Source organism: Erythrolamprus reginae, chromosome 2 (genome assembly GCF_031021105.1).
Source record: "Erythrolamprus reginae isolate rEryReg1 chromosome 2, rEryReg1.hap1, whole genome shotgun sequence".
Taxonomy (NCBI): domain Eukaryota; kingdom Metazoa; phylum Chordata; class Lepidosauria; order Squamata; family Dipsadidae; genus Erythrolamprus; species Erythrolamprus reginae.
In genome coordinates, this window is record NC_091951.1 from 205,758,876 (window position 1) to 205,903,054 (window position 144,179).

The 144,179-nt window shown below is 40.8% G+C and overlaps 5 protein-coding genes across 9 annotated transcripts; 2 read left to right on the forward strand and 3 right to left on the reverse strand.

Moving 5' to 3' along the window:
• Window positions 1–611: 611 nt before the first annotated feature.
• Window positions 612–35,904, reverse strand: KIF17 (kinesin family member 17). Of its 3 annotated transcripts, none has more exons than XM_070741457.1 (14): window positions 34,039–35,904; window positions 29,646–29,792; window positions 28,064–28,165; window positions 25,536–25,725; window positions 23,395–23,847; window positions 20,563–20,672; window positions 17,617–17,779; window positions 14,381–14,463; window positions 11,954–12,087; window positions 9,371–9,602; window positions 8,602–8,860; window positions 6,598–6,671; window positions 3,034–3,154; window positions 612–2,184 (listed from the first exon to the last, which is right to left on the reverse strand). In XM_070741457.1, the coding sequence occupies exons 1-14, from the start codon at window positions 34,267–34,269 to the stop codon at window positions 1,988–1,990; spliced, it is 2,496 nt and encodes an 831-aa protein (XP_070597558.1). In that variant the 5' UTR covers window positions 34,270–35,904; the 3' UTR covers window positions 612–1,987. The 3 variants fall into 3 exon arrangements, with proteins under 3 accessions (XP_070597558.1, XP_070597559.1, XP_070597560.1); XM_070741458.1 differs by having other exon boundaries at window positions 17,626–17,779; window positions 34,039–34,365; XM_070741459.1 differs by lacking the exon at window positions 23,395–23,847 and having other exon boundaries at window positions 34,039–34,365.
• A 472-nt stretch (window positions 35,905–36,376) lies between these two features.
• PPAN (peter pan homolog) lies at window positions 36,377–49,475 on the forward strand. Of its 3 annotated transcripts, none has more exons than XM_070741460.1 (12): window positions 36,377–36,496; window positions 37,087–37,257; window positions 37,779–37,880; window positions 39,303–39,353; window positions 39,863–40,033; window positions 40,871–40,947; window positions 44,827–44,934; window positions 45,233–45,356; window positions 46,080–46,158; window positions 48,015–48,144; window positions 48,284–48,441; window positions 48,992–49,475. In XM_070741460.1, exons 1-12 carry the CDS (start codon window positions 36,479–36,481, stop codon window positions 49,414–49,416), a joined length of 1,614 nt encoding a protein of 537 aa, XP_070597561.1. In that variant the 5' UTR covers window positions 36,377–36,478; the 3' UTR covers window positions 49,417–49,475. The 3 variants fall into 3 exon arrangements, with proteins under 3 accessions (XP_070597561.1, XP_070597563.1, XP_070597562.1); XM_070741462.1 differs by having other exon boundaries at window positions 36,412–36,713; XM_070741461.1 differs by having other exon boundaries at window positions 36,463–36,646.
• Window positions 49,476–54,221: 4,746 nt separating this feature from the next.
• P2RY11 (purinergic receptor P2Y11) lies at window positions 54,222–61,227 on the forward strand. Its single transcript, XM_070741463.1, has 2 exons — window positions 54,222–54,306; window positions 59,628–61,227. The coding sequence occupies exon 2, from the start codon at window positions 59,629–59,631 to the stop codon at window positions 60,577–60,579; it is 951 nt and encodes a 316-aa protein (XP_070597564.1). The 5' UTR covers window positions 54,222–54,306; window position 59,628; the 3' UTR covers window positions 60,580–61,227.
• Window positions 61,228–70,293: 9,066 nt separating this feature from the next.
• On the reverse strand, window positions 70,294–79,155 carry EIF3G (eukaryotic translation initiation factor 3 subunit G). Its single transcript, XM_070741464.1, has 11 exons — window positions 79,045–79,155; window positions 75,318–75,364; window positions 74,564–74,668; window positions 74,152–74,240; window positions 73,696–73,755; window positions 72,277–72,381; window positions 71,792–71,981; window positions 71,607–71,714; window positions 71,337–71,473; window positions 71,084–71,190; window positions 70,294–70,406 (listed from the first exon to the last, which is right to left on the reverse strand). Exons 1-11 carry the CDS (start codon window positions 79,062–79,064, stop codon window positions 70,391–70,393), a joined length of 984 nt encoding a protein of 327 aa, XP_070597565.1. The 5' UTR covers window positions 79,065–79,155; the 3' UTR covers window positions 70,294–70,390.
• A 4,126-nt stretch (window positions 79,156–83,281) lies between these two features.
• On the reverse strand, window positions 83,282–127,685 carry DNMT1 (DNA methyltransferase 1). Its single transcript, XM_070741465.1, has 34 exons — window positions 127,538–127,685; window positions 120,569–120,611; window positions 120,323–120,430; window positions 117,750–118,026; window positions 116,899–116,971; window positions 115,675–115,777; window positions 114,873–114,913; window positions 113,031–113,082; window positions 111,036–111,119; window positions 110,844–110,953; window positions 108,387–108,505; window positions 107,302–107,394; window positions 106,716–106,867; window positions 104,582–104,769; window positions 102,579–102,768; window positions 102,095–102,192; window positions 101,445–101,592; window positions 100,794–100,909; window positions 98,106–98,310; window positions 96,543–96,676; window positions 95,360–95,533; window positions 94,619–94,840; window positions 92,860–93,052; window positions 92,332–92,422; window positions 90,767–90,901; window positions 90,285–90,567; window positions 89,638–89,779; window positions 88,870–89,036; window positions 88,435–88,612; window positions 87,508–87,703; window positions 86,677–86,840; window positions 85,446–85,562; window positions 84,178–84,268; window positions 83,282–83,804 (listed from the first exon to the last, which is right to left on the reverse strand). The coding sequence occupies exons 1-34, from the start codon at window positions 127,675–127,677 to the stop codon at window positions 83,767–83,769; spliced, it is 4,665 nt and encodes a 1,554-aa protein (XP_070597566.1). The 5' UTR covers window positions 127,678–127,685; the 3' UTR covers window positions 83,282–83,766.
• Between the last annotated feature and the right edge of the window lie 16,494 nt (window positions 127,686–144,179).

Genomic DNA, 144,179 nt, shown 5'->3' on the forward strand with positions numbered 1-144,179 from the left:
TGGGTGGAATAATGTAAAGTGGGTAAAGCAGAGTTTTCTGTTTGTTGTCTGTTTTTATTCTAAGGAGTGAGTGAAATTAATGCTGCTTTAATGCATTTATCAATACATGCTCTACAGCCGGAAATAAGCAGCAAGGGGGCCCAGTTTATGAAAGATGCTGAATTTCAGTTTATTGAAAGCCAGAATAAATACTTGGAATTATAAAGTTTGGCTTCATCTTCTAATGGGTTTATCAATCACTATTAACTACTACCACTCCCATTTATTCTCGGCTTACAGCAGTAACTTCATCATAGCAATTCAACCATAGTCTTGGTTGAGCGTGTTGCTCCTCAACCAGGACATTTTTTCTCTTCCCAAAGACTAGTCAGGGCAGATGCCTTGGGCTACGGCAACTCTGGGAGAACAGTGGTTAGGCAAATTCTGGTTAGGCAAAAAGAGAAAGATGTCATTATGAACACTAAGTATTTGGGGTAAAATATGAGAAACCTATACAGAAGGCAAGGACTCTCTCTCTCTCTCTCCTTCCCTGTTGGCTTCTTCAAGACCAACCTCTGTGGGATAACTGCCAGCAATAGGCCACTTTGGGCTAGGAAGCAATCAAGCTGAAGTTGTCTTAACAGACAGTTTATTATGTTTGGGAGGGAAAGGTGAATGTGAACAAATCAATAACACAGAGCAGTGTCTAAAAGTACAATGGGAATCCCACACAAACGGCAGCAGTACTGATTCTTCCCTACACCCAACACCCCTGATCTATTATTCTCAGCTGGTGAACTATTGTGCAAATCAGAAGCTTGTGTTTTGCTGCTGGCTACGCAGCTTGAAACAGACTGGCTTTCCCAGCTTCCTCTGGTCGGCTGAGAAGAAAGCGGGTGGCTGAGACGTGGCAGTGGTGCTGCTGTTACTAGAGGGTGGTTCCACCCCACCCACCCCTTGCTATAGTGAGGAAGAAGGCAGTAGCAGATTCCAGACTGATCTCAGGTTACAGAAGAAACATGGAAACTAGTATTTGGAGGGTTTAGGACGGCTACATTAAGGCTTTCATAAAAAATAAAAAGAATGCACTCTGGTACCCAAATGCCAAAGGCAAAAACCCCCCCAATGAGACGTGTAATGCTTCATGGAAAGTTCTGAGCAGGATGATTTGGGAAAGGATTGTTAGGTAAAGTCCAAGTCCTCTCTCTCCCGTTTATTTCTTCCCTCGGGTAAGAGCCATAAATGAAGGTGCCAGGATGAACAGGGAGAACAAGAACCTCTGCTGAAGGACAACCAGAGCCATCTCCCTCCTGCCCTCCACATGGGCAATTGGCTTGGGACAGTGATTCATGGATGCTCATCCTTAGATCTCCACCCTAGATCAACAGCACACTTATATTTTGCCAGGCAATTGCAATTGCCCTGTTGGAAGTAATAAATCACCATCCACTCTTCACCCACAACAGTTCCTTCCATCTTTCAAGCTACTCAAGAAGCCTTTTCTCCTCGAGAGGCCCCTCATTCTCCAGCCTGAGGCAGCAGCCTCTCTGTCCTCTCACTCTTCCCGTGAATCCCAAAAGGAGAGCAGAATCAGGATCAAAGTGGGCATGAAAGCCAATGATGTGTCCGGGGGCTTCTAACAAAAAAGAAGGGAAATGCAGGAGGTGATGTGATGGGGAGGAGAGAAGCTTATGGCCTGGGACTTTTGCTCCATGTCTTCTGGGACTATTTCCCTTCCTGTTGCTGGGCTGAGCAGTGATTTGGAGAGGAAGCACGGAGATGTGAGTACGAAACAGCAAAGGAACGGGTTGTGATATGAAGTGCCAGACAGTCCTGATCGGTGCGAATGGTCTTTAAGGAAGCACCTTCTAATTGCTTTCACTCTTCCCAAATGGGAAAGAAAAGCCTTGGGTTCTTGGAACTTCAACAGTGGCCACCAACAGGATGCCAGCGAAGGAGAGCTAGTGATTGGCCAGAGAGAACAGCAGGCAGACAACGGCTCCATCAGTCAGAGGGGTTCACCGTTCAGGTTGTTCCTGTTTTTCTTGCGTTTCGTCCTGGCTGAAGGGGAGGAGAAGTCCAGGGATTCCAGGCGATAGGGGCGTGGCTGGGGCATCTCCACTGTTTGGGCAGCAGGAATAGATATCAGGCTCGAAGTCAGCATGGAAGTGCTGTTGTTCAGCAAAGGAGGCGAGTTGTGGGAAACTGCAAAGGGGGGAAAACCAAAAATAAAAAGAGAAGTTTAATTTCAGGAATACCAACAACACAACCTCCCTGTCCATCCTCCAACCTCCTCAGGAGAAATTTATCCAAATGTCTTGCAACAATGCTCTTGTCAAGCCGGTGCAGAAGTTGGTGAGAAATTAACACACTATCTATAGAAGGCCTGATGTTGATGGGAACTTGGGAGGGGTGATTTTCACGGGGGAACAGATGCAGCCACAAAGCGTTCTTTCGAGTGGGTTCAAGGCCATCCTTTACCCATCCACCTGGGCAGAAGCGGAGGAAGTAACTGGCCACACTGGCACAATCTGGGTTGGCAACATGACAAGTTTTTGGGTGGGGGGACAAGGGATGTGAACTTTGTTGGCTCAGAGGCTGAAAGCCAACCAGGACCTGTAGCACCTCCAGAAGTGCCCATGAGTGACTCAGGAGAAGAAGAGGAAGAGCCTCTTCTTGATGCCAGAGTACGCAGGAGTATCAGAAGGCATGAGTGGCTGAACAGGAGAAGGTCTCTCTGTGAATAGATCTCTGGAACACTTGGCCACGCCTTTTGGGTATTTAAGGGTTAGTCTTGTGACGAGTGCAGAAGTCAACTTTCTAATGTGAGTGATGACTGTTTGGATTTGAATTACAAACTAAGAAAGTGAAATCTTGAAGTCCGGGTTTTCTGCCAACTCGGAGTGAGTCATGTTAATTAGAGATTGGATCAAAGAGAACTATTTGGGAGTTTTGGCTTTATGTTGAGACTTTAATTAACAGCTGATACGAACTGACTTATTTCTTGCTTCGCTAAGAGAAAAAAAATAATAAAGAGCACATGAAGGGATTTACCTAGACTCTTCATGGGATCAGCATTGAGAATCTGGCTGGCTCGTTTAGAGCGGAAGTAATTACTGGCAATGTTTTCACTGTCACTCTTACTCAGCATCATCTTGTAGCGGTCTTCTTCTGGCTGGGGACAAAGAGAAGGGACTAGAGTACCAGTTTATCCTCCTTCAGTTCAAGGAGAATCAGAGTTCTTCTAATTTTTAATATCAAAGACTCAGATTCCAGCTGATCTGAGACCTCTGCTTTAGAATAGAATAGAATAGAATAGAATAGAATATAATATAATTCTTTATTGGCCAGGTGTGATTGGACACACAAGGAATTTGTCTGGTGCATATACTCTCAGTGTACATAAAGAAATCTTTATCTTATCTTTTCAAACTCTTATTTATTCTAATTTATTCTACTCCGGGGGAAGGTTACTAAAAAAATCCCCATTTCCTCCCGATCAGCTGGGACTCAAGAGGCAGAGAATAGATGGGGGCTGGGGCCAGTCAGAGATGGTATTTTACCAGTTCTCCAAATTATTCAAAATTTCCACTACCGGTTCCCCAGAACTGGTCAGAACCTGCTGAATACCCACCTCTGGTGTAAATGTAAAAACCAGTCATAAATCATGGTTTTTTTCAGTGCCACTGTAATTTTGAGCAGTCATTAAACAAATGGTTGTAAATTGAAGAATATCTCTACAGCAGTGGTTCTCAACCTTTCTAATACAACCTTTAATATGACCCCTTAATACAGTTCCTCATGTTGTGGTGACCCCCAAACATAAGTCTAGTGCCAATTCTCCCAACAGAGCTTTAAGATGATTGGCAGGAAGGTCAGAGTGACCCCACCCCCCTGTAAACGCCTGATTGGTCGGGTTGTAAAAATATGATCCAATGTGCCAGAATAGAAGCTTTAGATCCTAACACCATGGGAAATGTGTCCTTTCCCATGGTCTTAGGTGACCCATGAAACGGTTGTTCGATCCCCAAAGGCAGGGGTCCCCAAACTTTTTACACAGGAGGCCAGTTTACTGTCCCTCAGACTGTTGGAGGGCCGGACTATAAAAAAACCCCTATGAACAAATCCCTATGCACACTGCACATCTTATTTAAAGTAAAAAACAAAATGGGAACAAATACAATATTTAAAATAAGAAGTAATTAAGTAATAAAGTAATTTATACATTTTTATTAACAAGTAAATTTAAACTTAAATCAAGAAACTCCCTCCATTTCTCCTTCCTTCCTTCCTTCCTTCCTTCCCTCCCTCCTTCCTCTCCACCTCTCTTCCCTCTCTTTTCTTCCTTCTCTCTCATTTGTTTCATTTTCCTCTCCCTCGTTTTCTCTCCATAATTTTCTCATTTTTCTCTTTTTCTCTCTCTCTCACTCTTTCCATCTCTCCCCCTTTCTCTCTTCCTCTCTATCTCTCCCTCTTTCTCTCTCTGTCCCTCTCTCTTTCTCTCTCTCTCTCTCTCTCTCACTCTTTCTCTCTCCCTCTTCCTTTCTCTCCCTCTTCCTTTCTCTCTCCCTCTTTCACCCTCTCTCTCTTGCTTTCTTTCTCTCTCTCACTCTATTTCTATCTGTCCCTCTCTCTTTCTCTCCCAGCACTGGACTTCGCCATCGCCTCCACCCGGCTCTCCAGCTAACCCCCTGAATTCGCCCGAACGAAGGCGGCGGCGGTTTCAAAGGACCAACACATGGTCCTTCTTGGTGCTGCATTGCTGCAGCCTCCAAGCTCCGCTGCTGTCCTCGGGCACTGTTACTTCTAAGCTGCGCTGAGAGAGAGAGAGAGAGCGGAGAGTACCGGACTTCGCCATCGCCTCTGCCCCCGTCCGGCTCTCCAGCTAAGAGGCACAGTCACGTCCACCCCTTCGCCTTCCACGGTGCCCAGTGCCCAGCCCCATGCCGCCTCCGCCTCCTGGTAGCGCGCCCGACCTCTTCCTGTAGGAACGGGTGGTGGGGTGGAAGTGGTTGGACTTATCTACACGCGCGCCTGCTGACTGGGAAGAGGGGAAAGAAAAAAAATCTGTGTCTCCAAAGAGGGGAGGGGGGGAAAAAAGAAAGAAAAAAAGAGCTCCAACTTGGCGGAAGGCATGAGGGGAGAACCGGGTGTGCTGCAGCAAGTTTGCTTGGCTTTCTGGGGCTTTTTTTTCTCCCCCTCCACCACCCCTGTCTGAATGTCGTTTGCCGCTTAGGAGTGACCCTCTCTCGGGCTTGTTGTGGATGCGGCGTGGCTGAGGGGAAAAGCCCAGCTGCCCAGGAAAGCACATTTTGAAAGTCTCTGCGGAGAGCCAAAATCCCAACGAAGCTTCTTTTTTTTCAGTAGTCGGTAAGGAGGGGAAGAAGAGGTTGAACTGGTTTTGCTAATTCGCGCTTACAGCTTTCCCCCTCATCCGCGCCGCATCCACAACAAGCCCGAGAGAGGGTCACTCCTAAGCGGCAAACAACATTCGGAAAGGGGTGGTGGAGGGGGAGAAAAAAAAGCCCCAGAAAGCCAAGCAAACTTGCTGCATTGAAGGAACAATGACGGCGCGGCCACCTCGCCGCTGACACAGCCCTTCCTGGCAGAGCCCTCCCCAACAGCTCCCGCCGCCAGCGCACAGCTCTGCTCGCCCGAAGCCTGGTGTTCAGGCTGCAGAGCAGGCTTCAGGCTCTCGGCTTCAGCAGCCGCCATTGGGCCGTTGTTTTCGTGGCGGCTGCCCTGCGCTTTTTAAATGCGCCGCTTTCCTGCGCTGCTTTCTCGGGCAGCTGGCTTTACTGGCCAGTGCAGGGTGGCTGCTACGACAACAACGATGCCATAGGGCAGCAACAGTTTCTCTCCCTAAAGGCGAGAAATAAATTGGCAAATTGCAGACCCGCTTTCCTCCCCGCCCCCTTGCCTCTCCACCTTCTCCTCGCTCAGCAGCCGACCGCGGTGAGTGGACAGGAGATTCGGGAGCTTATTATATTGATCAGTAAAATCTCGTGAGCTGCCGCGGGCCGGTTAAAAGACCTCATCGGGCCGCATCCGGGCCGCGGGCCGTAGTTTGGGGACCGCTGCCCAAAGGGGTCCCACTACTTTGCAGAGAGTGATAGAACCTAGTACCTGCCTAACCATATCCTATCAGGAGAGGAGTCAGAAAACATAGATGCTATGAGTATATACTTGCATACAGTGATGGGCTACCAAATTTTTTACTACCACACTGTGGTCGTGGCTTATGCAGGACGCTCTGCATTTTCTTTCAACATCTTTCAGTGCAAATTAGATGCTCTGGGGTGGAGCTCCATTTTTGCTACCCCCCTGCATCCACCCCCACCCCCTGCATCTGGGCTGCAGCCCACCCCTGCTTGCATATATGTGCACCTGGGAGGTAAACAGAAGAAATGACTTCAGATTAGCACTCTCTTAAACTAAGAGCAGGCAGGGTGACAGAGAGGTCACCAGAATGAATCCTTAACTCTCCATCTACACGCTAGTGCCCCCTTGTGGTCAATAGATCATGAAGTACGGAAGAGGCAAATGCCAATGACCGTAGACCTCCAAGTAACGCAGCGCTTATTCTCATGAGGCGCTGAGAACCCTTTTTCAACTTACCACTGTCACTGTGTCCCCATTCTCTGCTGATGAATTCTTCTTGCCTGCCTTAGTCAATGACAACGATGAAACTGCTGTAAAAAACAAAAGACAACAACAGTGCCTCTCAACTCCTTAAAAGTGCCTTATCAGTATCCCAGGCCTATATTCTGCCATGGAGAAGGGACAAGGACATCCAGTGGACACAACACACACACACAAAAGTTTACCTTTTGAGTAGTTTAGAGAATTTTATCATTGCACAAACTTTAAAATGCTGCAAAGCAAAGCACCATTTTGTGTTTTTCTAAGAACAGTTCTGCGTCCCCTAAGGACAATCCGTGGTTTTGGAAATAGGCTTCCCTGAACAAAAGTAGGAACAGTGTGAGACATGATGATACGGGCCCTAGAAGGCTAGAGAAGAGTGCACTCTTTAGTTTGCCTTCTTGTAAATGGCAATGCAGGCAATGGCCGGGATTTTCTGAAAGTTCTGGAAGCTATTAAAGGCTCTTCCAGGCTTTGGGGTGGAGTGATGGTTCAACCCCCGTTGGACTGGGAGGGGTGCTCTTTCTGTTATCTTTGGGCAGCCGTGATCTCTTTTGGACTTTTCTGCTTTTTCTGACTTTTAATTCCAAGTCACCCAGTCTTGGCAGTCAGGCAGGATGGGTAAATGGGTGGATAGATTAAAAAATAGAGAATGCCACTTGCAGGATTATAAAAGTAGGACTTTTATGCTTACATATTAAGCATATGGCAAATAAAATAAAAATGCTAAATTATACTAAAAGTTTTCCTAATTCTAATCATTCATGTTGACATATTTCCAGTTTTGTTTCATTTTAGTTCCTATCCCGTTTTTAATTATTTTCCTTTGGATAAACTTTTCTTGACTAGACTGACTGAAATTTATTTATTTATTTATTTATTTATTTATTAGATTTGTATGCCACCCCTCTCCGTAGACTCGGGGCGGCTCACAACAGTGATAAAGAACAATATGTATCGACAAATCTAATAATTTAAAATCTAAAATAGCAATTGTACATTTAAGAAATCTAAAAACAAGGAACCCCAATATAAAAAACATACATACAGTCATATCATGCACTAAAACTACATAGGCAGGGGGAGATGTCTCAGTTCCCCCACGCTTGACGACAGAGGTGGGTTTACAATCTTCAGTGGTTACATTCATCCAGTAAACCAAGCCAAAGCCAGGCAGGTCATATTTGGGATTAGCATACAGGTAGTCCTCGATTTATGACCACAGATGGACCCCAACATTTCTGTGGTTAAGTGAGGCATTGCCTAAGTGAGTTTTGCTCCATTTTACAACCTTTCCTGCTACTGTTGTTAGGTAAACTACTGCAGTTGTTAAGTTACGAACACAATTGTTCAGTGAATCTGACTTCCCCATTGACTTTAATTAAATAATAATAATAATAATAATAATAATAATAATAATAATAATAATTTATTAGATTTGTATGCCACCCCTCTCCGAAGACTCGGGGCAACTCACAATAACTTTGCTTGTCAGGTGGCAAAAGCTGATCTTGTGTCCTGGGGACACCTCAACCCTCATCTGAATTTTGACCATTTGACTATGGAGATGCTGAAATGTTCATGTGAGAAAGGGTCATAAGTCACTTTCTTAAGTGCTGATGTAACTTCGAATGGTCACTAAATGTAAGTCGAGGACAACCTGTACTACATGAATTAGGCCAGGAAGTTAATGGGATGCATTTGCCTAGTTTAGCGAGTTCTTTCTTGCCCGCACTGAGAGTAATTGGAGTAATTCTATCCAGATCAGAGGTGGGTTCCTGCCTATAGAACTGGTAGCAACCTGGTGGCCTGCCATGCCCCCAAACTGGTTCTCTCTCTAGGTGCCACCATCTTGTTTTTTTAGCACTGCACAAGTGTGCACTGGCCCAGCGCGCCCCCTTGGTGCACAAACCAGCAGTGAAGAAAACCAGAACCCACCCCTGATCCAGATGACACTGTAGTGCCTGGAGCTTCCCTTACCTGCAGGGAGGCTGGTCTTTTGAGTAACAGGCTCCGGGATTTTCCAGCAGCTTGATTCCTCATCCCAGGTGGACTCCCGCTTGATTTTATCAAAATTGCTATAGCTGCAGTCCCGTCGTATGAGAGGCTGCACCTGGTCCAGGAGCTGCTGGAAGAGCAGGAGTTCTCGCTCCTGGCGGCGGATGGTGGCCAGATAATCAATCCTTTCCAGTTCAAACTCTGATTGTAGATCTTTGATTTCAGTCTCAGCTGCCCGCAGCTGGGAAGGAAAGAATCGTTGGGTAAAAGTATAGTAATTATTTCATAATCCATTTAATATATGTTTCACTCTAGGTAAGGCAATGGACATGCAGCATCATGAATTGAAACTAGGAGCATCTTTAAATCAGTTATCTAAATAAAAACGTTCTCTGTAAAAGAACTGCAAGGTTTAAGAAAATACAGTACAGATGTGCTGCCCTTATCAAAAGCTATCAGAAGATTGGTTTTATATACAGGAACATTGCTGGGTGGTTTTATACTTGACAACTAGGCATCAGGAACATATGGACACAAAAAACATAAAGGCATACAAATCTAATAAATAAATAAATAACGCTTCTTAACCAACCAACCAACCAACCAACCAACCAACCATTAGAAAGAATGACAATGCAACTGATGCAGCCCAACAATGGATCAGGACCAACAAAGTCAGCTTCTGGATCCTGACTTACAGGTTGAAAACCATACTGGAAATGGACTGGAAATAAATAAAAGTATAGCTCACCTTTTCCTTTATCTTTTCAAGCAATCGACTTTTGGCTCGCACTTCCTCCTGGATAGAGTCATAGACATTGAGAAGGACCCAGTCGCTGCTGTCCTCATCTGATTTCTGCAGAGCTTCCAGTAGCTGCTGCTTCCGTTCATCTGCCATTTTCTTCCGACGTGTATGCTTTTCCTTCAGATCTTTGTTCTTGGCCTGTTCTCCTCCAACCACCTGTTGCTCCAGCATCTGCAGTCTAAAAGGCCAGAGAGTCACCTTAACTTTAGGCACCTCTTTTAAAACCATTTCTAAACCTGGGGATCCTTCCACCATGAAGGGCCTGTTGAGAATCCCTGAAGTCTGAGGCCTCTGTGCTATGCCATGGAAAAACCCGCTAGGATTAGACCACCCGCTGCAGAAGAAAGTTGAAGATGGCAGGCAAGCCGTTTTGTAATTTCAGTGACTTTTGTTACTGCTCTTGAGATCACAAAATATTTCAGCAACTCAAAATGAATATTAAGCATTGAGTAAGAGCATTCCACCAAGGCAAAGTAAAGTGCTACTCATTCATCTTCGAGTTGGCAGAAAATTATACTGACATGAAATTGATGGTATCTATTGCCATCCCCTATCCTGCTTCTACTGCTGCTTGTCCAAATCACCATGATCACCCCAAAGTATAATGGGTTTACACATTGTGGGGCTGCCCTTGGATGGTGGCAAAATAAGGGGGGACTCTGCTTTAGCATTAGTGCAGCTAAGAATGATTTCAGTCTGCCTCATTCGTAGAGATGAACATAACAACATTATGGGGATGTTACAGACAATTGATTCTGTCAGGGTATGTTTATGCTGTGGTTAGGTTCAAATGAGGAAAGGCGCTATGGATGGGCATCAGTTTTTAATCCCAGAGCTGTAATCCTTCAGAGATCAAACAGTACTCTAAGGCAAAGAGCTAAAATAAGCAGTAGAAAAGGCAAAGCCCAAAATGGGAGCCTGTGCTTTTTTCATCCCTCTCTTTTTTCCACTACCACATTTCTTCTTTTTCTCTTCTCATTGTCCTTTCTCTACCATTAGAAGATGGAAATGTTTCTTTTTAACCAAAGATGCGGCTGACTTGCTCAATTAAATAAGATGCATAACTCATTCAAACTGCAACATGTCTACTCCTGTTGTTGATTTTTAAAGCTCCTCTTGTAGTGAATCAGAGGAAAGTGGTGAGCTGCCATTCAGAACCTGGCAAGGGAGAAGGGGGCTCCATCTCCCTTCTTTTTGTTTTGCTGAAGCCTGAGCAGTTAAGAACCTCACATTCCCCATCATATGGATAAAGATGCAGCAATTCTCCATAAAGCAGAGGTCTTCAAATTTGGCAGCTTTAAGGCTTGTGGATTTCAACTCCCAGAATTCTCTAACCAGCATAGCTGGCTGGAGAATTCTGGGAGTTGAAGTCCACAGGTCTTAAAGTTGCCAAGTTTGGACACCCCTGCCATAAAGGGCGCTGAAGGCCTAGAGACACCTTTTATAGGTGATGCACATCTATTTGTGACCAACACTTTGTTATAAATCTGGATTGCTGAGAATCCTCAGATACTATTCCTTAAAAGTGATATGCCAGGATCCCAAGGCTGGCTAAGGTATAAGAAGAATGAATCTTCTCATATGCTTGCCCGTTTTCTTCAGTCAATGTTCAGAAACATTCTAGATTTACAGAGAAAATCTGCAAGGGAGAGTTCACCTAACTCCAAAGGAAAAGAGATCTGCCTGGTGTACTTGGGAGCCTCATGCACTGAGACCAATGAGAGGGTCCTTAATTTTTCCTGAGAACTTAAGTGCATAAGCAATGCTATGCTCGGTTGGATGCCTGGCCTACCTAGTCCAGCAATTTTCTCTTACAATGGCCAGCCAATTGCAGAAAGAAACCATAGGTCAACAGATGGCCTTCAGAGGCAGGCATGCTGCCATCGTCTAATAATAATAGCAACAACAAATAACAACAACAACAGAGTTGGAAGGGACCTTGGAGGTCTTCTAGTCCAACCTCCTGCTTAGGCAGGAAACCCTACACTACTTCAGACAGATGGTTATCTAACATCTTCTTAAAAACTTCCAATGTTGGAGCATCCACAACTTCTGGAGGCTGTTCCACTGATTAATTGTTCTAACTGTCAGGAAATTTCTCCTTAGTTCTAAGTTACTTCTCTCCTTGTTTAGTTTCCACCCACTGCTTCTTGTTCTACTCTCAGGTGCTTTGGAGAATAGGTTGATTCCTTCTTCTTTGTGGCAACCCCTGAGATATTGGAACATTGCTATAACCATTTATCTCCATGATTTCCCTGAAATGACCCAAACCTTCTTGGAAACAGCTAATCTGATAGCCAGCATCAACCCTTGTTCCATGTTCTCTAATCAGTTGTCCCAGGAATAAAATGCCTCGGTATAGTTAGGGTGAGATTCTAATTTGCCCGATTTTGTCTCACTTATTTTCACTGTGAAAAATATAGACTTTTTTTTTTTAAAAAAAAGCTAAATTGTTTTCCTTTCAAATAGTAACAAGAGGCATTCATAAACACCATTCCTTTGCCTCTGTTGGGCTTCTCAGCTACTGACCTGGCAAGCACTTCCTGCTGGTTCATAGGTATAAGAACGTCTTCAATTTCTTCCGTTCCAGGTGTGTCTGGTCGCAAAACCTTCCTCACTTGCTGGTCCACTGGGGGAGCAGACGACTCTTCTATATTGCATTCCTGAACATCAGAGAACATGGGAGGCAGCAATTGGGAATATACATTAGGTCTGGTTGACAAACGTCTGGGTAACCCTGCATTTTCAAAGTGCCTCCACAAAGAAATTGGGGCAAAATGAATCAAGAGTCTTGATTCTACATCTTCTGAATTAAGTCTAAAGTCAAAGTTGACTGGAACATGAGCATACCGCAGCTGCTTCCTATTATCCTTGGTTTTGATATTGTCAGACTTCAGCCCCACCCAAATGTTCTGCAAGGGGAAAGGAAGAGCAAACAATTCACTCTGCGTGAGTTGAAGATGCTCCAAACTGGAAAGCCATTCAGCTGTTGACTTCACAATGCTCGTATAATCCGAATCAGACCAAGATGGAGCATTTTCAAGATGTGTAAGTCCCCTGCCCTGCCCCTCCTGCATAGGCAATGTATAACACACATGTCTTCCCCCTCTGCCAACTAGGTCAGTTCAAGCTACTAGATGACATCATTCTACATTGACCGTATTGATCCATTGTAATGCATAGACACAGAGATACACTGAGATAAAGAATCTAGATATCTTCAATTACTGTGGTCCCTTGTCACTGCATGGGTTTGATAAAAATTGAAGTAAATAATATCTGGAATGCTCTATTATCTCTGTTTAAGAATACTGTACTTTGATAAAAATGCAGGCATAATTGTAAGCTACAAATGTTGGGAATGGTTAGGAGCTCTCAATTGTTCAATAAGCATTGATAATAGTAAAAACAAGTTACAGTACACCTGGTTTCTTAATTTATATACAGTGGTACCTCTACTTAAGAACTTAATTTGTTCCGTGACCAGGTTCTTAAGTAGAAACGTTTGTAAGTAGAAGCAATTTTTCCCATAGGAATCAATGTAAAAACAAATAATGCGTGCAAACCCATTAGGAAAGAAATAAAAGCTTGGAATTTGTGTGGGAGAAGGAGGAGGAAGAAGAGGAAGAGGACAGTCACTGCCGAAGGAAGAAGGTGAGGGGAATCAAAAAAATCCAAAACTTGGAAGGCTCGCTCTGGGCTACCAAAGCCTCCTTAAGTGCCACCAAAAGGCTCCTCTGGCAGCCCAGAAAAGCCCAACATGGCCGGGATTAAAGGAGGAATGGCAGGACACTGGCCAGGCCTTCATGCGGCTCTCAAATTTCCTGGGAAATTTTTCAGGGCTTGGGTTCTTAAGTAGAAAATGGTTCTTAAGCAGAGGCAAAAAAAATCTTGAACACCCGGTTCTTATCTAGAAAAGTTCTTAAGTAGAGGCATTCTTAGGTAGAGGTACTACTGTATTTTAGGAAATATTAAAATATTTCCCCTAAAAGGGAGGCAGAAACTCAGCCCCTCCCATCAGTGGGCCATTAAGCCCTGAGCCAGTCTATTCTACTTAACAAAGATCTGCCTCCTTCAGGCAGAGCTGTAGTAGGAATTGCCCAAAGCCCTTTCATTACATCATCACCCAGCAAGAGTCAACCAAGCCTTGGACTCAAGACAACCTGCAGTCACCCGGGCATGGCCCCATGAGAGTCTGACAACCAATCAGAATACAAGCTCAAATTCAATGCCAAACAGACCACATAAATCTCTCTCTCTGTTTCTCTCTCATACACACACCCATGTGGTCTTTGGCCAGGACATCAAAACCAGGTGGTCTTGTCCACCATTAAACCATCGTTTCACGCAGTCTACGTGTTTCTGGGTCTTTCTCCCCACTTGGAAGTGAACCCAGATGGACATTTCTTCCAACAGTAACTTTATAATAAAAGTAGTAGAAGTTTTCATAACTTTGGCTGCCTAGTCTGGTCTACTTCGTAATGCTAACATCGGGCTTGATTACAATGGTGATGGATACACTGTTGGAAAGCCTGAAAAGCCAGGGTGGAGACAGGTTTAATAAATTACTCGATCTTAACTTAAAATGCCTTTCATTGCTAATTACTTTAATTTAATTTAATGCAAAAATTTTGCATTATTGGATGCAGTTTTGAGATAACTCTTCAATTCCTCTGGCAGTTATAACATAGAACTCTGAGGAATTTTTTCCTGTAAAATAATATGAATTATAAAAAAAAGCAATTCTTATATAAATGCATTTTAGGAATACCATAACAATTTAAGAATCACAATCCTTAGAAAACCCAATTTTCCTCTCCTCAAAGCACACAGTATTGCTAAATCTACTCCATCTTAAAAGTATTTTGTGAACATTCTGGTATTGATGACATAAAAATAATGCCACATCTCCTTTGCTGTTTTATAATGAAGACATAGTTCCATCTGGCAGAATACCTTGGGTGATAATTCAGTATCTGCAGTAGGGATGAGTACTGTAGGAGCTTGGTCCAGAAAAGCTTCAATTGACTCTCCCATTTCTAGAAGAAACAGAAGGTGGAGATAAAATAAGAAGACCTTAGGAGAAAGATCTGTTAACATTTTGCAATTTGAATTGATTTGAGGGAGACATTTTTTAAAGGCAGCTAAACTTCCTGAAGGGCTAGGCAAACATTTTGGGCCCCTTCACTGCTTTGAGGTCTCTATGAAGAGACAGATGGCGATGCTGTTTAACAACTCTCACTGATCCACTGGAGCATCTTTCCAGAGTCTTTCCTGGTTATATCCAGGTGACTTATAGATATTGTAATATATATGAGTGCTTTTGACCAAAGTTTGGGAGCTTCAACCGCCCAAAGAGAAGCACTTCCATCTTATTTAGCTTATTTGTGCAGTCTAAGATGTGTCAAATTTTTCAGCTTTCAATCTCCAATCATGGTGGATGGTCAAAAGTTGTGGCATGCCTTGGGGATTGTAAAGATATTTTGATTACTTTAATTTAATTTAGATGTGCTTGATAAGTAACTAGAGAAAAATCATAACCTTTAACATTTTGTTTCATTTATGTGCAGTCTAATTTAATATATAACTTCTGCAAGACATCAGTTGCCACAGATTCTCTAGGATTGAGGCTAAAAACTAAACTATTTTCTTGTTTGTCTCTAGCTTCCATTGACAAATGAGTAGCTGACACCCGTTTACTGATCTTACAGTAAAACAGTTGCAAATTTTCATTTCATAATATTCATAGGATGCAAGAGAAGCTCAACAGAAGACACTTTGACTTTATTTATATCTGTTGTGGGTGTTTCAATCTAAAATTACTATAGTAGTTTCCTGATAGGTGTACTCAGTTCCACTCTCCATCCCTGATTTTAGTCCACGACAGTGTTGTGCAGGGTCCCTGAAGTTTTCGTGCTCTTCTTGTGTTTTGTCCTATCACAAGGTTCTACACTGGCTCCCTACAACAGTTGGAGTCTAGTTCAAACTATGGGTGCTTACAATCAGACACACCCCATCATAATTCTGTATCTGTCTTGTCTGCCTTGTTTTCTCCTGCTAGTTCTTTGTGTTTCCCAGGGACAAAGTTTTCTTTTACTTTGCCATTCTGGGATTGCAATCTCTAGACCAGTGTTTCCCAACCTTGGCTACTTATAGATATTTGGACTTCAACTCCCAGAATTCCCCAGCCAGCGAAGGCTGGCTGGGGAATTCTGGGAGTTGAAGTCCAGATATCTTCAAGTGGCCAAGGATGGGAAACACTGCTCTAGACCCATGATGGTGAACCTATGGCTTGTATGCCACAGGTGGCACATGGAGCTATATCTGAGGGCACACGAGGCCTTGCCCCATGTCAGCTCCAGCTGATTTTCGGACTTCTGGAGGACAGGGAGAGGCTGCTTTTGCCCTCTCCAGGCTTTAGGGAAGCCTCCGGAACCAGTGAATGGTGAAAAATGGGCCCAACAGGCTTACTGGAAATTCAGAAATGAGCCTCCTGAAGCCTAGGGAAGATGAAAAATGGCCCAATGGGCCCAGTGAGGCCACGCTCCACAGAGGTGGAGCGTGGGGGAGGTTGTGCATGCATGCACGAGGGGAGGGGATTGCATTATGGGTGTGGGCACACACATAAGTGCTATCTTTTGGCACTCTTTTGGCACGCAATCAAAAAAAGTTTCGCCATCACTGCTCTGGACTCTGGGTTTGCAGGTGTCAAGCCTGAAAATCTAGAAATCAACTCTCTCCTTGTCTTCATCTCTCTGAATGTGATGCTTTTTAAAGACCATTTTTATTTGACTATTAGGTTAGCATGGAGTTTCATTATTTTACCCTGCTCAGAGTAATACAAGTACTTTCCAGGTTATTGTTAGTTTATATTAATCATTATATTAATATTCTGGAATACTATGGGATATTCTTTTAACATGTACGATTGTTGCACTTGTTTTAGTTCTAATTATTGATTTTACTATTTTATTTATTTATTTATTTATTTATTTATTCAATTTTTATGCCGCCCTTCTCCTTAGACTCAGGGTGGCTTACAACTTGTTAGCAAAAGGACTTTTTAACAGAGCCAGCATATTGCCCCCACAATACAGGTCCTCATTTACCCACCTCGGAAGTATGGCAAGACTGAGTCAACCTTGAGCATGTGATGAGATTTGAACCGCAGACCTACAGATCTACAGTCAGCTTCAGTAGCCTGCAGTACAGAACTCTACCTGCTGCGCCACCCCGGCTCTTTAGTTGGTTTTTAGGTTATGAAAAACTAGTGGTTTTTAGGTTATGAATTCATTTTAATGGCTGAAATTTTGTAACTATTTTGTATTTGTATTTGTATTTATTAGATTTGTATGGGGTCCCTCTCCGAAGACTCGGGGCGGCTAATAACAATATAAAAAGACAATGTAAAAAAATCTAATATTAAAAACAATCTAAAAAACCCCAATTTAAAGAACCACTCGTACATACAAACATACTATGTATAAATTTTATAAGCCTAGGGGGAAGGGAAATTTCAATTCCCCCATGCCTGACGACAGAGGTGGGTTTTAAGGAGCTTGCAAAAGGCAAGGAGGGTGGGGGCATGGTCCGATGCCATGAAGGGCTTTATAGGTCATAACCAACACTTTGAATTGTGACCGGAAATTGATCGGCAACCAACCAATGCAGACTGCAGAGTGTTGGTGTAACATGGGCATATTTAGGAAAGCCCATGACTGCTCTCGCAGCTGCTTTCTGCACGATCTGAAGTTTCCGAACACTTTTCAAAGGTAGCCCCATGTAGAGAGCATTACAGTAGTCGAACCTCGAGGTGATGAAGGCATGAGTGACTGTGAGCAGTGAGTCCCGGTCCAGATAGGGCCGCAACTGGTGCACCAGGCGAACCTAGGCAAACGTCCCCTCGCCACAGCTGAAAGATGTGGATCGAGGAGGACGCCCAAGTTGCGGACCCTATCTGAGGGGGTCAATAATTCCCCCCCCCCCAGGGTTTTGTTTTTCTTTGGCTTGTACTGTGTCTTGATCAAGGCATGTAATAAATAACTATGCATATTTTCCAACTAAGAACAATTTACATTTTAATTATGTTACAATAATTGTTATAATCAGGCTACGTTTTGTAACCAGAATCAAGTTTTGGATTCCTACCTTACCTACAATCATGTAAGACCCAAATAACCTTTCACATGTACCTGTTTCACCTGTATCAATGTCTTTGCTGACATTTTCTTCCAAAGTGTGGAACTTCAGATCATAAGCATTCCTCAAGGCACTGATGTCTTCCTCAAGCCGGAAACGAGACTCTTGTTCAGCTTCATATTCTGCCTTCAACTGGGCCAGCTTCTCCTCGTACTCCTGAAAAATCAGCCAAGGCAATCTATTGTAATGCATCTTTGAACCACCCAGAGTCGCTTTGTAGAAAGAGATGGGTGGCATTTTCCTGTAAATTTAATTATAATAAATTTTAAAAACCCTCTAGACCAGTGTTTCCCAACCTTGGCAACTTGAAGATATTTGGACTTCAACTCCCAGTATTCCCCAGCCAGCGTTCGCTGGCTGGGGAATTCTGGGAGTTGAAGTCCAAATATCTTCAAGTTGCCAAGGTTGGGAAACACTGCTCTAGACAGCCTTGACTTCTAGCGATGTGTTTGTGACTGATAGGGACTTTAAATCTTTTAGGCAAAGGGAGACACATGGAATGAGACACGGCTGCCCCTGGACATGAGACATGGCGGAGAAGCCAGACAGGTGGGGTGGTGGATGGGGTTGGCAGGGCCATGAAGCACACATCTTACCAGAGTCTGGCAGCTCCGTCACTTCTCTTGGCCGGTCTGTGCAGGGAAACATCTTGCACAGTAAAGGAAAAACTTTCCCGAATTCAAGAAGTTGTTAATTGCTCACACTTGTGAGAGGTTTACTGTGCTAGATGTTTCCCGGCTGAGAGATGCGGCGGAGCTGCCAGTCTCCACTAAGATATGTATCTCGCAGGGGGGGGGGGGTATAATTTGGGGGTGGCAGATGGGGTGGTGGATGGGGCAGGGCAGGCTGCGAGAAGCACATCTCACCAGAGACTGGCAGCTCTATCGTGTCTTTTGACCAGTCTGTGCAGGGAAACATCTTGCACAGTAAACAAAAACCTCTCACGAGCATAGTTCCCTCTAAGCTGAGCAGTGAGCAATCGCTCACTTAAAAATCATCATCAACTCAGAGTTTTCCAAACCTGCCCAGAAGCCGAGAGGGAAAGAGTGAGAGGTAAGGAGAGAGAGAGGAAGAGAGGAAGAGAGAGAAACAGAAAAAAGAGAGGAAGGAAAAGAGAAAGAGAAAGAATGGGAGTAAGGAAGAGAGAAAGAAAATCAAAATCTAGTTTGAAACTAGCTCAACTATTTAAGTGGCATTTTGATATTGATAGAGTTGCCCTATTATGAGCTCACTGTTATAGACACACAGTACAGTATTTTATTTTGAAATTCTCTGAGGCAAAACAGGGTGGGTTTTTTATTTGTTTGTTTGTTTGTTTATTTATTTATTTATTGTTTCTGCCGCTCAGACACTATACTTTTCCGCCCACCCCCTAAAAAAATTAGAGGGAACACTGCTCACGAGTGTTGAACAATTCACATCTTCTCACACTTGAGAAAGTTGTCTCTCAGCTGGTCTGTGCAAGATGTTTCGTACAAAGAGCTCTGTCGCCAAAGATGCAACAGAGCTACCAGAGTCCGGTAACATGCATGTCTCATGGCCTGCCCTGCCCCATCCCCCCCCCCCCCCCCCCGATAATAAGGCCAAGGCCATATTTCGGGAATCAAAACTAAATAAGACCTTGTCTTATTTTTGGGGAAACATGATAGCATCAAAATGCCTTAATTATGTTAAAATGGTCAAAAAATAAATAAACAGTGAACAATCTTTCAGAAGCCTCTTCCTTCTTGGTTGTGCCTCTTGTTTTCTCAAAATGCCACATCTTGACGTTCACAAACAAAAACAGATGGCTGAGATCTAAAAGACAATTGTTTTCCAGGGAAATATATTAACACTATGACTTTTATCTTTAGGCTACCCCCCTCAAAAAAATTGAGTAACTCCTAAAGTAGCAGGATCTTTTTTTTCAGGCTCATGTAGAAGCCTCATGCACACCCACACCCCTCTTTAATGAATCAATTCAAAATATGTGTTTTCAAATGGAAAAAGCCTCATGATTCAGCTTCCCAGTTGGGTGAGTTTGTTATTCCCTAAAAGTCAGTTAACATGCAATCTGTACTAGGAAAACTCTCAATCTGCCATGCTGGCTAGAGCGTATGTTTTAAATTAACCTAGAAGGTTGATGGTGAACCTTTTTTCCTCGGGTGCCCATAGAGCATGTGTGCACACATGCAAGAGTGCCCACACCTATAATTCAATGCCTGAGGAAGGCAAAAACAGCTTCCCCTGCCCCCCTGGAGGCCACTGGAGGCCAGAAACGGCCTGTTTCCCAACTTCTGGTGAGTCCAGTAGGCTCGTTTTTCGTGTTTCGCTCATTTCCCTGGAGCCGAGGGAGGGTAAAAAAGCCCTCCCCCACCCCCCTGGAGACCCTCCAGAAGCCAAAAATGCCCTCCCAGAGTCTCTGTGTGAGCCAAAAATCAGCTGGCCGGCACACACATACATGTTGGAGCTGAGCTTGGGCAACAGCTCACATGCCAGCAGATATGGCTCCGCGTGCCACCTGTGGCACCCGTGCTATACGTTCGCCATCACTGACCTAGAAGATCAGATTGAGGAAAAACTCAGCATAAAATTTTCTTCCTGTACCAGTATTCACAGGACATAGCCTGAGGTGGGTTGCTCCCAGTTTGGACCAGTTCTGTAGAACTGGTATCAGGAATTTCCCCCCACTCGCCAAACCGGGAGCGATCATCAGCTGGCCACATCGCCGAACCAGCTCTCTTGATGGGGCCTATGGGGCCGCCATCTTGTTTTTGGATTCTGCGCATGCACAAAAGCTGTTTTCTGTTTCTGCGCATATGCAGAAGCTAGATTTTATGTACTGAACATGGGCACGCACAAAGCATGCATACGCCTGTGCAACACAGCCACGCAGAGCGGGAAGAAGCAAACAGGTGGTGAGATAAGTTAGAACCAACTCCTGGACATGGCCAACTTACTTCTCGGATTAATTGCTTCTCTTTCTCAATATTTTGCTGGAACCCAGGAGCAAATTCTAGCTTGTCCTCATGTTGAACAGCTTCAGAAGGTAACAAGTGAGGATATTCCACTAAGGAAGGAAGGAAATACTGTAAATAAAAAGCAGCATGTCTTAGAGGCTTATACACATTACAGGATAGGGACCAACCCTTCAGTTGCTCCTGTCCTGTGCTCATCCTGACTTGACACTGAAACACCTGAGCAGCAGTTTGCAAGGAATTGAGCCTGGATGGCAGGTTGCTACATCCTCCTACTCCACAATTCTTCTGCTGCTCTTCCATCCCACTTTTCGGTTTCAGGAAAGCAGTGACCAATCAATTTACAGTACTTTCTGAGAGCAAGTATTCTAGGTCATACCAGTATATGTTTTTATATCTGTCTGAATAGTGAGAATTAAAGGCATTGTACATATGTGTAAGGAGAACAATCAACAAAAACTAAAATTCATTTTTATTGCCCTGTTGTTCTCTTCATAGTTTTTAGAGTTTTACAGCTATCAAGATGACTGTAATGGCACAATGATTATAAACACTTTATTTATTTATTTATTATTCAGATTTGTATGCCGCCCCTCTCCGCGGACTCGGGGCGGCTTCCGCGGACTTTATATTTAATTGGGTGGTTGTTTGAAACTTGGCAGAAATTTGCTTTAAGCAAATGTTACATTTCCCCCCCATGAGTTGTAGTGAATTTTTAAAAAGAATGAAATGATGTACTCATGAATTTATTTAAAAAATTAAAGCATGGGAGAAAGATGACCCAAAGAAAAATAGTAAGTTTATTTTTAGGTTTCTGCTCAGTTTTGACTTAGTAAGTTTCTATTCAGAAGGCAAGCATTCTAACCTTTGTGCTACATTCCTTGTAAAAATAACTCTAGAACAGTGGTTCTCAACCTTTCTAATGCTGCGACCCCTTAATACAGTTCCTCATCTTGTGGTGATTCCCAACTATAAGTTTAGCGCCAATTCTTCCAACAGATCTTTAAGCTGATTGGCACGAAGTCAGAGGGACATCCCCCTGTAAACGCCTGATTGGTTGGATTGTAAAAATATGTTCCAAGATGCCAGAAAAGAAGCTTTAGTTGCTAACACCACTGGAAATTTGTCTTTTCCCATGGTCTTAGGCGACCCCTGTGAAATGGTCATTCGACCCCCAAAGGGGTCCTGACCCCAAGGTAGAGAGGGCATTCTTAATTTTGTTAATTAATCTGAGGCTGGGGCTATCTCGTAAGCAAGTAGAATGGCCAGGAGCATTCAAAATACTATATAGGGAAATGGAATACTGTAAAACTTCAGGGGGGAAAAAATCCCACTTCAAGAGGTCAAATTTGCAATGGGAGAAGGTAAGCATAGCGTGACATTGTCTGGGTTTGACTGAAGAAATGGTTGCTGGTCCATTTTGGCAACCAGGTAATCACACAATGCAGATAATGCCTGGAACTCACTATCTAACTCTGTTGTTTCTTCTCCCAACCCCAAAATCTTCAACCTTAAATTATCTACTGTTGACCTCTCCCCTTTTCTAAGAGGTCTGTAAGAGGCGTGCGTAAGTGCACTATTGTACCTATCATCCCTGTCCTTCTGTCCTATTATCCTTTTTATCACTTCTTTATACTTTGTTATGCTAATACAAAATATAACTCTATACAGTACTTGTTTGACAAATATAATAAATAAAATAAACCCAAGATGGCTTGAAAATGGTCCTGGCAGCAAGATTATTCCACTAATTATTTTATAATGATTGAAACTACCATCATTTCTAAGAGTTGGATACTGTCCACATTAACTTCAGATAGATGACCTTTCAACATTTTGTTTCTCTCATTATTTTAGCGTGGGAAATATATAGTTGTATTTAACTGTCGCAGCCAATCTAGATTTTGTAATCACAATTTGAGGGAAAAGCATGATTTCCCAGAATTTAGAAGTATTTCCATGCATAATGGAAAAATGGTTTCCCAGCATTAAGGGCATCCATCAAAAAAGTCAGCAAAAACACTTTTGGAAGTTTATTAGATTCCCCAAAGTATGTTAAAAGAAGAAATCAGCTATTATCCTTTCCATGCTTGAGATGCAATAAACACAAAGGAACTGTAGTACACATGATAAGATTACCCTCACTGGTAATTCTTTCTTGGTTAGATGTTATTACTAGGGTGAACTACAGTAGTTTCTTTGGAAAAAGTAAAAGGTGGAACAAGCTAAGGTATTACTGAACTGTATTCCAAAAATTGGGATTTATCAATATATAAAGATCTTTGTATAGCAGAGTCTAAATGCTGATTCGATGAAATTTGTTGAATTAGCTTTCTGTTGTTAGAGTGGCAAGATCAGGATAATATCATTTGATTTGATCTTTTCCTTGGAGATATCAAGGAATCTGAGGCTTCTTTACAAGTGACACACATTCTATATCATTCAAAACAGAACAATTAAGAAAAAATGTCCTTGGAAATAAATAAGAAAATATACCCAGTCTTCTTATTCCTTCACAAATGTTTTCCATTTTGGAGCCCCTGCATCTCTAATCATTGAATGCAACTTGTGTGAACATATTCTTAATTTTCCCTTTCACTTGTCAGACAACTAATGGAAAAGTGGGTGGCCTCGCCCCTTTATAATAATGCAATGACTGTCATTATTGAAGCAGATAAACTGTTTTTCAAGCAAACGGGTCCTTGGTACTTTCTGAGCTTGGTTCCTTGTTTGCAGATATTTCATTACCCAAACTAAACGACACCATCAGTATTTTAAAGCAACTGCACCATCACCCAGCTAAATGGGTCCTACCTTGTAAGTTATTCAGGTTTATCTGCTGAGCCAAGATAGCTTTCAAGTGCTTGATCTCGTCCTGGTACTCCCTCAGGAGAGCATCTTTAGGGTCCTCATTGATGCGAGGCTTGTTGCGGATATTCTTGGCTCGGTGGGCGTAACGCAAACTGCTAAGAGTCTCATCATAATTGTTGTCAGCAGGAGACAAGCATGCCACCATAAGAGTCTTGGTGTTACCTCCTAGAGAATCCTGCAGCACTCGAGTTAGTTTGGAGTCTCGGTAAGGGACATGCCTACATCTTCCATCTGCCAGGGCTGAGATCACATTGCCAAGGGCTGAGAGAGACAGGTTGATTTTGGTGGCTTCTTTGAGGCGCTCACCAACAGCTCCAGTTTTGGATTGCCTCTCACTCCCCGCAAGGTCTACCAGATTGAGTTTTGAAGCCCTCAGATGATCCTGACCTCTCTCATCTGCATAAAAAAAGTGAATCTGGGTTGATCAAAGTTCTTGAAAGAGAAAGTAACTCATAAATTGTACATTAAAGCCTTCACCTCACTGACGTTATTCAGAGTACCTGGGACTGTATCTCCCAGACTTCCCAGCCAATAAGGTTGCTTGCTCATCTGTTACAATCCAACCTCATCCAACAGGTGACAGACTCAGAAATGCTGCTCTAAAATGTAAGGAATGCAGATTTCCTCTGCCAGTTATAAGAACATTATTTCTGTTTATTTCAGGTTTCAGAAAGCAGATTTTCAGGCATTTCAAAAACTGAATCATGTGGATCACCCTACCCTATAATAAAAATCACATGATAATAAAGTGATGAAATGCTTGAATGGACTAGCACACTCCATTCCTCTATTACAATGTTCCTCTACATTAAAATGTATAAGGGAAATGTTTTTGTTTTTATTTATTTCCTTTAAAAATTTACAGGGCCGTTCAACTCAACCAGTGACTTTGGGAAGTACAGAACAAAAATGAACATTAAACAATTTTTAAAAAAAGTTACATATAATTAAAAATAACTCAGATGTGTGAAATGGCAAACTGAACAGCTTGTGCTTCAAAAAGTTAAGTTAAAATATGATGTAGTTTCCTTGGTAACACACATCAGCCAAAGTGATTTTGATTTTGTATTGCATGTGAATTAGGTTTCTACTAATTGTTCAACAAACTGTGTTTAAAATAATTTTTGTCTTGAAGCAGCTTTGCACAATCATCTATGAACCAGGAGCATAAATAAATAAATAAATAAATAAATAAATAAATAAATAAATCCATCCATCCATCCATCCATCCATCCATCCATCCATCTGTCTATCTATCTATCTCTATCTATCTGACTTGTATGCCGCCCCTCTCTGTGGGTTTTAAGATTTGTAATCAATCTCCACGGATTATCTCCAGGGATTATCTTCTCTGTAGCTGCCCCGGGTCTATGGAAACAACTCTTACCACCACCACCCCCAGCCCAGTGCTCGTATTGTTCCCACCCTACTGGCCTTCCGAAAGGCTGCAAAGACCTGGCTTTGCCAGCAGGCCTGGGGGCCATGAACATTTACATCAGTCATGGCCGAATTGTATTGAATGGAATGTGTGTGTGTTGATTGGATTGTTTAAGTTGTGGGTTTTAACTGGGGTTTATTGTTTTAATATTTACATTTGACTTATTTTTATTGTATTTTGTATTTTTATATTGTTGAAAGCCACCCTGAGTCCTTCGGGATTGGGCAGCATAGAAGTCGAATTAAATAAATAGCTAGATAGATAGCTAGATAAGCTAGCTAGATGGATGGATGGATGGATGGATGGATGGATGGATGGATGGATAGATAGATAGATAGATAGATAGATAGATAGATAGATAGATAGATAGATAGATAGATAGATAGATAGATATGTCATATGTCCCACTATGTAATATCCTTATAGGCAGCTGTTATTGCATAGAAGAAAACAGTCTTGTGGCAGCTCAACCTTTATACAACTTCCACAGGTCAATTGTGGAGCAATTAGATTTTTAAAAATTCTTCTCTCCCTGATTCACTGACACAGATCCAGAACTGTGTGTCAGCACAGAACTCAAATTAATAATAAATAAATAAACTGCTATCCCAACCCACCTCCTTACCCATCTACATTTCATTTTTACCTACAACGTAGATTTCCATATTGATGGTGAAGATAGAATGGGAACGTGAGGAGTCTTTGTTCATCAAGGTGTAGCCCACTGCACGGTTTTTCCAGCCTGTCTCCATGATGCGCTCACACTGGGCGATACTATGGATGGTGTGCTGTGAAAGACCCTTCACATACACCCCTTTCTCTGGATGCTCTTTCAGCTGCAAGGAGGGTCAACAATTACAATGAAGGCTGCAGAGAACTGTACAGACTAAGAAATGGCCAGAAGCTCTGCTTTGTCAAGTTTTAGGGCAGTAACCAGGTGTTCAGTCAACTGGATATTTTGGATCCAGAATACAATAAGCACAAAGTTAATAAAGTGATTTGTGTTTTATTGTTAGCTCAAGCATAACATAAAAAGGCACACAAACCAAGCAAGATAATACCAATTCTCTCATAAGCAGCCAGGGGCTCTAGCAGAGATACTCCAAGGGCATCCAGTTTTCACAATACCACACTACTGGGTTTCATGTGGAAGCCCCCAACAAACAAGCAATAACTCCACAATTTTTATCAAAGCTTGGCACTTTAACTTCATGGCATTGCCATGGTCAGGAGACTACAGAACCTGCCCAGCACATGATTCTGGGATGGGAATTGAATGCTGAGACTTTCAAGGTGGGAAAAGCTTTGAAACTACACAAAGATCCCCCAATCCTTCACCCTTGTTCAGTCAACAAGACAAACAAGCAGGCTAGCTAAGAATGAGCTCTGCACTTTTTGACTTTTTTTTTTAATAGGAAGGAGAAATCAAAGCAAGTCACCAAACTGTTAAAAATAACAGTAGTCTTCCACACTGCCAGTAGAGGCTCAAGGTGTAGGAAGGAAGATCTTGAATATACAATACAGTATAGTATAATGAATGCCCTGCTATTAAATATCTGAAGGGATAAATTCTCCTTTATAAGTTTATTAAATCATTTAAAAACAAAGGCAAAAACTAATACAAACTATAACGTAAGGAAAAGGAAAAAATCAAAGAAAGTGCAAGGAAGAAAGAAAGAAAAATAGAAAAAAGATACAAAGTGTTTTCTGATCTTCTTTACAGTAGTTACAAGAACAATTATAGATTTACCTCTTTCTCTAAGTTACATCATGACTTCTTTTTATATATCATCTAATCATCTAAATCAGGGGTCCCCAACCGCCGGGCCGTGGACCAGTACCGGGCCGTGGGGCATGTTGCACCGGTCCACAGAGTTAGCAGCTGCTGTGGAGCTGGCGAGTGCCAAGCTGTTCCTGTCTCTTTCCCCTCCTGTTTACTCGGGACCGCTGTTTGCCTCGGGCCGAGAAAACTTTTGCTTGCTTGCTTCCTTTCCTGTCTTTCTTCCCTCGTCGAAAGTGGTCTATTTCCTCCTCGCAAAGCCCTCGCTCTGCCTGCAGCTCAGACGGAAAGGCTTTGGCATTGTGCAGCTCTTTTTTTGCTAGGCTTTCCCGGGGGCCTGGGTGGGAGCGAAGCCAGGGGTGTGCGTGTGGCCATGAAGCCCCCACCACCAGCTCTGGTAATTTTCTTTTGGAAGGATTCCTTGCTTCAAGAAAATTACCGGACCTGGCAGTGGTGAGCGCTCCAAGCAGGCAGCGATTGGAAAGGAAGGCAACTGTGTCCGTGGAGGCACCTCCCCCACCTCTGGGATTATTTGCTGCAAACCCAGCCGGAGCAGGCGGTGGGGGGGGGGGGGTTCCTCTGAAACTGATGGAAGGAACGAAGCAAGCAAGCAAAAGTTTTCTCCCTCAGATGGACTGCCTCGGCTGGAGGCAAACGGCGGTCCCGAGTGAACGGGAGGGGAAAGGAAACCATACCCTCCTAGCCTTCCTCCCTCTGTCACCTCGGCTCCCCTGCAAAATTAAAAGGGGGGGAGGAAAGAGAGGCAGTGGAACGATAAGCTACACCCCCATGCTTAATCCCGTCCCCCAACCACACCCCTTTCTGCCCCCACCGGGCCATAGAAAAATTGTCTTGGTGAAACTGGTCCCTGGTGGAAAAAAGATTGGGGACCACTGATCTAAATCATGCTAATTTTTTTCTATTTTACATAAAAGTTTAAATTTAAGGGGTTTCTAGTCAGCAATAAACTTAAATATTGTAATTTCTCTAACCAACATGTCAATTGATCCATATCAGCAAGTTTTTAATCTTTGCTAACCATTTCCCCATTCTAAGGAAACATCCATCAACATAGAAATGCAGAAATCTTGTCCATCTTGATTTTAACTGATGGGGAGAGATATCAGAGCCCAGAACGTTCAAGAATTTGTCCCTTCAGAACAGAGAAATTCATCAGCCTGATATATATATTGCTTAATTCAACGTGTTATTATTTGGCTAACCTGTTTCATCTTTGATTTCATGTCACTAATAAAAAAATTATTGTATAACATGCATTCTTGACAAAGTTTCTTTTACTGACACTGAATTGTCAGAGCTTAAATTTCTGGCATTGTTGGGTTGTTTGACTTACTTCATACTAAGTTCTTGCCCTGTTAGTCTGTTGTCCTCACCTCCAGTTTCTGCTTGGTGTTTGGACCCAGGAGGTCTCTGATTTCTTCATTATAGATCTCCAGGTAAGAGGCTCTCACCAAAAACTTGGTGTTTTCTGCACACTATTAAAAAATAAAAGGAAAAAATATTTCTTAGATTTCCAGTCTGAGAATTTATTTGGTGGAGGCAGAGAGATTTATTTCCCATAAGCCCATAGTTTGATCCTATTTTAATAGGATCTGAGATTGTTGTTCTCCAACTATCTCCAACCACGCACACAAGATATCAAGAAAATGGCATATAAGTTTGGAAAAAAATGTTTTAAAGGAATCTTCAAAACTGCTGATATCGTTTTGTATATCTAATACAAAACTGTTGTATTATTGGGAGATACATACCTCCCAATATCTAATACAAAATCAGAATGGCTTCATCAATATGAACTATAAAAATATACTGTAGGAAGGAAGTTCATTTATTAGAGCTTTTATCTTTTGCTATAATTGGAAAAATATCATTGTACCTTTAGTTACCATTTGCTTCTAGGATTTTAATTATTTATTTTGTTTTGTGAATCCTCCTATAAGCCTAGCCCCAAATGCCTGAGGCAGAAAATCTAATTTCAAAGAAAAGGTATAAATAAAAGAGTAAAAAAAAAAATTTGGAAAGGCATAAAAATATATTGGAAGAATTTTCTTAATAAGTTGAAACTCATCCATAATCTCTCAAGATGTTGTCCTTAAAATTTTGAATATAAAAAAGAATACCACCCACTGAGAATAAAGTATGGAAACATGTCAGATAACAACATCTAAAGAGGATATTTCATGTTAACTAACATGGAGCAAAACCTTTCAGGAAGGTTTCTTATACACAAACAGATATAGCATAGTATAGCATTCTTTGTTAGTGCACTTTCAGTAAGACCTGTGCAAACATCGTCAGAAGTTACAGCTAAAATTGCTTATTAAAGTGTATCATCACACAATGATTATTATTGTTTAAGTGCATCATTATGTAATGATTAGGGTTTGAGACTTATTTTTAATTTGTGTTATCACAAAATATCATTCAACATATTTATAAGTCATTATGCATATGTGTTATGAGTAAAAATACAAACACATAATGCCACTGTTGACTTTGGGAGAATTGTATTATATCTTGAGCCTTTTCTGTTGCATGAATGAGTTCAGTCATATTTGAGCATCGTTATATGAGCATCAATAGGGAACATCACTAATAAATAATAGCATGTTTAATAAAATTAAATTATTTTAAATGTAACTAAATTAACTTGTGCTTGTGTTGTTCAGGTTCCCTCTTTAATGTTTCTGCAGTAAAAGACTGGTAAACCTATCTATCAGAGGTGGTATATTTGATAGATTCTCAATGTTATGCAGTGATGGAAATCAGCACACCCACGAGAAAATAAGAGCACATGAACCCACAGCAGCTAAACTATAATGGCTGAGATAAGCCAGTTTCTTAATGAGGGACACAAGTTGTTGAATTGGAGTTTCTGGAAGAAGAAACATAGAAGAATCAGTTGTCTAAACGGCAATGAGATACTCTTTAGTACATTTTTCATCAGTGATATACCTGCACACTCTCAAACAAATGTTCAAAGGCTCTGGGAATGATACCCTTCTGGGAAGGTGGATCCAAAATCCCTTGCATGGTAAAGGATTTCCCACTGCCTGTCTGCCCATAGGCAAAAATGGTCCCATTATAGCCTTCTGTAACACCCTGAAAAAGAAGAAATCGATCAATTAGAATAAGGATAAACAATTTAGACTTGTTTCTACCTCATTATCTGTCCTCTCTTATTAGATCCTCTTTCTAGCAACTAATTAGACACTAAACTTAGAAACATAGAAGTCTGACGGCAGAAAAAGACCCCATGGTCCATCTAGTCTGCCCTTATACTATTTTCTGTATTTTATCTTAGGATGGATATATGTTTATCCCAGGCATGTTTAAATTCAGTTACTGTGGATTTACCAACCACGTCTGCTGGAAGTTTGTTCCAAGCATCTACTACTCTTTCAGTGAAATAACATTTCCTCACATTGCTTTTGATCTTTCCCCCAACTAACTTCAGATTGTGTCCCCTTGTTCTTGTGTTCACTTTCCTATTAAAAACACTTCCCTCCTGGACCTTATTTAACCCTTTAATATATTTAAATGTTTCGATCATGTCCCCCCTTTTCCTTCTGTCCTCCAGACTATACAGATTGAGTTCATTAAGTCTTTCCTGATACGTTTTATACTTAAGACCTTCCACCATTCTTGTAGCCCGTCTTTGGACCCGTTCAATTTTGTCAATATCTTTTTGTAGGTGAGGTCTCCAGAACTGAACACAGTATTCCAAATGTGGTCTCACCAGCATTCTATATAGCGGGATCATAATCTCCCTCTTCCTGCTTGTTATACCTCTAGCTATGCAGCCAAGCATCCTACTTGCTTTCCCTACTGCCTGACTGCACTGTTCACCCATTTTGAGACTGTCAGAAATCACTACGCCTAAATCCTTTTCTTTTGAAGTATTTGCTAACACAGAACTGCCAATACAATAGTCAGATTGAGGATTCCTTTTCCCCAAGTGCATTATTTTACATTTGGAAACATTAAACTGCAGTTTCCATTGCTTTGACCATTTATCTAGTAAAGCTAAATCATTTACCATATTGCCGACGCCTCCAGGAATATCAACCCTATTGCACACTTTAGAGTCATCGGCAAATAGGCAAACCTTCCCTACCAGACCTTCCCCTATGTCACTCACAAACATATTAAAAAGAATAGGACCCAGAACAGACCCTTGTGGCACACCGCTTGTAACCTGTCTCTGCTCAGAATACTCGCCATTCACAACAACCCTCTGGTGTCTATGCTTCAGCCAGCTGCAAATCCATTGAACTATCCAGGGATTAAGTCCAATCTTCACTAATTTATCTATCAGCTCTTTATGTGGAACCGTATCAAAGGCTTTGCTGAAGTCCAGGTAGGCAATATCCACGGCACCACCTTCATCCAACACCTTTGTGACATAGTCAAAGAAATCAATGAGATTAGTCTGACATGATTTGCCTTCAGTAAAGCCATGCTGATTTGGGTCCAATAAGTTATTGTTTTTTTAGGTGCTGATTTATCCTCTTTTTCAGTAGAGTCTCCATCATTTTAATGACAACTGATGTCAAGCTAACTGGCCTGTAGTTACCAGCTTCTTCTCTACTGCCCTTCTTGTGGATAGGCACAACACTTGCCATTCTCCAATCCTCAGGAACATCTCCTGTTAACAAGGATTGGTTAAACAAATCAGTCAGGGGGGTAGCAATGACAGATCTGAGTTCTTTAAGAACTCTGGGGTGGATGCCATCTGGACCCATTGCCTTATTTATCTTTAATCGTTCAAGTTCTTCTAAGACATCGGCTTCTAAGATCACTGGAGCTGAATCCGTACAGTTGGAGGCAATGCTATATCCCTCTATAGTATTATTTTGTAAGGTGTCTTTTGAGAAAACTGAACAGAAGTAGCTATTGAAATGGTCAGCGATCTCCTTATTCCCATTAATGCATGTATTTTTCCCGGTACTAAGCTTCGTGATGCCGCAGTTTTTCTTCTTCTTATCACTAATATATCTGAAGAAGGTTTTATCCCCCTTCTTTAGAGATTTGGCAATTTCTTCCTCTTTTGAGGCTTTAGCAGCATATATTATCTGTTTCGCCTCCTTCTGTCTCATTTTATACACCTCCCTATCAGCTATACTTCCAGACTCTTTATACCTCCTATAGGCAGCCTTTTTTTCATTGACTATAGTCCTTACATCATTGCTAAACCATAGCGGTTTCTTCTTCCTTTTACCTTTAGTTATTTGTCTTACATACAGTCCAGTGGCTTTTAAGATGGCCTTTTTAAATACAGTCCACTGGGTGCTCGCTCCTGCCATTTTATCCCTCCCCTTTAATTCATTATCTAAATATTCCCCCATTGCATTAAAATTTGTTTTTCTGAAATCCAATACTTTGGTTGCATTATAGGATTGCTCACAATGAGTTTTTACATCAAACCACAAACATAGATGGTCACTGCAACCTAAATTTTCTCCCACCTTGACATCTGAAACCCAATTCCCATTCGTAAAAACTAAATCTAGAATATTCTCCCCTCTAGTTGGTGTCTTAACCAGCTGTGCCAGAGCTGCTCCTGTAAAGGCCTCTACTATATTCTTACTTTTGCATGTAAGGGCACTGGGGATATTCCAGTCAACATCAGGCATGTTGAAATCACCCATAACCACAATATCTCCCTTTACTGCCATTTGGGTAATTTCATCCACCATCTTGTTGTCATATTCCTCGGATTGCCCTGGAGGCCTATAGATCACCCCAATTCTAATGACAGAACCGTCTTTATTTTGCATGCAAATCCAGAGGGTCTCTAGATCTTGACATGTATTTTGAATTAGTGTTGTTTTTAGAGTTTCTTTAACATAAATGGCTACTCCACATCCCCTTCTCTCTATTCCATCCTTCCTACACAGTGTATATCCTGGTATGGATATTTCCCATTCATTAGAATCCTTAAACCATGTCTCAGTTATGGCAACCAGGTCCAAATTATCTCTAGATATTATGGCCATTAATTCACAGAGCTTGTTGCTCAAGCTTCGAGCATTCGTGCACATTACACGAAGAACATTATTTTCATTATTAGTTTGCCCCTTATCATCAACAACTACATCTATTTTATTTGCAGCTCCCTTTTCATAAGCTTCCAAAAACTGCTTTATCCTCATTGGTCGGGGACAGAAATCACCCACATCAGTTACATCTCTGTCCCCTTTACCTAGTTTAAATGCCTGTCCAAAAAAGTTCTGAATTCCTCACCGAGTACCTGGGTACCTCTGTATGATGGATGCAAACCATCCGTCTTAAACAACTCCCTATTAGACCACCTACTGACATCATGACTTACATAGCCAAAACCTTCAGCTTTACACCACTGCTTTAACCACACATTAAACTCTATGATACACGTTGTTTTATCCTCTTGGCCACAAACCGGTAACACCTCTGAGAAAGTCACTGAATCTGCTATTTTACCCAGCTCCACACTTAGACATTGAAAATCTCTTTTTACTACATTGACATTTCTCTGGGACAAATCATTTGTGCCAAGATGCACCACCACATCAATGTTATTACCTTTACTCAACTTGTCTAAACTTGTCCTAGTGTTTCAAGAGCCTCTCTTGTAGAGACAGAAATACTGTAGAATCTGGAAGTGGAATTTGAGAGGCCAACATTGAGCCCGATTGTCAACAAAAACAAAGATGCAAATTAATAGGGAATGTATTCAATGACTTCCAGAAATACATCACCCAATTTCATGTAAATTCTGCAACTGACCAATTTTGAACAAGCAGAATAGCATAGCTTGCTTCAACCTGGAACTAGAATTCTCATTATCCTCAACAATACAGTACTGGCCAAAATTCTATATTGGAGTAAGAAGTGAAAGAATGAGAAAGTGTGAGGGAAAATAAACCTGATAATCTAGGGGGGTAAAAAAGTAACATTTGCAGTCATATTTCTATATGGAAACAGAAATTAAAGGAGACTATTTGTAACTATTCATGTATGTGGTTTTTTTTCTTGGAGATGGCTGGGTAGGAGGTGATCAGGGAAATTCAGTTAAATCTAAAACAAGCCAGGGACCATTTTAATTGAAAACTTTAACACAATTGATTCATTACCCCATTCTTGGCATAGTCAAGTATATTGAGTAGAATTAGATATAATGTCATTTCTGAACTATAGGTATAGCTTAAGATTTTGGGTGTTCCCAGCCAATCAATCTTAACCATATTGATCCAATTTAAATCATATTAATCCAGCCACAATTTACCATGATCTGCCTATGTTTGCAATATTTATGCACTGCAATTAATTTGTTTAACAACAAAAACATCTGCTCACTTTCACTCACCTCTATCACCGGGTAGGCAATTTCATTGTAGATCTGTTCCGTATTGTGGTTCAGGTAATATGCCCCATCAAAGGTAAATTGTTTGGGAGGATCACCTTCAGCTGCAGGGTTCTGGATGAAGCACTGACCACGGGCACTGTCCATATTAATTACTACCTTGCAGCCAAGTTGTTTTTCACGTTCATTCAAAGGGCGGCAACGCACAATCACTTTCACTGCTTCTGAGGCCATGGCGAAAACCCATGAACTCTGGCTTGTTTGGTGTATGTGTGTGTGCAGGTACACACTAGGTCAAATTAATTCTGGAGCATGAAGTTCCTACTCACTTCTGTGGATGTCAGGAGCAAAGTGATAAAAAAGGTAAATTATAGGCAGCTGTTGTATTCAGATATAACTGTCCTTGGAAACTGGCTCATTTTGGCTGGCAGTGTAAACATTAGGGGGAAAAATATTTCCCTATGAGTACAGTCAATGCAAAGAGATGTGCCTGAACAAGATTGCAAAAGGCAATGAGCTTTTTAGAAAGAAGGGGGAACCACCAACATCAATTTAAAAATGTCAAGGATGGGGGGGAAAACACCCCAAAGGCAATGTTGAGCCTGGATGGCAGAGGGGAATCTGAATGAAAGAGGCAGTTGATTTTCCTTGGGCTTGCTGTGAGACAGATAGTGATACACTACTGTAGAAGGTTCCAGGTTTCCATCTCCCACTAGGCTGTAAATCTGTACAGACTCTGGGGACAGTTTTCTATGGGACACACCTAGAACCCACTTATGACCTCACAATACCTCCTAGAGGCATAGAAGGCCAAGCAGTGGAAGGGAGGCATCCAAATGATCTCCACTTGTTTCATCCAAGGCTTTGATGCTGTAGCAATGAAAGGAATACAGAGCCCCTCCACGGCTCTGACCACAGCTGATCCAAAAACAGGCTTTCAGGCTCAGAAACCATGTAGCTTTGCTGCTCCCCCCACCCCCAAAGAGACCTCAGTGTTATTAGGGACTCTGAATTATGCCTGCATGGAAAGAACACAGGGTTCCCACTGGGAAGGTGGCAAGAAATCAGGCACTTTTCCTAATCAGTTTAACCCTAAGGATCACCAAGCACCATGTTGCAGAAACGGAAACATGGGAAGATGCATTTAAGTCAAGCACGGTGCCATCTCAAGCCTGGTGCAACAAACCTAGCTCTTCCATCAACTGCTGCTCTTTGGCAGGATGTCAAACCAGATAAAATGGCAGTGGGAAGAATAATATCCGTTTCGGAGTGCCACCTTGACTTTGGCAATTTGTGGTCAGAGAGGGACTGGAGAGTGTGAGGCTCACACTAAGCTTTGGAGCAGTGTCACAAAAATGGCCCCGAGATAAACACACAAGAGGGAGCTGTGCTAAGACATGTTCCAGGACCAAAGAAAGTGCCTGGTGGCTGAGGGTTGGTGGCTGAAAAACTACTTAACCTGTATTGATCTGGGATGAACTGGGAGAGGGGAGGGGAAAGCAGAGGCTACAACCTATTTATTATTTGAATGAAAAGCGGGCAGAAGGATGGATGGGGAAGCTGAGGGAAGTTTAGCGGAGTGCAAACAGTGTGGCATAAAAAGCAGAGGGGCCCAGCGAAGTAGGAAGCACAAGAGAAGCAATGCTCCCTTTAGACGTGAGCAGAGTTTGCCATGCAAAAAAGACCTGTTTGGTGGGGGGAACGAGAGAGAGAGGAAAAATGGGGCAGTGGTGGAGGGCAGCACCCAGGGCGTGGCCTCCGTTCCCGGACCTTCCTTCCGCCTGCCCGCCTCTCACCGTCCCTTCCAGGCGGGTCTTGGCTTGGCCGCCTGCACCCTCGGCCGGCGCCTCCGGCTTCCAGCGTCTCATCTATTTGCAGCCTGCTGCGGGGGTTGCTACGGCAGCGTCCCCGTTGCCTAGGATACTAAGGGAGCTTCGCTGAAGTCCCCCCGAGGCTGCTCAGCGGAGCAACGGGCGGGGAACGTCGCGCAATTACTTTGCCGGTTCTGGGGAGGAAAAACGAAGCCGCCTGAAGACAAACTCTTTTGTTATATTACTACATATCTATTCTCTTCAATGTGTATTATGTATTGGACTAAATAAATAAATAAATAAAAATAAATCATCAAAATTAAAGGATGATGAAGACCACGACATCATCATCCCTTCATTTCCCACACCACCTTTCTCTAACTTAGTATATAGATGCTATTTAAAAAACCGTCTGAGACATCATGGGATGTCTACCGCGATTCACCCGGCTCTTATCGAAGTACGCGAGAGACCCGCCGGATGATTATTCTGGAGTACACATTGGAAACCGGAACTCCTCATCTGGGGAGGCGGGAGGAGGTGGGGGGAAGCATTTCTCTGCACCAGGGACCGGAAGTGAGCGTGTCCCGCGTGGTCGCGGCGAGAGGAGTCCCGAGGAGGGCGCGAGTATTATGGGGAGGCCCAGCAAAGTGAGGACTGGAGGCTCTGGGGTTGGAGGGCTTCTTGAAAAACTTTGGGAGATGTTGAATTTGGGGTCAAATCCGGGTTTGGTGACGAGGGTGGTGAATTGGTGAACGATAGAAGGCCGAAACCAAATTACATGGATGTGTCTTTATTTTGTGAGAAACTAATAATTGTTCGTCCTTGATTGATATCCTTCCTGATTTTAAAGTTGCTCTGTTTCATGTGAGGTTCTGAGATATTTTTTTTCCACGCATATTAATAGAACCGTTTCATCTAACCCCCCCCCCTCCCCCCAAAAGCTGGCTTACTGTTCCTGATAACTGGGTAATTCCAAACAAATGAACTGCAGACAATACTGTAAAATTGCTTTTATGACTAGCTTGGTTTTTAAATAGTTAAAATTCCTTGCTCCTCTTGAGTTTTTAGTGGAATATTCCATTATTGCATATTTTAGATTGTTAAGAAGAGATGAAATTTATCCTAGGAAAATAACTGGCAATAAGAAAGTAGATTTGGTATGGAGAGTGATATTTATTTTGTATTTCTTGAACCCTACTAGTGTTAATTCTTCTTTCAATTCATTTTTACGTTTCAGACTAAGAATCAAAAGAAGGAAAGAGCATCTGCCCAGCATCGATCTCAGGAGGAATATGCCTCTGTCCCTCACTCCTTTGTGTTTCATCGTGGCCATATTGGCAAGAACATACAGCAACTCATCCAAGATGTTCGGCGAGTGATGGAGCCCTTTACTGCTACCAGTCTCAAGGTGAAATTATTAAATGCCATGGAAGGCTACTGTGTTACCTAGAAATAATTGCTTTACAGGTAGTGTTTGCTTAACAACCACAATTGCGACTGCAATGTCAATTGTTGATATTGGAGTCATTTTCTAAATTTTAAATTGAATAGTTGAAAATAATATTTCCAAAAGCAAATATTAATTATATAGATGTATATGTTTATGGAAACAGTCAGGTTGTACAAAACATTTTCACACTTTATTCAAGTTATAATTACTAGTGCTTGCACTTTACTTTCAGAATAGACTATAAAATGGCATGGGGACAGCAGTTAAAAGCATGAGAGACTGTAAGCATAAGAAAGAAAACAACTTGGCTAAATATTGTAAACTTCACAAAGGCAATTAGGCAGACCAATCTAATTTTCAGTCCAGTGCTATTTACTTCTATTAACAAAGTAAAATTTAAATATATTTAATCCTAGATTTTATCCCCAAAGTATCCCAGACAGTGGAATGTCCCTACTCACGGTTGTGTCTTTTTTTAGGTGCGGAAAAGGAATGCTTTGAAAGATTTTGTGACAATAGCTGGACCACTAGGTGTGACTCATTTCCTGGTCTTCACAAAAAACCCCACCAGCATCAACCTTGTAAGTGATATATTAAGGAAATGTTACATTTTAAGAACCTATGACCGATTGCCGTACCTGTCAGTCTGTGCTAACTGTCTAATTTGGGCCTCTGTTCAATTATGTATTTTGAAGAGGATTTGGAGCACGTTCTGACCTGGCATATAGCTTCAGTTTTGATGCAATATTGTTACATCTTGTTGCCACCCACTGTGAAGAGGAGATATACCTAGAAGATGGCCATTTCCCTCGTTGGTGTGGCAAATCATCTCTGTTATTTCTAGGTAAAAATAGGAAAGTTTCATTGTCTCTAATTATCTTCTTGAATCAGTCAGGATAAAATGTTATAGCTTCTGATAAATAAGCAGGAAAAAGACCTCAGAGCTGTGGTGAAATAGTTCCATGACAAGTATGTACATGAGGATATATGCAACTTTCAGGATTTTTATTTGCTTTTTAACAAGGCAAATAATAGGTGGCTTGCAATAAAAAGAAATTGGCCCTTATTTAATTAAACATACCAAATGCACACCATTTTATTATATTCATTGATACATAACTTAATCTAATAAGCAAATGATTCTGAAGTCACAAGTTACAGTAGGTCTTCAGTCCATTAAATTTGGATGCTGCGCCAGCCACAACTTGAAGAACTAGTTGTAAATCCTCTTCACCACTGTCATAACTTTCAGCAGTTGCTGAGTCAGCAGTTTGCTGAGAACTATCTAATCATATAATGAGCCGAGGTGGTGCAGTGGATACAGTGCAGTACTGCAGACCACTAAAGCTGACTGCTAGATCTACAGGTCAGCAGTTCAAATCTCATCACAGCTCAAGGTTGACTCAGCATTTCATCCTTCTGAGATGGGGGCAATATGCTGGCTCTGTTAAAAAGTGCTATTGCTAACATGTGCTAAGCAGCCCTGAGTCTAAGGAGAAGGGCGGCATAAAAATATAAATAAATAAATAATGGAAGAAATGCTGATTATGGCAAAATATGAACTGGAAGACTTTGCTCGTTTTTCTGCTTTGGGACTTCCTAAGACATTCAGATGGCAACAGTTGTAAAGAAATAAAATTGTTGAATCAAACAAATATTTAACAATCACTATTACATTGTTTGAAGGCTCAGCTGTTACAGTGGTTGAATGTTAAGCATGTTTCCTCCCTGAACAAACAGTTTTTAAATTTCTTTGCCCAATTAATTATCTTAATTCTGTCTGCTTATCAGGTGCAAATGATGACAGTTGTCTTGCTGATTTAATTATGTGATTCTTATTTCAAAGTAAACGTACTGATGCATCTGTATAAAGAATTTCCATACTACTGGAAATTAAGCAGAAGTAAGATATATGAACTATTAGTGTTGGGGCCTACTTTAAGCTGCTGAATCCTGCAATATTAGTACTTAGGAGTTAATGCTCATTGTGATTTTTCTCTTAGAGATTCCTGCGCCTCCCTGGTGGACCAACACTGACCTTCAGAGTCACTCAGGTACCAGAGGGACTGTATTATCTACAGAGGGATAGGCTGGGTAGATTTAGAACTGTCTATGGAATGTGTCATGGAAGGAGATGCTATGTTAATTATTTTGTTAGTATCCTATGGATACTATACAGAATTGTAGATTGGTCCTTAAGTATGTTTGTTGTGTGCTTGGGTACAGAGAAGTTCTTATTCTTTTCTTCTTCCTCCTCCTCTTCATTTTGTAACAAAATAATTGAAATTTGAAAGCTTTGTGAATTCATATTGAATGACCTTGTGTAATTTATTTTATACCGTATAAGTTATTCTGGCCACTACTGCACATTGTCATTATCTTGCTTCTAAGATTTCACAGAGTAGCCCATACATTTTCAACTCCCACTTACTAGCATCAAGAATACAGACTTTATGTAGGTTGCTTGAAATAAAAGTTGAGATCTGAGGCAGTCCTCAAAATAGTGATGTCCCCTCTAAAAAGAAGGTATGCCTCACTTGTCTGTGTTTGTTGTTTGCAACAGTATTCCCTCATCAAAGATGTTGTGTCATCTCTGAAGCGGCATCGGATGCATGAACAACAGTTTACTCATCCCCCTCTCCTAGTCCTGAACAACTTTGGCATTGAGGGCATGCACATCAAGGTCATGGCCACTATGTTCCAGAATATGTTTCCCTCCATCAATGTTCACAAAGTAAGTATATTCAAGCTTGGAGAATGGGAAACTAATTAGATGATTAGCTTGCTGCTCAGACTCCTCTGGTCTGATTCCTGCCCTTGTAGTAACTTTGTAGCCTAAAAATTATGTTTGGGATAGAGCAAGACCTCATCCCTCTAATAGGCAGAGAGCAGTGGTAGATAAAACCTAAATTTTGTCAATTTTTTAAAGATATGGTTCAACTTCTTGGGGATAATTTTGATCCAGATGCAAATGATGATAGCGTATCTTGGATGATAGTTTTCTGTGATTTCCTTCCAAAGTAAACGCACTGATGCATCAACCGTTTATCACTCATTTTGCTGGATGTTTGGTTTTTCTACCACTGAGTCCTTGTTAACTTTGGAGTGCAAGTTTTATAAATGCAGGATTATTTAGTTTTGAATCCTCTTCCTCCTCCTAAATTGAATGTAGTTCCCCCTTTGAGTTGTACAGATATTGTTCAAATGCATCTAGTGGTCACATCTAACTGTGGCAGGGAGAGGGGAGACATAGGATAACGCTCATTCCCACTGCTTGAGTTAAATATGATTTTAGTCAACATGGAAATAAAATTGCTTTTTGAGAACCTGGAGTTGGAAAGTATGGAGATAAGAAGTTCCAGAAACATTTTCAAAAATGTAATCAATGATATTTTAGAATTGGATATAAGAACTCTTGGGCTTGGAAATTTGATCATTGGAAAGTAACTTGAGTTTTGGTGGTTGGCAGCTGGAAAATGTTAACCTCGGATTCCTTTTCAGGAAAGGGCTTGAGCCTTAGTCTGAATCCTCCGTCTCACCATGTGTACCTTCCTTTTCCCCTCCCTATCAGGTCAGTTTAAATACCATCAAACGCTGTGTCCTGGTCAATTACAATCCTGACACCCAGATAATGGAATTCCGTCACTAGTAAGTAGATTTTAATTTATGCTTTGTGCCACTTTTGTTTCTAATGGTTCGAAATATTTATTAATTGGATTTGTATGCCGCCCCTCTCCAAGGACTAAAATTGCACAGGGATTCCTGATGTGAAATGTGTTTGTTTGTTTGTTTGTTTGTTTGTTTATTGATTTGATTTGTATGAAATGTGTTGTATTCATATTAATTAAAACACCGACGATTCTACAAGGCAACATGCGTACACAGGGAAAAGGAGACTTTGCAGGATCTTCAGTATTATTTGATAAGCTGGAAGCTGAGAGAAATTTACTGTATGTGTTCTTTGTTAGCTTCACACTAGCTCTGGGTCCATGTCCCACACCAGCTCTCCCTAACTTGGTTTCTCCAGATGAATTGGGTTTCAGTCCCCATCATCCTCAACCAGCTGGAAGTAGGGGGAGATGGAAGTTATATTATTATTATTATTATTATTATTATTATTATTATTATTATTATTATTATTATTATTTAGATTTGTATGCCACCCCTCTCCGCGGACTCGATCAGTATAGATCAGTATATTGGGAAGGCAAGGCTTCCCTGTTGTCCACAGTGGCTCTAACATGACTGCAGAGTCCATTGCAGACACAAACAAGGTCCCGTCTAAGCTGGATGCAGGTGATGAGTGTATAGTCTGCTGATGTGTCTCTGATCTTATATTTCAGTAAACGCTCTGATGTGTCCAAGCCAGTTAGAAATGGATTTTTTTAATGATTTTTTTTAATGATGGGCAGTGTTTTTTCTAATGAGCTCAGAAAAGAGCTTTCCTCTTTTTATCATACAAACCCAGAATTCCCCTAAAATGTCAACAAAACAAAGAAGGAAACACATCAAAATATTCGTGTCTGAATTACTAACTAGTACCTGTACCCGAGTTTACTGAACAATATAAATAGTAAGTAAATGGGAAATTAAATACAAAATTCTATGTAAATTTTCAAATAATCCTCTAATTAAGTCTCCTGACAATAAAATACTGTGTTTCCCTGAAAATAAGACCTTGTCTTATATTTTTTGAACCCTGAAATAAGCGCTTGGTCCTATTTTCAGGGAGGTCTTATTATTTTGGGGCACGTGGAGCAAGACAGGACACCTCTTGCCATCTTATCTGATTTCCACCTCTGTCTCCCTAACCTTAACCAGAAGAAATGGCAGGACGAGCTACTCGTTTTTAAATATTTTCAGGAGAGGCTTATTTTGGGGTAAACACAGTATTTAACCCTGCTGTTCTGTTCGGGTCTGTGAGACCCGAAATCAAGGTTTGAGACCCTGTAAAAAATTTTCCCTGCATATCTGAAACTTGAAATTTCATGACTTTTCATCATTTCAGGGGTTCTCTCTATGAGAATTTTTTTGGGGGGGTGGGAGGTTTCTTTCTTGCTGAAAAAAAAAAACTCCCTAATGTTATGTTCCCGGGTCACCCTGACCCGGACCGAAAACTCTTCATTTGCAGTGCTTATGTTTGGTCTTTTTGAAAGCTTTTTTCACTTGGAAAGTAGTCTGAACATTTCTTCACACAATGGAATGAAAATTGAACTGAAAAAATTAATCCTTATTGGTTTATTTTGCCCATAAATGTGCCTCCCCCCCCCCCCGTTTTTGTGAAAGTTTTTTCAATTTATGGATAGTTTTGCTTGCAAAATGCAGTCTATTTTACTGGAGTTGGTGTGGGAATGGTACCTTGAACATTTCTGAATATAAGAAAAATATAAAGGAACTGAAAAAAATGATTCTTACTGTTTTTTTAACATCAGAAATAAGGCCTCCCCCCCCCCCTGGCTGCTTGCAACAATTTTCACTTTTTATTTTTTTATGCTCCAAATCCGAAATATTCTTTAAAATCTTACGCATTCATTTACTCAATTTAACAATGCTGATCATCAAAAAAATATTTGTGGGGGTGGGGGAAAAATTTTTTTCTTGGCAAAAAAAAAGTCACATTTACTCTGTTCGGGTCATATAGACCCGGATCAAAATGATTTTTTTTAGGTACTTGAATTTGGTCTTTTTGAAAACTTTTTCCACTGGAAAACTAGTTTGAACATTTATGAACATAATGATATGAAAATTGAACTGGAAAAATTGAGACTTATATTTTTATTTTGATCAAAAAGCCCCTCCCCCCATCCTTTTTGAATTTCGTGTCAATTTATATTTTTTAAGGCTACAAATCCCTAAGGAATTTTCCCCCAAAAGGTTTGATATACTAAATTGAACAATCCTGAACATAAGAAAAATATAAATGAACTGAAAAAAATGACTCTTATTGGTTTATTGTTTTATACTCGAGTATAAGCCTACTCGAGTATAAGCCTATTTGAGTATAAGCATGGGGGCCCATTTATGAGCAAAATAAACCAATAAGGATCATTTTTTCAGTTTAATTTTCATATCATTATGTTCAGAAAGGTTCAAGCTACCAATCCCACACCAAAATAGAATAGTAAAATAGAATGCATTTTGCAGGCAAAATTATCAATAAACTCAAAAGTTTTGATATACTAAATTGAACAATCCTAAACATAAGAAAAATAGAAATGAACTGAAAAAAAATGATTCTTATTGGTTTATTTTTGAATATAAGACCATATCATTTTATACTCGAGTATAAGCCTACTCGAGTATAAGCCTATTTGAGTATAAGCATGGGGGCCCATTTATGAGCAAAATAAACCAATAAGGATTAATTTTCTCAGTTCAATTTTCATATCATTGTGTGCAGAAATGTTCAAGCTACCAATCCCACACCAACTTTAGTAAAATAGAATGGATTTTGCAAGCAAAACTATCCATAAATTGAAAAAACTTTCACAAAAACGGGGGGGGGAGGCACATTTATGTGCAAAATAAACCAATAAGGATTAATTTTTTCAGTTCAATTTTCATTCCATTGTGTGCAGAAATGTTCAAACATGTTTCCAGGTGAAAAAAGCTTTCAAAAAGACCAAACATAAGCACTGCAAATGAAGAGTTTTCGGTCCGGGTCAGGGTGACCCGGGAACATAACATTAGGAACTTTTTTCGAACAGAACAGCAGGGTTAAGCATTTATAGGAAAAAAGCAAATTCTTCAGACTATTTTACATTTGACAAAATAAATCTCTTTCCAAGTTTGTGTCATCATTTTGTTTTGCAATTGTAAAGTATGCAATATCGGTCTCAGTCATCTTAATTTTTAAATTGTTGGCATGTAATTCAAGAGGAATTTTTACCTTCAAAAACCAGGATAAAGATAATATGTGAAAGAAAGTGAGATAACTATCTCAGATGACCCAGTCTTCTTTTTCTGAGCAGATTCTTTGTTTTATACTAACATTGAGAACCACATCGGTTAGAAAACTTAAACAACAGACTGGGGTGGTTCATTAGATGAAGTCAGAGATCTATATAGGTTCTTGGGTTCTCCACTTACGGTTGAAGGTCTTGTTTATTTTCACAGTTTGTGTAGACATTGTTTCTTGTTAACATAAGGACAAGAATAGACCTTCCTGATGTGCTATGTAAATTCTCTTGCCTTGCATAATGCTGGTAATTAAACCATTAATTTAATATTTATTGCCTTTCGCAGCCTTATACACTAGATGTGTATTTCCAGATGTCATGGCTATTAGCAATTGTAGAGCAAACATATCTATCATCCACATGTGTTTGGGAATCTACTTTAATCATTATTCTCAAGTTCCTTTGCTAAAAGAATGGTGTTTCTCAGGCCTGATGCCATGGAACCTTCATTTGGAGAGATACCAGGGCTACCTCTCTTCTTCCCATTCCCACCCTGCTGCACCAACACAGTTGTAGTAAAATGTGCTTTTTTACCATATGAAATCTTCTCATTTCCTGTATTTTGTAGCAGCCTGAAAGTAGTGCCAGTGGGCATGAGCAAAGGATTGAAGAAGCTCTTGCAAGAGAGATTTCCCAACATGAACCGTCTGGATGACATCAGTGAATTGTTGGTCAGGTGAGAAAGAGAAAGCTGTCTGTCTGCTCCTTCCATCTAGAATTTAGTTTCCTGGGGGAAATTCTGCAATGTGAGAAGGGGAGATTGTTTGAAAGCAGGGCTGGGGTTGAGGCTTCATTTTACAGTATGTGCACTCATTTGCTCAATCAATCCTACCCATTCCCCTCCCAATTCCAATCAGTACCATGCTAACTGAGATTGTACTCTAATACATCCCAGAGTGGGAATTATTTTGTGTGCTGATGATAGTCATGCTAGAAAGAACAAAAATGTGTTGTTTTGTTGCCCTGACCTGCAGAGACATCAATCTCTCGGAGAGCGAAGCTGAGCAAGATGGCAGTCACAATATCACAGAGCTGCCTCAGGCCTGCGCTGGACGTGGGAACATGAAGGCCCAGCAGAGTGCAGTCCGACTTACTGAGGTCAGTGAGGAATGTGGGACTTGAGAGTTGAGTAGAGAGTCGGGTGAAATTCAGCAGATTCTAACAGATTCTGGAGAACTGGTAGCGGAAATTTTGACTAGGTCGGAGAACTAACAAATATCACCTCTGGCTGGCCCCAGAATGGGGTGGGAATGGAGATTTTGCAATATCCTTCCCCCAGAAGTGGGGAGAAAATGGGGAGAAATTTTGCAATATCCTTCCCCTGCCACACCCACAGAACCGGTAAAAATAAAAGTTTGGATTTCACCCCGGTGAGAGTGTTAAAAGGTTGGAAACGCTTTATGGGCTTTTCCCTGAACATAGAAAAGAGTAAATGGATAATAAATGGATGTGACTGAAAAAAAGACTAAATAAAAATCAGTGAGTTTGTTTATAACAGTCGAAAAGAAGGTCAAAGCTGCTTAGTTTTTGCCATTCTTAATTTTCTTTCTAGGTTTTGCTCTTTTAATTTTTTTTATTTACATTAGTCTTTTACTTTTCTAAAAATTCTTAATGATTCTACTAAAGATAAAAGTAGGGGGAACAAGGTTGTAGCGTGGGGCCAGGTATAGCAGAAAACAGTTCTTCTGGTTCTCCAGTTGATTTCCTCTGATCATCTGGCTTTGGAATCCACCCACCTGAGAGCTGCAGCCTTCCTTCCTCTGTGATCAAGATGCCTGAATTTGAATTTCTGTGTCGCTCACGTTTTGTCTCCATGTCCAGATTGGTCCTCGCATGACATTGCAGCTCATCAAGGTGGAAGAAGGACTAGGTCAAGGCAATGTGCTCTACCACAGCTTCAGTAAGTATTTTGGCTCTTCTGTTTTAGTTCGTCTGAACCAGGATATTGATGGAGGCATATTCAAGAACACCTCTCCCATGGTGGTGTACTGTATAACTTCGAGCAGAGGTTTTCATACTTGGCAACATTAAGACTAGTGGACTTCAACTACCAGAATTTTCCAGCCAATGCTGGAATTGAAGTCCACAAGTCTTAAAGTGGCCAAGTTTGAAGACTTCTGACTTAAAGGATAATTGGAGGATAGTGTGATTAGTGCAGTTACTGTTCCAGTACATTTCTCTTTTTTTGCAAGATTCCTTCAACTGGAGCAAAGGTTTTGGGGAGATCAGTGTTATGCTTTGGAACTGATGAATGTACAGTGGTCCCTTGACTTTCGTGGATCCAACTTTCGCGGAAAGGCTATACCAAGGGTTTTCAAAAAATATTAATAAAAAATGCTCAGTGGGTTTTTTGAACACCACAGGGTTTCCTGCGGCTGCCCAATGTACAATACTGTGCGTTTTAACGCTTCCACCCCAGCCTCCCAATCCCTCTCCTTTAATTCTTGGAGCGTTGGTATACTCCACTTGAAGCTGAGCCTTACTACCGCCCGCCACCACTGCTTCTTCCCCCACCCACCTAAGCCATCTCCCTTAGTGGTAGCGTCCGACCTCCCAGCTGACCAGCCTGGAATCACGGCTTCAAGTCCTGGCCTGGATCCCTCTTGCCTTGAGCTTCCCCTGCCCTGACCGCCACTATGGAAGACGCCGGCAGCGAGTGCAGCAAAGCCCCCACCTTGCCACCCCATTGCCCCTGCGGGTTCTGGGGATAAGTAAAACCAGGAATGGAGGAGGGAGGGGAAGGAAAGAAGGGAGCGTCTCTACTTTGCGGAAATTTGACTTTCGCGGGCGGTCTTGGAACGTATCCCCCACGCAAGTCAAGGGACCACTGTATATCATGAACCTGTTTTAAGAAACCTGAGAAGGCTAGCCTTGGATGTTTGCACTTTTCAAAGGTGTGTGTATGAGAGAGAACCGAACCCACTGGCTAAGAACAGCTCAACTGACTCTTGCACTCCTGGATCTAATAACCTAGGCCTCCAAAACATCCAAGGCCAAATTCAGTGTTGCAGCTCCCCCTGCACTTTGTAGTTTAAAACAGGTCCACTGCTTCATCACTCCCAACCAGGAAGAAAGTGTAAATTAAAGGTTTGTATGGTTTGAGGCAGATCTAGGTGGGGTATGGATGTTGTGTATGTATACTATGTCTTCAAGAAAATACCATCAGTCTGAGGCACAGCTAGTTTTATGCAAGTAACATTCATCAAATCCTAGAATTGGACAGAGTGATTTATGCCATCAAGCACCAATTTGCAACACTCAGCACAGGTATCCTGATTAAACAATCCCAGTCAGATAATCTCTAACCTGTTTGTATATAGATACTGAAGACTCTTTCACTACCATCTCTCTGGCTAGTTGACTACTATAAAGAACATTTTCTGTGTCATTTCCAGGCTGGGCAAATAAAACTCTTCCTGAAACACTACAGAGTTAGTACACTACCAGTCAGTGAATTAGATGAATGAATGATCTACAATTGAAAGATAGCTCCCTGCCTTCCTATAAATCCTGTCTTTCAGCAGTCAAAACTTTTCTGAGACTCAAGTTATTGCTGTGCGTGTTATTTATTTATTTATTTATTGATTGATTTGATTTAATTTGTATGCCGCCCCTCTCCAAGGACTTGGAGTTGTTACTCATCATGGCAAATAGGTTTTACCTGCGGCCTTGGGTGCCTCAAAGCCCACATAAGTGACCTTAGTGACTCTTCCCTATGCCACTTCCCATTGGTTAATGTCCTGTGTCTTCTCCCAGTTCACAAGACTGAAGAAGAGATCCAAGAAGCCTTGGCCAGAAAAGAAGAAAAACTGAAACTCAAGACTCAACGGCGCCAGAAGCAAGAGGCAGATGTGGCCCACAAAAAAGCACTAAAGCAAGCTCATCGGTAAGAGAAGGGAAGAGCAGGCAGCCAAACCAGGAAAGCTTTTTTTTTCCCAGGCGTATGTTTCTCAGAGAGTCTGAGTGGGAGCAGGGTTGGTAAGATTGACTCTCGGGGCACTCATGGAAATTATCCTTGGCTACAGGAAGAAGAGTCTGGCAGGGATGAAGAAGACAGACCAAGCGGTAGGAGGAGACAGTGATGCTGAGGACCCTGGAATTCAGGGGCAGCAAAATGTAGACGAGCCGTCCGACGACGATGTGGAATATTACCGCCAGGAAGTTGGGGAGGAACCGGATGAAGGTCAGTGCCTACTTAGTGGACTTTTGATTTAGAACAGTTTGGACGTGGGCATAGTTGCTTACAACCTGAACCCTCTTAATTACCCCTCTGGTGCATTTGTTCTGGAGAAGGAGGAGGAGTGTGTGCTTTCTCAGCTTAGTTGGGACTAGCAGTCATTGTTAAGGTCTGAGCCAAGAAGCAGCATCGTTCCTTCTTTTGCCAGACTCGCATTTGATCATCAGCAAGAGCTGCTGCCATGGCACTTTTAACTGTAGGCGTTCAGTCCTTTCTCTTCTCTCATGCGGCAAATACAAGTGCAAGAGGGAGAATTTGGGGAGGGCCACATTTTTCAACAATCCCATACCAAGTTTTCCTCTGTGGTTCTCATAATGCTAAAAGCTCTGCCTTTAAAAAAAACCTGTTTTTTCTTTTGCTGGGCGGGCCGTGGCTTCTTACTTGAAAACCTGATGATCTAAATTGTTACTGCCTTATACTTCTTTTTTTTTTAAGTGCCAAGTATAAAAGTGACTCTTCTTAACTGCTGCTGCTTATTGTGCTCCATTCTTTCTAGACTTGTTCCCACAAAACACAAAGAGGAAACGCAGGCTTAGCCAATCCACCACACCTAAGAAAAAATGCAAATACAGGCATTCAGTGGGAGATCAGAGTCAAGAGCATATGAGGCCCAAACCCACAATGAAACACAAGAAAGCTTCACAGCCTGGTGGTCAGAGACAGCCACGGACTGGCACTCCTCCACACCGCCAGGGGAAGCTGAGCAAGCAGAAGATGAATACAAGGCAGCACCGGAAGCCACAGAATGTAAAGCAGAAGCAACCCCGGACTGCAGGACAGCCAAGAGGCAAAAGACAGACTGGCTTTGGGCCTCCAGGATCACGATGGCAGGGAAAATCTAGACTGGGGCAGAAGCAGGCCTTCAAAGGCAAAAGCACCTTTGGAAAAGCAAGGCATTCAAGGAAGCAAAAATCAACATGATGTCCTGAAATGCTTTTAATGTACTGGTTGCTTTATAAAATATAAGTTGACTTCCACAATCTGTCTCTCCTCTTCTTTTTGGGTTGGACTTGTATATACAGTGGTACCTCTACTTAAGGACTTAATTCGTTCTGTGACCAGGTTCTTAAGTAGAAAAGTTTGTAAGTAGAAGCATTTTTTCCCAATAGAAATCAATGTAAAAGCAAATAATGTGTGCCAACCCATTAGGAAAGAAATAAAAGCTTGGAATTTGGGTGGGAGGAAGAAGAGGAGGAGGACAGTCACTGCCCAGAGCGAAGGGAGCATTTCTTTTCTCTGGGCGCTGGAAGAGGTTTATTCCCTCTCCAAGCGCCCAGAGAAAGGAAAATGCTTTGTTCACTCTGGACTGCCAAAGCCTCCTTAAGCACCACCAAAAGGCTCCTCTGGCAGCCCAGAAAGCCTGAGATGCCCGGGATTTAAGGGGGAATGGCAGGAAACTGGCCGGGCCTTCATGCCGCCTCTCAAATTTCCTGGGAAATTTTTCCGGGCTCAGGTTCTTAAGTAGAAAATGATTCTTAAGAAGAGGCAAAAAAATCTTGAATACCTGGTTCTTATCTAGAAAAGTTCATAGGTAGAGGCATTCTTAAGTAGAGGTGCCACTGCACTTTGATGTGATGTTGGTTGGAAGTACCAGGAAAGGAAAGGGCAGCTGATCAAACCTTTTTTTTAAGAGGACTTGAGCACTTTGGAAGGAGATGAACTAAGGAGGAGATGGCCATTTCTTTTGAGGGATAAATTACTGCAATGCAGCAGGTTTCTAAGAAAATAGTTTTTATTTGAAAATGTAGAACAAAAGTAACAAAAATGGAGATGCCCATATCTGCCTATTTGAATCGACAGGGTTCTTTCTTTAGCCAACAATACTCCCCACTTTTAAATTCTTGGTTCTCCCACAGAGGTTTTCAAAAGATATCAAATATATTTGGCTTCCTTGTGGGCCATCAGCGGCTATAAAAAGGATAATTTGTAAAATTATTATCCCTGCTAAACTTATTTATCCAAAATGTAGGGGCAGATTTGCAGAAATATATCCCACTTGTATTCAGAGGCTCTACACAATTCCATCTGTGGAAGTAAATACAGGTGGTCCTGAACTTGCAGCCATTTGTTTAATGACTGAAGTTATAATGGCACTGAAAAAAATGACTTATGAACGGTTGTCACACAACTGGCATCATCCCCATGGCGCCCCTGCGTGTCCACGGGCGATTTCTACCTGCCCAGGTGCAAGATGCAGTAGAATAATTGTGCTGGACTCCGCTAGCACTCAGAGCCATGGGAGCGAGCACATGTCACTGTTCCACCTTAGCAGCCCACCTCTGCCTCATGGTCACCTGATCAAAATTCAGATGCTTGGCAACTGGCTCATATTTATCAGCGTTGCTGTGTCCTGGAGTCATGTGATCACATTTTGTGACCTGACAAGCAAAGTCAATGAAGAAATAGGATTCACTTCACAATGGTGCTCCTAACTTAACATTTGCATGATTTTTTTAACAACTCTGGCAAGGAAGGTGGTAAAAGAAGGCAAAACTCACTTAGCAACAAAACTTTTAGGCTCAATTGTCATAAGTCAAGCACTACCTGTAGAAGGATTTGGGGGGGGGGGGGGGGTCAGTGTTTACTCCTGATAAACAGACAAAGTTTCTACGGTTTTCTTAGCAAGATTTTGCAAGTGGTTTACTTTCCTAGACAGAGTGACTGGTCAAAAGCCATCCAGTTGACTTTGTGCCTAAGATTGGACTAGAACTCAAAATTGCCTGTTTATAGCCTGTTGTCTGAACCACTGGCCTAAATTGGCCTTCTAGCATTATAAAACTTTATAGTTTTGATATGGCAAATTGACATCTGATGTGATAATGTAAGCTTTTAGATTGAATTTTAGACAGTTTAAAGTTAGTAAATCAAGCCATGATTAATAAAGTTCAATGTAGCTATAAATGCACTTTTCTAGAACTATTTGTTTTTAAAAAAACAAACCTGCTAATACATGTAATTTTAAAAAAATAGGATGAATATTTTACTGTTAGAAAAATGATTACAATTTCTGAGATTATTATTATTGTTATTATTTATTAGATTTGTATGCCGCCCCTCTCCGGAGACTTGAAGCGCTTACAACAACAATACATAGTACAAATCTAACGGTTAAAAAAGGACAGTTTAAAACCCTTATAAAAAAAACTGTCATGCATCCCAAACAAACCACAGATAAAATGAAACAGCCCGGGGGGGATCAATTTCCCCATACCTGATGACAGAGGTGGGTTTTTAGGAGTTTGCAAAAGGCAAGGAGGGTGGGGGCAGTTCTGCTCTCCGGGGGGGAGTTGGTTCCAGAGGGTCGAGGCCGCCACAGAGAAGGCTCTTCCCCTGGGCCCCGCCAGCCGCCCCGAGTCTTCGGAGAGGGGCGGCATAAAAATCTAATAAACTATAACTATTGTTTCGTCAACAGGACCCAGAGAAGGCCAACTGTGGGACCTAACTGGTCGCTGGGACTCGTGCAGTTGAAGGCAGTCCCTGAGGTAATCTGGTCCGGTGCCATGAAGGGCTTTATAGGTCATAACCAACACTTTGAATTGTGACCGGAAACTGGTCAGCAACCAATGCAGACTGCGGAGTGTTGGTGTGACATGGGCATATCTGGGAAAGATGTAGATGTAGAACATGCTATTTTCAACCAATTACTTTTGAAACAATGACTACCATTTTTTAGTCCTTGATCAATAAAAAATAGACTCAATAAAATGAACAGCATGAAACATCCCTTAGCAAAAAGAATTAGCAACCACTTGTGAGCAAAGCAATGTGATCTAAAAGAAAAAAAAATCCAGATATTGCCACGACTCTGAATTTTGAATCTTAAAGTTGTTTGCAAACCTAGTTGCCAACCTAAAAAACACATATGCAACAGGGCATTGTTTGAACTGATTATTCTGTATCATAAGACTAATCAAATTTAAAGTTGATTGAAATGCATGATGTGGTTAGGGCCAAAGCCACTTTTTCCATTGCTGTAATTTCTCAAACCACATTTATGTTTTGAGTGGTTATAACTGTATTCTATTAAAAAATGACATAAGATTGTTGATGGAACTGGGTCTAAATAATGCATGCCTCTGCTTATGTCTGGTTCTTTGAGGTGTGCTGAATTTGCAAATTGGATCAGCTAAAGCATCTTTTCAGAATTCTATAATTTCAAATAGCATTTTAATGGGCATTTTTTAAAAAAGCCAAAAATGCTTTAGTCGTCTTGCTTGACTAAATGCAATAAACTTTTGGTAGCATATGTCCACAAGTTTTTCTTCTCTACAATTATTTTTTTTTAAACCTGCCTTTTAAAGCTATATTCAAAAATGGATATGGGATGTCATTGAAGATCTGAGATACTGAATTCCTCTGCACTTCAAGACATTGAAGTGCATAGGAGAACAACCTGGATGGTTAGGGGACTGGAGACTTAAACTTGAAGAACAGTTACAAGAACTGGGCATGGCTAATCTTGTGAAGAGAAGGACCAGGGGAGACATGATAGAAGTGTTCCAATATTTGAGGGGCGGCCACAAGGAGGGAGGGGTCAAGCTATTTTCCAAGGCACCCAAAGGTCAGACAAGGAATGGATGGAAACTGATCACAAAAAAATTCAACCTAGAAATAAGGAGGAACTTTCTGACTGAACAATCAACTAATGGAACAGCTTCCCTTTCGGAGGTTGTGGGAGCTTCATCACTTGAGACTTTCAAGAAGTGATTGGACTACCATTGGTCAGAAATTCTGTAGGGCAGTGGTTCCCAATGTGGGGCTCACACCCCACAGGGGGGCAATTTGATCTTTAATGGGGGCAACTGGAACCTTGTTTAAACCAAGTCAATGGCCTTTTAGGCTTATTCTGCATGAGTAGAAGTTCACTTTTTGAATACTAAGACATATATCACAGAAGGAGGGCATCAGGATTTTAGAGATGCTTAGGTGGGGCATGGCCAAAAAAAGGTTGGGAACCGCTGATGTAGGGTCTCCTGCTTGAGGGAAGGGTTGGACTAGATGACTTATAAGATCCCTACCAACTCTGTTAATCTGTAATCTTGGAGCTAAAATCTCAGCTGCTTCCTAATCATATTTATATTTCTCAGTAGCTTAATTCTATCTTATCTCACATTCTCCTAATTTATCCATGGAGCTTAAATTTATGAAAGTTGGGAGAAGACTCCTGCGAGTCCCTTGCACTGCAAGGCAGTCAAACCAGCCAATCCTAGAGAAGATCAACCCTGACTGCCCTTTAGAAGGCCAGATCCTGAAGATGAAACTCAAATACTTTGGCCACCTAATGAGAAGGAAGGACTCGCTGCAGAAGAGCCTAATGCTGGAAACGATTGAGGGCAAAAGAAGAAGGGGACCGCAGACAATGAGATGGCTGGATGGAGTTACTGAAGTAGTCAGCATGAGCTTAAATGGACTCCAGGGGATAGTAGAGGACGTGAAAGCCTGGAGGAATGTCATCCACAGGATAGCAATGGATTGGACATGATTTCAAGACTATCAACAACAAGGATTTCATAAAAAGTCAATTTCCGCTCTGGGATTTAACTCTTCATTGTCATTCTAGGATCCCTCCATCTTGTTGTGTCTTTTTTCAGCATATTGTGGTCACATGCAAAAGAGCCATAAAAGGCTTTGCCATTGTGTAACATGTTATCTTCCACTTTATTTAGTTATGATTCATCTACTTCCTCGTGCAGTTTCAGAATCTACATGGTAGTACACTGCTACATTTTGCACAGAGACTTCACAACTTCTTTGCAGTAAGGGAAAATACAACTGACTCTTCTACGTGGAATCGACTGGGAGCTGGATTAGGTATATGTGCATTGTGATCATATTTAAATAGCTACTGTACTGTCTAGCTTAGTGTTCCCTGGATGTATTTGTTTGCATCCCACACTATTTCCAAACAATGCCGGCTGGAAATTATGAGAACTGTAATTTTACAAAACAGGAGGGCAAGTCGGAGAACACTGATGTAATGCTGCCTATTTCCTTTTCTTATCTTTCATTTTATTCCTTCTATTTTGTTTCTTCTGGAGCTTTGGAAAATTTATTGGCTGCGTCTTCTTTGTGGCAGATTTTCAAATATTGGAACATTGCTATCATGTCCCCCCCGATCCTTCTTTTTACTAGATTAACCATAACCAATTCCTGCAACGGTTCATCATATAGACTCCAGGCCCCTAATCATCTTTGTTGTCCTTCTCTCTGCATTTTTTCCAAAGTCTCAAAAGTTTTCTGAATTCTGTTAGTCAATGTGACCTTTATTTCCTAGGTTTCTTCGTATTCTTGACTTTAGTGCTTTTTGCCAATGCTGCAAGGGAGTCTTTGAAGGTGGAATAGCTTAGATTTTTTTTGTGTGGGTGTGTGGGTGTATCTGACCATTTGGGGATTTTGTAAGTATAATATGCTGGAATGTACAGTTGGAGAAGAAGGGAGGGTGGAAATCGTGGCTTTGAAAACACAACTTTGCCGGCAGGCCTGGGGCCATCAAGATTGACATCTTGCTCCGGCCAATGGTAGGATTGGGATCGGATGAATTTGGATGAATGGGTTTTAATGTTTGGGAATTTTAAGTCTTCGGTTTTGGAGTGGGGTTTATAATTTTATCTGTCATTTTGTATTGATTGTATGCTGTAAGCTGCCCTGAGTCCCCTGGGGAAGGGTGGCCTAGAAATTTGATGGAAGGATGGGTGGATGGATGGATGGATGGGTGAATGAATGAAAACAAACAAACAAACAAACAAATTGCATAGTGGTTTCCAGAGATGGGGTGCTAAGGTGGAACAGTGATGTGTGCTCACCCCCGTGGCTGTGAGTGCTAGCGGAGTCCAGTACAATTATGCTACTGCACATAATATTAAGTTAGAAGTTTATAGCTTTAATCTGGTAAGTGTTATGTCAATTAGGTGTGAGAAAATAAAAATCTGGACTCCATTGGATTTCATTCGCCTTCAAGCTCAGACCCTACATATCCCATGTCATTAAGCCTATTGAACCAAACAAAATAGAAATTTTCCAGCTACAGTTTCAATAGAATGCATTGATTGCAGAAAGTATCATCAAACAGAATTATTTGTATACGTTTGAGGTAAAATGGAAAATAGTTGGTTCAATGACAAAGACAAACTAAACATAACATAACAAATCAATATTGAAGTGGTTTTAGTGAACACAGGTCAAATTTAAACTGCCATAGCACAAAAGCTATAATGAATATATTAGATCCATTAATGTATTAAAACTACTAAACAAAAGTGCCTAATACAGTTTTTGGCTAAGCCAAGAAGTTACCGTAGATTGCTTCTAACTAGAAAAGAAACAACAAACTCTGGGAAATTACAAAAATAAAACTGCATCATAGTGTCTCATAATACTAGAGTTCAAAAAGAATACAGCAGATGGCTAAAACATCAGAATAGAAGATCAAATATGAAAAAAAAGATAAGGGAGATGCTTTGATGAAACTAGTAGGCAGAATAATTGCTTGTGAATACAGTTAATGGGGTGGAGTTAATAATTTATAAGCTAGTATTGATAAATGGTTCGTGATTGGGGATGAATGGCCAATTATAAAACAGTCTGTATTGAACTATATTTAAATAATTGGAATCAGCTTTTAAATTTGAGCAAAGCAAAAATTAGGAATAACAATATTTTTCCACTCTACAAGACAGATTTTAAAATGTTATAAGATAAGGAGGGGAGTGTATTTTTAAAATTTGTAAATAGCTCTTTGTTGGGACATTTGGTTACCTTGTGTAACTACTGTGGTATACAGAGTGCATGTTTGAGGTCTATGAATACTAAAATGTTGATTTTTTTTTTGGTAATAAATGGTTATAGTAGTAAAAAACACCAGGCTAGAAATTTGCATGGCAGATAATAATAATAATAATAATTATTATTATTATTATTTATTAATAATGAAAATAATGTTCTTCGGGTAATGTGCACGAATGCTCGAAGCTTGAGCAACAAGCTCTGTGAGTTAATGGCCATAATATCTAGAGATAATTTGGATCTGGTTGCCATAACTGAGACATGGTTTAAGGATTCTAATGAATGGGAAATATCCATACCAGGATATACACTGTATAGGAAGGATAGAATAGAGAGAAGGGGAGGTGGAGTAGCCATTTATGTTAAAGAAAGTCTAAAAACAACACTAATTCAAAATACATGTCAAGATCTGGAGACTCTCTGGATTTGCATGCAAAATAAAGAAGGTTCTGTCATTAGAATTGGGGTGATCTATAGGCCTCCAGGGCAATCTGAGGAATATGACAACAAGATGGTGGATGAAATTACCCAAATGGCACTAAAGGGAGATATTGTGGTTACGGGTGATTTCAACATGCCTGATGTTGACTGGAATATCCCCAGTGCCCTTACATGCAAAAGTAAGAATATAGTAGAGGCCTTTACAGGAGCAGCTCTGACACAGCTGGTTAAGACACCAACTAGAGGGGAGAATATTCTAGATTTAGTTTTTACGAATGGGAATTGGGTTTCAGAGGTCAAGGTGGAAGAAAATTTAGGTTGCAGTGACCATCTATGTTTGTGGTTTGATGTAAAAACTCATTGTGAGCAATCCTATAATGCAACCAAAGTATTGGATTTCAGAAAAACAAATTTTAATGCAATGGGGGAATATTTAAATAATGAATTAAAGGGGAGGGATAAAATGGCAGGAGCGAGCACCCAGTGGACTGTATTAAAAAAGGCCATCTTAAAAGCCACTGGACTGTATGTAAGACAAATAACTAAAGGTAAAAGGAAGAAGAAACCGCTATAGTTTAGCAATGATGTAAGGGCTATAGTCAATGAAAAAAAGGCTGCCTATAGGAGGTATAAAGAGTCTGGAAGTATAGCTGATAGGGAGGTGTATAAAATGAGACAGAAGGAGGCAAAACAGATAATATATGCTGCTAAAGCCTCAAAAGAGGAAGAAATTGCCAAATCTGTAAAGAAGGGGGATAAAACCTTCTTCAGATATATTAGTGATAAGAAGAAGAAAAACTGCGGCATCACGAAGCTTAGTACCGGGAATAATACATGCATTGATGGGAATAAGGAGATCGCTGACCATTTCAATAGCTACTTCTGTTCAGTTTTCTCAAAAGACACCTTACAAAATAATACTATAGAGGGATATAGCATTGCTTCCAGCTGTACGGATTCAGCTCCAGTGATCTTAGAAGCCGATGTCTTAGAAGAACTTGAACGATTAAAGATAAATAAGGCAATGGGTCCAGATGGCATCCACCCCAGAGTTCTTAAAGAACTCAGATCTGTCATTGCTACCCCCCTGACTGATTTGTTTAACCAATTCTTGTTAACAGGAGAAGTTCCTGAGGATTGGAGAATGGCCAGTGTTGTGCCTATCCACAAGAAGGGCAGTAGAGAAGAAGCTGGTAACTACAGGCCAGTTAGCTTGACATCAGTTGCAGTTAAAATGATGGAGACTCTACTCAAAAAGAGGATAAATCAGCACCTAAAAAACAATAACTTATTGGACCCAAATCAGCATGGCTTTACTGAAGGCAAATCATGTCAGACTAATCTCATTGATTTCTTTGACTATGTCACAAAAGTGTTGGATGAAGGTGGTGCCGTGGATATTGCCTACCTGGACTTCAGCAAAGCCTTTGATACGGTTCCACATAAAGAGCTGATAGATAAATTAGTGAAGATTGGACTTAATCCCTGGATAGTTCAATGGATTTGCAGCTGGCTGAAGCGTAGACATCAGAGAGTTGTTGTTAACGGCGAGTATTCTGAGCAGAGTCAGGTTACAAGCGGTGTGCCACAAGGGTCTGTTCTGGGTCCTATTCTTTTTAATATGTTTGTGAGTGACATAGGGGAAGGTTTGGTAGGGAAGGTTTGCCTATTTGCCGATGACTCTAAAGTGTGCAATAGGGTTGATATTCCTGGAGGCGTCTGTAATATGGTAAATGATTTAGCTTTACTAGATAAATGGTCAAAGCAATGGAAACTGCAGTTTAATGTTTCCAAATGTAAAATAATGCACTTGGGGAAAAGGAATCCTCAATCTGAGTATTGTATTGGCAGTTCTGTGTTAGCAAATACTACAGAAGAAAAGGATTTAGGGGTAGTGATTTCTGACAGTCTCAAAATGGGTGAGCAGTGCAGTCAGGCGGTAGGGAAAGCAAGTAGGATGCTTGGCTGCATAGCTAGAGGTATAACAAGCAGGAAGAGGGAGATTATTAACCCGCTATATAGAATGCTGGTGAGACCACATTTGGAATACTGTGTTCAGTTCTGGAGACCTCACCTACAAAAAGATATTGACAAAATTGAACGGGTCCAAAGACGGGCTACAAGAATGGTGGAAGGTCTTAAGCATAAAACGTATCAGGAAAGACTTAATGAACTCAATCTGTATAGTCTGGAGGACAGAAGGAAAAGGGGGGACATGATCGAAACATTTAAATATATTAAAGGGTTAAATAAGGTCCAGGGGGGAAGTGTTTTTAATAGGAAAGTGAACACAAGAACAAGGGGACACAATCTGAAGTTAGTTGGGGGAAAGATCAAAAGCAACATGAGAAAATATTATTTTACTGGAAGAGTAGTAGATCCTTGGAACAAACTTCCAGCAGACGTGGTTGGTAAATCCACAGTAACTGAATTTAAACATGCCTGGGATAAACATATATCCATCCTAAGATAAAACACAGGAAATAGTATAAGGGCAGATGGACCAGGAGGTCTTTTTCTGCCATCAGACTTCTATGTTTCTATGTTTCTATGTTTCTATGTATGCCGCCCCTCTCCGAAGACTCGGGGCGGTCATGAATACAAAGGTAAAAATCTGTACAGTATATATGTTTTGTGACTTTTCTGTCTTTCTATTTTCCATATTTGTATATAACCATCGTAATCACATTGTATTAGACTTACTGGAAATTCTGTTTATCAAGTAATTACTCCGAGGGAGCAAAAAAAAGAAGAAGAAGAAGCTAAAGGAAGTAACTTATCTTTTAAGAGAGCTGCAGTTGAAGTGATAGGTATCAGCATTTCTGATTTGTATGCTCCTTCTTGTTCTTTATCTGTAGTCAACGGGTAGTCTTGGAAGCCTCTCACCTCCTTTATCCTGCTTTGTCTAGGATGAAGACTTGGACAGAAGAAGACATGAAAAATGTCCAAGAAAAACTGTGGGTTATCATAGTTCTGCAGTTCTTTTTCGCTGTTTTGGGGAATGGCTTTACAATCTACCACTTTGTGACTTGGGAACGCACCTGGCATCCTGGAATCATCTACTCCTTCAATCTGGCACTCTGTGACCTGTTATATGCCATCTCATTGTTGCCCTTGGCTGTTTACTACTACTGCAGGCACTGGATGTTCGGCTTCATTTTCTGCAAATTGGACCGTTTTGTCTTTTTTGTCAACTTGTACGGCAGCACCTTTTTCATTGCTTGCATCAGCCTGAACCGCTACGTTGCCATCGTCCACCCCTTCTTTGCCCGTGAGCGCATTGAACCCTTCCATGCCAAAGTTGCCAGCGGACTGATGTGGTTGCTCACAATAGCCATCTCAGCCCCTGTCCTTTATTTCTCTACTGTGGAATCTAAGGGCAACGCAACAACTTGCCAAGGAAGTGCTTCTAGGTCAGAATTGCCTGTTTATCAGTCGTACAGCTGGTTTCTGCTAACTGTGGGCTGTGGGCTGCCTTTTCTCCTCACTCTCTTTTCTTGCGTGGCCATTGTCTGCGCTGTTAGACGCAGCCATAGTACCACCAGGGAGGAAAAGTGTAAAGTGAAGATACTGATTTCTACAGTTGTGCTCCTTTACGCTCTCTTTTACGTGCCTTATCATGTCTTTCGCAATGTGAATTTGCACTATCGTTTGCAGGACAACAGGAACGCGGCCATTTATATTACCTACCAAATAACTAAGGTCCTAGTTAACTTTCATGTTTGCATCCACCCATTCATCTATGCAGCTCTAGCTAGGAACATGCCCAAATGTTGCTGTAAATGTTTACAGTGGCAGAAAGAGCTGCAAGAGAAAGAGAAGAATGTGGAATTGCAACCAGCCCCCTCCTATGGCCACTGAAACCGATGATGAAAATACATTTGGCTACTAGTTCGTTTTGCTATTTGCTAAAAGTAAAGGTTTCCCTGTCAGTTATATCAACTCTAGGGCACCATCATCTCCCTTTCTTGGCTGAAAGAAACAGTTTTATCTGAAGACAATTTCTATGGTCATGTGGCTAGCATGACTATATGCCAAGGTGCATGGAACGCTGACACCTTTTCACCAAAGTGGTACCTATTTATCTATCTGCATTTGCATGCTGTCAAACTGCTAGCTGGGACAAGTAATGAGAGCTCATCCCATTGCTTAGAGCTTGGGTCTAGAACTCAGGATGTCAGCTCTCTGTCTGACAAGCTCAGCATCTTTAACTGCTGACCCATCACGCCCCCTGCTATTTTCTTCTACTTTCCCATTATTTAAAGGAACCAGACAAGGATGTGCACCTTCACTCCTGATTTTTGATATTTATGTGGAACCCCCTGACATGTACATAGTTGAACATAAGCTGATTCTCTTTAACGTTATAACAGTGCAAATTTCAGTCCTTTCAGCCACATATTTTCCCATTCTTCCATCTGTATATTATAAGCATATTTTAACTCCACTTTATCCATTCATTCATTTGTTATGTTTCAAATGTCAATAAATGTTTATGTATTTTAACAAGCACGTGTTCATTATTTGTACAGAGCTCTATTTCATAATCTTACAATATTCAATAACATAATTATTTTGCCTATTTTAAATCTTTCTGATAAAACTATTTACAAATATGTCCCCCTCTCCTCAGTTATTCTTTTGATTTTATTTTGTCTTCCACCATGACACAATTGTTAGCCATTTTTAAGAGACTTGCTTCATGATATCACTTGTTTCTCATCCCCAGTTTAAGACAGTGACTTTCTCAGTCTCTCCGTCATGGCTCTCAGGTTCACCAAAATTGCCAAGGAGTGATACGGTCTTTAGAGATTGAAAACGGGCACATTTCATCACTAGCACAACTATGTCAACAATTGTGTTACAATTTTTCTGCCAACTCATGAAAATGATTGTGAGGAAATGGCCACAGACTACAGAATATTTGGCCTTTTTGTACTATAATTGTAGTTATGAGGTCTCAAAGCCTTCAGAATCAGATGCTGCTAGCCTCAGCAATATTTTGCAACTGTTAAGTATATGGAGACTTGAGTCAAAGGAGCTATCTGGTCATACAAAAGAGAAGCAGTCCACAGCACTTCCTGTGCTTCAAAGAGGGTCCTGGTGATGAGGATGCTTTCACGGGGTTTCTCTTAGATAGAAAAGCCAAGCATGGTTTTTCCAGGAAAGAAATGGTTTTCCATGCCAGAATTCTTGCAGCCCCTTACGCAGAAAAAGGGTCAGTGGAGAGTTGGGACATATTTCCCTTTTGGATTTTTAAGACGTTTTAGAAAAAGAAATCTTAATTATTATTTAATATTAACAGCAACTGTATGACTACAAGTTGAGACAAAAAGAAAAGGGAAATCGCAACATGCTTATGTTTTGTTTAAACCATGGAAAAATGACCATAGACAATAGTTGACTAATTTTTTCCACCACACTATCTTGTATGTGGAACTAGGCACACTCTCTCTCTCCTTCACCAACCCTCCCCTTTCTTCACCCACATCCACCCCCACAGTCCTTGGGACAGAGCCAACCACAACGATCAGGCTAGAAACCAGAGGACCTTGAATTCTAGTCCCGACTTAGGCTCAAAGCCAACTGGGTGATTTGGGGCCAGTCACACTCTCTCAGCCCTAGGAAGGAAGCAATGGCAAGCCACTTCTGAAAAACTTTGCCCACACTGTCGCTTGCATCCTGGACATAAACTGTTTCAACTCCTACCCTCAAAACGACATTATAGAGCACTGCACACCAAGACAACTAGACACAAGAACAGTTCTTTACTGAACGCCATCACTCTGCTAAATAAATAATTCCCTCAACACTGTCAAACTATTCATTAAGCCTGCATTACTATTCCTATTAGTCTTCTCGTCATTCCTCTCACCCATCTCCTCCCACTTATGACGGCATGACTGTTGCTTGTATCCTTACGATTTATATTAATATTAATATTATATTAATATTGATATATTGATATTAATATTGATATTGATATTAATATTTCTATCCTATGACAATCATTAAGTAGAATACCTCATGATTCTTGACAAATGTATCTTTTCTTTTAGGTACACTGAGAGCATATGCACCAAAGACAAATTCCGGGTGTGTCCAATCACACTTGGCCAATAAAGAATTCTATTCTATCTATCTTGTTCTTACACTGCTATGTTCAACATCTTCTTGGCTTTTGTGTCTCCTGCTGTTTCTGTAGTCCTAGGAGAATGACTAGACCTATTACCCGAGACACGCTTAATTGGAGCTAAATGAATGACAGTCACCAGTTCTAGAAGTATGTTAGGTTAATAATTTACTTTTGATAATTGCCATACATTATGAGGGGGTAAGGGCTGCTCCCAAAAATTAGGGTTAATTCTTGTGGGTGAACCTTCCACCAGGCCATCTGTTTTGATTATGAACATACATTGTTCATCTTTGTCTCCATAATGGATGGAGGGGGGGGGGGAATGTTGAGTATCTTGAGCCATGGTGGCAGAGTGTTTAGAGTGCAGTGCTGCAGGCTACCTCTGCTGCCTGCTGGCTGCCTGCAGTTTGGCAGTTCAAGTCTCACCAGACTCAAGATTGACTCAGCCGTCCATCCTTCTGGGATGGTAAAATGAGGGCTGAGATTGTTAGAGGCAATAGGCTGACCAGGGGTAGGGGTGGGCAGCAGGCAGGACGGGGTGGAATGCAGTTCCACCGGCGGAAATGAAGCTGCATGTGCAGCTCCAGCTGACTGGTGGCAGTTACTTCCTGGACTACTGGTCTCAGTTCAGCTCTCCTTTTTCCTCCTCCTGCTGCTGCTGCGTCTGTGCTCCTCACTTTTTTCCTCTTTCCTTCTTCCCTCCAGCCTCATGCAGCCTTATGCAGCCACCTCCTGAGGCCAGGAAGGAGGAAAGAGGAAAAAAGTGAGGAGCATGCAACAGCAGCAGCAGGGGAAAAAAGGAGAGCTGAGCCAAGCCGAGCTGCGCCATGCCAAAGGGGTCTGGGCTGCGGTATTTTTCCGCTTGCGAAGCCCTCACTCTGCCTGCAGCTGAAGCATTGTGCAGCAATAATAACCTTGTAACTGTCCCTCAGCTTTCTGATATTTTAAAATTCCTCCCTCCCTCCCTCCCGTCCTCCTCCTCCTCCTCCTGGGAAAGCATCAGGGAGACCAGCACCAGCAGGAGTTGCAGGGGGCCCTTTTCCTCCCTCCTCTTTTCTCAACAGCTGATCGGCACCTGCCTAGCTACCCAGTCTGAGGTGGAGGGAGCGACCCAGGAAGGAGAGCACAGGAAACATGAGGCAAATTGTCACCCCAGTTAGTGACACTGGTAAGGTTGTAAGTAGAGGATTTAATAGTTCACTTAAAAGATTATGATCGTTCAAGCCACTCCCACCTGGTCACATGGCCGGCAAGGCACATCAATGTTCCCTCTAATTTTTTTCCGGTGTGGGCGGAAAAATATAGTGTCTGAGCGGCATTCCCTTTGGGACTGGGCGGCATAGAAGTATAAATAAAAAATAAATAAATAAACAAATAAATAAATAATAAACAAATAAACAAAAAAACAAATAAATAAACAAATAAACAAATAAAAGAAAAAATTCCCTTCTTTTTTATTAAAAGAAATTAATAATAAAACAAAACCAAAATCTATTACTATTAAAACTAAAACAACCAGCAAAACCAAAAACACAACTATTAATAAATCCATGCTTTAAAATCTTCATTTCTTAAATATTTATCATAGTATTATAGTAATCTAGTACTATGAAAATCTATCTGAACACCAATGCATCAATTAATATATTCCCATAAATTATACTTTTCTATAATTTCATTCAACACTTCCAAGCTTAATTAATTTTCAGGCACTTATCATTTACTATTATTAACTTTCATCAATCTTCTACATTTCCAAGTATATTTTAAATTCATAATGCAAACTCATAAAACCATACAGTACATATCATAAATCCCTTATTTATCATATGTATCTTCCATTAATTTTACCTATGTAATTCTATATACTGTAGTTCTCTTTTTCCATCCCTGTCTCCTCCCCCCTTGTGTGTGTGTGTGTGTGTGTGCGTGCACGCGTGCGTGCGTGTGAACTCTTCAACCATTTCCAACAACAGGTGAGGGCTGGGGTTTTTTTTTCTCTGTTATTATTTGGGTGCTTTTTACCATTTGCTTTAAATCAAGAGTCATTTCTCTGTCTCTCTTTCTCTCTCTCTTTCTCTCCCCCCTTTTGTTCTCTCTCTCTTTTTCTCACTTTCTCTCTCACGCTCTTTCTATCTCCCTGTCTGTTGCTCTCTCCCTCTCTTTCTTTCTCTCTCTTGTTCTCTCTTGTTTTCTTTCTCTCTCACTCTTTCTCTCTTGTTTTCTCTCTCTCTCTCTCTATTGCTTTTTTCTCTCTCACTCTTTCTCTCTCTCTTTCTTTCTTTCTTTCTCTCTCTCTTGTTTTCTTTCTATCTCTCTTGATTTCCTTCTCCCTCTTGTTCTCTCTCTCTTGCTATCTCTCTTTCTCCCCCCTCTTTCTCTCTCTCTTTTTCTCACTTACTTTCTCTCTCCCTCTCTCTCTCTTTCTATCTTGCTCTTTCTGTTGCTCTCTCTCTCTCTGTCAGCGAGGGGGCTGTGAGAGCGCTTTCTCCGAGCACTTTGGGAATGCCTGCCCTAGCTCTACTGCAGCCCCCTTGCTGACAGCACGGGACGAAAGCACTCTCAGTGAAGGGGCTGCAAGAGGGGTGGGGGCAGGCATTCCTGAAGCGTGCGGAGAAAACCCTCTCACAGCCCCCTGGCTGGGAGCGCGGCTGAGGAGGAGGATAAGCCGCAGTCGCCACCGCCGCTGCAGCCACCGCCACGGGGAAGACGCGCCCCAAGGTGGGAGGCGGTGGAGGAGAAAGCCGGAGAGGGGGCGGATTGGGCGGGTGGGGGGCAGCAGTGAGAGACCAGGGGCGTGAGGGGGCCCGAAGCACCATGGGGAGGCAGGGGCGGCCGCGACTCCCTTTCCTTCCACCCATGTCTACTGCCGGTGCCTCCCCGCCCCTGCCCCCCCCGTGGGCTGGCAGGGGGATGGGGAGCATGCGTGGTGCCTCTACATTTTCGTTGCTCCCCGCCCCCAACTCCAATGCCTGGCTCCTTGCGCGGCCTTGGAAAAGGATGTGCAAGGGGTATTTTTGGGCACGTACACCTTACAGTGAACAGTGAGCCACATCCACAAAATAAGCCATACCCACATTGTGGCAGTTAATGGTTTGGCTGCCCATTACTGCTCTTACCTCCACCTACCGGTGCACATGTCAACATTTTTTGTGTGTGTGCTCGCTACACTCGCACACGCACATCCCCATGCACAATTTTGCTCCTGTGCATGCTCAGAGGGACGATTTCCCTTCCATGCATGCACAGAGAGCTGAAAACTGCCTGAAAATAAGAAAAACAAAGATGGCGGTGCACATGGTCTGGCAAAGACAGCACCAGAGCCGTCACGCCAAAACTGCATCATTGGCGGGCCACTACCAGAGCGGCACACTGAACCGCACCAGTAAGATATTGATATTGACTCTCCAAACCACTTAAAGAGGGCTGTAAAGCTCTATAAAGCAGTATATAAATCTAAGTGCTATTGCTATCTTGTCGATCCTATATCCCAACATTATAATTGTGGTGCATGCCGAGGCAGGTTATCACTCTAATCTGGAGCTGAAGCAAGAATATTCCTGGGGGCCATACCCAAGGAGGAGAGGACATGCCTGCAATAGCCTCAAATAGTCAGTGGGAGAAAAAAAGATACATCACATCTGTACATCACATCAAAAGAAGATACATCACACCTGTACATAACATCAAAAGAAGATACATAACATCTGTACATCACCACCAACATGTTGAATGAGGCATCATAGAATGTACAGCAAGGCTTGTACTGGGAGAAGAGTGAGATGCTATTTTAAAAGTGACCTACCGAAAGATTAATTGGGCTGTTGCTGTGAGAGCTACAGATGAGCAAAGGTGGCATTTTGAGGACATGAAACACAGCTAATGAGGCATATTTCTGCTGCAATTAGTGGAATGTGAAGGTAGGTCCTCAGAGTAGACATGTTAACATTTAATACTATGCCAGGAAAGACTGAACAGATGTTTGACATGCTCACCAACAGATACAACATAGCATCTGACAAACAGTCAAAAGGCAAGTACCGTTTGTCCTCCCGGGTGGTAAAAATAGTCCCCCCACCCCCAATATGCATGTCAATTGCATTCACTACCAGATCTATGGGGTCATAACATGGCTAGCATGGTGGCTAGTAAGAAGGGATAAATAATAATAAGTTTATCCAGATAGGTTTATCAAAGCATCCCAGCTCCATGCTGTAATTTTCCACTGTCTCTGTCTTTTCCCTTTGACTTGTCTTTGAAATGTAGTAGGCCAAAGTTGTGGTTCTCCTTTTCAACAAGGATCTTAGGAAGCTGCCAATGCTTTCCTGGGAGTTTGGTATATACCAGTGATGGCAAACCTTTTTTTCCTTGTGTGCCAAAAGCATGTGTGCATGCGCTATATGAAAATGGCCTCCCCCGCCTGCACTCAGAGGCCCTTTGGAGGCTGGAAACGGCCTGTTTCCTAACTTCTGATGGCCCCAGTAAGCCTGTTTTTCACCCTTCCCAGGCTGCAGAGGCTCCCCTAGAGCAGTGTTTCCCGACCTTGGCAACTTGAAGATATTTGGACTTCAACTCCCAGAATTCCCCAGCCAGCATTCACTGGCTGGGGAATTCTGGGAGTTGAAGTCCAAATATCTTCAAGTTGCAAAGGTTAGGAAACACAGCCCTAGAGCACGGGGAGGATGAAAATGCCCTTCCCCGACTCCTCGGAGGTCCCCAGGAAGCTGAAAATGCCCTCCCAGAGCATCCATGTGAGCCAAAAATCAGCTGAGTAATCGTTCTTCGTGCTCGTTTTGATGTATTTTTTGTTGTATTTAATGTTTTTTTGTTTGTCTGTTTTATATGTCCTTATTATTTATTTAATTAGATTTCTATGCTGCCCTTCTTGAGGCGACTCAGAGCGGCGTAATAAAGACTATATTAAAATAAAGAGTGGTTAACCTAATCTTGCATAGCTTCTTCTCTGGTAATATTATATTTTTAACCAGAGCATATAAAACATTTGCTAGACCAATTCTCAAATACAGCTCACCTATCTGGAACCCGCACTACATATTGGACATTAATACAATTGAGACTGTCCAGAGATATTTCACAAGAAGAATCCTCCATTCCCGTTTGGAACAGAATATCTTATGCCACCAGAATTGAAATTTTGGGCCTAGAAAAATTAGAACTATACTGTCTTCAATCTGACCTAAGTGTAGCAGACAAAATTATCTACTACAATGTCCTACCTGTCAATGACTACTTCAGCTTCAACCACCACAATACAAGTGCACACAATAGCTACAAACTTAACGTAAACTGCTACAAACTTGATTGCAAAAAATACAATTTCAGCAAGAGTGGTCTGTGTCTGGAATACTTTACCTGACTCTAGTTTCTTCCCCAAACCCCCAAGACGTTAACCTTAGATTGTCCACTGTTGACCTCAACCCCTTCCTAAGAGGTCTGTAAACGGCGTGTAAAAATGCACAAGTGTTCCTACCATCCCTGTCCTAATGTCCTCATGTATTTGTAACCATCTCATGTACTCATAATCATGCTTATACATTTTATGTATTCACAATCATATTTATACTTTGTCTGTAATCATATATACCAGTGATGCTTAACCTTTTTTCCCTTGTGTGCAGAAAAAGCGTGCACGTGCACTATCGCACATGCCCAAGTGCCCACACCCATAAATCAATACCGGGGGAGGGTGAAAACAGCTTCCTCCACACACACACCCCAGAGGCCCTTTGGAGGCTGGAAACAGCCTGTTTACCAACTTCTGGTGTGTCCAGTAGGCTCGTGTTTCGCCCTGTCTAGGCTCCAAAGGCTTCCCTGGAGCAGAAGGATAAAAATCCCTTTCCCAATCCCCCCGGCGGCTCTAGAAGCCAATAATGCCCTCCCAGAGCCTCTGTGCGAGCCAAAAATCAGCTGGCTGGCACAGACATGCACACTGGAGCAGATATGGCTCCGCATGCCACCTGTGGCACCCATGCCATATGTTCGCCATCACTGATATATACGCTTAACAAAATAAATAAACAAACAAACAAACAAACAAACCTGTAGGGAAAGTTAAGCAAATCTCATTGCTACCAAAGATGACTGGAAAACACTTTCTTGTAAGCTTTCTACATTTCCAGGAACTTGGAAAATGTTTGCCAATCCTGTGCGCCAGCTTGCTCCAGGTAAATCAACCGTGGAAACTTTTCTGAGTGATGGTGGTGGCAGCTAAAATGATAGTAACAGGATTTCCCAGAGCAGACTTTACAGGCAGGATGGTCTCAATGTCGAAGCTATCGTAATTTATCATAATTGTCCTCTGGCAGATTGAGATGCAGGGGTTTAATGTTCCTTTAAAGGTTATGATTAATGATCTGGAACCCATGTAGAGTAGTTCAACAATGGAACTCAGAGAGCAGCTGGGTTGAAAGGCCAGGCAGTTGTGCAGGGCTAGTCATCCAACTCTGGGATTATATTCTATTCTCTATTATTGTCAATCCTTCTTCCATGGACTTAATGCTTTGGATACGAAAATGATCCCAAAGTGTAATGCCAGTATTATATCATGGTTTAGGTACCAATTAGAAACCAGTAGACACTTCTTAAGCTCAAAGCCTTAGTTCAGTCACACTCTCAGCCCTAGGAAGCAGATAATGACAAACCACTTCTGAAATCTTGCCAAAAAACCTGCAGGGACTTGTCCAGGAAGTCATCAGGAATCAACACTGATTTAGGCATCAATAAAACAAAACCAACCCCCCCCCATCCCAAAGCAAGCAATCTGATGAGCAACAGCTCCATCTATTGGCCTTTCAGCTAATTCCAGCTGTTTTTTTTTATTTTAGGTTGCCATGACCAGTGTTTCCCCATGGGGTTATTATTTATGAAACCCATCTCAATAGCAACATTATGATGCTGAACACATGCAAAATGGAGATTTTCATTTCAATGGTGGTGTTCCTCTAAATAACATCCTATTTCCAAATTCTGCAAAATCTGTACCTTCTCCACCATAGGAAGGTGTTACATTGATTAAATTGCAATTATTAATGCTTTATTCCTTGCCCAATCTTTACTCCAATGAAATCATTTGTTTTGTCCCCTGGTGGGTGTGACAACATGTTCATTGATTGTTTTAGGAGGACATGGCACTGCAGTCTTTGAGAAGCTGTTTCCTAAACTCCCATGTAATTCTAATTGTAGTGATTTTTTTTTTGGCTGCAACAAATTAAGACTGCTGCAATCATATATTTGTTAAGCAGTGTAGGAGTTGGTCATCCAACGCAGTATCACATGCAGCAAATAAAATAAACCAGATCCTATTTTATAGATAAGGAGTAAAAGGAAATTTTGGTGATTAATAAGACTGGGGATTCAATAATGGTTGATGGTTGACTTAACAGGACTTTCTTCATCATGATACAACAGACACCACAACATACAAGGCTGAAACACATTTTTATTAGACTGGTATCTCCAGCTAACAACAGGACCTGGTCATTTCCAAAGCCAAAAACAAAATCAGGGCAGAAGGCTTCAATTGGTGGAAGGTCTGTGGGGAAAGAAAAGTGTTTTAGCTTGGTCTCTGATTAAAAAAAATCCTGAAAATATAACACTAACTGAAATGAATAATTTTCAACATACTGAATTAAAACTACTTTCTATCCTTGTCAAGGGCAGAAACATATCCTGAGAAGAGGGGAGGCTGATCACAGCAGCATCAAATTAATTTTGCAAAAATAATTCCATGCAATTAGAGGTTCCCCCTAGAAAACCTTGGAGTTGTAATTCCCATTTTAAGATCAAATTGTGATCCACAAGTGAGACTTGAAATGGATGCTATTGTCCTTTTTTTTAAAAAAGGACTGAAAATTCAGAGAATGTGGACAATCTCACTTAAAATCGAATGAGATTTTGATCCTTCCAACTTTGTTATATTTTTAAACACTTTTTATTTAATTCTAGAGTCCTGTCGGTGCTATCTTGGGATATGAGGACACAGACACTGTTTTTGGAGCAGCTTCTACAACTGTGTGCAAAAATTGGGCAAGAGAAATTTCCCAATAAAAGAGTTGAGGACTGCCCTCCTAAATTTGGAAGTGTAATGGATCGCTAGGCCAAGCATAACATAATAAAATCTAACTTTGAAAAACTCACTCGTTTCTGTAGAGAGACTTTAAAAATGAAAACAAAGGGCAAATGTGCTCAGGGTATCGGACATTTACTTACTTGGCCCATTCCACATTTAGGATCAGGTGATCATAGCCGAAGCCAGACACGCCTGCAATAGCCCTGGCAGCATCCTCACGGCGGTGGAAGCTGATGAAGGCAAAGCCCTGACGGGAAGTAACAGGAAGCATGATTAGAAGCAAGCAAGGGAGAGAACCTTGCTGATCGTTCCAACTCTCACCTCCAGGGAGTTTCTCTTTTTCGCCTGTGGAAAGTGTCCCTTCCTCCCAAATCCCACTTATCCAGCCCCTACCTTGGATTGACCAGTAGTTTTGTCCTTGGCCAGGTAAATACGGGAGATGGACCCAAAAGGACGGAAGAGCTCTTGAAGGTCAGTCTCCCGGGTGTCCTCAGACAGGTTGGTGACGCGGATGGTGGCATTGTCATCAGCTATGGGTGGAGTGAAAAGGCAAAGAGGTGACTGCTGGCAGAAGTCGAAGGGCTGGATGCTGATGCCAAAACATCGTGCTGCTGTTAAGACACAGCGGAGATAGACCGCCTGCTTCCCTTTGCAGAAACTCACCCCTGCGATTCGGCTGCATGGATTCCCCTCTGCGACTGGCTCCATCTCTCAGGCTGGGTGGGACGTACTTCCCAGTCTTGCTCTGCTGAGCCTGAACAGGCTCTGGTTCTGGAAACAAAATGTGGCTTGAGCAAATGGTCGAGCACAACTGACCTCCACTGTCCCTGACTTTTCCCAGCTCTCACCCCCAGGGAGTTTCTCCTTTTCGCCTGTGGAAAGACCCAGCTGCTCCGCTAGCTCCTTCTGCATGGGCCCCAGGGTGTCCTTATAAGGGCAGCGAGTGGTCCAGTGGTCGCCCTTGCAGATACGGCACGACACAATCTTCTGCCCTTTTAGCTTGTTCATAGGGTCTTCCTCCTCCTGGCAATTCAAGTCCTGGAAAAGGGAAATGATGGCAGGCATAGTTAAACAAGGAAAAGCTTATCTGACCCCCTTTCCTTCTCCTGAATCCATGCAAATGTCTCCCTTGCCTTTTTCACATATGCCATAGCTTAGTACAACCTCTGTGGAACAATGCAAACAAAAAAAATGCATCCCTTTCCCTAATCATCCACCCACTAATTTTGAATGCAATCTGGCATTCTCAAGATACTATTAACAGCAACTGCCAGAATTCCAGGGGGGAAAAATAATTGCAGAATGATTTGATATCCTGCATGCCATCACTCACCTCCTTGCTGGTTATGAAAGTCATAAAGACATCATCGCTCACAGTAGTAGTCGCCACATTTGGGCCAGGGGCATCAAATTCAGAGTTGCCAAATTTCTTCCAGTTCTAAGGAGAAGAATAACAAGGTTGAATGATGTTTTCTCCCTCATTGGTGATCCTGAAAAATTGGGAGAAACAGTGTTTCCCCAAAAATAAGACTTAACTCGAAAATAAGACCTAGCCTGATTTTTAAGCATGCACCTAATATAAGCCCTACCCCTTCCTCACACATGGAAGCATCCAGAGGTTATTGATATATACTGAAATATAAGCATATATGCCTGCATTATGTAAATGCATGAATCAACTGAATTGTAAGTAAAGGTTATAGTTTATTTCATCTTTATGAAAGAGAGATTATTCATTACCAACAAATGGGATTCTAAGCCATGCAATTGATTTCTTGCCATGCTGAATCCGCTGCAACTTAAGCCAGCTAAACTCTGCTAATACTAGTAATATTAATATTAACCAAAATACCCAACAGGGCAAATCACTCTCACAAGGCTAGCAGCACCAGGTCAGAGGCAAAGGGGGGGAGGCGACCCCCATGTACCATGTGCCTTCTGCCCTGCCCTCACTGCCTCCTCTACATGGGGGGAAAAAGACATCCCCTGAAAATAGGCGTAGTGCTTATTTTGGAGTCCCTCAAAATATAAGACTGGGTCTTATTTTGGGGGAAACACAGTTGCACCATGAAAGGACTTGAAGGATCCACAGACTGCATTCTTGATTCCTCAGCAAGCAGATTCAATTTTCAGGACAAATGGTCTGTGAGTTGGAGCACTGAAATTAAACTATTTATAAAGAAAATAAATGAATCAGACTAATATGAGAACATCCCAAATACATCCCATTGCAAAAGGATAGCCAAATAACATCATAATGTAGATTTAATTGTTTTATTATATTGTTTTAAACTGTTTGTTTCATTGTATTCTGCCTAGAGTGATGTACGTGAGATGGGGAACTATATAAATTTTAGAAAATAAAATAAAAGTAGTCCCCAACTTACAATCATTTGTTTAGTGACTGTTCAAAGTTACAATGGCACTGAAAAAAAGTGATTTACAACCATTTCTCATGTTTAATAACCATTACAGCATCCCCATGATCAACCTTTGGGCACTTGTTAACCCTCATGTGTTTATCATGGCTGCAGCGTCCTGGCATCATGTGATCACCATTTGCAAGCTTCCCAGCTGTTAGACAATGGAAGACATCAGATTCTTTTAAAAACCATTTGTTTCACTTAACTCCAGTGACTCACTTAACATGACCAAAAACAAAATTGGGTGTGGCTCACTTAATGTGAATTTTATCACTCCATCCTGAAGAATCCAAGAAGCAAGAGCCATGTTTATCTGTCAGAGGACTCACCTTTCTCCTTGCCACAGCTTTGGAGGCCTTTCGAGTCTCAATTCTAAAGGTGCGGATGATCTGTGAAAGGACAGCAATTGGTCACAAAGGGCTCAGGTGGGAATTAGTAATTCTGCAAATGACTTTCTTGTGTTTCACTAGGTGGACTATTAGTAGCCTGTACCCCAAAGCCTACTTTTCTAGTCTGCAGGACAGGACCAAAAGGAACGGAAAAATGTGAAGCAGCATCCACATCTTCAAACCAGGAGAGAATAAGCAGCAAGCAAGGATAGTTCACTTTCATCAGACAATAAAAAATGTGGCATACGGGAAAGAACTCCTCCTCTTCACAAGCAATGAAAGTGAGGGCCACTGTCACAGGCCGTACTAAAGAGCAAGCAGTGAATCAGGAGAGGACTGTGAGACGTGGAGTGAGGAAGATGAAGGAGACACCCCTCAACTGTGCTCTCTACTCACCTTAACCTTATGGCCATCTTCCTCTTCTCTGTACTCAGTCACTGTCTTAATGTTTCCATTCACAACTTCTTTGGGAGGTGGGAGTGGCTCTGTAAAAGGAGTGCAGGAAGTTACAAAGAGTCGCATTGGAGGAACTGGAGACATTTCATGCTTTGCTTCCTCCCGACATTCAAATAGATACAAATATACCGTGTTTCCCCGAAAATAAGCCCTCCCTCATGAAAATACCATTTCCTCTGGTTAAGGTTAGGAAGACAGAGCTGGAAATCAGGTAAGGCAGCAAGAGGAGCCCCGTCTTGCTCCACACGCCCCAAAATAATGACCACCCTGAATATAAGGTCAAGGGCTTATTTCAGGGTTCAAAAAATATAAGACAGGGTCTTATTTTCAGTGAAAACACGATAGCTCTTACCTCCTTTGATAAGTTCTGGCTCAACGGTTACAGTTACAGCTGGTTTTTCACTCAACACATCTGTCAGGGGAATATCTTTAAGTAGGTCACTGGTAATGCATTTATCTATGATGGAAAAATATAAGGAAGTCAACTGAAATATAGGCATACAATTCTCTGTTATGGCAAATGTATGTTATCGCACACATTTCTCTGTTACTGCATCTAAGTACACAAAAGAATTAAAGTTCTACAATATTTTAAAAGCCCCAAATACCATCATTTAACCATGTGTACTTCAGGACTAAATGTGTAATTTGAGCTGATATTTCCTATTATTCAACTTCACTATTATCCAACGGAAGATACTGTCTATCAATTTAACTTATCCAGAAAGAAAGTATCAATATCAACCTTACAATGTTGTTAGAGAACAAAATAAGAAGAACTGTCTATATAAACTGTTTACCGAATGCAAATGCAAATGTACAAAACAAAAATCTACCCACAATAGTAATGGAAATATGCAGGGAGACTGAAGTTATAAAGGACTGACAAACATTGGGATTTATGTAACTTGATAAACAAAACCAGGTAGCTTTCCAAGAAAATTAATACTAGGGAGGTTTTTTTGACATTACTTCTTCCTGAGATACGGGCATAAGATTTCAAAGGGACAAATATGAAAATATTGTGAGATAAAATCCACCATGGAAACCAAAGAGTTATTCTTGGCTAAGCAAAGAGCCAATTAAATGCACATTAAATTTCTCACCATCATCTCCTTCTTCTTCCACTTGATCTGCCCAACTGGGCTTGGAGCTAAAAGAAAGAAAAATATCAAGTTAGGCACCTATTCTTAAAGGGGCGGCATACAAATCTAATAAATAATAATAATATGTTCTCCCTCAATTTCATAATTCTAGGACAGATCTCTCATATGTAGTACTAATTCAATTACACAAAATTACAATATGCTCTGGATTCCATTCCAACTCATTTCCATAAAATGCACACTTCCTTATTTGGATAGCAAGAAATAGTTTTATTTCCAATCATATTTTAGTCTGTAGTAAAATAATATTTTAAATATTTTTAGAGATTTAAATTAAAATATCTATTTTGGTGAACAGCTGTTACTTTCTCTTTTTTCTATAACTTTCTATAATTTCTGGTGGAGAAGCCAACGAGCTGACCGCAAGTTATAAAATGTAGGGCTAAAATCCTGGGTTAATTTTACCATCTGGCGAGTTTGTCTGCTTTCATGTTCAGGACAAGACCCCAAAGTTTTGCCCATAAAATATCTATGTTTCCTCTTCCGCCATCTACCAAATTTTCTTAATTCCAGTGTCATACGCTGTGCCTCCCAAACCTGTTTCCTTTGTCCTCAAACTATAATTTCATCACAGTGAGCCAGTTTGCTGTAGTGGTTTAAGCATTAGCTAGAACTCAAGAATATGAGTTCTAGTTCTGCCTTAGGCATTAAAGCCAGTTTGGTGACTTTGGACCAGTCACTCTCTCTCAACCCAACTCCATTAACAGGGGAAAAATAAGATACGGGAGTGTTAGGTATATTTACCACCATAGTTCCCTCTAAGCTGAGCAGTGAGCAATCGCTCACTTAAAAATCATCATCAACTCAGAGTTTTCCAAACCTGCCCAGAAGCCGAGAGCGAAAGAGTGAGAGGGAAGGAGAGAGAGAGGAAGAGAGGAAGAGAGAGAAACAGATAGAAAAAAGAGAGGAAGGAAAAGAGAAAGAAAAAGAATGGGAGTAAGGAAGAGAGAAAGAAAATCAAAATCTAGTTTGAAACTAACTCAACTATTTAAGTAGCATTTTGATATTGATAGAGTTGCCCTATTATGAGCTCACTGTTATAGACACACAGTACAGTATTTTATTTTGAAATTCTCTGAGGCAAAACAGGGTGGGTTTTTTATTTGTTTGTTTGTTTATTTATTTATTTATTATTTCTGTGCTGCCCAGTCCCAAAGGGACTGCCGCTCAGACACTATACTTTTCCGCCCACCCCCCAAAAAAATAGAGGGAACACTGTTTACCACATTGACCTACTGGTACCTACAAAATAGGTGAGATAAAAATCGAATAGCAATAATATAAACCACTGCCAGTGGTTCTTCTGAAATGTCAGCTTCCATACCCTCCAATTCATTCACATAACTACCATTTAAGTTTTCTATCCCCATTCCAGGGGGTGAAATGCTACCAGTTCGGCCTGGTTCAGCTGCCAGTGGTTCTGAGAACCGATAATGGCAGCAGTGTGAGGCTCTGCCATTTTCTTTTTTTTAACCCCTGCACATTCACAAAGCGTATGCCCAGAGGGTGAAAAAGCACATCCGACAGTGGCACAGGCACATAAAGCACGCACTCAGTAGGGAAGGTAAGTAGTTTGCCCCATTGTACTTGTTTTCTTACTTCTGAAAACTCATCTTATTCAGATCAGATGGCAATACAGGTATTCCTCGACTTATGATCACACCCGAGTGCAAAATTTCTGTTGCTAGGCGAAACATTTAAGTGAATTTTTCCTCCTTTTACGACCTTTCTTGCCACATTTCTGAATCACTGCAGTTGTTAAATTAGTAACATGGCAGTTAAGTGAATCTGGCTTTCCCATTGACCCAGGACATTGCCACTGTTAGTTGCCAAGTGTCTAAATTTTGATCACGTTACCATGGGAGATTCTGCAACAGTTGTAAATGCAAACAATTGTCATAATTTATTTTTTCAATGCCACTGCAACTTTGAACAGTCACTAAATCAACTGTTGCAAGTTGAGGACTATGTGTATCCTGTACAAAAACAATTTTCAGTGCATAATTTGGGATGGACTACCTATCACTTACACGTGGCTATTATGCTATTGTGTAAAACAGTATAGAAGTAGTCCTTGATTTACAACAGTCTGTAATAGTCTGAAGTTACAACACTGAAAAAAGTGACTTACAATCATCTTCCACAGCCTGCCCCATGGTCATGTGACTGATGTTTATGAGGAGTGTAGTGGTTCCAGAGTCATGCGATCCCCTTTTGTGATCTTTGGGCAAGTAAAATCCATGCAGAAAGCCAGATTCATTTAACAACTGCCTTACTAATTCAAGAACTTCAGTGATTCACTTAACAAATGTGGCAGGAAAAGTCCTTAAAATGGGGTAAAACTCACTTAACAAATTTCTTCACTTAGCAACCTATTTTGGGCTCAATTGTGATGGTAGGTTGAGGACTACATTTACAGGGTAAAAAAACCTAGTTGAGTTGGTAAGAGGCTTCCACTTTATTTTTTTCAATTTAAATTTTATTAGTTTTCAAATATTTTCTTTAAAATATTCTGAGCAATTCTGCATTGTTACAAAGTTCCATTTTTTGTCTAAGCATTGACCATTACCCTTAATCTTATTTCATTTATCACAAACACATTTGTATTTGCATATACAGATCAAAAAAGAAAGGGAACACTCAAATAACACATCCTAGATCTGAATGAATGAAATATTCTCATTGAATATTTCATTTGGACAACTATTCCATTTGCACAACAGCATGTGAAATTGATTGTCAATCAGTGTTGCTTCCTAAATGGAGAGTTTGATTTCACAGAAGTTTGATTTACTTGAAGTTATATTCTATTTTTTAAGCGTTCCCTTTATTTTTTTGAGCACTTTATAAACTATTGCTTTTTCTTTTTTCTTAAGTTCAATCCACTGATACTGCAGTTCCCATATATTATAAGTCTGAATCTTTTTGGCTCCGTAATTCTATTATAATTCATTTCAGCACATTCGTAAATTTTATTAATTATTATGCTTTCTGCAGGTATTTCTAGTTTTTTCCGAAGGCTTCCACTTTAGTTCCTACATTAAAACAGGGAGGTGGCTGCGTTTTTCTGACGATCCCACAGTCTTTCATGGGAACCACCCAGGTAAAGACTTAGTGAAAACAGGGTCAGGCTCAGAACTGCACCCCTTTTCGCAATGGGGTTTTCCGTTGCACTTCCAGGGTGCATCGGTGGGAATTCACGGCAGGCTTTTACCTCGCTACATTCTTTTCCCTCCCTTTAATTTGTGTTTAGATTACTGAAATGACAACCGCAAAGTATTCAGGACACGTTCAGCATTGATGCATTGAATACGAGACGAAAGAAAAGTCTTCCTCCAACACCTCGGATTGACTTTTTTCTGTTACTCTCGTCTGGACAGCTGCGCAATGGCTCCCGAGGAGGTGGAAGGAGTACTCGGTCCCGGCCTTTCAGGCAACGCAAAGCAAGAAATACGCCGAATGCACGTTACGCGTGACTGTGTGGATTCACCCCGATATACGGCACTGCTGGTCTGCGTCTGCATGCCTTTCGGATACCTGGCGACAACACATGTGTGCGCCTTCCCCGGGGCCTCCTCTCACGTGCATGCCCACCCAGCACGTGCCCTTTTCTCGTTAACCCCCCCCCCCCAACTCCCCCTCCCTCTCCCCCGTTGGCTTTTCTTACTCGTAGTCGCCGGTCGGCATCGTCGCCGATAGAAACGATTGGAACAACTCAGGCCTAGCTCCAAGGCAGGAAGTGGGCGCTGTGACGTATACGAGTGATGCACAAATAGAGCGCCGCGAGAGACATGAGGCATCCTGGGAGATGAGGTTCTGCTGTTCGACACAAGCAGAATTGTCCCTCCCCCTTCGGCTGAGTGACTGTTCTGACACGTGGCAGGAGAGAATTAATGTAATTTATTACATTTATAAGCCGCCCAACTTCTTTCGGACTTTGGGCGGATGATAATAATAATAATAATAATAATAATAATAATAATAATAATAATAATAATAATAATAATAATAATAATAATAATATTTGTATCTCGAAGACTCGGAGCGGCTCACAATAGTGAACAATATAAGACAAATCCAATAATTAAAAACTCTGGCTAAACAAACAATGTAAACAATATAAAACAAGCAATATAAACAGTGTAAAACAGTATAGCAATATAAAATCCCTCAACATTCATTCAATAAACACATTCGCTCCTGACAGGAACTGAGTGGCATAGCTCCATGGCCCCAGGCCTGCCAGCAAAGCCAAGTTTTCAAGGCCTGAGTCTGAGGAATAGGCATAGAAATAAATAAATAAATAAAAATAAGGCCAGGAGGGTGGGGACAGTATGAAACTCTGGAGGGCAGCTGGTTCCAAAGAGAAGATTGTAGGCTTCCTGTTTGGATGCCATTTCTACTTAACCCCCCCCCCCCCCAAAAAAAAGGTATTCAGCGAGGTTTCTCCCCCATATTGCCATTTGCTATCTAAAGATGTACCATCTCAGTTCTCTGAGAATCACTCTAATAACTTTTGCATGATATTTATTTCAAACCAGCACATACCATTTTGACCCATGTGATTGAAAGAACATACTAAATCCACTGGTACTGCTTTGAATATATGAATAGAAAATTCTGGCATTACCACTGAACCAGTGATGGGCTCCTATGGGTACGGTCAGGTATGTAGAAGCGGTAGAAAAAATTTGGTCAGTTACACAGAACCGGTAGAATTTTTTTCTTTCCCCCATTTCTGGGCTCTGGGTATGTTTTTCCTATCTCAGTAAATGTGTATAATTTTAGAAGAGCTGTATGTGTGTGTGTGTATGTATGCATGAGAGGTCAGGCACCCTAACCCAAACCCTTGATGTGAGTGACATCATCACACAACCTCTAAGCCACCCTGGTCACATGATTGTCAAGCCACTCCCACCTGGTCACAAGGCCAGCAAGCTACACAAAATAAGCCACCCCCACCTGACTGGATTCACACCAAATTAAGGTTTAATTGGATTTGTATGCCGCCCCTCTCTGAGGTCTCAAATTACACACATTACATTTTTTTTCTCTAAGCAGTGGAAGATTTGGAATTAGGAGATATCATCATCTATTTCTTGCTGTGGTTGATGACTCGTCAATTAGGCAATCACTTCTTGCTGCAGGGTAGAAGTATTAGTCACATAGGTCTATCCCATACAGTATATCTGATGGACCCTGTTAGGTTTTTAAGATATTATTTTTCTGCTCTTATTGCATGCAGAGCTAGCCGTGCAACAACCTTTAGAGCAGAGGTCTTCAAACTTGGCAACTTTTAAGACTTGTGGAGTTCAACTCTCAGAATTCTTGAAGTCCATAAGTCTTAAAGTTGCCAAGTTTGGGGACCGCTGCTTTTCTGCCAAGGAAGGACCACTAAAAATCCAGTGATAAGGTAGTGATTGGCTCCTACGGGTATGGTCAGGTACGCAGATCTGGTATAAAAAAATTGTTTTTGAGGTTGAATGTGCATCATTTTAGAAGAGCTGTGCATGCATGTGTATATATACATACAGAGTTTATATAGTAGACAACGTATATTTGCCTGTGTGTAATATAGTAGACAACGTACAATATGTGCCTGTGTGTAATATGTATGTACACTTATGGCATATATACATAGAATTACATAGTATATGTTGGATGTTCAGTAATATTAAATAGATAGGGAAATTGTATCTCTTTGAGGCGAGGAGAGGCCAGGCACCTTAACCCTAACCCTTGACTTGAGTGATGCCAAGTTGGCCACCTTTAAGCCAGTCACATGACCTTTAAATCACCCGTCATATTGTCAAGCCTCTCCCACCTGGTCACATGGCAGACAAGCCACACCCACAAAATAACCCACACCCAGTGCTAGTAAAAGTTTTTGCAGCCCTTCACTGGGTAAAGGTGCTTGGATTTCCTCGGACTCCACTTGTTCTCCTTTGAGAACAAGATATGGTCTTGTTAGAAACATAGAAACATAGAAGACTGACGGCAGAAAAAGACCCCATGGTCCATCTAGTCTGCCCTTTTACTATTTCCTGTATTTTATCTTACAATGGATATATGTTTATCCCAGGCATGTTTAAATTCGGTTACTGTGGATTTACCAACCACGTCTGCTGGAAGTTTGTTCCAAGGATCTACTACTCTTTCAGTAAAATAATACTTTCTCATGTTGCCTTTGATCTTTCCCCCAACTAACTTCAGATTGTGTCCCCTTGTTCTTGTGTTAAATTTCCTTTGAGAACAAAATATGGTCCAGACTTGTTGTATGGCATGAGTTTGAATCCATTATAATCGTTGACTTACAACCATTCATTTAAAACTATAACAGCACTGAAAAAGTGACTTACGACTGGTTATCACACAACTGTCATAGTAGCCCTGGGGGGGCAACATGATTGTGACCTGGGCATTTGGCAACCAGCTCACATTTATAGCAGTTGGAATTTTCCAGGATCACATGATCTCCAGTTATAACTCTCCCAGCAAGCTTCCAGCAAGCAAAATAAGTGAGGAAAGTTGCAAGACTCAACCCTTGGTGTCTCACTTAATGCTCACAGTTTGGTCAATGACAGTCCCCTGGTTCATGTCTCTTCCATCAACCATGGCATCTAGTAGGGTCCAATGTGTGTGCTTTCTCTGTTCAAGCCACTGCCTGAGGGAACATCATTCCCCCTGATGTTCAGCCAACTCAAACATTCTGGTCTCCCACACCTAGCTGTTTTTATATTGGACCAGACTGTGAGATCAACCCATAAAAACATAAGGCATTCAATGAAATAGGCAATTCAGAATGCAGATTTATTATTAAATACAGTTGTTTAGCAGACTCAAAATAATAACTGTAAATGTGGAGTGCATGGTACATCTTTCCAACCTGTCCTCTGCAAAAACTGTTGAGGAAATGCTGGTTTCCAAACATTTCCTGTGGCCAGTTAAGAAACGTTAGAGTTTGGTTTTAGACTTTAAAGCTGCATTTAACTTCTAAAATCATGTAAAAGTCAGCTTCTGTTCACTTTGGGATTGTTTAACAAGAAATGTCTAAACTTTTGCATACAACTGTATGAGATAACTTGGATGTCTGGCTTGCACTAAAGCCCCCTTTTGTATACAATTTATTGTATGCCCACATCTACACATGATTTTTTTTAAAAAAAATAGCAGTAACAGAAGAACAAATTGCCTTCACTTTTTAGTATTACATTATCAATTTTCTATAGGACTAATAGCAACTTCACTGTAAACTAGACAAATGTTCAGGTCCAGATATCAAGCCAAACTATGATTCTGATAAGCTAATCAAAACTGCCATCATTACAGCCCTCTGATTAAGCTGATTAACTGAGCCTTGGTGGCACAGTAGTTAGAGTACTGCAAGCTACCGGCTGCCAACAGTTTGGCAGATTGAATCTCAGTAGGCTCAAGATTGACTCAGCCTTCCATCCTTCCAAGGTTGGTAAAATGAGGACCCAGATTGTTGAGAGCAATATGCTTACTTTTTGTAGACTGCTTAGAGTGGGCTGCAAAGTACTGTGAAGCGGTATATAAATCTAAATGCTATTGCTAAATGCTATTGCTGTGTTAGCCAGAGTCTAACCCATGATTAAATATGGGCTAGCAAGTTATGGAAATCAGGTTATAAAATATTTTCTTTCTCAGAGCAACAGAAAACTGCTCTAATGAGAAAACTGTTCTAATGTTTTAGTTAAGGTAATGGTGTATAAGGATCAGAGTTGCCTCTGTGAGTAGATTAAATGAGTAGGCACTTTCTACCACATCTACCACTATTATAGAAGACTGGTATAATAGTGGTAGATCCCAAAGGTAATATTAGCTAAATCAATTGCAACAGGGGACAATCATTTGGGGAAAGAAAATCAACAATAGTCCTCTAATAATTTATAGGAGATTTATTTGAAGAAATATTACAACATATAAAAACTACATAAAGTATTATTTCCACTTGTATAAAGTGGCTGATTAGTTTTCAATACAATGCATAATAAAAACATTCTCCACCCCCTCAATTCATTCATACACGCACGCACGCACTTACACACATGGATAGGCACTGCACAGTTGATCATTTGAGAATGGCAGCGGGAACATTGAAAGTTTCAGAATGTCAACCAAGTAGACAAACACTGTTCACAAATACAGGCTTGAAAGGAGAGAGACAAAACACATACACGCACAAAAAAAAATCAATTAAAAAAAAGCCCAAAACCCTGAACAAACCAAAACCTCCAACAATTTTCAGTGTGTCCAGAGGTAAAAAAAATAAAACCAGGAAAATAACAGAAGAACATTAAAAATTATCAGTGCATGTTTGGGTGTTCAGGTGCTGGAGCTGAGGTGCAGCAGATGAGCAATTTACAAATTAATTTGAAGTTTCCATCTTTTCCTGTTTGATGGCATCTGTAAAGAAACAAAACAGCTAAATATTCAGAAAGTAAATCCACATTAAAGCTCTTACATACAGAGAATATAGAAACGGATCAGTTTCTCACTCTCTTCTGGGTTGGAAAGGAAATGGCTTCCTGCCTACAAACTTCCCAAGTACATCTTTGTACTTTCAAACAGCATTTCAGATGTGGGCCACCATATTTCTAGTCTCCATGCCAACCTCTCTAAGACAGTAAACAAACTTTGGACAAAGTTCACTTAGCTGCTCTAATCTGGAAGAACAACAATCCTAATTTACAGAAGATCAGATTGAATTATGCTACCTGATTCACAGCAAGTGCAAAACTGCTTGAGCTCTTGAAATACAAGCATTCCAGTAACGTACCTGTGACATCCTCTTTCATTTTTGCCAACACACATAATTTGATTTCTAGCCCAATGGCTTTTGCCAGAGGTGGAGGGACTGCATTTCCCACCTGCAGAAAGAAAGCACAAGCAATGATGAAGAGTTGGAGCACAAGTACCATTTCTCCCTGAAAAGTAAGAGGCCTCATCTGGCAAAGCCCTGCTCTGGTTGCAGGGCCACTAAATGGAAGGAGTCTGCACTGTGAACAAAACTGGTCCCGTGGAAGGTAAGAAACATATCTCTTCCCTTCATTGCATCAAGGCCCTGATATTTGCACAAAGAACTACTGTTTATTGAGAACCAACCCACAGAGAGATGCTTCTTTGGCATTATATAAACTTTTTACTAAGTCTGCACTTCTATTTCTACTAGTTTTTTCTCATCATTCCTATCATCCTTTTCCTCTCACTTACTGTATGATTGTAACGTGTTGTTTGTATCCTAAGATTTTTATTAACATTGATTGTTTTTTCATTGCTTATTTGACCCCTATGATTCTTGACAAATATATCTTTTTCTTTTATGTACACTGAGAGCATGTGCACCAAGACAAATTCCTTGTGTGTCCAATCACACTTGGCCAATAAAGAATTCTATTCTATCTATTCTATGTAATAATATACCACATTTTATCAGATGTGTCTTAGCCTTGGGTATCAAGAGTAGAAAAATATGGGTAAAGCCTTCTTCATCTAGCCCCAAAAGTGACATTGTAATTTATATACATCTCCCCTGGCAAATATATTCATCCTTGAAGGATGCATTGATAGTTGCTTCTTTCGCGTAAAAAAACCCCATTGTCAATTTATCCCAATATATTCCAGAAATCCACTTCTGTACTTTTTATTTTTCTGTTTTTAGGTGTTTCCTAATGAAGAATTTTAGACTGTCGATTGATCTTAATAAAGTTATCATCTAGCTAAGATTATTTTCCCATCTTTGAGATATCTGAGAATAGACTATGTTCAGCCAACTGAAAGGGACTTTATCACTAGAAGAAAATTATTTATTTTATTATTTTCTCCCCCCCCCCCCAGGTAATTTTCTAATGCTAACTTGCAAACAACTACAAACAATAACAGAAAAGCATGCTCAGAAGGAAAGTGAACCTCTTCAAATGCTATTATGAGATAGAAAAACAAAACAAGATGGCAGGCCAAAGTTCCTAACTCGTTCAGATTCTAAAAAAGCTCTGGTGAACATTTACATATAGAAATCTTCTCTAGAAAGGGTCTGCAGCCACTTACCTGCCTGTGCTTATCCAGTACATTTCCAAAGAGCCTGTAAGTATCAGGGAATCCCTGGGATCGTGCACACTCTCGCACACTCACTACTCTGTGCTGTTCAGGGTGAAGCACACGGCCCTGGAAAAAAGGAGAACGGAATCACTGGCAGCTTTGTGTTGGGATGTAGGTATTTACTATATTTGAAGCTATGATTGAGTCACCCAACCACGTTTCTCCATAGTGAATATGGTCCACTTATTTCTCAATGACAGAAATACCATATTCTAACTGTCTTCAGCCCACTAGAAATGCAGACTTTATAGAAAACAATTAGAATATTAAGAGCATTAAAAATATTGAATATTAGGATTAACAAACTGGATAAAAAGATACCACTACATAAGCAGGGTGGAGGTGGGATCTTTTTCTAATCTACTACCTGGATTGTTTTAGAGATATTTATGCCATATTCATTTTCAAAAGAATGGGGCACTCCCATTGGGGCCCCAAGCCAATTGACAGGCGCAGGTTTTCAGGCCCTCTCAGAAGGTCAAAAGGGTGGGCATTCATCTCAAGGGGCATGATGTTGCACAGGGTGGGCATCAATGCAGGAGAAGGTTCTATTGCACCTTACTGGCCAAAATTCCTTGACCAATGGGATCTGAACATGTCTCTTTTTCTGGGCCAAAGGAAGCAGGGCAATCACATTGTATTGAGATAGTTCCTGAAGGTAGTTTGCACCCATGCAACCCCCCCCCCCCAACTTTACAAGTGTTCATTAGCACCTCGAATTGGACCTGGAACCAAAACTGATACAATTTAAGGCAACAGTGATGCTACATGGATGAATCTAGGGTCCCCTAAAGCAGTTCACAGTGCTGCATTCTGTTCCAGTTGTAGTTTCTGAATACTCAAGGGTAGCCCCATTTAGAGCTTATTGCGATAGTTCAAACGCAATATCACCAAAGCCTGACTGAACGCATAATCCATGAAAGAGCTCAACCAACACACAACACGAAATTCATAACAGTTCTGCAAATTTCCACTTATAGTCCAAATCACAACAACAAACCCTTAAATGCTGGTGTTTTCTGCCCTTCTTAATAGCATTCAATATAGCCACCCTGTAAGGCCAGGGAAGCCACAGGCAAGAACGTACATGCAAAGGGAATAGGAAGCTAGGAAATACACTGGTATATCTATATGAAGATGAGCCATTGGGCTCATTTCCAGGCCCCTTCCCTTCACTTACCTGTTTCCCCATGGGCTCAGGATTGGTGACCGTTGTGCTGAAAAATCCATCCCACTCTAGCCTTCCATACAAGCCTGCCCAATGGTTGTGCCGGTTCCCCGTGTGAGGCAGACACCAAGGGATCAAGGTGTTGAACTGTCGGTCTGCAGGGTCACATGCCTTGCCTAGAGGAGATGGAATAGGATTCGGCTTACTTTTCAGTGAAAGTGTGGCTGGGGATTTCCTTTGACATTTTGGTCTGCTTTGCTCCATCAGAAGCAGGAGAAGAACTACTAGCACTGGGCAATTCTTCCCACACCCAAGCTGAAGGAAGGACCCGAGGGGGGGTTGTAGTTGCATCCCAGGTAAATCTAAGTCAAACACCAGCTGATTCCCATTTTTTCAAAAAACTTCCCCAGGCTTGCTAGATCAGGTACAAAATAGAACCAAATTGGAATGTAGCAAGAACTTGAAAGGATAAGAATTTGGGAAGAAAGAATCTCCCTCTCTGTTCTCACTGAGTAGCACTTACTTCATTTTGGCTATGCTGTGCTTCTTAGCAACAAAACGTATGCTGGAATTAATGGCCTCTTTTAAAACAAATTGTTGGACTGGATGTTTTGCTGAAATCCAACTTCTAAATCTGGACTGACTAGAAAAGAGTCAGCAGAATCCATAGATGTAAATTTCACGAAGTTGCATCAGAGAACATAGAGATCCAGTGAGATTCTGACCATTTGGATTCTTTTAAGAGTGGCTTAAGGCATTATTCTATTTTGAAGAGCTAATGGCCGTATTCTTTGGATGACCTGTCAAACCAGCCTTTCTAACCAGAAAAGCCAGATGTTGTACCTTCAGCGCAGGAGCAGACCCCCCGCAGGGATCCTGTGCTGCTCCGCCCATTTTTCTTCTCATGGTGTGTATAGCGTAGCTTGCGGGTGGTTATGCCATCAGAAAGGCGCACTTCAATGTTGGGCAGATCACGCCAATCGGAACCTGGGGCCAGTGGGATGTGCCTCATTCTTGCCGCTACCAATGCACTCATATCCTAGTCAGACAAAGCACAGTTACCCTCAGCAATTGGGATGCCCCCTTCCTACCTCTGTTAAGTACCGAGTGCCTATTTCTGACAATATATTAAATGTACTACTCTAGTGCATTTTCCCAAAGGGCAAAAATTTGATTAAATTTGTAAGGAGAGGGGAAAAGGGAGGGAGAACACAAGATACCTGGCAGTGGGGGTTTTTTTGGGGGAAAGGGGGGGGGGAATTTCCTGATGATTATTTTATTCCAGAAAGGTTATACTGTATATTTACTCTGAAAGTTTTTTTATATAGATCTATTTCGGCCTTATTTTGGCCTCATCAGCTAGCCATACCCACTGGGACTTGAACCTGCAACCTTTGCCTTGTAAGGCAGAGAATTATCCTCTAGGCTACAGTATCCAATCCCTTCAGCTCTGTACCAGGGAAGGGTTACATTTTGTGTCGAATCACCCTGGTATATTAAAGGAACATCACAGCTCCTTTTTTGCCTCTCGGCCCAACCCAGGGCCATTTCCAAGGCAGTTAATTTTATTGATAGCCGACAATTCTATCTGTATGTGTCACATGTGTGTGTGTGTGTGTGTGTGTGTGTGTGTGTGTGTGTGTGTATATATATAGGTAGGTTAGAGTGATGGGTTCCACACCAATATGGAATTATTCAGTTTTGTGGTGCACTATATATTCCCACCCGCCTTGCCCCAGTAAACCAGATAAACATTATAAGAGTAGATACCTTGCAGATATGATCTCTGAGGATGGGCTGATACTGGGAACCCCGAATTTGCCTCTGGAACCACGATTGTGGCTCTCCATTATAGGAGATTTCAAGTGCTGACGCTCCATTCCTGATTTCAGGAAGGTCAGACATAGTGTCCCGGACTGTGATGGTTCGGAATGGGCCTGAATAAGTCCTAGAGTACATTGAAAGAACATAACTTAAAGGCTGTCATAGTTATTGTACTCTCCTCTTTTTCTAAAATACAATGCAATTCCATAACATCCCAAGAGCTTTCCAGATAGGTTGGGACTCCCTCCTGTTCAGGATTATCTTTCATCTGTATGAAAAATAGACCATAGCCATGCAGTCCCTTTTCTCCTAAGACTGTTGGCCCCATTCTCCAGCCCCCAATGAAAGCAACACTATCAAGATCTGGGAGTTGGCAATTACCTTGTTATATTGCTAACAAACTTCTTATCATCCACCACCACGCTGAGCTGGCAGGCCCGGGGAGCGAAAACATGCAGAGGTTCAGGAAACATGGGCAGTTTCTCTCCTGGAGCTGCAGCCAACACAATTGCTCTTCTGCGTGTCTGAGCTACTCCATACTGCCCAGCCTAGATGACGGAGGAAGAGAAGAATTTGATGAAGAAGGCAATAAGTTACTTGAGGAAAAGGATATGTATTTTCCTTAACAAACCAACCCTTTCTAACATTTTGTACTAAAATTAGCATGGTAATCCCTATTCCTATTCAATAAAATATTACTAAAACAGGAAAACACTGACACATTAAATTCCAGTTCACTCTGGGACAACAGAAAGGTCTTTATCTGGCTTCAAAAAACCCCTGTGATATACATGCTAGACATGCGGGAAAGATATTTCAGACAAAGAGCAGACTAGATCAAATACTGTCAACAGACAACAGCCAGATATCCCAGGGGAGACATAATCCAGGCAATGAGCACAATTTTAGACCGGTCTAAAATTGTGAGGGAATGCCAGCGTGGGCACTATCCATATAGATAAAAGTTACCTACCCAACTACTCTACATTATACTATTACTCTCTATTGTAGAGAAAATACTGGTAGTGACTTTTTAGTTTTTTATCCAGTGGAATCTTTGCTGTCAGGTGAATCTGCAAAGCACACAAATATGGTTCAGTGCAATCCCAGTGTCAGTTAAAAAATATATTAAAAGGTTGACTATCATACCTGCAGCACTCCAAAAGTGCATTGGTAACCCATCCGGACAAGGCATCGCAGGGTGAGCTTTAGCACCATAGAACGCTTGAATGAGACAAAGTTCCTAACGTTTTCAAGGAGGAAGAATCTTGGCCTGTAGTAATCGCAGTAACTGGAGAAGATAAGAGCACTGAGGTCAGCTATGCTCTGTCTTGATCTCAACAGTCCTTGCGCAAGAACGTATGGCTAAAGACCCAGCCCATATCCCAACGTCTTCCACTATCCTAAGAGAACCCCAACATAGATTTGATCACATACACTCTCTTGAGTAGCTTTTTCCCATGCTGGGGTCCTCTAGATCCATAGGACAATATTTTCCAGTATCTCAACCATTGTTGCCCACAGAATACAAAATTTCTGGAGGGCACATTACACATTATCTTTGCCATTGTAATACAATAAAATTCAGCATCTACCATCACAGTCTATGCTTCTACTTTCTGTTAAACTGTAGCTCTGATTTAGAGACCCGCTTACAGAAGCTTTGCCCAATTGTATCCCCATGAGTTGTGGTCTCAACACAGCTGGAAGGCAACAGGCTGGGAGGTGGGACATGCAACAGGATAAGGATTGGCTTAAGAAGAGTTGAAAAAAATGCAACTGTTGACTTCAGTCACCTGAGGAAGGAAACAACCAGAGAGTTCTTGAACTTCGAGTAGGTGCGAGAATTGAAGCGGTTCATCCCACTGAAGCCTTGGCAAGGGGGTCCACCACAAAGCATCTCCACATCTCCTTTCTGTGGCAGCTTCTGGCCCAGGGAGTTAATCTTCTCACCCGACATTACAAGCTTAAGCAGGACATTGCAATCCTCAGTGAACACCGTGGTGCTTGGATTGTTCAGACGGAAGGCCTGGGCTGCTGGTTCCCACATCTCAATGGCCCAGAGAGTGTCTGAGACTCCTGAAGACAACACAATGATGAAAACAGAACAACAATTCATATTGGATGGTTTGCTTCCAAGCCTCAAAAGTACGCAAAAAATTATTTCCATCTCATAAAATAGGGCTGGAAACCCTCGCTGGCTCTACTTTTTGGGCTGTAAAAGTCACATGCTCATGCCCCTTTCCATGCACCCAACCATCATTCCAAACTGCCTTGCCTGCTTGGTGGAACCCTTCTGACAAGCCTCCACAACCAGAGAAGACATCCAGACTGCGAAGTTTGGGGGGTTTCAAAGCAGCAGCTTCAGGCTCGCTGTATTCGGATGCTCCTGAAGATTTCCCTTTGCTCTTACCTGCATGAGGAGGAAAACGTATGTCTACATGTGCCTTTTGCATTAAGAATTGTTGCCTTGTTTCCAAAGAAAGCATTCCAGGACTATATTTTTAAAATCTCTTTCAGTGCTACTTAAAAACATTAAATATCTGCTCTATGAAAGCTTAATGGTAAACAAGAAAGTAACCATTAGAATGTTGGCTATCTAAGTCTACAATAGCTTAATGGCAAACAAGTCGGTGCTATTGCTGAGTAGATTCTATCAGCAACAGCAAAGACTTGTTTACAATTAATGTACCAAACAGGAACTAACACATTTGCAAGTACTGTATTCCTCTCAGTATTTGTAGGTCTTAGGAATACAAGTGAACTTTCTAAGTATATTAACTTGGGACTATGGGAAGGAGAGCGAGAAAGAAATCTTTTCCATTCAATATTGATATGACTAATTCTTCTTCAGAAAAGTCTATTTGGATGGATATCTTTCCGAAGTATGACAAATGTGTTCCAAGAGGGATGTGGGCATATACACTGCTCAAAAAAAATAATAAAGGGAACACTTAAGCAACACAATATAACTCCAAGTAAATCAGACTTCTGTGAAATCAAACTATCCACTTAGGAAGCAACACTGATTGACAATCAATTTCACATGCTGTTGTGCACATTCAACTTTGTACAGAACAAAGTTATTCAATGAGAATATTTCATTCATTCAGATCTAGGATGTGTTATTTGAGTGTTCCCTTTATTTTTTTGAACAGTATATATAAAGTGGAAGAAATCAGCAAGCTATCTTCAACACACTGATAATATGAATATATTTCAGTAATTAGTACACAGTGCTCTTTGCTTCTTTTACCACTGTGAAAATCATTAAAATATATTTGTATGTACGTGCGCGCGCACACACACACAACCCCCCCCCACACAAAACAAAAGAAAATAAAATGAAAAGGAGAAGAGTATGAAATACTTCCCAGAAGAAAACATTCAACCACTATATGAAATCCTAAAGGGGGTTCATCAAACATCTTAGCCCAATGTCTTGGCAAAACCCAAGTTTTCAAATACATTTTGAAGACAGGGTGTGCAGGGGCCATATGGATCTCTTGGAGGATGTTATTTAAGAAGGCAAGTCTCAAAGCAGAGATTGCCCACTTTCAAGCTTACATCAGAAGACCTGGTTGGATGGATGGGGCCCAGAGTGTGCTCAGCCTGTCTGAGTGTACAGAATGGGCAGAAACGACCATTCCTCAGCTAGCCAGGCTCAATGCCAAAGTAATGAGCATTCTGAACTACGCTCAAAAGCCTATCAAAGCCCAAGTTCTTTGTTCTGCAAGATTTGCACTGACCTGGTTCAGCATCTTCTTTTCTCTACAGGAAAGATATTGTTATCCTTGGGTAAATATGTCAAAGATTTAAATCATTTAACAGCTAATAACTTACCTTTCCCTTTCCCTTTTCCCTTTCCTTTATTTCCAGAACTACGGGCATGATAAGGTGGGTCTTCAAAGCTTTTTGTTTTTGCATTATATGCCTGGAAATTAAAAAGGAAAAAATAACCTTAATTCACATAGAAGACAGTTCTAATAATTTCTTATAAATTTCAGAAAATACTGAATGGGAAGTTTAGGCAGTATTTATAGAATGAGCTGTAGGCTGGAGTTAATTTCTATTGTGAGAGGACAACTGAGCTTTCATTAAATGACGCTCTTCCAAAGCAGAAGGGGGTAACTTAAAGTTTAAATATCAGCCAGCCGCATCTATAGCAGCACTTGCTGATACGACACCCACTTGCAAATGCCAGAATTGGAAGGGACCTTGGAGATCTTCTAGTCCAACCCCCTGCTCAAGCGGGAAACCCTATACCATTTCAAATAAATGGTTGTCCAATTGTTTCTTAAAAACCTCCAGTATTGGATAATATATTGGTGAAAGATTGCACAGGGCCAGTGACATAGGGGAAAAAGTCACCTCTAAAAAGTAGAAGCGATCGGAGCCGCTGGCAGAGTAATCTTGAATGTTTCCTGTCAAATCCTCCCCATACACCACTGTGCAACGGCCCTGCACATCTTTAAACTCCACCGTTGCTTCTTCATCACTCCAATAGAGTAAGTTGATATCTGCATGGTAGCTGGCTTTGACTGATTTGTGTGTGTTTTCTGGCCTAGAAAGACAACAGAGACACTTGAGTTGATGGAGATAAGGCATCAAACCCAGGAACACCTACACAATGCGAAAAGAATGAGTTTTTCTCAGTTAAACTATGGTGATGGAAGCAGAATTCAGGGACTCTTAAATCCTTTTTAGGAAAATATAATCACTGAAGAATACATTGCATTTCAGTTATTTCCCTCCTATTTATATTTAACAAAGAAAGTGAGACTCATTTAACCCTTTGTGGGCCCTGAAAAGCCGCACCAATTAAGGGTAATGATGGAAATTAATGGAGACAGGATTTTAAAGCATTGCTAATTAGTTTCACATGGTTGTTGTTTCGAAATATTATATTAAGCTAATTTTCAGGCAATCTCTAAAAAACAGGCTCCAGGACAAACAGGCTCTACAACCCCATTTTTTGTGGTAACTGTTCAGCTCTGGAGGCTTAAAAAAAAGGAAGTTGGACGAAAATCTGGGATCTCAGGTTGCACACTCATTCTAAGTCTATGGTTTGTTTAGAATCAAAGAGAGGACCTTGGGTAGATAGGGCTAAACTCTCTCCCAGTCCAGTTTAAATTCCTGAAATGAGACAGACTGAGAAAGAGGGGGAAAATGCTTGGTAATATTTTTATTCTGTAAGACATCCTATTATTACATTTGTTTAGATTCCAGTTAGTGTATTGCCTGACTGTAACCACGGAAGCTATTAGTTAAAAAAACCCAACAACACCCAAATTCTCAGAACATGAAGCAAAACAATGTTATGAACACAAACATGGGAGTAGGTTTCTTAATATAAGGTAATACGCCTTTGCTAGTTCCACCACACTTTAGAAAAACTCCTACGGATACACCTGGTTGTGTTTTTTTGAACTTTTTTCTTTTTGCCCTGTCTCATGAAACCCATCAAATTCAAACATATTTTGAAAACCCCCGAGCTAACCTATTCTGTTTTTATTCTGCTCTAGTCATCAACCATTGTAGCAGCAAAATTTGCATGCTGCTATGTGACCCATTTGGCTTATTTAACAGCTTTCTGCTCCACAGACGGAGCCCAGACTGCTAAGCCTTTGCCCTGAGTAACTGACACATATCATATTTTTCAGAGTATAAGAAGCATCTCCCCCACCACCACCAAAAAGAGGCTGAAAATTTGGGTGTGTAGCTTTTTTATAACTCCCCCCCCCCCCCAGCTCTAACAAGGTGCTAATGATCTTCCCAGCTCTTTAGGGCTTGTTTTTATTGCTACTCCCTCAGAAAAATGTTTTTTCAGCTCTAACCAAGGGATATAATAATGTGCCGAAAATGACCAGACTAAGGACACTAGTTGGATGAATACCTGGTAAGTAGATTCTCTCCCAAAACTAAGATGCCTCTTATACTCTAGTGCCTGTTATACTCTGAAAAATATGGTAATTCCATCTAATGATATGCATACAGAAACCCAGTTCTGTGTGATCATGCATCTATTTAAGTTTATTATTCTGTTTTCTGGTACTATTTTTTGACACAAGCGGGTCAACCGGAAATTATTTTCTACTAGGTTGCCAACAAGATTGTAATGGCCACTTACCTGTAAAGTTTGTACACTTGCAGTTTAATTTCAGCTTCATTGGGCCTGCCACTGCTGCGGATGTTGCAGTAGATTGCCTTGATTCGGCCAATGCGGTATGGTTCAGGTGCATCTTGGTTGCTCCCTTTGATATACTCAGAATATTTGCGGTAATGTTCAGGATAAAGCTCTTCATTCACTGCTTCCTTCTTTTGACGTTTGGTCGGGCTGGTCAGCCTCAGGCTAGTGAGTGAGGCGGGGGGATGAGAATGGAAAAAAATTTGTGAACTGGAGGTGCTTCCTACTTCCTTTCAGGCCATGGACATCTAATCAAATGACTTACGTACATATCTGGAGGCAAATAACTGATATACAAGACAGTTGATTGGTGAATCAATTCTTCTATCATCTCCTTCTTTAACCAGACTGATTCATTCTTGAACCTCCCCAACCTCATCCTCCATCAGTTTGCTATTAATCTGACTGAACATATACCCATCCTACTTAGCTGAAAATTCCCTAACACTTCCCTGATAAATATATCCTGCTACAACAGTGGATCCTTAAGTAAATATCAATTTAATTCTCCTCATGAAATAAATTTAACTCTCCCTTATGACATATTTGTACCATTAAGCCCCAAATTATACACTATTTTAAAACGTGTTTGCCTTTTTGGGGCATCAGCAATTCTTTGGTGACCCAGCCTTGCCTAAAAAAAAGCCCCCTCTTGTTCCAGCTGAAATCAATTTACAAACCAACCTAAAGTGGAAGGCATCTGGTAGAAGGAAAACTCCATCTCCCACTCGGTACTGCACCCCATTTTTTGTTGCCATGCTGTAGAACATTTTCCCTTCCGACTCCTCCTGAGACTCAGAGACTTTGGGGATCTCCTTCTGCCTTGCCTCGTCCAAATGGGCGCAACTCATGCAGAACCTGGAAGAGGAGAAGAAGATGCCTGTTTTAGATTGGGGAAACGGTAATATCATCAAATTACCTCACTACCTCCCAGGTCTCCCCCCCCCCCCCGCATTTGAATCTGTGCAAGCAATTCAGAGCATCTGAAGCAAAACCACCAACTGATAGCCTGCAATACATGAATATTTTTAAAATCTATATATCTCCAACCTCTTGATAATGCTACTTGATTTACTACCAATTGCTCTTTTTGCTTTCTAATTAATTAATTAATTAATTTTATTTGATATGTATGCCACCCCTCTCTGAAGACTCGGGGCGGCTCACAAATATAGCAACAATATACAATGTACAAATCTAAAAATCCAATTGATTTTACTAGAAAAACTTTAAAATTCTACTAACATTTGAAATCATTCATTCCCATTCACATCGCAAAACATACATTTATTGGCCAAGGGGCAAGGGCCTAATGGCCCCAAGCCTGGTGGCACAGATAGGTCTTTAAGCTTTTATGGAAGGCGAGGAGGGGGGGCAGTACAAATCCCTGGGGGGAGCTGATTCCAGAGGGCCGGGGCTCCTACAGAGAAGGCTCTTCCCCTCGGACCCGCCAAACGACATTGTCTAGTTGACTGGACCTGGAGAAGGCCGTCTCTGTGGGACCTAACCGGTCTCTTGGATTCATGCAGCAGAAGGCGGTCCCCGCGGGTATTCTTCAAATAATCTCAAACTGCCTGCATTTTACTTTTACCCCCGTTTCCTGTTTCACAAGGAGCTTAAGAATGGAATCATTTATATATTTTCAAAAATATAAATGCTCATTTCTTCATCCCTGCTATCTTTGGGAGAAAGTTGAGTGTAATCTGATTAACAGTTCTTGAGACTGAATGCCTGCATACTATCTTGGAACTCTTGAGTGGAACCTAATGCAGACATTGTCCCAAGTACATTTAGGATTAGGTAGAAATCTGCACATTTATTAATTTTCTAATTCAGGCTCCCATGCCACTTAGTGGTGTGCACTAACTTGTGTTTGTTGTCTTCTGTGGGCTGGATTGTTGGTGGAGTCTCAAACCTAGCATACTCTTGGTCATACCACATTTGGTAGAAATAGGTCGTGCCATCATCCTCCACCATTTTGATCTCCACATCAAGTCCTCCCTATGAAAATATTTGAGGAGAAAGAAGAGAAAGAGAAAAAAATTACATACTGGTTATTCAATTATTACAGAGACACAGAATCTACATTAAGAGCAAACTTCCAGAAGTGATATAGAGTTCTGGAGCTTTGTGGGATTCACCCAATTTTACAATCCCCCCAGTGGTTGTTAAGTGAATCAACCACATTCATTAAATGAATCTGCTGTCTTTAAATGAATTTCACCATCATTAAGCAAAGCCATTGTTTGCAATGGGGTTTGTTTTTTTTTGCAGAAAATCAGAAATGAATGCTGGTTTTCAGCAAAAATGTAAATTGCTGTGACCAAAGGACATTGCAAACAGGTATAAACATGAATCAGCTACCCAGCACCCAGAATATGATTGCTCGGAGTGGGGGGGGGGGGGTGTCATCAGAGCCAGGTCATGCTTTTTTGGATGTTCTGTTATAACTCTGAACGCTCACTAAGCAACCAGTCGTAAGTCAGAGTACCTGTATTAGAATTAATAAATCTCTGCATTGAATCAGAATGAAAAACTCAACAGTCAGTGTATAGTCCAGCAAAGCTCACTAAATCCACTTCTGTGTCTGAGTCCTCTGCCAGGATTTATATGGATTTTGGTCTCTTACTGACTGTAGCTATCAGCTGCCATTTGCATCCACTTTGAACTCATCCAACAGCAATTCCACAGAAGAATGTTACAGGATAAGGGCAATTTGTGGGCTAAAAAAAGGGGCAGCAGTAACTGCTGTCAGTAGCTGTACTCATGCATAAGAAGGGCAAGGATTCAAGTTGCAATGGCTATAGTGTCCAGGGTTGCAAGCAAAGGAAGCCTGCGAAGCTCTGCCTTAAAAGACTGGCGCCAAGCTAAAGAAAAAGAGGTTCTTGGGAGAGGTCAGGCAGTTCCTTGGGCTATGATTTGCTGCTGAGTCAAGGGACCAGGGAAAACACACTCTCTGAAATGTCATCGCTACCCTGTACTGTAGTTTATCAGTACAACTCTTGAGTCACATTGTCAGAATGAAGCACCCAGGCATCAAACACAGTGCAATCTCCAGGGATGAAGGGGAAAATGATAGAGTAACACAGGAACACTTCCAGAAAGCCTTCACACGCTTCCTTTACTCTGCCCATCATCCCCACAATGTGATTTTATAAAAAGGAAAAATGAAATCTGTTTCTTCCACTGCTTTCATAGCATCACCATCCACCATACAACTGACAAAAAGGGGAAAAAACACTTACACAAAGAAAAACTACAAACTCAGAAAGACAGTCTTCTGATTTTATTGGTGTGTGTGTGTGTAGGAGGGGGAGAAGGGTGTGCTCTATATGCTACTTCGAACTGGTATATGAAAGGTGGAATATAAGCCTAAAAATTAAACCCTATGAATAAATAGATGCCCAAATAGTGAGATGATTCAACATACCTCCAAAGCCCAATTCTGTGGAGGAGCCTTATAAAGAACATTGACTTTGCCATGGATGTAAGACAACTGCATATCTTCGCATTCATCCACCACGAAAAGTTCCAGCGGGTCAGATGTTGCTCCCAATACAGTATCGGTGCCACGGCAAAACCAGTGAACATGGAACATTGGCCCAGCACTGGGGTCTTCCCACATGGCCGTGATTCTAGGAGAAGGGGATGGGGTAGGATGTTAATTCAATGAGAATACAAATGTCACATTTACATGTAAGATTTCCCATTGTTTGGGAATCAGATCATACAACCCTTTCCAGATGAATGTTTGGCCGGCAATACAGTGATCCCTCGATTAGCGCGGGGGTTACGTTCCAAGACCTCCCGCGCTAATCGATTTCCGCGTTATAGTGGTGCGGAAGTAAAAACACCATCTGTGCATGCGCGCCATTTTTTTCATGGCCGCACATGCGCAGATGGTGGAGTTTGCGTGTGGGCGGCGGGGAAGACCAAGGGAAGGTTCCTTCGGCCGCCCAACAGCTGATCTGCTCCGCAGCGCGGAAGCAGCGAGGAGCCGAAGATGGGGTAAAGGCAAAGGGGAAACCCCATCTTCGGCTCCTCGCTGCTGCCGCGCTGCGGAGCGGATCAGGTGTTGGGCGGCTGAAGGAACCTTCCCTTGGTCTTCCCGCCGCCCAGGCAAAGGGGAAACCCCAAGATCGCTTGCCGCTTGCCGTATTGCAGCTTGGAGCCTTGCTTCGCCTCCTTCGCTGCAATACGGCAAGCGGCAAGCGATCTTGGGGTTTCCCCTTTGCCTGGGCGGCGCTGGGGCCATGCGGAGCCGCTCATCTAGGGGGGCGTGGACCGGCAAGGTGCCCTCCGCTCTCTCTCTTTCTCTCCCTGTTACCAGTGTGGTATAAGAGAGAGAAAGAGAGAGAAAGGAGGGCGACTTGCCAGTCCACGCCCCCCTGGATGAGCGGCCCCGCATGGCCCCAGCGCCGGACTCCGCCGTTGCCTCCGCCCTTGTTCGGCTCTGCAGCTGAGAGGCTACGTCCACCCCCTCCTCGGTGTCCCCGGCACCCAGCGTCCCCACGCCGCCTCCACCTCCCGGTAATGCGCCCGACCTCTGCCTCTCTCTTTCTCTCTCATATACCACGCCGGCAACAGGGAGAGAAAGAGAGAGAGAAATGATAGAAAAAAGTGGAGAAAAAAAGAGAAATAAGAAAATGATTGAAGCAGAGAATGACAGGAAAGAAAGAGAAAGAGACAGAGAAGTGACTCTTGGTGATGACGTATGATGTCATCGGGTGGGAAAAACCGTGGTATAGCAAAAAAACCGTGGAGTATTTTTTAATTAATTTTTTTTGAAAAACCGTGTTGTAGCGTTTCGCACTAATCGAGACCGTGCTAATCGAGGGATCACTGTATTTGGAAGAGCACTCAGGCTTGGGCTTTCCGAATCTTACCACCCAAGCTTGTGCATGGGAGGCATACCATACTGCCTATCATTCTTTCTGGATAGTTGGAGACCTCACCTACAAAAAGATATTGACAAAATTGAACGGGTCCAAAGACGGGCTACAAGAATGGTGGAAGGTCTTAAGCATAAAACGTATCAGGAAAGACTTAATGAACTCAATCTGTATAGTCTGGAGGACAGAAGGAAAAGGGGGGACATGATCGAAACATTTAAATATATTAAAGGGTTAAATAAGGTCCAGGAGGGAAGTGTTTTTAATAGGAAAGTGAACACAAGAACAAGGGGACACAATCTGAAGTTAGTTGGGGGAAAGATCAAAAGCAACATGAGAAAATATTATTTTACTGAAAGAGTAGTAGATCCTTGGAACAAACTTCCAGCAGATGTGGTAGATAAATCCACAGTAACTGAATTTAAACATGCCTGGGATAAACATATATCCATCCTAAGATAAAATACAGAAAATAGTATAAGGGCAGACTAGATGGACCATGAGGTCTTTTTCTGCCGTCAGACTTCTATGTTTCTATGTTTCTATGTTATATAAGAACGTGACTGTCTTTTTGTACTGTGGCTTTTAATGGGATTGCCATGTAATGAGGCTGAAAGAGAAGGGTTTACATCAGGGGGCCTCGGACTGAGACATGAAATATGAGGCTTTTGGGATTACTGCTCAGTTTCACAGTCACTTCTTTGAAAGTGTTTCAGATATGAAACCAGGTCTGCCAGTTGTACTAAGCTGCAGTAAGACTGGTTTGGTTTTGACTTAAGAGTGATGTATAAATCCAGGCCATAGTAGTTTCTGCAATCTCCAACCACTTTTAAAGAAGCCATGGCTTAGTATGATGTATACAATCAGTTACACAATGATGCAGATATCATTTTCTGACTACCAAAAAGCAAAATACAACTATCAGTATATGTAATACCTTGGAAAGACATATGAAGAAATGGAGTATAATACAAAACATACAAGCAATCTGTTTTACAGTTTTTTAAATCTATGTTTATTTGTTCGTGCAGTACTTCCTCAGAAGTAAGTGTGCCCAATAGGGCTTCATTTTAGGTATGCAGGATTACAGCCTCCCCTCTGCCCCAATTATAGACAAGCACCACAATCTTTGGACGGTTTTTATAAAAAACACTAAAGTCTGAAATTAGCTCAGATCCAACAACTTTGCCTTGGTTCAGAAGTACATTCTCTCCACGTAGACATACCTTGCAAGATAGAGAGGCTTTGTGGGGTCATCAGGGCTCACAGAAACACAATCACCAATTTGCAGAGTCTCTGAATCAATGCACACTTTCTGGTAATAATCTTTCTTGCCATCGCTCTGCAAATAAGAAACCAAAAGTGGTAACAGGAAAAAAAAAGCACAGTAAGACATCGGCCATACTTGCTCTCTCGCTATCACTATATCTCAGCAGAGAAAAGGAATTATGAATTTGCCTTGGTATTACTCTATTACAAATGAAAAACTGTCTAGAAGTAAAGGCCTTCATTTCTCTGAACTGCTCAGATAGTAGCAGACCCCTAGCATTTATGGGAATATTTCTGCTGTTATTACTACTCCTTTTAAAAAGGCAAAAACTAGATTTCAACTGAAAACAATGTGGATAACTATCTAGGATTATCAGCCCCCTTAAACATGTTGCCTACTTCTCTATCCACTTACACAAAACTGGGATAACAGCTGTGAAACTGAAGAGGATGCTTCCCCCAGTACAACTCAAAGTTGAACTAAATTCTAATTCTAATTCTAATTCTAATTCTAATTCTAATTATTATTATTATTATTATTATTATTATTAATTAGGTTTGTACACCGCCCCTCTCTGAAATTGCTCTTTCTCATAGAGAGACCATACCTTGATGATGTCTCCCACCCAGGAAATTCGATTCTTGTTTTGCTTTTTTTTCCCGCTTTGCAACATCTTTTTTGGGGAGGGCATTTCAGGAATGTTATCATCCACTTCTTCATCCTCGTCGGCTTCTTTCACAGCTAGGTTGGGACACCTGAAGTTAAAGACAAATATGTATATGAAGTTGGCAATTGAAGAGTCCAGCAATTTAGCTTCCGTTCTCCCAAAAGAAGAGCCACCATGTTCTATATGTTTTCTGGTTGGGAGTTAAAGTCCACACATTTTAAGGTTGCCACTGCTTTAGATGAGCAAGGAAAGGTCCCATTCTGAGTCTTGCAGTCTTAAATATCTGGAAGGTGGGGAAAATTTCCATAAACCATCTGTTGCCAACAGCCTGGTGAAGCAGAATATATTCTGCTTCCCTACCAGCCCCAATGATACAATATAAACAAGATTCTCTGGGGTGGGGGTTCAGAACCTGTCTTCTTCAAAGCAGTTATAGTTATGAAGTCCAGAAACAATCTTATTCATATACCAATTAATGGAAGGATTTTCAGACTGCCTTTCCCTTGCTTGTTAACACCTAATCTGAGGAGCTGGCAGGAGCTGGCAGCTCTTCTGATCTCAAGTATCATGAAAATAAAAATAATAATTACCTCCGATGCAAGCAGGCTTGTCTTGACTTTCCACTCCCTCCAAACTTAATCATATCTTGGCAAGCTTTGCATTTACCACACTCTGGCTGCTGGCAAACCTGGAAAAAGGAAAAAAAGAAGCATGCAACTGGATCGAGGAGCAAATGGTCTGAGGATGGCTTAACTTCCTTCACATAGAAACCATTGTTGAATGTGCAGGCTTGTGGCTAAAATCTCACAATCCAAATCAACTATCATGGTTCAAATTCATGCAACATATAACAAAAATTCCAGAAAAGTTGACCTTAATTTGTGGACTATACTGTGAACTTGACCACTGAATGCTAGCATAATTTAGGATATTCTCGCTAGAAGCAATGCAGCAGTAAAATATAAATGTGTACACACACACACACACACACTAGGCCAAAAGAAAGGGATCAGAAAGGAGTGAAAGACATAAAGACTGAATGCCAGCCTCCTCCACCTAACCCCGACCCCCTACCTCGCAGACTCCACAGCGCCTCCGCTTTGCAGCGTTCTCCTTGTCGTCTTCTTTTTCATTCTTCTCAATTTGTTCAGAGAAGAAAGTGTCAAAGATCAAATAGACCAACTTGGTTGTGGTGGCCTTGGTAGGCCCTTTATCTTTGTCAATTTTGGTGGGATGCCTGATAGCCTGTCTCCTTGCAGCCCGTCTGGAGAGAAGAAACAGGGACGAATTAGGTCCTTGCCAGATTTATCTGGGTACAGTATACTGGGTAGCACTGGGACAAACTGAAACACTAGAAACACAGTTTCAAAATAGTTACAAGACTCTGTCCTCACTGGATATGCAACATTTCTAGAAATCTTGAAGCAAGGGGGGGAAAGGAGTTATTTCTTACAAATAGGTATACTGTATTTAGAATATTAAAATATATGATAAAACAATATTTAAAATATTACCATATTTTATCACTACATTGTTACTTTATAACACTACATATAGTTTAATTTGTTTGTTAAAGTATTTTGGAGTATTAAGTAAAACATACTATCTGCCCAAAATTAGTACTGAAAGTCACTGACTAGTTGAATTATTTCAAATTTTCCACTAAAAGGAGTTATAGCTTGCTCCTGATTTTTGTCTACATCTTATGTGAAGCTGAAAGGCAAGAGTTGTTGAAAACAGAAAAACCCAACATTATACAGAAAAGGAAAGGAAATTACATGTTTTGGATTTTATCCTTATGAAATAGCTGCAAAGAGCCATAATTTTCTGCATTTGAAAAAAAGGGAATGGAGGAAGCAAAATTCAATTTATGTATTTTTCCATAACAAAATGCATTATCCTCAATCAAAAACACTGTATTATTACTCTTCTTTATATACTTTCCCCCCACTTTATCCTCTTTGCAGTTCTGAAAATTGAAGGTTATTCTGAGATATGCTTTTTTCATAAATTAGTTCACTTCATAATATGATCTATTTTCAAATGTTGACCAATATACATATTAGCCATTTCATGTATCATTTCAAACATTTTTTACAAGTATTCCATAATTCCATTTAGCAGTAGCATTTAGACTTGCGGCATATACTGGTTCATAGTGTTCTTACAGCCCTCTCTAAGTGGTTTACAGAGAGTAAGCATATTGCCCCCAACAATCTGGGTCCTCATTTTACCCATCTTGGGTGGATGGAAGGCTGAGTCAACCTTGAGCCAGTGCTGAGATAACAGTTAGCTGAAGTAGGCTGCAGTGCTGCACTCTAACCTCTGAGCCACCTTGGCTCATTTCCTTTCATTTTGAGGATAGAAAGACCAAAAAAAATGTTTTTTTTTTTGGGGGGGGGGGGATTTTCCTCAAATTGTGCAGCCACTCTACAAATATTTTCTTAGCTACCATACAGCTGATGAGTGAGAAGCTGGATCTGTAGCTGGGCAAAGGTGCCATAAAGAATTCTTGCTCTTCCCAAACAAGAGTTAGTTTTGAATAAATGATGCAAATTGTTTCAGTGTAATATAGGACTTACAATCACAATTTGGCCCCAAATTCCATGGCCAAAGTAAGACAATTGTTGAATTCTGCCCCATTTTATTACCTTTCAGTTGTTAAGTGAACCCCTGCAATTCTTAAGTTAGTACCACGGTTGTTAAGTGAATCTGGCTTCCCCATTGACTTTGCTTGTCAGAAAGATTGCAGAAAGCAATCGCATGACCCCAGGACACTTTAGCTGTCATAAAATACGAGTTTGTGGCCAAGGGTCTGAATTTTGATCGTGTGACCACAGGGATGCTGCTGCACTGGCCGTTAAGTGTGAAAAACAGTCATAAGTCACTGTTTTGAATGCCATTCGAACTTTGATCACTAATGGTTGTAAGACTACCAGTAAAACCTTGCAGTTCATGGTCGAGAATGTGCCGTCACTTAAAGCCAGACCAATGCAGAGAATGTATTTTGTTGCAAGACAGACGTTTTCCTTGAGCCAGCCAGCCCGCACATACACACAGCCCAACTGCCCTCCTACCTTTTCCCCAAGGTGACTCCTGCCAGCTTAATCAGGTCCCTCATGCAAGGTGTGATGAGGACTGGAGGCTCATCGCTATCCCCAGCTTCATCGTAGCTCTCCACCTGCTCCACTACAAACTGGGCATGTCGCAAAAGGGAATCCTCTGTGAAACGGTTGAAGTTCAATCCAGCAGGAGGAACTGTGGTCTGGAGAAAAACAGAAGCAGGAGTCTGACTTTATTTCCTAAAGTTCCTGATCTGCAAAGGCCTTGGGAAGGCAGCTTGGTGGAGGGGGATGCATTACTAAACCAGATTTGAGGAAACTCAGGTCCAAATCCCCATTTTCCCCAGGTGATTGTTTCCCCTCAGGTATGTCCAACACACAGGAATGTTGGAAGATAGAAGCAGAAAAACTGCCTTATAAACCCCCCCCCCCCCCAAATTCCTTACAGAAAAAACAAGATATTTGCATTTGGTAACTTTGTGACCCCAAATATTTATGCTTTTCAACTAAAGTATCATGAAAAAAATAAGGTCTTGATACTATTTTGCAACTGCCCAATTCAATTAGCAACACAATGGACGTAAACTATTAAATGAACACAAACATTTAGCAATAGAATAGGGTCATTCTTTGTCAAGTGGTCCAGATGTCCCTCTGATTTTTGCAGCCTTATTTGAAAAGAAATCATCATAAAAACAATATATGATAGAAAAAACATGTTCTTTCTAATGAAATAAAAATGAAGATGATTGAAGGTGAGAAAACAGAGAGCTGTTTCATCACCTTCAATCATCTTCATTAGAAAGAGAACATTTTTTCTATCATATATGTTGTTTTTTGTAGTGGTTTCTTTTCAAACAAGGCTTCAATTTCACCTGGTCCACTTGACAAAGAATGACTCAATACTAATGTTGCAAAATTCAGTAATTAAAAAAAACCCTACTCTCCCTCTGAGTCAATCTTGAGTACTCTTGACTGATTGGACAAGACATGTAGTTTTATTGACAACATTTTAAGTGGTCTTCCCTTTCATTTTTCTTAGGGTTCAAGGTCACCCATCTGGATTTGTGCCTAAGCAGAATTAGAATTTATGGTCTCTTGGTTTCTGGCCTTAAGTTGGTGCCTTAACAACTGCATCAGTTTTTGTAAATGTTCATTAGGGAACAGAGGCCCATCAAATATTACTGAAATCATATTCCGAGCAGTCCTTATTAACTATATGGACTGAGTTTGGAGGAAGCTGTAGTTCAGCAAATTCTGAAGAGAAGCACCCTTTCCTCCTTAGAGAGGCTGGAAATTTGGGTGTCTTATAACTAGGTGGTAACGTTCGTCCCAGCTCCTTCTGTGAAGAATGTTTTTCCAGTCCTAAGTCTTTGCAGACTTTTTTCATAGTTCTACTTGCTCCGAATGTTTTCCCCCCAGCCCTAACCAGGTGCTAACAATGTTCCCAGCTCTTATCTGCTTGCAAGCTTTCATTGTCACTCTATCTGAATAAGGTTTTTTTAAAGCCCTAACCAGGGAATATAATAATGTGTTGAAGCTGACCAAACTAAGGACACTAGCCAGATGAATACCTGGTAAGCAAATCCCCCCCCCTATTTTCCTCCCCAGAAATGAAGGTACGTCTTATACTCTGAAAAAATACGACACTCTGGATTTATGGGATATCAAGAGTTTTGAAATAAGGAGTTTATACTATTCATTTTCTTTTTTCCTGATTGATGACACAGCATTCCATGATCAGAGCTGAAAGATCCCTTCAAGTCACGGGAATCAAAATATTTGAAAACGGCTCAGGCAAATGTTTCCTTCATTCACTGGTTTATAATTGGAAGGAACCTCAATCAAACTTACAGGATTCTGGTATTATAGGCTGTTGTGATAAATTATAGTTTTAGTTTTCCTACAGAGTTGATTTTCTATACAGGTTTAACTAGTGATGCTGCCCTTTAGCCCTTTAGCAGTTCTTGCATATTTCTGTCAAGGTCTCTCTTTCTACATTTGGGAAGCAACAATCTGATAAGTTGAATGTTGTATAGTATCTATAATGTCATAACCTGGTTTATGTCTTCTGAGAACAAGCAATATATTGGCATTTTCTTTTACACTGCGTACAAAAAATGGAGCTTCCCTGCTTAGACAGACTAACCTCTATCTTATTCAGCAAGTCCTCATAGCTAACATCAGGATTATTCTGCAAGAATTCAACAACAATCTTGCTCATGTAAATCTTCTCTTGCATCAATGCAAAGATGGGGGCATATTCTTCACTGGGTTCCATCAGAATGTAATCTGCAAAGGCTAGAACATAGGGCAAATGCATGTCCAGTTAATGAGACCTGGGTGGGAACATATACATAACTAGGAATGTAGCCTATTATTTCAAAAAGTCTAAGCACATAACCATGGATTACAATCTGTTGCTTTGTACCTTTCTCAAATAACATACATATCACGCCTGGTAGCAGGTACCGTATCTTCATACGATAAAACAAGCACAATGTAGCAAAATCAATGTGAATTGAGATGACTTGTGGTTTCTAATATATAGCATCTAAACAGATCTCAATGGGGAATGTGTATTGGGGGAAGGACAACAGAATGTAAAATAATGCTTTGGTTCAACCAGACTCAATTTTGCCTGCCTGATTGCATCTTAACACACTTTGAACCCGGCATATGAGAGAAACACAACTGACACTTCTGAGAATTAATCTCTGCCATATTGGCCTTACCTGTGGTGAAGCCAATTAAAGCTTTCTCCCCTCCATCAAAACCAGTGATCCACCAAGCGTTGATGGGGCCCATTTTTTTGGCTCGGACACCCCCTAAAACAGTAACAGAAATATAAAAGAGATTTATTTATTAATTATTATTTATTACTTGGATTTGTATGCCGCCCCTCTCCGAACCCCTCGGCATGGCTTTCCTGGCTATTATTGTTGTTTTAATATTATTCCAAACATTTCTTGAATATTAGTAGCATTTCTGAATTTTTATAACTTAATTAAAACAGATATATGTGTATCACTAAATACAACTTTGTGTAGTGCAAATAACCTTATTTTCTCTGTCTTTGTTTTTTTTAAGACAAAAAGTGTACAATCTAACTACGCTGCATGGTTCCTGAAACTGTTGCAAAATTGCCACCACACTGTAATTTTTAATGTGGTACAAATGGTAATTCCTTTCCAATTATGTATTTATGAAACTGAAAGGCCCAGTTCTTTATTGTCTTATAAAATTTGGAAGCCTTCACATCTTGCTGGTATGAAGAAATTATTATTATTTTGGTGCTTTCAAGTCAGGGTTGATTCCAAGTGAATGCCTAGTCTACTCCCCTGCAGTTTGCTTGGCAAGGTTTTTCAGAAGTGTCTTGCCCTTGCCCACTTTCAAGGGCTGAGAGATACAGAGAGACTGGCCCAAAGGCACCCATCCAGTTTTGTGCCTTATTGTCTCCCAGTTTCTACCCTGATGCCCTAGCCATAACACCATACTGACTCTCAAAAAGTATATGTATTTAGTAAATACAAAGAAATAACTGCATAATAGCAGTATTCAGCATCACTTTTTAAATAATGCAAATGATTATGTGAGATATTTTCTAATATATCTGGATATAATGACTTAAAAGACCCCATCTGTTAACAATAGGCAGCAGGAAATTCTGGGAGCCCAGGAACGCAGAACCAAGAGGAAGCTCTTTGTCTGATCCCCATTCTGAATAATCTAGATGGGTTTTACGCAAACCATAGACTGATAAAGAACTAAGATTCATATTTCCATAGCCTTCCACTAAGCAAGCCCTTGTTTCTCTTACCATCCAGGCAAGGGTTATCATCATATATTGGCTTCACAGCACCACTGAAGTAGAGTTCAATATTCCTTTCTATGAGACCGGTATCAAATGGACATAGATGACCTTTTCGATCATATACACTGAAAAAAGAATGTGATAATTGTGGTGTTTTTAATCAATTGTACACAGAAAAATACAAACCTACAGCCTAGAAGTAATACAGTGGAACCCCGACATAAGAGCTGCTCTACTTAAGAGCAACTCGAGATAAGAGCTGGGAGGGGAGAGATATTTTTGTTCTACTTACAAGCCCAAATTCGAGATACAAGCGCCAAGGAGCTGTCTCCTGAAGCCAAACGCTAACTTCCGCGTTCGGCTTCAGGAGACAGCTGCGAAGCGGCGCGCGTGTTTTAAAAGGTTGCAGCCGGCCTGGGGGGCTCGGGGGGGTGCTTGCAGCTTTCTTTCTTGCTCTTTTTCTTTCTCTCTTTTACCTTCCCTTCCTCTATTTCTTCTTTTCTTTCTCCTTCCCACCTTCTTCCCTCCCTCCCTCCCTTCACTCATTCCTCTCTTACTCTCCCCTTTCATAAGTTTCCTTGCTTCCTTCCTCTGTTCCTGTCCCTTCCCCCTTTCTTTCTTTCTTTCTTTCTCTTTTTCTTTCTCTCTTTTACCTTCCCTTCCTCTATTTCTTCTTTTCTTTCTCCTTCCCACCTTCTTCCCTCCCTCCCTCCCTTCACTCATTCCTCTCTTACTCTCCCCTTTCATAAGTTTCCTTGCTTCCTTCCTCTGTTCCTGTCCCTTCCCTCTTTCCTTCCTTCCTTCCCACCCTCCGTCCATTCATTCACCCATTCCTCTCTTGATCGCTTAAAGCCGGTCCCTGGTGCAAAAAGGGTTGGGGACCTCTGTCCTACAGGATTGGGTGGCAGAGAAGTTGAACATATGTAAATTTAAAAGTTTAAGAAAGTTTACAAGTTAAGTGAAAGAAACTTCATTATTCATTTATATGTACATGTACATTTCTTCATTAAAAACATGTCTTTCTGCATAATTTAGACTAACTTTGTGAGTTTTTTGAGGGCTGGAACCAATTAAAATTATTTACATTAATTCCTATGGGGAAAAGTCGTTCGAGATAAGAGCTGCTCGACTTAAGAGCCCAGGTCCGGAACGAATTAAACTCGTATCTCGAGGTACCACTGTATACGCAGAGCAGTTCCCATATAACAAGGGAATACATATAAAGATTTAGGCTTTTGCAGTGAAAAAACTCAAAGGTGATAGTAAGACCACGGTGGAGTAAGTTAGGGAAAGTGAATGATGACTATGATGACAGCATGTTATGTGTGTTTGCTTATTTCCAAGGTCTTTTGTCATTTTCACCAAAACAAATCTAAGCAGCTTGAAAAATATACACTGGGTAGCTGGGCAGAGACCAGACTAGGCTATGAACTCTGGCTTTGTTCCAAGAATGCAGCCTTGTATTGGCAGGGTAGGTCCTTTCTACCGGAAGAACCTGGTCTTACATCACCAAGAAAAACATCATTTGCCACTGATAACACAAATGGAATTTCAGGCTGCAAACATTTTCTGCATTACTTTTAAGTTTGTGCTATTTTTATGGAGCAGGTACCATTGTATAATTTCATAATCTCAAATATTAAAAAGGAAATGAGGTTTTTGGACATGATTTTGGAGAATAAAACTGAAGACAATTTTGAGCATTTAGAAGTGGCTTTGAAGAACTGCCAAAAGGAATCTTGAGTATTAGAATTATCCATCTATAGTAACAGGAAAAACAAGTGGCAAGTTCAACTTAATCTAAGCAAATTTAAATTAATATATTCTAGGTCAAATCTCTCCATTCAAATTCACGTTGGGGTTTGCTCAAGAAAAATATCATGATTATTAAGTTAGATGTCCAAGAGGACTGGGAAAAGGATATCAAACATCCAATATGAGAAGAATTTGTAAGAATATATTCCAATCACGTTTCTGTATATACATCTCACCAAGGTTGTTGTAAACTTGGAAAGTGACAACCAAAATTATCAACGCACCACACTACTTCACTTAATCACTTTTGCTGACACCAAGATTGAGATGATAGGTTTTATTATTTGTTCATAGATAAGAGATGTGATATAGAAAGAAATCATTTGTTATATTCTAAGAAAAGGTGGTAATTTATTAAAATTCTTTATGTAATGGTGAGGTAATCACTATATATTTTCTTTCTTTGCCATATTCTTTATTTTTCTTTTCTTCTTCTATTTTCTGTATCTTGTTTTTCTTATTCTTTTTTTTAAAGTCTGCATTAGTTTTTATTGTTCTGAATTGTAATCTTTAATAAAATTACTATGAGAAAACCCAAATGTAGGTGGAAGAAGCCTACTTCATACGAAAAATCTTGAGATTTTAAATCTCTCCAAAGCAAATCACTTTCCAATTTATACTTTACAATGAATCAGAATGGAGTTTTACCTAAAAAATGTTACTTTGTGCTGAGGCAGATCATCATAGCTTTCAAATCCATCTTCATTGGCATCAAAAATGGACAAGCGTTCATCTGTCAACATCTCTGGTTCATCCAGCTAGGAGTAAAGGTCATTTGGTTTTCATTCTGACAACATTCAAATGAGGAAGTTTTTCAGCTGCAAAAGTGAACCGACTTACTGCATCATCTGGATCCCCCTGAAAGAACTTCAGATCAGGGTCATCCAAGTACTGTCTGCATTCCATGCACTTGGGAGGGGTTGTCTGGAAGAAAAATACACGACAGAAAACTTCACTCGGACCAGAACCAAGGACATCAGAAATGTGTGATTAATTCAGGGATCTCTGTTTGAGTCTAATTTTGACAACAATTTACAGTGGTACCTCTACTTATGAACTTAATTTGTTCTGTGACCAGGTTCTTAAGTAGAAAAGTTTGTAAGAAGAAGCCATTTTCCCCATAGGAATCAATGTAAAAGCAAATAATGTGTGCGATTGGGGAAACCACGGAGAGCTGAGACCCTGTTTCCTCCCAGGAGATTCCTAGAGAGGCCCCATGGAGGCTTCTCCCTGACTTTTCTGATTACAGTTTCAGAGCATGTAATGCAAGCAAAGCGTTTGTAAGTGGGAAATGGTTCTTGAGAAGAGGCAAAAAAAATCTTGAACACCCAGTTCTTATCTAGAAAAGTTCGTAAGTAGAGGCGTTTGTACGTAGAGGTACCACTGTATTGGAATATGGAATCAACATATTGTGGTTTACATAAATGCCCAAACTCTGCTTTTTCAGTTCTTAATTCAGGGTTGGCTCTTTGCATACTGCTGAAGGTACAGGGCATTCCAACTCTCGCAGGATGGCGCTTGAGCGGCTACATGTGGTGTTTCCCAACCTTGTTTTAATGAAGAAATCTAAGATGACTTTAGCATTTAATTGCCAGTTTGTTCTGTTTTGGTCACCTCCAAATTAAAATGGAGCGTAGGTACTTATAGCGAAGACAGTAAAATCAAACAGCTTTTCAAATTCCTAAGCCACCCTGTGAGCTTCTTTTATAAAGATGTTTACCATTTTACAAAAACATGTTGAATTGAAAAGCTCATGAGGTAGTGAAATAGAGATGCGGTACTAGCATTCTGAAAGCAGCCTTATGTAAAATGTCCTAGAAAAATACACGGCTAGAATACTGAATTAAGATAACTTGATTATCTTTATAAGAAGATTTAAAAGAAGATAATGCTATTTTAAAATAGTATGCAATGCAAGCAAAGGGCAATGGTATTTAAAAACATACTCATCCACAAAACCAGAAGACAACACAGGAATGTATTTTTTTTTGAAAAACTAAAAAAAATTAATAATTCTTTAATAAAGTAGATTCAAAAATTTTACAGAGTCCATAGAAATATTGCTGCTCAGAAAGGCTACATTCCAGGAACTCTAACTATATAACATTTTGATGTATGATACTAGATTTATATATTATGTGAAACTATAGCTTTTTAAAGCCACAGATGGTTAGTAAACCACAATCTATAGTATTCAAGCACCCCAGATAAATTTATGCACTGACTTTCGCTTATTATAAACAAACCACATTATAACTTGTTTAGTTTCAATTAGCTGCAGATTATTTAAGATATATTGCACTACAGCATTCATGTTGGCTTAAGAATTGGAGGTGTTAAAAGGCATCAAGTTGAATGTTTACCCATGAGAGACAGGAGGTAATGCCAAACATTTCCAGAGTAACTTACAAAGAAACATTGCTAAGCACACAATAATACAATCATTAGCAAATAACAGCATGATTATCTACTACAGCCACTTACCATGAAGTTGATTGTTACCTTTCTTCTCATCTTATTCAAATACTCTGATTCTAAATTGTCAGTAGCTAAAGATAACCATTTCTCATAAAGTTTATGCATTACGTATAGGGAGTGCTTTAGAATGTTTGGCCATTGTAATATTTATTAGCTTTTACCAAAACAATGGCAGACATAGCTAATTAAAACAGTATCCTCAGTCAAATTGTGTATATAGACACAATTTGATTTGCCACCCAAGAGGGAGGGGCTCATCTGCACAAACTACTTTCAGCTTCATTTTAGCAAATATAGTGTAGAAGATGTTTTTATTCATTAAACAAACTAAACCACACAAACAAAATATCTACTTACTTTAACAGGAGTCACAGTTTTAACCTGATTTACTTCTTCTTTAATCTCAGACCTGGGGAGAAGGGATACTCATAATGACAGAAGTAAGGATATTTACAGGCTACTATAACAAGTTTAAGACATTTGATAATTTTGTAAAATGCTTGGATCCTAATAACCAACTGTAGCACATTTATGGTATTATTAATGTGGCGCTTTTTTTTTTGTAAGATTGCTTACTAGAATCCTATAATCAAAAAACAGAATATACATCTAAATGTACCTGCATAGTATTTCTTTGCACAAATAAGCATATTAAAAGCGAAGTTTGCCAAGGAGGTAAATAATTGACTATATTATGGTAACTTTCCATTATTATAGAAACAGAAGAGACTGGTGTCTGCTCCAGTTTTATAATTATTACTTTCAATCTCTGTAGCATAATAAAGCACTGGGCAAATGCTGAATTTTTCCTGAACTTGAAGAAACCTTTTCTGTTCTGATGGAAATATAATATTCCCATTTTTTAAATCCTTGTGAACTCCATGCTTTCTTCCCCTCGTTCTTTCTATCAGTTCATAAAATTTCCCCCTCCATTTTCTTTTCCGAGCTAACTTCCTAGAGCAATGATGGCAAACCTTTTTTTCCTCGGGTGCCGAAAGCACACACAGGCGCACTATCCCTCGCATGCACATGCTCACACCCATAATTCAATGCCCCTGTGCAATCTAATTTCTCTGCATGCATGTGTGACACCCCCCACGGTGTCCCACCCCCATAGATGTGTGCATGATCCTCCACCACTCCCTGTAAGCATGGTAGGCCAATTTTTCGTCCTTCCCAGGTTCCAGAGTCTTCCCTGGAGCCTGGGTAAAGGCCAAATCTGCCTCCCCTGCCACCCCGGAGGCCCTCCGGAGACCAAAAAGGCCTTCCCAGAGCTTCCCCATGAGCCAAAAATCAGCTTGCCAGTGTGCATATGTGCAATGGAGCTGAGCTAGGGCAAGAGCTTGCATGCAGCACATATGGCTCTGTGTGCCACCTGTCACACCCATGCCATAGGTTCACCATCACGGTTCTAGAGTGTCACATTAATATAAATAATGGAATCTAAGCCTTATTAAAGGGCTACTTTTACTCAATCACGATTACTAAATGTTTTTTTTCAAAATGTTAAGAATTGCTTTTATTATTCTTTCCCCCCTCTCTATTCAAATGGGGAAGGCTCTGCTACAAAAACAGAGCAGTCAAGTCTCCTTCATACTTCATTAAGTTATGCAAGATTAGAGTTGGCCCTTATGATGTTGCTAAGATCAAACAGCCAGAACTCCATGCCAGTCTGACCATGCCTGCTTAGAACTGTAGCTCTGCAACAACAGTACAGCCTTGTAGTAGGTTTATTATAGAACTGATAGGGACTAGATGATTGCTGGGTGATCACATACAAAAAGGATATATCTCTTGCATCTTGATATGAAAAAGAGAAAATCTAGCAATGAGATTGGGCCTAAAACTCCAATAGTAATTCCTTTTTAACAAGACTAAAAATTCTAGGAAATGTGGGTTTATAAACCCAGAGATCACTGAGGTAGTGAAATCCAAGGCACAGAATGAAGAACAAGCAATATTTGAAATGCTGCCTACCTTAAAAAATCAGAAATCTCTGACCCCTTTTGCATCCGACCCTTTTTCCATAGATGCTGCATTTAATTAACACTGAGTTCTGCCTGATGACTCACTCTCAGGAAAAAAAGGCAACTCGCTTTTAAGCATATTCACCTTTGGGGTCACTGTTTTAGATAACTACTACTAAGCCATAGAGAGGAAAGTACTTTAGATTTCAAGTGTTCAGCTAATAGTACTTACTCTTCTTTGGCTTCAGTTTTGATTCTTTTCTCATCTTGTTCCTTGAGAGGGAAATGGAAAACAAAACAAAACAAAAAGGGTAAAAAGTTTACATATTTTAAAAATTACAAATAGTCCTCACTTAGCAATCACTTGAAGTTATGACAGAGTCCCAAAGTTACTTATGATCCAATTTTGAAGTTATGGCAGCTGCACAACCCCCTCACCCCATGGTCATGCCAACGCACATTGGACATTCCGCAACTAGTTCACCTTTATGGCCATTTGCAGTGTCACGTGATCATAATATTTTTTTTGCTGGTTTCTGACATTTACTTCCAGTTTCCAAAAAAACCCTGGTCACTGGATAAAAGGTTTCACTTAATAATCACATTTGCCTAATGACTGCCATGTTCACTTGATGACCACTGCAAAAAGCTTGTAAAACTGGGCATGGTGAGATAATCACCAACTTAACTACTGCAATTAACTTACAACTGTAATTTTTGGCTCAACTATAGTTGTAAGTTGAGCCTACCTGTACTGGAGAAAGATGCAACCTGTGTGCCGAAACTAGATCTAGTTACCATCAATAAAAATCTCCCTCACAAAAGGATAGCTCTGTTAATATTCAATCCAAAATTAATTTGTCCTGGATGATATAAATTTGCCCAGTGAGGTATTCAGGTGCCTTTTAGGGGAGGCGGCATGGGAGAACTAAATTTGCAAAGAATTTAATAAGCCTTCTCAACTGTCAGATGGGTTAAGTTGAAAGTTCTAGCCAGCCCATGCCAAATAAAAGAAATCTAAGTTGCAAGCATACCTTTTCTCCAGGCAGTTCCTCCTCCTCTACTTTCTCCTCGTTTTCTGCACTACTTTCCTGTTTTGGCTCTCCATTCACCTCATCTGATTTACGTTTGTTGGGTCTATTTTGATTAACCATAAAATGGATCCATAAAATAGAAATTAATCATAGGAGCTGTTCATAATATGGTATGTATTAAGAGAAATACAAAGCTAAGGGAAATTAGAGCCGTTTTATCCTTCTCCCAACCTCTTTGTTGCATTTTCCCCAAACCAGTCCTTTTTCTAAAAAACCCCAGGCTGTCTCTTTACGTTGTATAGCTAAATGCATGCCTGTAGTTTGGCTCCCTGTATGAGTCTAATATTTTATCTGTAATAATATGTTTTTGATAACAAGGCCTGCTTTCAATCAAGAGTTGTACCATACTTGGAACTGGCTCATGCGGTGACCATTCAAAGTCACAACAGTGCTGAAAAAATAACTTTGCCATCAAAACATGCATTTATAACCTTTGCAACATCTCTCAATCACTTGTTCACCATCAGTCAGTGCACTTCGTCTCGTGCCTGAACTAGTTTTTTATTCCCCCCACATCACAAAAATGGAAAGATTGGGGAAGAAGTGATTACGAATAAGCAGGCAGACAATGGGGACTGTATATTGAAAGGAATGTGCTAGTGCCAGCTATTTGCCTAGCATGCTCAAGGCTGTGAGTGCGCTAGGCGAACAGCCAGCATATGCATCCTTTCAATGTATATCCCCCATTGTGTGTCTGCTTACTCTCTTGTAATCCCTTCCTCTCCAATGAGCTTAAATAAAAACATTAATTCCCTTCTTGCTAATTATCCCAGTGCCAGGGTTTGCATTCCAGAGAGTAGGGGAATGGGGAAAAGGAAAGCTGAAGTAAAACTGTAAGCATAGTCAGAGTCACATGATTGTTCATTAGTTGTGTTCTGTTCCAGTTGTGATTGTTAAAATGAGGACTGCCTATATTGTTACTAGAATCTCTGATTAGGAGCCAGCAATACTCATTACAAGCTGATTCCTAACTCTTTGCCCCAGGACATTCTATGCTTCTATTCCTCTTTGGAAACATATCTCAGTATTTATTTATTGTAGTTATGTCACAATTGGAGCAAAGGGGAGAAAAAGGAAAAGAGCTTATAGATGTCAATAAAGAATCAGAAGAGCCACAAACAAATGAAAGTAGAAAAATACCAGGATTTCACCTAATTTACTCACCCTTTGGAAAATAGAGCCATGATGGTTGGCTGCTTGCCAGAACTACGGGTTATTCTGGAACTGGTTGAGGTTCCTGCAAATTCATTTTAAAAAGGTTGCTAGGCAGAAATTATGGTTGTCATTTTAAAAGTGCTTAATGTTAGGTATACACTCCTGATTTAAAACACACCTAATCTCCATGTTATCTATTGTAATATCTAAGGTTATCTATTGTAATATTGCAAGGATTTTTTTAGGCTGTGATAGGAGTTCACGTGCTGTGTATATGTGAGGGAATGCACAACTCTAGACATCACTGGCACAAACGGACCCTTACAATTTTGTTGCTATGGGAGATGTTTGCCTGTCTCCTCTCTTAAATATTTATTTATTGTATTTACTTTTTAAAATGTTTATTCCCTTTCGAAACAAAGTTTTCTTAGGGAGGCCTACAACCTCTGAAAATCGCAATACAAATTCTGTTAAAACTAAATGGAAGCTTCAATAAAAGTACATGATTTCTAGATAGTAAAACATTGGAAGAAATACAAGATAAACAGCTCAAAAACATGGTAAGATGATTATATGCAATTTCAACATAGTCAAGTTGTTTAATTAAATTGGTTTTGAATTTGGTAACTATGTTCAAAGAACCAAATATAAGGTTGGTTACTAACCCATTTATTCATGCAACAGTTGGCCAGTTGAGTCCTCATTTTGGGGGGGGGGGGGGGCGCAAACCAAATTTGTATAAATGTTAAGTTTCCTTGTTTAGAGACAATTTAGGATGGTATCCCTTTAAGGCCCAAATTAAAATTAACCTCCCCTCTGCCCCAGGCAAATGTCTGTTAAGTAGATAATATATATCTTACTTCTGTTCTCACTATTGGACTTGCTCTTCCTGCCTCTCCGAGCTTTTGGAACAAATGGTGAAGATAATGGTGTTGAAGAGGAAGATGAGGCAGCCTCTTCAACCTCCATGTTGCTTTCCTCCTTCCCCTTGTTCTCCGCTCTCTCAGAGTCTTCATCACTGCCATAGCTACCATTTTCTGAGCATCCATTGAGCTTTTGGCCAAATGCCAAGTTGTCTCCATTTTCTAAAGACAGTTCTCTATGGAGTAGGGCTTTGACTTTGGCCAGGTAGAGTTCCTGTGTAGAATGGAAAGGTTGAATATATTTATAAATGAGGGGATTTCATTTGTGATTCCATGAAACACTCACCAGGATCATCTCTTAAGCACAATCCATTTTAATTCTATAGGTTTCAACTTTTAAATTATGAATGTTTGTATTTTCACTCCAAAAAAGAAATAAAGTCAGCCATTTCCATGATTCATGGAAACAGGTAGTTTGTCAAAAACTAACAAAAATATTGGTTTAGGAAATTTATGAGCAGGTTCTCACTATGCTGATAACATGCATGTTTGCACACTGCATTGTGAGAGCCAGTCTGTGTGTATGTAGATTGTTTGTTTGTTTGTTTATGTTTATTTAGATTTGTATGCCGCCCCTCTCCGCAGACTCGGGGCGGCTCACAACAGAATAACAAAAAACAATTTACAACAAATCTAAATTTCTACTAAAAACATTTTAAAAAACCCCATTTTCTAAACACACATGCCATTCATAAATTGTATATGCCCGGGGGAGATGTCTCAGTTCCCCCATGCCTGACGACACAGGTGGGTCTTAAGGAGCTTACGAAAGGCAAGGAGAGTAGGGGCAGTTCTAATCTCCGGGGGGAGTTGGTTCCATAGGGTCGGGGCCGCCACAGAGAAGGCTCTTCCCCTGGGGCCCGCCAACCGACATTGTTTAGTTGACGGGACCCGGAGAAGGCCCACTCTGTGGGACCTAATCGGTCGCTGGGATTCGTGCGGCAGCAGGCGGTCTCGGAGATATTCTGGTCCAGTGCCATGAAGGGCTTTAAAGGTCATAACCAACACTTTGAATTGTGACCGGAAGTTGATCGGCAACCAATGCAGACAGATTGTAAAAAATATCTCTTACTTTGATTCCACTTAAGTAGGCTAACTACTTACGATAGTTACAACTTTTTATTAGTAAATCCCTAATTTATGTTTTTTGCAGTTCCACTATTTAAGTAGCATATTTAATTATTTAGAAAATAATTTAATATCATTTAATGAAATATGAATGGAATACTCACTAATGGTTTATTTATCCTATTATAAAACAATCTAAATTATTGAAAAGAAGATTCCAATCTCCATGGCATAAATCTGGAATTTTAAAAGTTAGCTTTAGTGGGAAATTGTATACAGGTAGACCTCGACTTACAACAGTTCCCTTAGTGACCATTCAAAGTTACAATGGCAATGGAAATAGTGACTACTTATGACCCTTTTTCACTTTCGACCTTTGTAGCATCCCCATGATCATGTGATTAAAATTCAGATGCTTGCCAACTGGTTCATACTTATGATGGTTGCAGTGTTAAAGGGTCATGTGATCGCCTTTTGCTACCTTTTGACAAGCAAAATCAATGGGGAAGCAGAGTCCTCGGAAAGGGTCGGCATACAAATCTAATAAATTATTTAATTATTATTTATTATTCCCTTAGCAATCGTGTTACTAACCTATCAATAGCAGCGATTCACTTAACAACTGTGGCAATAAATGGCGTAAAATGGGTAAAACTCACTTAACAAATGTCTCACTTAACAGAAATGTTGGGTTCAATTATGATTGTAAGTTGAGGACTACCTGTGTTGACATTTTATTTTATCTTTTACTTTTAAAAAATGAGTTTTTGCAATACTGCTCTTTGATCAGTGGAAGAATGTAAAAAGTTTCAAGTTCCAGGAGTAAAAAATGAATATTGTTCTGTAATTGAAGTTTAATTGAAGTTCCTCCAACTAAAAGAGCAGAAAGAGAGGCTTAGTAGTAAACTGCGATATGTGTTTCCCTATGAAGTTTAAGAAGTTCAAAGACTTCATAGATATAAAGCAACACCAGCAAGTTAAGATGCTCAAAAAAATCTCTTTTAAAACTGAGGCTCTGGGGGTTCTGAATGATCAAATCTTGTTTCTATAACAGGGCCAATTATATATGGATTAGTAGCATAAATTTGTATTATACTTTTCCAGACTTATTTTGAAAATGTCTACATAAATTGGCAGGTCTTTATGTCCACATAAATTTGTCTACAATTAATTGACACATCATGTCTTTCTTCCTATAGATTACATATGAGAAATTTTCAGATATGCTTACATCACAAAGCAAAAGAATCTGTTTTCTCTAGTAGTGTGCCTTGATCAGATGTGCAAGATGAGATATGCAACAAAAACTTGCAGCAATAAAATTAGATTTGAGACCACTCTTTCTGAAATCACCATTACAATTCTGAACGTTAATTGTACTGCAGGCAAAGCAAACAATAGTTGAATACAATGGAATGAATCTATTGATCTTGATTACCCACCTCAGAAATTTCCTCTTTGTGCAACTTGGTCTCCAAATCTTTCAGCTGATTTTGAACGTCTACTTGTAAGAAGCCATGTATCAAACTCAGTTTTTCTTTAACACATTCCTAAAAGCCAGAAGGGGGAAAAGACTAGGTGAGTACCACAGCTAACAACCCAGATCTGCAGAATCTCCCCAAGATATAAAAGCAGGAGAATATTTCATGATTCTTCATGGGAAGGGTGAAGAGAAATTTGTGACTTACTCTTTCACCAAGACCTTCTTCATCCCTCTCGAGATCTTTCAGCCTGTTTTTAAATCAAAACACAAAGACATCACAAATTAGTTTTCTGTTTTGCCCTCTCGAGTTTTGGAAGAAATTTCACCTCTGAAGTGAAAGCAAAATTAGAGGATCAACAACCAATTCAGATATACACAAGCCCTTTGATTTTCTGTGACATTTGTCACAGAATGAATCACAGTAAGATTTGTTTCTACTAGAACAAATTCAGAAATGAATCATTGACATTGTCATGTTGTGTCAAGCCAAGGTTTAAGTCTGGCTTATTGAACAGATTATATGTTACGTGATAGACATAAAAGCACAAATCCATGAACAGCCAAATCTCAGTTTGGCATAGCATGATACAAGTGAACCAGACTGTTGTGGGCAATCAAAGGAGATCCTTCGATGAATGAAGATCTTAGCATTCCATCAGTGCACTTCTTTTCCATACTTTTCCAGACAACAAGATAGAGTATGCAAAATTTGAGGCTTCCTCTGGATCTTGGTTAGAATCCAAGAAATAAAGAATCATATTAAAAATATCATTTAGGGCTGCAACAATATTTGTCATGTTGTGCTTAGATGGGGGCGCGGTGGTGGTGATGGTTCTAAAGTAAATGAAACCTGAAGTCATTAGCACTAAGATCAGTGGAAAAATCTGACAGTAGGGAACAGTATTTGTGTTACACTTTAATCCCTGCATGCATAATTTACATGTATTTTGATTGGGCATCTTGCTAAAAGCAATTCAGATGGTGTTTCGGTTGAGGAAAGAATTCTCACACTTTTAGAAGATAAAGTACCTCAAGTACTTGCACTGAACATAATTAAAACTGGTGGCTGAGAATTTAATCCTCATACACCAATAGATCTAGTGCAGTGTTTCTCAACCTTCCCAATGCCACGACCCTTTAATACAGTTCCCCATGTTGCAGTGACCACCAACCATAAAATAATAAGGAAACTCAGGTGTGGGTTCTAACTTACCTCCTGCCGGTTAGTTTCCGCCTGTACTGTGTGGGCACATGTGTGCCTTGCACACGCATACATGTGCAACACTGAAACTTTTTTTAAAAATGCAAAAAAAAAGAGCCAAAAACAAAATGACAATGCCTGCGCAGTGTCAGAAATTTGGCTTCTGCACATGCTCAGAAGTGTGTTCTGATGGTCTTAAGCAACCCCTATGAAAGGGTCATTCGACCCCCAGAGGAAGTGCAAGCCACAGGTTGAGAACTGCTGGTCTACTGTAAAGTATGGTTTGGCAGCCAGTATAAGCCAAGGATAAAATGCCTGTTTATTAGATAGGGGACCCACTTTTCATTCTAGGGAAACAAGGAATCCATATATTCCTCTTCCTCATTAAAATATTTGAACCGTTATCTTGGAAAAAAGCAATAGGTTCAATTGGTGTTTTAAAATCAGGCAAAAATCACTTCTTGCATTGAGAATAGACGTGGCTGATCAACATGATATCCAAGAAATCCGCGAACCAATAGGATTTGTTAACATTATTCCTCTGATATTGCATCTCCCAGATTCTAATGGGCACACCTCACATGCACAGGTTTCTTTATCCAGAGCACCTACAAATCCCTTAGGTTAGGCCAAAGGAAAATACCTGTACCAGGAAGTAATAGGCCTTCTCTGGCTGACTGGAAAAACAACTTAGTTTCCATTGTCTTAATATGAGTAAAGCAGTTCAGCCGGCAGTACAGTACATACCAATGTAATAGGAGTAATTTGTTTTACCCAAGGCCAGACAAGGCAAAAAAGGGAAAACTAGCTTGATTTAAAGCACCTTTCCTAAACTTGACGAGATCTTTTGGGTTCCAAATCCCACCATGCCCAGCTACCTCAAGTAATCAAAGTGCTTGAAGGAGGCTGCAATCCAATTTATCTAGAGGCATCCATATTGGGAAAGCTAGTTTAACATTCCGGTAGGAGTAATCAAAATTAAAGGAGGAAGAAAGTCTATATCAATTAATATATATCTCAAAAATGAGATGGTATTAACGTTCAATTCATAGAGAAAATATCAAATTCATCTCTTTATTAATGTTGTCTTGGAGGACACTTCCAATTAACAAGAATAATTCCACAATCAAGAATAGTTTTCTTAATTTCTATGCAGTGAAGAGGGAGCCCAAAGCCTCATCTCATACTTCAGATCAAAATCTATAGCTGCTAACATAAAGGCAGAGGTAGCGATTAATAGCACTGGTAATGATTTCCGCACACAAATGCAAAATCTATTCATAGACTGAAAAAACGTGCCTTAGGGCTTCAACCTTTTTTTACAGGAAATATTGTATTTGTGTAATTAGCTGACTTCCTTTGATCCCTTCTTTATTATAGTACCAGTTAAAATAACCATTTCATTAGATTACTAATATAGTAAAACAGGACAAATGTAATGCCCAGTTTTCTATCTGCTTTCACCTAAAACTGTATCATAAAATTGGAAGTGTGAGAAACAGAACACAAGATATGGGTATTACGGGGAGAGAGTTTTCTTATAGCTCAAAGGACTCTTTGTACTACTGACTTCATAGTTCACAAAAGTGTTAAGACCCTCTTTGGATTACATTTCATTTACTCCCATGAGTAAAGGTACTTAGAAACATAACCAAAATGACAACAGCAATGCCAGAGAGCAAAGTATTTCTACTAGTTCAATGAAGGCAAACTTTACTGTGTAGGCATATCAGGGGACTGCCCTCTCCACATATATTCTGCAAGTACTAGTTTATATTCCGATTATATAATTCAGCAAGCTATATGGTTATACTGCGCTTCTACAAAGACTTATTCGTTCAAAAACTAGCTTTTTTTCTTTGCCTACTGCCCTGATGGAGAAAAATATCTCTGGATACTCAAGACTATGTTTCAGGTTAGAATTTCCACATTTAACACTATGTCCTAGAACTAATACAGATTAGGTCATCAAAGAAGGATGTCAGCTGTTTTTATTACTGCAGCATTTTAAGTACAATATTCATCACCATTTGAAGTGGCCCATACTTACTCCAATCAACATGTTTACCTTTTCATTCATATTCCTCATAATGCTGCTTTATTTTGTAAAAACATCCCCACCTTCGTCTCTTGTGTAATTAAAATATCTCAACTTCATGCATCTGATAGTTGGGCCATAGTCATAAGAGTTTCTACTAGTACTACAACTATTACTCCAAAAAAAACCCCTAGCTTTTAAAATCGCAATGAATGTCTTATTTTTTCTGCAAGTGGCCAAAGAATTATCCCTCTATACATGCACTTCCTCTTATCTTTAGCCACTAGGGCTAAACTTGCCACAAAACTGGTTGGTTTATATTCCTGATCACCTGCAATCAATCACTCCAATATAAACTCTCCTTTAGTGTTGTAGCCTGAATATAAGATTTGTTTAGGATCAGTCAGCTGAACTTTAAAAATAATAATAAATAAAATCTTGAACCATCCCTTGCTCCATTGTTAAATATGAGTTAGTTATTTTAAATAAGTTACTTAAATAATTCTCAGAAATGAATCATTTTCATTCTACAAAATCAATCTGCTGCAAACAATTACTGGAGCAATTGTAAAAAAAAAAGTTTCTTTCTGACTTTTCTGTTTTCCCATCTTTGCAAAAAATATTTTTAAATGGAAGCAACCTTCTGGATCATTGACCCGTCAAGAGTAACAGAAAACCTTCAGTTTCACATTGCTTCTTGGTTAATCATGCAATTTGTAAATTTCCTGCCAAAGCAAACTAGCTGAGGTTTCATTTTAAAACATTTAACCAAAGCCATTCAACATTTTACTGTGTATTTCTCTAGTGGACTCATTGCTCCCCACTGTCAATACAAGACCTGGCAAGGGAGCACTCCAAGATGCAAGGAAAATTTAAAGGATTTTGCTGATACCAGGTCTTATAAATTGTCTCTTATGACTACATAAACCATGTGAAAACCAAGGGTGACAGTTCCATAATAGAAATTAGAAAGAAGCTGAAGAGATTTTATTCAGCTAGAAATATTCATTTGGATGGAATTTCATTACCAATCCCGCCAAAAATGGCAATACATACAACTAATACATACGTACGTACATAAAAATCGAATAAACAAACAAACAAATAAATAAATAAATAAACTGTCATGAAAATGTGGACAAGAGAATAAATGTGTTGAGAAAAATCCCAGGGCTGAAGTTTTGTCTGAAGGGCAGGTTCACAGGTTTGTGCCCATTGCTGACAACAGCAATACAGACTCTCTCAGAAGGAAGGAGATAGACAAATACTAAGTGGAATAAGTTAGTGTGCTTGTTCACAATGGTCACAGTAAGGAAGGCTTACATATGATATCTGTAGCTTGCAGGCAATTTAACAAGAAGCTGAAAGAGAAGAAACATTTTCTTTCTTCCATGGTTACACAAAAGCCAACCCATTCCCAATAAGCACTCATTTTTGGGCTCCATTTTGCAGGCAGGCCTGAAGTACCACCCAAAGCAGATTTGAAAGCTAGAACAGAAAGATTTAACCATGAGAGAGCAACATTTATTTTGTCTGCCGGGGGGAAAAAATAAAGAATAGTTGTACATATAATAGAAACATAGAAGATTGATGGCAGAAAAAGACCTCACGGTCCATCTAATTTATTTTCTAACAACCTTAAAGGGGCTTATTAAAACCTAAAAACAGATGAATGGTAAAATTCAACTGCTTTCCCATAGTACAAAGAAACTGACAGATGTACATAGCTACACTATTGGAGTGAAGAGGCTGGGTTGGGGAAAGAGAGGAAGGGTAGGTATTCATTCCAGTGAAAACGAGGAAGCTAAAAGGACTTAGAAAAAGATAACTTGTTTTGAGCCAACATGACAATGTGCACAGCACTGATTATTTGGAGCAAACGTCAGTAATAATTCTGCCCTCCTTAAAACCCACCTTTGCCGTCAGGCATGGGGAAACTAAAACACCTCCCCCGGGCATGTACAATTTATGCATGGTATGTTTGTGTCTGTGTGTGTTAGTATATTGGGATTCTTTTTAAACTTTTTAAATATTTAAATTTATTTGGATTTGTTGTGTCTTGTTGTGAGCCGCCCCGAGTCTGCGGAGAGGGGCGGCATACAAATCTAAAAAATAAATAAATAAATAAATAGGTCAAACAAAAAAAACTACCTCCTTCAGAAAGAGCCTGGTTCCATTGAAATGCAGCACGCTGCTGGAAGTGCCAGAGCAGAAAGCCACCACCCCATCCTGCAAACTCACGATTGCCAACAACCCAACCCATGTCAGCCTCCCCCCCTTATTTTTATGCAGAAATCAGGGCATGTCAACCAAGGCTTCCTGAACTGCTTGTGTGCGCCTGCGTTAATCCTTGCCCTACACACAAACAAATGTTCCCGCCAAGATGCGCTTTCAACTGGAAAAGAAATTTGTTTTCACTTCCTGTCCCAGATGGCAAGAGGTGGCATGGGGGGGGGGAAGGCCAGGGGACAGAGGAGGCCCATGTTCTTGTGTGATATACAGTGGCTAATTCATGTCTGATGCAGTGATTCATATTCCTTAACATTTCCACCCCCACTCAAAAAGAAGCTGGCACCTTTGAATGTCTTAGTAAAAGATTAACAATCCCTTCACTTCCGATTCCTCTTTTCCCCCTTTTTAATAGTTGCCTAATAGAGAGGCAATTCTATTCAAAAGATCCCAAGCCCTGAAGGCCCTAAAAACCTGATCACATAATTATCTTAAATGATTTTTTAAGGAACTACCTTAAATTGAACTAATTTTTGTCATTTGACAAGTATGAGGGGGGCGAGAAAATAGCATAGTGGTCAAACAATCCTAACAAGGAGAAACAGAACAGATTCCCCCCTTCCTTTCCATCCAAGTAAATGTCTTCTCTCTCCAAGTGGTGGTGATGGTGGTAGTGATTGGGATGGGGGAGGAAGCTTATAGAATTATGTAAAGGCGTTGCATTCCGGGTCGCTAGCTCTGCCCCCCCAAAGTGGGGAAAGTCCCTAGTTTAAGGATATATATCCTTTCCCCTCCCCAAACTAGGGAATCACAAAAAAAGCTTTCTCCTAGTCCCCCCCCCCAAGGGTGACTCAGAAATCCACTGCAGGCTGTACAAAGTGGCAAGTTCGGGGAGGTAGGGAAAGACCTCTAGTACCTTCCTCATGTATGTATGTATGTATGTATGTATGTATGTATGTATGTGTGTGTGTGTGTGTGTGTGTGTGTGTGTGTGTGTGTATATATGTATGTATACATATATATACTGTATATATAAAATTTATTTGGGCTTATATGCCGCCCTACTTCCAGAGGACTCTGGGCGGCTCACAGCCAAATAGACATAAAAACCCTATAAAAACAGTATAAACAGTATAAAACAATTTAAAACCCACAGTTAACAACCAAAAGAGCTTTTAAAAAAACCCCATGCATGCCTTTCCTGGTCGGATCTCGATGGAGTGCCATGATCTGATCAACGACCAACGACTCCTCTTCCCTACAGTTCCGGCCTCCCACACTCCCCCCCCCCCTTCGGGAACTTTTTCCGTCTCCCTGCGTAACCCAACGGCCGCGGGACACATATGGGGGAAGCGGGATATTGGAAACGGGGGGGGGGGGGGTTTGCGGGATTGTCAGTTTGGCGAACGGGGGGGGGGGGAGGCTCAACCCTCAAACAGGAAGAGGAAAAGAAGCACGAGGGGGTCCCGCGCTCCCCTTGTCCCGAAATGCAAGGGTGGGGTTTGGGGGTGGGACTACGGGGGCTATGAAGGGGGGACCCCCCTCCCCACCCCAGATTTGGAAGAGCAGCCCCGGCCACCGTGCGCAATGGGGGGGGGGGAGATAGGTCAACATGCCCTCGGGACAAGACGGGGGAGCGAATAACCTCCGGCCGGGGATCCGCCGCCCGAGCACACACCCCTCCCCCCCCCGTGCCTACTACTCACCGCCTGCGCAGCTCCTCCGGGGTCAGCGGAGCGGCCTGGGCGGGCATCGGGACCGGCAGGACAGCAGGCAAGGATCCGACGGGAGCCGATTTGGCGCGCACCGGGGAGGGAGGGGGCGGAGCGACTTCGGGACACACCATCCTGCAAAGCGGGGGGGGAAGGAGGATGAGAGAGGAAGGAAGGAAAGGGCGGAACTTATCAAGGCCGCCATTCAGGGAGCGGGAGAAACCAAGCGGCGGTTTGGGGGGGTGAAGGGAGGGAGAAGGAGAAGAGGGCGGGCAAAACGGGGACCGCGCGCGCGGGAGCTTCGCTTATGTTTATGCCAAGCCAGGGCTGGTTGTTGGTTTTTTTCGGCTTTTCTGTTTTTTTTGGCGCTACTGGGAGAGTCAGGCTTGAAGGGCGCGAGCGAAGCAACATTTCGCCCCCCCACCCCGGATTTTAGCTAAAGCAGCGAAGATAGATTCCCTTTGCCCGTAGAAGCTCGTTACATATAATAGCGTAGGAAATTTTGCTTGGCTCACTTCAGTCTGGCACTTTTTGCTGCCTTTTCCGCATTACCTCGAAAATTCAATTTAAAAAAGGCAGCAACCTTCTCCTACAGTATTTGAATACTGTATTCCAAACATTTGGCCATTCAGACCATTCGTGTTTTCCTAATGCATAAAGCTATTTTGGACTCAGTGAGCCATATTGTGCTAACATACGTAATATATATACTGTATATATATATATGGACTGTATTGGACTAATTTAAAAAAATTGTACCTCAGTGCTGAGCTGGTGCCCTGAGCTTGGTTATTTATTTGCAGCTATTTCATTACTAGACAAAAAAATACCCTGAGTTATGGACCTCATCAATCTTTGCCTCCCTACCTATTTTCAGTGTGATAGGCAAATGTATATCAACAATTCAGAGGAACACTCCTTGGGATCACCACTCGGGACTCGTATCTAGAGGCTGTAATCCAGTGTCTAGAAATTATACTATTCCCACATGTCGACATCTTTGTCATAATAAAAAGAAGAACAAAACACATGGAACAATAAGCAGCTTAAAGGGAATAAAATTCACAAGTAAAGAAGAAAACACTACTCTTTCAGGATATCCGCATCAGCAGAGGAAATGACCCACACTAACCAAATGCTCCATTACCAAAGTAATAATCCATAGCACACCAACCAACTAACCCCCCCCCCCCCAGAACATCTTAAATAAACCATAAGACCCAGCAGCTCAAGAAGAAAAACAAAGTGAGCCATTTTCAACATACAGTTTAAGAACTGTAGCATCCACTAGGTAGGATAGAGAGGCTAGCTGAATGTGTCCATGAATATCAACTAACAGAAGACAAGATAAAAATGTAACAACATATAGATTGGACAGACTTAACTATAGCTTCAGCTAGGGATCTATCAGCATCTAAGACAAAGCTAAATACTATCGAATTCCTGGAAAATTGGCACTCAGACAAATCAGCACATAGAGATAAACTATATGCAACAGGCACATAGAGATAAACTATGCAAGATTCAAAAGAGACAATAAAAAGCTAAGAAGGAAACAAAAGCCCAGAACACATCCTCTCCAGCAGACAACATCCAGATAAACAGGGATTAATATCAGACAAACCATCAGGCAGAAAAAAAATACCCCAATCAAGAAACTACCCCAAATAGATAAAAAGTCAAGCAAATAATAAAAGAACAATAGCCTTATCGTGAATTACCAAACAACAATCACACACACTGGTAGACCAACCTTCTAATATATATAAACACTGAGCAAACCCCACACTCATCTGCATTGATGATGTTATCTAATCAGGTAATTAATTGCCTGCAAAGAAAAACCAAGATCAGAGAGCACCAAAAATTTGATACTGCCTTGGATTAACAGTGTGACATTCTAGATTTGTTGTTTGCCAAGGCCTGAGTTCCCAGTTAATTTCTCATGCAAGCCAAACAGCAATTTTGACCTTTACAACTCATCCCAAGGCAGAAAAGTGGAAGGCCTTTCTGGGTCACTCAGCATTTAAATTTTTCTTTAGGCCTCTCTTTGTATCTCTCCCACCCTTCCATTTATATGGCATCTGGTGGAGGAAAGGCAGGGTCACCATAGGTAAAATTGAAGGCTAATTGCTGTGTAGGCAAAATAACTCAAGTGCCCTATGTGAAGAACCCACCAAACTCGATGACCTACAAAGAATCAAGTAATAAAAGTAACTTAATCCTAAAATGCTAAGCTAGCAATTGTTTGTTTATATGGGATGGGTTAGCTGGTCAGATGGAGCAGCACAAGAAAGAAAGTGTTGAAAGGGATCAGTAGGCCACTGAGTCCAACCCCCTGCTCCATTCTGGAATCCAAACTCAAGCATGCAAATAAATGGTTGCCTTCACTTCAGGGGTGGGACTGGTTTGCCTGAACCGGTAGCGACCCACTGTGACATCATGATGATGTCACCAAATTGGATCAGTCGGTGCTGGTCGGTGGACACCGCCAACTTTAAAAAAATTCCCAATTTTAAATTTAAAAAAATTAAATTTCCTTCTGAGCATGTGCAGAAGTTGAGTTCCAGCACTGTGCATGCGGTCACCATCTGTTTTTTGGTTTTCTATTTTTTTGCCACGTGGTGTGAGAGGAAGTGAACTGCCAGCAAAATAAGTTAGAACCTATCCCTGCTTCTCTTGTACAACTCCAGTGAAAGGGACAACTTCAGTTTCACTGTCAAAATATTTCTAGTTTTGGGAATTTTTTTGCGTGTTTAAGGCAAACTTACCTTCTTGCACTTTAAATCCCTTATTATGAGACCTGTGTAGCCTTCACTTTTCTGATATTCTTTCCAATTTCGTTTACTTGCATATCTTCTTCCCTGATGGGTTGTCCTTCTTTTCCATCTTCCTTCATTCTCAGATCTCCACTAAAGAAAACTGAAGAGAGCCTTCCTAAGATCATTAAGTTTAGTTACATGTAAATTCACACGAACCAAGATAACTTTGGTGTATACAGTATCAACAAACAAAGAACGCAACATGAGCTGGCTATATGCTGTAGTCTCAGAAATATATTTCATATAGGCCAAGTAATTCATTGTGCGCCACAAAAAATCAATTAGAAAGGAAAATCAGGGAAAGAATTTGCTCTCAGGTACTTAGATATATAATTGTAGGGATTCTGGGTTTTTGCATGTTTGGGCTTTGTTGTTTTGATTTTCTAAAATGTATTTTTATCCTGCATTATTTTTACAAATAACTCAAGACAGTGAATATAACCATTTTTAACTTAAATTACAGATGGGGGATTGTTCACCATTCAGAGTTGGTTGTGATTTTAGTAGCTGATAAGCCCTGTAAAATAAATAAATTATGAAGTTTTATTCTGCTCAGGAGCTTCTGCTAGTGGATTGTATGCCATCAGTTACTTACCAACCATAGAGATTTTATCCAGATGTTTGGCCTTTATTCTGACCCTTTAGGTGTTCCAATGGTGCATCATCTCTGCTGCAATTGTTTCCATCCATCTTGTTGCTGGTTCTCTTCTCTTTCCTTCCACCTTTCCCAATACACTGTATTGTAGACTTCAATCTTTGCATAATGTGTCCAAAGTATAATAAAATTTGATTGCTTTCATTTGTTCCTCAAGTAAAAATCTGGATAAAATTATTCATTCAGAGGGATCTTAAAATATCAAATTCTTGTCCTTGTGCCTGCTTTAGCATTTAATAACATGGCCTACCTAAGCTTAGGGCTTTTTTTTAACAGAGATCCTCACAAAAATTGACGTTCTTTACGGTAGGTGGTATTTATGTTACAATCTGATCAAAACTAGTGATCTAATTTCATCTGAGTGATCCAGAAACTCCCTGATCACAGCTGGATCCTGCTAATTCTAGCTGTCCTCAGGCTGTTTGCTAGTCCCACAGGATCGTGACTGACAGACCCCGGAAAGCAAGGGGGGTTGACCGAAGTGCAGGATCTTCTGCCAAGGAGGAGAGAAAGAGACTATGTGGAAAGAGGAATTGAAAAGAAAGTGAGCAACTTGCTCCTGGGTGGCCAGCTAGGAATCCAAATATGAGGAGCTCGTAATCGAGGATTCCACCGAGATGTCCATTAGGGAGATTGATGGAGGCCTGGGAAGCAGGAGAAATTGCCTGTCCAGGCAGGATTGACAAAGTTTGTGGGCAGGTTATGTGAAAATAGGACTATGCTCAGTGAGGAAGCCAGGAATATTTAAAAATGATTGTGGTCATGCAAAATGAGCAGGCACCCAAACACTCTTTTATCATTTAATCAGCCCAGAGGCCCCTGGTGTGAAGAAACAGGGGAGTTAGGAATGAGATTCCCCTGTTGCTTCCGGTGTGGGAGGAGGGGACATCTAAAGAGGGACTGCAGGGATATTTTTCCAGGACCTTGAAGTTATTTCCTTCCTCCAAGAGCCCCATTCTTCAAGGGACCCATTGCCTCAAATGAGACAGTTTGAGGATGGCTTCAGGACCCACCAGAGCTGGCAGAATTCTGAACCACCTTCATTGGCCTCGCCATTCTCCTAAGGACTGGTCATGAAGGCGAGCTCTCCTCATCATCATAGGGGGGAAAGGTAGGAGTGCTTGGTGGATACCGGAGCCACCTCATCACTAATCACAAAGCCCAGCAGTTCCAGAAATTGTGGAAGCACAGCGCCTTGACACAGACACTGCCGCTCAAAGAGAATCTTTACCCATGAGACAGGTTAGGGAAGCTACTCTTGAAAACAGGGCAGCCATTGATTACCTACTATTAAGACACGGCTGTTAAGAGCTTCAAGGTATGTATATACCAGCGTTTCTCAATTATTTTCTATTACGCCCCCCCAGGAAGAAATAAACATTTTGTGCCCCCCCCCAACTCTCCGCTGGGATGATTGTTTGCAATATTCAGCATGTTTTCGCTGAAAAAACTCAAGCGGCTTATCAGCGTGATTGGGGTGTAATGTGTTTGTTTGTTTGTTTATATTGATTGATTGATTGATTGATTGATTGATTGATTGGACTTTTATGCCGCCCCTCTCTGAGGACTTGGAGTGATGCCTTAAAAGGATGAATTCGGTTAATGAAACTGACTTGCAACAACTGATGGGACGATGGGACAAGGTAAGACAATATATGGCGAGTAGAATCCGAGACCAAGCTACAAGAAATAAATTGGAATCACTTTATAATATGTAAATAGAAACTTTGCTTTTGGGTTAAAATGGTTTATACAAGAAACACCCCCAATTTGGTGGTGGGGTATGAATGTTTGTCTGGTGGTAGGCACAATTAACAAAACACTTGTTTTATGTTGTGTGTGTGTTTATATTGTAAAAAATCAATAAAAATATTTTTTTTAAAAAAAAGCTCTCTGAACTTGGCTGTTCTGAGCATTGCTTGCAGACATTTTGTTACGTAGTGTGGTAACGAAACATCAGCAAGGACACAACGAAGCTCAGAGATCGCTAAGGATTAACAGGGAGACTGACCTATCGGGAAGAATTCATGTATTATATTCATGAATTTAAGGCAGTAGCTCACATTTGTGTCACTAGTGTGCACAATCACTCTTTAAACAAAGGGAGGTGTTGGGCCTATCTTGGGTCATCAGAAGTACCGCTTCCCCTAGGGGCGGATTGCTATTACTGGCCGTGACCGGTACACTTCATGCGCAGATTCGGTTGCCTTGCATGTGTGTGCGCACCCCAATATGGTTTTGCGCATGCTCAGAAGCCAAAATGTGCTGAAATCTTGTGAGGGGATGTGTGTGCATGTGCAATTTTGGCAATTTTTCGCTTCCGTGCATACGTCCCCTCACACGATTTTGCTTCTGCGCATGCGCACGAAGCAAAGATGCAAAAAAAAATGGCGGCTCCCAAAGGACTGGAAACGGTAGCCAGGGGTGGGATACTGCCTGGAGTGGGGGGAACGCAGTGGGGTATGGAAAATGGAGCTCCTCCCCAGAGCACCCAATTTGCACCGAAAGATGTTGAAAGAAAATGCAGGGCCTCCTGCATAAGCCACGCTCACAACGTGGTAGTAGAAATTTTGGTAGCCCTTCACTGATGGTAGCCCATAGGAGTGGCACAAATTGTGTAAATTTGCAGCCGCTACCGATGTGCCATCCCCTACCGCACCAGTAGTAACCCAACACTTGCTTCCCCCATTTGGAGCTTCCTAAGGCCCAATATGGAACCTGAATAAATTGGGAGAAGACCTTGTGCTTTCAAAGTTTAAAAACTCCTGGGGCATAATGCCTAACACAAGCTAAATAAGATTTATGAAAGACAAACTCCTTTGACAGTGGCTTAATGAGTTTACTTTTTACCCAATGTAAGTATCATATCACAAGAAACTGTGTTATTTTTGCCGACGATGTAAAACTTTTCAATACCACGGACAACACATCTACTCTCCAAAAGGACCTCGACTTTGTCTCAGATTGGTCTAACACCTACTCACCAGAACCTACAAAACTTTTGCCAGACCCATCCTCGAATACAGCTCATCTATCTGGAATCCATACCGCATCTCGGACATCAACACCCTCGAAAATGTCCAAAGATACTTCACCAGAAGAGGCCTTCACTCCTCTACTCGAAACAGAATACACTACGAAAATAGACTAACAATACTGGGTCTAGAAGGCTTAAAACTACGACGCCTAAACAACGATCTAAGTATTGCCCACAAGATCATATGCTGCAACGTCCTGCCTGTCAATGACTACTTCAGCTTCAACTGCAACAACACAAGAGCATGCAACAGATTCAAACTTAATGTTAATCGCTCCAAACTTGACTGTAAAAAATACGACTTTAACAATCGAGTTGTCGAAGTGTGGAACTCATTACCGGACTCAGTAGTGTCAACCCCTAACCCCCAACATTTTTCCCTTAGACTATTCACGATTGACCTCTCCAGGTTCCTAAAAGGTCAGTAAGGGGCGTACATAAGTGCACCAGTGTGCCTTCCATCCCCTGCCCAATTGTCTCTCCCTTATCTCATATATCTTTTCTTCATTTCATATATCTTCTCCTCTATTTTTATATCTTTTCTTCTATTCCTTTCTTTATATGTATTACTACATGTCTATTCTCTTCAATATGTATTGCGTATTGGATAAATAAATAAATAAGAATAAAAGGTAATATTACCTCCAGTTAGCTGAAATTGAAAATGCTTACATAAGCTATGCAGATAAACCTTCTTTGCCCCCCTATATACTATATAGGGGAAATGTATACAGGTAGTCCCCACCTTATGTCCACAATTGAGCCCAAGGTTTCTGTTGTTAAGTGAGACAGTTGTTAACTGAATTTTGCCCCATTTTATGATCTTCCTTGCCAGAGTTCTTAAATGATATGTCAGTAGCATGGTTGTTCCTCACTGATTTTGCTTGGCAAAAGGTTGCAAAAGGTGATCACATGATCTTGGTGAAACAACAACAGTCATAAGTATGAACCAGTTGCCAAGCATCTGAATTTTGATCACATGATCATGGGGATGCTACAGAGGTTGTAAGTCTGAAAAATGGTCACAAGTCAGGGTTTTTTCAGTGCCGTTGTAACTTTGAACGGTCACTAAATGAACTGTTGTAAGTTGAGGACTACCTGTACTCCACATATATAGAGATTTGCTTTCCCCCCCCAGCTTCTGATTGCTAGGGCGAGATGGCTCTAAAGGTAGGCAAGTATATTTAGGGCAAGATCCATGGGTTCGAATCCCATTAAAGCAGGCCTGTTAAACTGGCGGCCCGCAGGCTGGATGCGTCACGCACAGGCCACGCCCATCCCAGCCAGGGGTGGATTCCCATTCCCACCGCTCTCGGTATCCTGCAGACAAAGCTTTGCTTCTCCTGCATGTGCACATGTGTGTCCCACCGTGTTTTTGCTTCTGCGCATGTGCAGGAAGGAAAATGTCATGTGGGGACACTCACGCGTACAACTTTGGGCATTTTTTTGCTTCGGCACATACACAGAAGCCAAAACCCAGCAAAATCTCATGCACATGTGCATCACCTCATGAAATTTTGCTTCTTGTACATGAGCAGAAGCAAAAATACACTGGGACGCGCACAAGCGCACACAGGAGAAAAGAAGCTATGCGCACAGTGCAACTTTCGCTACTAGTACCCTGTCCTTATCCGTACTGGTATCAACCCAATACTGGTCCCGGTTCTACAAAGGCAAAAATTATCACGATATGTCACCATACGTCACATGATGTGATCGAGTTTGACACCTGTGTATTAAGGTTTGAACATAGAAGGTACAGAATGGAAACTTCCTGTACCTGAACAGTCCCTTTGAGAAGGAAGCCAATCATGTAGTGCCTCCTACTGGTTAGGAGTTAATATAACATTTTAAAACAATTATTGTTCCTTCAAGTCGTTGCTGACACTTGGCAACAAAGTCCCTGAATTTTTCTTGGCTATATTTTTGGAAGTGATTTGTCCTTGTCTCCTTCTTAGGGATGGAAGAGCGTGACTGGTCGAAGGTCACCCAGATGGCTTTGTGCCTACGGCAGATATAGAACTCACGGTCTCCTGGTGCCTTAATTGCTACCCCACACTAGCTCTCCAAAATGCTTATTTTAAAATGGTTATTATATCTCAGGGCCATTTGTAACATTTTTTTCCTCTGGCGTTTCCTTATAAAGCCTGTTATTTTATTTGAGTGGCCTCCTCATTGCTGTAACCAGCGAGAAACTGTAAGGCTCTTCACTAAGCAAGGAGAAACTTGGGACAACCTGGCATCATCACAGATGAATGAATCTTGACTTTTATTTCTAAGAATGTCTTTAGGATCACATATTGGCAGATGCAGCCGTAGTTTTGAGAAGGGGATTAAGCCCTATACCAGGGGTGTCAAACTCAAGGCTCGGGAGCCGGATGCAGCCCACAGGGTGCTTAGATCTGGACTGTGGGGATGCTCTGGAAACCGTGAAGGATTGACTCGTGGTGCCTTTACCAGAGAAAACAGCTCACGAGGGCTGTGTGTGGGCCCCCTCGAGTTCCGTTTTCACTGGCCAAAGCTTTCAGGAGGCTGTTTCAGCCAAAAACAGAGCTTGGGAGCCCATTTTTACTGGCAGAGTGCTTGGGCCACTATAGACCTCCCCAACACAAGTGATGTCGAGGTGGACCTGCCCACTGTGGCTACACCCATGCCGGCCTTTGAGGTCAAACACAACCGTGATGTGGCTCTCAATAAAATCGAGTTTGACCCACTGCCTGCCCTATACAATGGACGAAGGGACCATGTGGTTCCATATTTGAAATTATTAGATGGAGAGAGGCTGTTAATTCAATCAATAAACATTACTCACCAAAATATAATCCCAAGAAATTTTGGTATTTGGGGTTATTCCCATACCTTTCATTTAATAATAATAATAATAATAATAATAATAATAATAATAATAATAATAATAATAATTTATTAGATTTGTATGCCGCCCCTCTCTGAAGACTGTTCATGCTAACAAAGCAGAAAAAGGTACATTGATAGGTGGCCTAAAAGTCCAGTTACCTCTTGAAAAAAAATCACCTTTGGGGTTTGTTTGTTTGAGTTGGAAGGGACCTTGCAGGTCATCTAGTCCAATCCTCCGTTCAAGCAGGAGACCCTACACCATTTCGGACAAATGGCAGTCCAATCTCCCTTTAAAAGTCTCAAGTGTTGGCGCTCTCACAACCTCTGCAGGCAAGCTGTTCCACTGGTTGATCGCTCTCACCATCACAAAGTTCTTCCTTATTTCCAGGTTGAATATCTCTTTGGTCAGCCTCCATCCGTTATTCTTTGTCTGGATGTCTGGTGCTTTGGAAAACAGCCTGAGCCCCTCCTCTCTGTGGCAGCCCCTCAAATATTGGAAGACTGCTATCATGTCTCTCCTGGTCATTCTAGACTATCTATGCCCAGTTCCTGCAACTTCTCTTTGTATGTTATAGTCTCCAGTCCCCTAATCGCCCTGTTGCTCTCCTCTGCACATAGATAGATGATGCAATGAGAAGAAAGTAGGTGAAAACCCCCCCTCAAATTAACATTTTGACATAATGCTCACTCATGCTTAATCCATAATGTGGTTTCTTTGGTTTTGAGTTTAGCCCAACCAATTGTGGTTTATTCATGAACTGTCATTAAGCAACAGTGAGTAAGCACATTATGTGAACTTAACCGATATCTTGTAAAAGCTCTGGCTAAGCTCACTCCCTTGTTTTGAAGCTTATCCAGCTACCCAAGAAAAAAATATAATAACATCTAGATGGCACCAGGCCATATTCTAAGATGCTGGAAAACGTATCCAAGGGGAAGTGCCTGGAAAGAGAAGTAACATAGTTTGTCATTGCAGTTTGTGTTTTACTGCTTCAGGTTTTTTTTTAAAAAAAATACATTTTGACTGTATATCTGGCCTATGCCTTCTTTTCTTTTGGTTTTATCTAGATTCTATATGTGGCAAATAGGATATATTTTCGTTTGTAAATGTGATGCATCATGGTGTCCCTGCTTTTATTTGTCTTGGTAGAGATATGTAGTACATATGGATCTTTTGCTTATGTTTATCTACATTTCTCTGAGCATCATTGGGTCTGTGTGAAAGAGAGTTTAGTGGGGGAAAAATTCTTTGTCTTTAAATCTCTGATTCTGGAAAAAGAGTGATTTGGGTTCAGTTAGATAACTTTCTCCAACAAGTGTGTTTTAAGAATCCCAGAACACAAAATTCCTAATTTTTCCACTGGCTTCGAAAGATTGGAATGCCTGTGGTTTGAAGTACAAAACAAGGGGAAAATACTGTATATGAGGAAGCATTTTGTTATATGATGGCTGTGTCATGGAGAGTGGTAGTTTAAAACTTGTATCATTGGAAAAGTCACAATGTGAAAAGAATACTATTGACATTTCTGCAGAGGTTTCATGCAACACTCTCTACCCACTCTCCACTTTCTACCTGGTCAAAACCAGGTTATAAAATGAATGTGTGCATTACGAAGCCCATCCTGTAGCCATTGGCATATCCTGCTTTGAAAATGTGCTGTTCAGTTCTGTCATGGTGATTGGTTCCTAGTTCTAGCGTTAGTCCCCACCTCTCCTGTAGAACCCAACCAGCCAGCATGGAAAAACCTATTTAACAGGGAGATTTAATGAGAAAGGTGCAGATTAGGCATCGTTGAACAAGAACAAGATAATGTGGCTTACTTTATGATGACTCTGAATCATAAGCAAGTGTTTGAGGCAAACAACCTGTAATTTGGACAAGTATATTTTGAGATACAGTGGTACCTCTACTTAAGAATGCCTCTTCTTAAGAACTTTTCTAGATAAGAACCAGGTATTCAAGATTTTTTTGCCTCTTCTTAAGAATGATTTTCTACTTAAGAACCTGAGCCCAGAAAAATTTCCCATGAAATTTGAGAGTGGCACAAAGGCCCGGCCAGTTTCCTGCCATCCCCCCTTTAATCCCAGCCATCTCGGGCTTTTCTGGGCTGCCAGAGGAGCCTTTCGATGGCGCTTAAGGAGGCTTTGGCAGTCCAGAATGAACGAAGCATTTTCCTTTCTGTGGGCTCTTGGAGAGAGAATAAACCTCTGCCAGCACCCAGAGAAAACAAACACTCCCTTCGCTCTGGGCAGCGACTGTCCTCCTCCTCTTCTTCCTCCTCCTCCCCCTCCCACCCAAATTCCAAGCTTTTATTTCTTTCCTAATGGGTTTATACACATTATTTGCTTTTACGTTGATACCTACGGAATCATTGTTTCTACTTACAAACTTTTCTATTTAAGAACCTGTTCACGGAACGGATTAAGTTCTTAAGTAGAGGCACCACTGTACATGGAAATACTCACTAGAGGGGAAAATATCAGGAGCCTGCTCCTGTGAGATGCTGCTTCTCTCGCTAAAAGTTAGCTAAATGAAACAGGATGACCCCTGGGCAAAATAGGAATGCAACTCCCAACAGGAGGAGCTGGTACATAATCCAGAAAAGTACTCCATGGACCACGGCAGATGAAATGTAAGGCTTTTCTAATCCTTCCATTCTTTGAGTAAATATCTCTTCCTTTTTTCAGGATGCTGCAAGAAGGAAGATTAAGGCTGGTGCCATTATTTTCAGGGCTGCGTATATCTGCCACCCCCTTCCATCCAATATAATCTGGCATAGGGGCCATGTGGACAGGTTTTATTTTAAAAAAAAGTAAGGTCCAGATACGCTTGGGATCTAGCTAAAAAAGAGGTGGCTGGGAGATAAACCACTGAGGCTAGTTGATGAGCAGAAATAAGGAGAGTTTGCAGCTCCTGGCCTGCTAAAGGCATGTTTTTGTCACACCTGCACAGATTACCTGATCGAAAATTTTGTAAAAATGGCTGGTAAAAGTGCTATTCATTAAATTGCAAGCAAGGAAAGAGACACATTTTGAAGATTTGTTAGTAAAGATAGATGGGAACAGATTTATTCATTTCATCCATTGCTGATGGAGCTATGAATTATTGTGGGGGAAAATAAGAGGGGGAGGGAATGTTAAGTATGTCTGCTGCAGTGAAGGGCTACCAAAATTTTTACTACCACACTGTGGGCGTGGCTCATGCAAGACGCTCTGCATTTTCTTTCAACATCTTTCAGTGTAAATTGGGTGCTCTGTTGCCTTGACTGACTGACTTTTTAAAAATCAGAAGCGAGCGAATGCAAATTTTGCAGAAATTGTGGTAAGTTTGTGCTTTCTAGAGCATGTTGAATCAAGAGCCCTTTCAACATTCAGTATAAAAGCATTCATTGATATAAACATGGTGCATTTATATGTTATTATACTAAAAGTGTTTTCCTGACAAGATAGACTATAGGTCTTGTCAGCTTCTGATCAGCATCATCTTGTCAGATAATACAGTCAGTATATGTGGGCTCCAGAATTGAAAAACCTGCAATACTACTTTGCCATCACAAGATGGAGCTATTATGTTAAACATTCAAGCAGCATATACTGTATTTCTAGCAGAGATATGAGCTAATGTGCTTTTGAGAAACACTCTGCTTTTGGGGGGAAAGGGAAGAACATCTTAGGCTAGTTTACTACATGGAGTTTTATTCCCTTGTGTAATTCCATCTAAGCAGGACACTTACTAGGATTAAAAAATGGCACAGGAAACCAAAGGGAAGCTTGAGGTTTGCTACTACTGAAATCAACCACAAAATCTGAGTTAGAGAAAATAGTAAATTAATTTCTCTGCAGTGATTAGGGGCTTGTTTTCTCTTTTATTTTATAAAATCCATTTGACCTGGCTGATTTGGCATGAGCAAGTCTTAGGAATGGAGGGTTTTGCAAATGTTCATTTGCTATATGTAAATGTTCAGATTATCGTTTGTAAAATAAGAGCTTTCACACAGTTGACTGTTTCCTGAGAGATATGGCAATGTCCAAGGTTTCCCCAAGGGTACTGAGTTGTGGAGGTTGCTAACAACAACAACAACAACAATTTATTTAATTTGCATGCTGTTTGACTCTCAGGACTATCGGCGATTTTACAAGCCTGCATTCCCAGCAATTTGTCTTTGAGAAATCACCATTTGGCCTTTAAGAGAAATTTTCAAGCTGTAATTTTTACAGTTATGGGCAATACAAGCCTCAGCCACATGCAACCCCCTTTTCTGTATCTTTCCCCCAGCTAGAAATCCTTTTCACTGGATTGCTGAACATCCATTTCCTCTATTGAGTCAGGAAATACATTAAACGGTTCTATAAACTCTAGGCTTAGCACACTTTTAAAAAGATAAAGGCCACCCCCACCCCCCAAGTAGAAAAATACAGTTAATCCTGACTCCAGTCACACGCATGACATGGCCCTGTCCGACCACCCCCCTCTGAGCTTCTGCCCTATTTATCACGTATTTCTGAAAACGACCAAGCGTGCTAGAATAACAGATCAATTCAAGGAGCGGCTATGAACATCAGTCAAAAGTTCCTCTACTGTAACATCAACAACTACACACTGGGCATCTATGAACAATTGTGACAGGTTTCTCAGAAAAGTCTATTCATCTTGCCTTTGACAATTTTATCAGTGTTTAACCTAGCCTTCCCTTAATTGACAACTTCAGATGTATTGGAAAATCCAGGCAGGTTCGGCCTCTGGTTGAGAAGGATGGAAGCAACATTATACACTGCTCAAAGAAATAAAGGGAACACTCAAAGAACACATCCTAGATCTGAATGAACGAAATATTCTCATGGGAAAAAATTACAGTTCTATGGAGTTGAGATTTGACTGTATAAGTTCCAAATATAAGCACAATAAGAATGAAAATGTAAATTATGTTAACCTCAACTTATATATGTTATCCCTACTTAGTGATAAATTACTATATATTAACTTGATATATTCATAAAAATCACTTTCTATAGTCACAGCATTAAGTTTTTACTTTTGTGATGTGTACCACCTACTGTTCACATTTTGGAAATGCTCATTTAATGTTTTGTTATGTCCTATGTGTTATGTTTGTTTGTTTTTTCTTTTTTATAATCAATTAATTTAAAAAAAGAAATATTCCCATTGAATGCTTTGTTCTGTACAAAGTTGAATGTGCACAACAGCAGGTGAAATTGATTGTCAATCAGTGTTGCTTCCTAAGTGGACAGTTTGTTTTCACAGAAGTTTGATTTACTTCCAGTTATATTGTGTTGTTTAAGTGTTCCCTTTATTTTTTTGAGCAGTGTATATTTAAAGATACTGTATTAGGTTTTGGAGCTAGATATTAAGCTGTGTTTTCCATCCTAGTGCTTATTGCATTTGCCACCCTCAGTCTTTGTTTATTTCTTATGTTTATTCCCCCCCTCCCTTTGTTGCTTTACAGTTTATTTCACTCTGAAGGTTTCTTTACCCAGCGTGTGCTGGTTAAGAATGTTATGTCCGGTTCAGGCCACATCCCTCAGCATGAGCTGGGCATGGCCCTGGCTTGACAGAGAACGAAACTGTACAAATTGTTATTGACAAAAGAGATGGTGCTTTTTTTCTTCTTCCAGAAATAAAAAGTACCTGGCAACTTCTGTCTTTTTTTGAACTACTGTACATAAATCTTTTTAGTCTCTGATCATTTCACATGGTGAAGCTTCATTTAGTAAACTGAAAGCATTCTTCCTGGTTTGATTTGTGAGTCAGAGAACATGCCCAGGAATGAAAGGGAAATTCCAGGAAAGGGCCTGATTCTGGCTCTTAATTCAGAGTCCGAACTGAAATTGATTCTTGATACTGTCATAACCACAAATCACTCTTGCTCCTTCATCAAACTTAAATAAACTTAAATAGTTTGCTTTTAAAAAAATGTTTAGGTTTTTTTGTTGCTCTTTTCTATTTACATGGCTTTTGGGGGGAATTAAAGCATCTGCTTGATGCTTCTCTTTTTTATAATCTTTCTGGCCAAATGTTTCCTTTTAATTGCTGCTTCCACTTAATTAATCTAAATTATCTGAACTCATTTGTAGACAGCCAATCTGTCAATTTCCACAGTGTTAGCTCCCAATAATCCTCCTAATAGCATGGGAGTGATGAAAGTTGTAGACCAACACAGCTGGAGGATGCCAAAGACTTGAAAAAAATATTAAATGAATGGCTGGCATGGGTGACTTCTGGGGGTAAATTGTGACATATGCATCTTGATGCGATACAAAGAATGAGATTTATGCATCTGCACCAGATGTTGTTACATAATTGTTGTTACATTGGTGTGATGACATCATGGCATATGCGTCATCATTTTGATTATTATAGATGCCTTTTATATGTGGTATTTATTTTATTTGTTTACAGTCCAAAACCAAGTCAGACAATTTAAAGAAACAGCCAGTATGCACTGTTTGTTATAATGGTGCCTGTTACATATGGCTGTACATAGCATGGATTTGCATAGCCACCACGGATTGGCTAATCAAGTGGCGGGAGAAATAAACTGCTGTCAGTGGCCGACTAGGCAACAGGGAAGCCCTTAAAAGTGGCTTCCCTGCAGCCTGCTAGCAGTTCGAATTGTAATTAGGCCAGGAGAATAAAAGGTGCTGAACTGTTCCTGTGTCCTATTTCTTCTTTCATGGCCAAATCTAACACTGGCAATGAAGGTGGGATTCTGAAGAAGGACAACAGAACAAAGGCATCTCATGGCATCTGCGGCCATCTTAGAAGCAAGCATCGTCCTGCTCTGGCCAAACTTGAGGATGGCTTCTCACACCTCTCCTGCTCCAGCAATTTTTGTTCTGAAGATGGAAGAATGGCACACCTACATCATTTTGATTATTATAGATGCCTTTTATATGTGATATTTATTTTCTTTGTTTACAGTCCAAAACCAAGTCACAAAAACAGATGGTATGTACTGTTAGTTATGCATGATGCCAATTCCACATGTTCCTAGAAGCCAACAACTTCCAGGATCTACATGACAATAGGAAGAGGACTCTCTTCCTACGATACTGTGGGCCAAAAAATTATAAAATGGCACAGACCTTGGTTGCTCCCATGGACATTGAGCCCATTTTGTGGACAACTCTGCAGACAATCCTAAAAGAACATTACACTCTCACAGCAACCCCGATGGTCAGCCACAACAAATTTTATCATCACCACCAAAGCGAAAGTGAGATTATAAATGACTTTGTAGCTAAACT

Coding starts and splice junctions, on each gene's coding strand:
- PPAN (XM_070741460.1), top strand. Junction 40,948..44,826: donor ATAATGGAATTCCGTCACTA/GTAAGTAGATTT, acceptor TGTATTTTGTAG/CAGCCTGAAAGTAGTGCCAG. Junction 44,935..45,232: donor ATCAGTGAATTGTTGGTCAG/GTGAGAAAGAGA, acceptor CCTGACCTGCAG/AGACATCAATCTCTCGGAGA.
- EIF3G (XM_070741464.1), bottom strand. CDS start 79,064: ATGCCGACCGGCGACTACGA. Junction 75,365..79,044: donor ATGCCGACCGGCGACTACGA/GTAAGAAAAGCC, acceptor TCTTTCTTTTAG/CTCCAAGCCCAGTTGGGCAG. Junction 71,191..71,336: donor AAACTACTGGTCAATCCAAG/GTAGGGGCTGGA, acceptor ACTTCCCGTCAG/GGCTTTGCCTTCATCAGCTT.
- KIF17 (XM_070741457.1), bottom strand. CDS start 34,269: ATGGCCTCAGAAGCAGTGAAAGTGATTGTGCGTTGCCGCCCTTTGAAT. Junction 29,793..34,038: donor TTGCCTACCCGGTGATAGAG/GTGAGTGAAAGT, acceptor CTTCTTTTTCAG/GGTGTTACAGAAGGCTATAA. Junction 17,780..20,562: donor AGAAGCAATTAATCCGAGAA/GTAAGTTGGCCA, acceptor CTGATTTTTCAG/GAGTACGAGGAGAAGCTGGC.
- DNMT1 (XM_070741465.1), bottom strand. CDS start 127,677: ATGGTGTGTCCCGAAGTCGCTCCGCCCCCTCCCTCCCCGGTGCGCGCC. Junction 98,311..100,793: donor AAGCCTCTCTATCTTGCAAG/GTATGTCTACGT, acceptor CCCTTCTCCTAG/AATCACGGCCATGTGGGAAG. Junction 84,269..85,445: donor TACTGGATAAGCACAGGCAG/GTAAGTGGCTGC, acceptor TTCTTTCTGCAG/GTGGGAAATGCAGTCCCTCC.
- P2RY11 (XM_070741463.1), top strand. CDS start 59,629: ATGAAGACTTGGACAGAAGAAGACATGAAAAATGTCCAAGAAAAACTG.